This window comes from Haemorhous mexicanus, chromosome 6, assembly GCF_027477595.1.
Source record: "Haemorhous mexicanus isolate bHaeMex1 chromosome 6, bHaeMex1.pri, whole genome shotgun sequence".
Taxonomy (NCBI): Eukaryota; Metazoa; Chordata; class Aves; order Passeriformes; family Fringillidae; genus Haemorhous; species Haemorhous mexicanus.
The window spans coordinates 31,707,756-31,851,270 of record NC_082346.1 but is presented as its reverse complement, the minus strand read 5'-3'; the positions used below and the strand labels follow the sequence as shown (position 1 = coordinate 31,851,270).

At 45.2% G+C, this 143,515-nt stretch overlaps 3 protein-coding genes and 1 long non-coding RNA gene across 11 annotated transcripts; 1 reads left to right on the top strand and 3 right to left on the bottom strand.

Moving 5' to 3' along the window:
- Nucleotides 1–1,417: 1,417 nt before the first annotated feature.
- On the bottom strand, nucleotides 1,418–4,997 carry ZFP36L1 (ZFP36 ring finger protein like 1). Its single transcript, XM_059849713.1, has 2 exons — nucleotides 4,763–4,997; nucleotides 1,418–3,940 (listed from the first exon to the last, which is right to left on the bottom strand). Exons 1-2 carry the CDS (start codon nucleotides 4,817–4,819, stop codon nucleotides 2,990–2,992), a joined length of 1,008 nt encoding a protein of 335 aa, XP_059705696.1. The 5' UTR covers nucleotides 4,820–4,997; the 3' UTR covers nucleotides 1,418–2,989.
- Nucleotides 4,998–8,281: 3,284 nt separating this feature from the next.
- On the top strand, nucleotides 8,282–12,533 carry LOC132329060 (uncharacterized). 4 transcript variants are annotated; one of them, XR_009486944.1, is made up of 2 exons: nucleotides 8,282–8,400; nucleotides 9,529–12,533. It is a non-coding gene; the product is annotated as an uncharacterized LOC132329060 (long non-coding RNA). The 4 variants fall into 4 exon arrangements; XR_009486942.1 differs by having other exon boundaries at nucleotides 8,291–8,400; nucleotides 9,526–12,533; XR_009486943.1 differs by lacking the exon at nucleotides 8,282–8,400 and adding an exon at nucleotides 8,407–8,996.
- A 20,520-nt stretch (nucleotides 12,534–33,053) lies between these two features.
- Nucleotides 33,054–48,398, bottom strand: LOC132329059 (serine/arginine-rich splicing factor 5-like). 2 transcript variants are annotated; one of them, XM_059849710.1, is made up of 9 exons: nucleotides 48,272–48,385; nucleotides 47,648–47,746; nucleotides 45,982–46,120; nucleotides 42,469–42,539; nucleotides 41,654–41,740; nucleotides 40,381–40,453; nucleotides 36,545–36,618; nucleotides 35,506–35,616; nucleotides 33,054–34,523 (listed from the first exon to the last, which is right to left on the bottom strand). In XM_059849710.1, exons 2-9 carry the CDS (start codon nucleotides 47,656–47,658, stop codon nucleotides 34,232–34,234), a joined length of 858 nt encoding a protein of 285 aa, XP_059705693.1. In that variant the 5' UTR covers nucleotides 47,659–47,746; nucleotides 48,272–48,385; the 3' UTR covers nucleotides 33,054–34,231. The 2 variants fall into 2 exon arrangements, with proteins under 2 accessions (XP_059705693.1, XP_059705694.1); XM_059849711.1 differs by lacking the exon at nucleotides 47,648–47,746 and having other exon boundaries at nucleotides 48,272–48,398.
- Nucleotides 48,399–56,155: 7,757 nt separating this feature from the next.
- On the bottom strand, nucleotides 56,156–142,737 carry ACTN1 (actinin alpha 1). 4 transcript variants are annotated; one of them, XM_059849709.1, is made up of 22 exons: nucleotides 142,535–142,737; nucleotides 102,032–102,146; nucleotides 96,871–96,990; nucleotides 89,771–89,857; nucleotides 89,157–89,244; nucleotides 88,177–88,255; nucleotides 82,214–82,295; nucleotides 80,477–80,562; nucleotides 73,662–73,754; nucleotides 72,301–72,531; nucleotides 71,603–71,750; nucleotides 70,860–71,010; nucleotides 68,379–68,487; nucleotides 67,758–67,898; nucleotides 65,656–65,838; nucleotides 64,811–64,945; nucleotides 63,811–63,990; nucleotides 62,755–62,901; nucleotides 61,121–61,201; nucleotides 60,505–60,570; nucleotides 58,873–59,031; nucleotides 56,156–57,049 (listed from the first exon to the last, which is right to left on the bottom strand). In XM_059849709.1, the coding sequence occupies exons 1-22, from the start codon at nucleotides 142,631–142,633 to the stop codon at nucleotides 56,891–56,893; spliced, it is 2,739 nt and encodes a 912-aa protein (XP_059705692.1). In that variant the 5' UTR covers nucleotides 142,634–142,737; the 3' UTR covers nucleotides 56,156–56,890. The 4 variants fall into 4 exon arrangements, with proteins under 4 accessions (XP_059705692.1, XP_059705690.1, XP_059705689.1 ...); XM_059849707.1 differs by lacking the exon at nucleotides 61,121–61,201; XM_059849706.1 differs by lacking the exon at nucleotides 60,505–60,570 and having other exon boundaries at nucleotides 142,535–142,736.
- Nucleotides 142,738–143,515: the final 778 nt, after the last annotated feature.

Here is a 143,515-nt window from a genome sequence, read left to right as displayed (position 1 = left end):
TTTAGCACAGCTTCCTGGTTGTTTGTCATACCAATAGCATTGTGCAACTGATACAGCTATTTTTTTTATCAATTATTAACTGGTCAAAGACTTTGTTTGAAGAGCTGCACTGAAAGTCCAGAAAGGAAGAAAGCAGTTTCAAGCTCCATGAGTGTGCCCTGCAATAGACTTGGGATCTCCTCCAGATCAGATACTCTCAACAGCTGCGGAGGCACACCTGGGCACTTGCTGCAACTGGGCACAAGCTTCCCAGGCAGAACCCATCCCTCACATGGGGCTCATTGCCTTTATGCCCAGAAGCAAGGCTGTAGTCAAAGGTACTGCTGAAGGCCAGCAGTGTTGAAGCTGTGCCTGAGGCTCTTCTCTCAGGGATCAGCATGCAGACCACACTGTGCACTCATTTACATCAGTATCTGCCAAAGAAACTCCTCACATAGCTTTTGCAGTGTTCAAGAGAAGCAGCTTCCATCAGCAACACTCTTCTTCCTCCGCCTTTCCTCCACCCAGCTCACCTTTAGTGCCAGACCACACAAGTGCATTGAGCTAACAGCAGAGAACGTTGGTTCGCCGGTGTAAGCCTTGAGGTATCCTACAGCTTTTGTTTGGCAGGAACTATCCCAACAGGAATTAGGAAATCTGAACATTGAGGCATGTTCAGACAGCTGAAGGATTGGTGGTTCAGCAGCAACATTTCAGCCTCAATTTGGAAACAAAAGCTTGCTCCATAGAAGAGCTCAAAGGTGAAAACACGAGACTTAACACCATGAGCAGTGCTGGTGAGGATATGTTCCTAAACAAAACCAATGACCTGATAAATTTCTGGGATTGCTGATACTTCAAGATGTACCAGGGCTTAAATGCAACAGCAGGGTGATGTGTGCATACACTTGAGCCTTCGCTGGGGGTTCATGTTCCTCTCCCCCACTAAGCACCAAAGAGCCCCTTTGTGCAAGCAGACCAGTACCACCAAGAAGCCAGGACTGAGATTTGGCATCCTTTGACAACACTTTGACATCCCACTTTAGCCTCACTCAAAACACACATAAGCTCTCCTTGAAGAGGAAGGAGCTATGAAGGAACATGTAAAACACACAAGCAACAAAAGCCAGTCCCAGGTTTAAGCCATGCTCATCAGAAAGAACTTGTCAGGAACAGACTGAGTGACTCAAGCACTCCGTAAGAGACAGAGAAGGTTAGAGGCCACCAGGGTAGGTCACACCAGGTTATTTGCTGCCACTGACCTGCTCCCAGGTCAGCACTTGCACGGCTGACCTGCTGAATCAGTGAGGAACGATGGAGGGATGCCTGGGCGTACTGCAGGCACTTCAAGGGTCAAGAGAAGGGAAGCACCTGCATTTGTGGGGTTGTCTAAAACCAGCCCCTCAATTTTTGCAAGTAAAACCAGCTCCACTGTCAGTTTCTTGAAAAAACTTGGGGTTTATTGATTTAAACTGCAAACAGTCATTACAAAAGAGATTCTCTTTTAAATAAACTCACACAAAGAGGAAGAAAAAGCAGTGTAGCGAACAGTAACAGGGGGAAAAAAAAATTACATTCATTATTCTCTTTGTGCCAGTCCCATTCACCTTGGCAAGGAAAACTCCAAACTTGGAATACAGAAATGCAAAGACAAACTGTATTTGGAATGTCTTCAGATAGGCACTTTGAGCCCAAGGCTTTTCTCCTTGAAGAATCTATACAATAAGAGGAAGAAAAAGGTCTTCCTTCCACGCTGTCTCGCAACAGAGCTCAGGTATGTACATTCTAAAGCCCAGGTAGGCAAGACCCGGGAGAGGAGAAGAGAAGGAGAAGAGAAAAGGCAAAGATGCACAACAACTCCATTTGCAGTCCAACACAAAAAAAGGGGGAGGGAGTTCTAAAATAAATAATCCAAACACAGTTTTTGCATTTTTTTAAATTAATTTTTCATTTTTTAAAATAAAATAACCAAAAAAAGTGTAAAGTTACAAAAAATGTCATTGTAGTATAATATATTAAACTGTGGGGAAAAAAGGAAAAAAGACACTTCACAATCTTAAGATTAATATGGAAGATCATAATTTAAACATAAAAGAATATATTCTATGGATTCATCATCCCGATAAATATGAACAAAATTAAAAAGCAAAGGTTTTGGCAATAAATACGTTTTGATAAGTTAAATAAGCTTTTTATATTGTTGTGCAGTGACAAGCAAAATTTGCTCTCCAATTTCTGAAAAGTTATACAAAATTAAAAACCCAGAAAAAAATAATAAAAAGCTTGGCGTGAGTGCTCTAAGATAGGTCTAAAGTACTCTAGAGCAAAACCATTAAAGCTATGTCTACTGGAAATTTGTTTACACGAACTTGTGTGTGTGGAATGACTTCTGTTAGCCCCACCCCTCTATTCTTTATTTGTTTGAAGATGTCACATGTATACATGGGGAACTTTTAGCACCAAAATCAAGTCTATCATAGTCCATCTGTTTTTTGCTTTTCTTTTGTTTTCTTCCTCCCAGTCGAAGTCCCACTCATGCTACAATCTTTGTCCGTTCTCAGCTTTTCTTCCCGCAGACCTGAGCGGATCCAGGCAAGATTTAGTCTTTTAAGGGGAGGGGAGAAAGAGGACTGGATGTTAACACTTGCCCACATGCCTGCAGCCTAGCAGAAACTGGCCAGTCAGGAAGGGACTGGGAGAGGGCGATGCAGTACGTGGCCAGTGGAGGGAGCCGGATTCGGACATTTCCTGCACATCTGGAAGTGCACAGAGCTGCTGGTGCCCTCTGCAGCTGGAGAGGTAATACAGTCACAGTGAAAAGTGTTAAAGGCACTAATTTTGTAAACGTTATTGCTTCTCATCGTAATTTTGGCACTTAAGGTTTAAGCCAGTGGGTATCAGGCAGGCAGGTGGACATGTTAACATCCAGCTCAGAGTACTGGGGACAAGGTAGGGGGAGTTCAGCTTAACATTGTAATAGAGGTGGGGAGGGGCAAGAGTAAACCCCAGTTCAGTCGTCGGAGATGGAGAGTCTGCTGAAGATGGGAAGACGTCTTGAGGTGTCCAGGATAGGGGAATCTGAGCCGCTGTGGCTGCTGCTGGAGCTGCTCAGATAGCCCTCCTGGTCAGAGAGGGAGTCCTGAGGACTGGGTGGCGAGTCAAACATGTTGGGGGACTCGGACATGGGCCTGAACAAGAAGGTGGTGGGGGAGCTCCCGCTGGGCACCTGCACCCCCATGCTGGGGGCAAAGAGACTGACCAGCTCCTGGCTGGAGAAGGTGAAAGGGTTGCTGGCGCAGTCAGGCAAGGTGGGGGAGCCCAGCAGGTCGTCGGCGCTCAGCATGGGCGGCGGTGTGATGGAAGTGGGGCTGTCCAGCAGCCCGCTGGCAGCAGTGCTGGGGAAGCCGGCGAAGCTGAAGCTGTGCTGCAGGCGGGGTCTGTCGGTGACGGCGGGCTCCCGGCTCCCCGCCACGGCGCGGCGCTCCTCCGCGTTGTGGATGAAGTGGCAGCGCGGCCCATAGGGACAGAAGCCGATGGTGTGGAAAGTGCGGCACAGCTCGGTCTTGTACTTGGGGTGACGGGTGAGGCTCCGCAGCTCGTGGATGCCGTGGGCGAACTGGCACTTGTCACCGTACTTGCAGGCGCCGTTCTCCTCGAAGGGGCGGCACAGCTCCGTCTTGTAGCGGCTGGAGTTGACCTGTCCCCCAGGCTGCTTTTGCTGCAGTAGGCGCTCGCCACCCTCGGAGAAGGAGCGGTCCCGGAAGCGGCTTTCGCGGGGGCCCAGCATGGGAGCCGGCTCCCCTTTCAGGCTGCTGAGGAGCTGGTTCTGGTGAAACTTGGAGTTGGGCAGGGTGACAGAGTGCCTTCTAGGGAAACCCCCGCCCGCCGGGGTGCCCACCGCCTTCCTGTCCAGCAGGCACCCGCTGACACCCGAGGGGCTGTAATTCAACATCTTGTTGCTCTGCGGGGACAAAGCATAGCCGGTCACGTCACTGCTACTGCCACCACCTCCTCCGACATCCCCACGCAGTCCCGCGAGCGCGGCGCGGCACCCCACCGCCTGCCGCTGCCTCGGCCCGGGGAGCGGCGGCGTCCGCCCTGCCCCGACAGCTCCCCCGCAGCCGCATCTGGCAGCCGCCTCCGCCGCCCCGCGCGCGGGCCCCCCGCCGCGCCCCTCCCCGTCAGTGGCGCGGAGCGGTCCCGGGGCCGGCCGAGCGCCCGGCGCGGGGGGGCGCCCGAAAACCCCGCGCGACGGGAGCGCTTCCCTGGGAGCGCCCCGGGGACGGCGGCGCGCGGGAAGGGCAGCGCGCGGCGCGGCGCCCGCCCAACCGCTCCCGCAGCGCGGCCGGCGAGGGGCGGCCGAGCCCCGCGGGGAGGGAGCCCGCCCGTCCGCCCGCTCGTCCTCCGCCCGGCCCCGCGGCAGCGCCGCCGCCCTCCGCGCCGCGCCCGGGCGTGTTGTAGCGCGGCGGCCCCGGGGGCACGGGAAGGATCCGGCCCCCCCCCCGCTCGGTGCCGCGGCTGAGCCCGCCGGGAGCGCGGGCGGCTCCCCCACCCTTCCTCCTCCGGAGCGGCCGAGGCGGGAAACGCGGGCGGGAGAGACCCCGGCGTCCCGAAACGGGGTGGCCGCGCTCGGTTCCCGCCCTGCGCCCTCCGGTCCCGGCGCCGAGCTCGTTCACGACCAGAAAACGAAGTGGGGGGAGGGGAAGAGGGAAGCCCCAACTCGAACTCAAAAGAAGCTGAAAAGCCCTGAAGTTGGCGGCGGAACCCCCGCCGGCGCCCTTACCTTGCATAAAACTTCGCTCAAGTCGAAGATGGTGGGCGACACCAGGGCTGTGGACATCTTCGGCGAGCGAGGGGGGAAGCGAGTGGGGCAGCGGCACTCGGACACGAGGAGTCACGGCGTGGGTAAGGCACAGCCTCCAGCGCCCCTGCTCGCAGCCTCCCCCCGCCGCCGATACCGCCACCAGCCCGCCCGGCCGCCGCGCCCGCTCGCCGCTTCCAGGGGGCTCGGAGAAAGCTCAACTTATAAAGTTTGTGACTTACCCCCGGGAGGAGGAGCCGGCGGCGGGAAAGGGGAGGAGGAGGAGGGCAGGGTGATTGACACTGCGACTGAATCACCCAGGCGGGCAGGCCCAAAAAAACTTTCGGGAGGAAGGAGAGGGGGAGGGACAAGGGGAATGGGGGAGGGGGGAAAAGAACGCGAAGCCCGCGTCGGAGGGGGCGGTTGTGCGGCCGCACCGAGCGACTCCGCGCGCCTGTGCGCGCGTGTCCGTTTCTGCTCGCGTCTCCGCGCGCGCGCCCCCGTGCGCGAGTGCCCGCGCGCTTGTCCGCGTGCGTCCACGTTGTGCGCGCGTTTAACTCGGCACGCGCCCGCGCGTGAGCTCCCCTCCGCCGGCGCGCGCGGCCGTCCCGTTCCGCTCCGCGCGGGGGGAGCGGCGGCCGCGCGCCCAACGGCCGCGCTGGGCGGCGGCTCCGCGGCTCGCGGACATTTCCCGCGGAAACCGGGAAACCTACCGGGAAACCTACCGGGAAACCTACTGGGAAACCTACCGGAGCCGCGTCCGGCCGCCTTGGTGCGCCCCAGAGGGCTTTGTGCTGACCACCCGCCGCCGACCTCCTCCGCTCCCTCGGAGCCTTGCTCCTTCTTTCAAATTTTTACTGAAACCTGGCAGGCTCTGCAAGCGGAAATAGCTCACATCCCCGACAATTTAAGTTGTTAAAACGCGTGTCTGCCCTTTAAAAGGGTGTTCGATAAATCCTGCCTTCTCTCCCAGTCCCCAGGACTCCACACTCTAAAACTGGAAAAAAAAAATTGTCTCTAAGGAAGTAACCTGTTCCAGATTTTAGTAAACAAAGTATAATTCAGTGATTCATACTGATATCGGTATGGCAGAGATGAGGGGGGACAGTGGTGGCAGTTTCTGTATAAAAATAAAAATGAGCCCAACTGTTGAAAGCTTGTCAATACCAGGGCGCCTCGGCGCTCAGTCTCTGCCCACTTATCCCCCTTAGCCCCAGCTGGGCCGAGGCTCGCCCCAGCTATAACTTCAGAGGGTGTTTCATCCCAGGCTGAGCAATGGCATCTGAGCCCTCTTCCCTGCGCAGGTGGGCGAGGGGAGCCCTGCCCCGGCACTGCAGGCTCTTCCTCCTTCCCTGCACTCCGCCTTGGCTGGGAGAACAGAAACCCCTGCCTTGGGCTGCAGAGCACTGACCCGAGCGGCCATCGCACCGAAACTTCAAACAAATGATCCACTTCCTCCTCTGTTTGCTTTGGAGTCGCGGCATCTGGACTTTGCGCTGGCGGCTGATTTTTTTCCCCTCCTCTGGTCTTCAAGAACAACCAAAATAACCAACCGAGAGAAATGCCCACAGGCTCGGGCTAGTCCAGATTTTTTTTTTTTTTTAATGATCATTATTATTATTATTTCCTTAGGAGAGCAATCGGGTTCCTCGAATTTCCTTCTCTTTATAGTTTTTTTTTTCCCCCCTCGCCTTGGCCAGAAGTGAGGAGTAGACAGGGGAGCGAACAGCCTATTATTTTCTGCAGTTGTTTACTCGTTCTGTAGATGGTGCTTGTTCCCAGGGCTCTAAGCCTCTCTATAATTAAACCCATTTTAATTGTTAGTTAGAAACGTCATTTCGGGGACTTTCCAAGAGTTACGGAGAAAGCCAGCCGAGATAACTATTTCACTACCGAGTCGCTGCCAGCCTGGCTTTTGCCCGGTGCCTCCTGTCGTCCAACCACGGCGTGCGGCTGATCTCGGAGTGGGATTGCGGCCAGCCCAGGGCCAGCAGCCCCTCCGCCAGCACAGCCCTCTGCCCCTGCTGCTTTTGTGCTATTCGCTTGTCCCGTGTGCATTTGTTTTGGAAACTTGGGGTTTAAGGCTGCACATTTCCGCGGATCAAGTGGCAAAGGCTGAAGCCGAGAGGAATTTTTTCCAGTGATTTAGCTTGGCAAGCCCCGACTCCATGGTGGTCTGCCTTGCATTGCCCGCGCACATGCTCAGCTCAGGAATTTAGCTGCTCACCCCACCTCGTGGCTAAAAGTCAGAGCCCTCCGGGCCAGAGTGGGAATTTGTGTGGGCATGAATTCACACCGAGCAGAGGAATGAAAAACTTGGAGCCTTACACCGCCCGCCAGAGCCGTGCCAGAACTTTGATAGATGCAAATGAATAAAGATAGGTAAATGAATAAATGAAAGTCAATTATTAAAGAAGATTGCTGAAAAAGTGAATGAATGCAATGCCATGCTCACTAGCCTTCTTGTGTGAGTCAGTCCATCCAGGCCCAGCACATTCCAGCTGGGATACTACAGCTGGGCTTGGGAAGCAGGAATAAATGTCCAGAACCTCCCAAGCCCTTCTCAAACTTGTCCTCAGCACCGGAGCTGCTTTTGGAGCCCTCTCCTTCCCTGTGTCAAATGCATGCAGATGCTAAACTGGTCACAAAATGCAGAGGGATAAGATTCTGCATTAGACCTGTGCCCGCATTTAGCAGAGGAATTAAGAACCACTTTCATGCCCAAGAGCTGAAAGAGGTCAGAGTGGCCAGAAGGCAGGGAAGAAGAAGAGGGCAGCGAATGAAATGATAAAGGCAGGAAATTTAAAGGATTACTTTTTCCAATTGCCTGTGTGTATAAAACTGTGGGCTCATTGGCACATGATGCTGTAGAGGTCAAAAGTATAAACCGGGTCAAAAAAGCAATTCGACAAATTTATGGAGGAAAAGTCCCTGGAGGTTTACTAAAGGCAAAGGCAGACCTCTGCAACATGTTGCTGGACAATGCACAGCAAAAGTATCACTCTCTCATCCCCATTTCCCCCCATAAGCATCGGCTGCTCTCGGAGGTAGGAGGAAAGCCACAGCAGACCTTTGGTCTGCTCCACTTTGGCACAGGGATGTTCAAATCAGCACTATCTTGTCCCTGAGCCACTGAGCACGGGTTCACACGCTGGCCTCTGCTAAAGGCTGGGGAACAGTCTCATGGGGTGGCTGCACTCTTTGCCCAGTTTAACTCCCCGCCAGGGTAAGAAGAGGTTGCTTTGAGCACTGAGTGTAAACTGAATCCGACTGCCAGCTTTGCCACAAATACATTTGATGATGGTGCAGCTCCTGTGGCAAAAGAACAAGGTTGCTATCTTAAGACACCTGCACTTCCCCTCACCTGGAGCCATTTGGCAGTCGGAAGCCTGCAGATCTGCTTGCGTCAGAGTTACTGAGCAAGAACTTGAGTATGAAAAAGCCTGAATTGTTGAAAACAAGGTGGGGGTGGGGTGTTTTGGTTTATTCCCCCTCCTACCACTCAGTTCCCAAAGTTTCAAGGTAGGAAAAGGAAGTGCTTTCGTCACAAGCAACGTTTTCTCCTGTGAGTTTCAGATGAGTTGGGCATTTCACTCCACTGCTCCCATGGGAATCCTCAGGTAAACAGACGCGTCTTGTCTGTAGCGGTGCGCCGATTTACAGAGGCTGGGAACAGAGGAAGGACAAACCTCCTGATTTTATTTTTGCTGGGGGTGTAAAATGAACCAAGGCTTTCTGCAGTCACTATTCTATACATATCTTTTGGGTCTGATGCTATTTTTGTTGGCTGTGACCCTGGAGGTGTAGGTGTGGAAGTGCCTTTCTGCTGCTCTCTGCATGCGGCTGTAGATGTTTCCTCTGTTCCAGGCGCCTCCTCAGACTCTGTGGCCTTTCAGGGGGAGTAGGCGGATGTCAGCGTGGCCTTTCCCCACCTGTCTGTAACTTTTTAATACTTCTTTTTATTTTGGCCTTGCGCTTCTTCCATGGAACATCTCTGGGTAGCCACTGGGAGGTGTAAATGGCTTGAGATGGAAACCACAGCTTGTAGGTGCGCCCTCTGCCAGGCTTTTCTGGCACCCGAGGAAGTCAGGTCTCTGCCTGCTCCCAAGCAAAAGGGATATTACCAGCTGCTCAGTGCGAAAACAAATTCACAGAGATACAGGAAAGTGTGTTAAGGTGGTGGGAAGCAACGGGAGTGAGATTCCTGGCAGCTCGGGTATGTAAACATTCATAAAATAGAGAGTGTGTGCATGTGTGTACTTTGTGGTGGCAGGAAACCCAAGAAGCTAGCTCCATTATTTTTGCTGGAGTTGGTAGCAGCCGTACCAGACAAATATTATAAGCCCTTAATCCTCCTGACTTTACACCTGTGAATGACCTAAAGACCATCCAAGGTGATCTAAATTACAGCACATCTTTACTAATTAGTAATGGGGTTTGGGATCCGATTTAGTTGTTCGTAAAAAGGGCTTTCTGTTTTTCAGTAGCTCAGATCTTGGACTACCTCTGGGGGAAGTGAGGGGAAGGCAGGAGGTGGAGGTAATGTGTGGCCTCTTCTGAAGTGTCACATGGATGTGACTAGCCTGCCACAAATTTAGCACCGGTGGCACTGACAAGACACTGCAGTGGAAAAAGCAGAGATATCCTTTTAAGCAGACGCAGGGTAAGGAAATTGGCTGAAGTTAATGGATCTAAGTTATAATTTCCAGTGGAAATACTAATGTAATTAATGTATTTCCACACAGCAGGACAGCAAGCCCCTGCAAGTGTTTAGCTGTTTGTCGTGACTGCTCAGGAGGCTGGCCTAGCCACATGCTGGGGTCTGTCCAGCTGCATCCAGACAGGCACAGCCTGTGCTGAGGGTGGGAGCAGGGCTGAGACACACCAGTGTGGCAATCGGCTTGAGGGGCTGCAGGAGAAGACCATCACCAGGACCGGCTGCTGCATGGTTGTGGAAAGTGAAGGTGCCCGACCAGGAACATGTCTCCCTGCTTGTGACCTGGGTGTGGGGCTGTTACTTTACCCCAGCTCCATGGCAGTGCAGTGCCCAGCTGGGCTCTGCACATTGTGTGTGGACATGGGGACAAGCAGGAAAGCCCAGCAGCCTCCTCACACAGCACCACAGATCTCCCTGCTGCCCACTTGGCTGCTGCACCCACCACCTCCTGCAGAGAAATCTCCCTCTTCTTAGGGGCGTGCCTGTTCTCAGTGAAGTTGCAAACCCTCTAGGGCAAGGCGCAAGACTCGTCTGTCTCCTCCCTGAACATGCCGCAAGTGTGTGAAGCTAGAGAAGGGATTTCCATCCTGCCAGCGTGGTAATGGGAGCTGAGGAAGTGCCCAGCCTGGCTGCAGCAAGGCGAGGTATGGAGCAAGATGTGTTTGTCATCAGTGGTGGAGCAGAGCCACGAAGCTGCTGTTGGGAAGACTGGTGGTCTACCCTGCTGCAGGTCCCCAGAGCGGTACCCCATCCCTGTGGAGAGTCCACATCCATGGGACAGCCTGTGCAGCCAGGTGCCAGCATCCTCTTTCCTCCAGGTCTCAGCTGGGCACTTGGTGGTCCTGAGGTCCCCAGCATCCCTGCTGGGTCCAACCTCAGGAGCGGGTTATTGTGTGCAGCAAGGGCACAGCTTCAAATAGGTGCCCTTAACCTGGCCTAATCTGCACAGGACTCTGTGCCTGCCAGGGCAGAGGGAAGTCAAATATATCTCACCTCAATAAATTGTTGTTCAGCTTAAGGGAAGTGCCAGAAGATTTAAAGAGGCTGTTGGCAGATTCCAGAAAAAAAGAAACAAGTGACATCTGCTGCACATCAAAACAGCAATTACCTTTGTGTCAGTAAGATGGTTAATGCATGTAACAAGTGGTTGGGGACATGGAAAGGCATAGATCTCAGAAACCAGGACAAAATCGTTTTTTTCAAATCCTGCATCCACGGTCCCAAGCTGATACACAAGCAAGATGATAATGCAGCACGGTGGTTTTTGTTGGCCTCTGCCTGTTTCCAGCCACAGCAGCCCTGGCTGCTGATTATTCAGCAGACATTAACCAGTGGAATGTTTCCTGATTTTTTTTCTCAAAAAAAGAGTGCTGGGACAAAATGCTTTCATCTTTTTATTTTCTTTTTTGAGAAAGTCTAAGACAACTCCGGAGCCTCTTGGATCATGACATTTATGTGACATGCAGTGCTGGTGTCAGAAGGTGCTGCTTGCTGTGCTGGTGGCCGCTTACCTCCAACAGGCTCAGCTGTAACCCTCTGAAAAATACCATTTTGTCCTTTCACAGTGGAGCTTGTCATAACCTTATTTCCAAACACGTGGGTTGCACTCCACACATCTTAGAGCTCCGTGAGATATTTGCGTTAGGGAGGCAGCTTGCTTTCCCACCTATCCCATTCCATCAAAACACACTTTTAGCACCAGGCAGGAAGCCAAGGTCAAGTCTCCTTTTCTTTTTTTTTTCTTCCTCCTGCCTGCTCTGAATACATTATAATACAGACTTCGGCTCCATTATTATATCTTTTCCCACAAGACCATTGCCTCATTCAGACCTCAGCAGAGAACATGTTTTCATCTCTGCCAGCTGGGCATGGCTGGAGAGCCCTGTGCCTGTCGGAGCTCCAAGGAGGAGGACACGGAGGTGAGGCTTTGCAGATTCCCGTGCACAGAGCACAGAGGAGCTTGGTTAGCTCCAAATCTGGTCGGGCATTTCCAGGGAGCCTCTCCCACTGCCTCCCTTGTCAGGCCAGTAATGAAGAATGTCAATGACAATGGGATTCCTCTCCTCTGTTTTTAAGTGCCTAAAAGTTAGGTGTCTAAACCTAATTAGTTGGACAGGCTTCCTGCATAGCCAATGGAGACAAATAGGCACCTCTAGTGTATGATTCATTTCACATATCTTGAAGTTTATCTTGAGAAGGGCTGACTCACCCGACAGCCAAGCACCCGCTTCTCTTCTGTGACTGTAAAGGCAGATCAGCAACTTGCTGAGGATTTGACAGCTACATTTTGGGTGTCCCAAGCTGGGCAAGGTGAGTCCTGCTCCCAGCTGTGGCAGTGGCTGTGGAAAGCATCATCACTTGGCTGCTCTGGCTTGCCCCCCTCCCACCCTGTTTCCCACAGGAGGTCCATTTGCAGCCCTGCCCAAGCAGGGCTGGGTTTTAGTCTGTCCAAATCACATTATCAGCCCTTATCACACTATCAGACCAAGTTAAATATTTATAAAGCACCTGGGGGCAGGGTCCACATCTTTCTTCAGTTTGTATATTCCCTCGAGGAGCAAAGCCCCTGTGCTGGTTTGCAGCCCTTTGCAGGCTGGTGCAATACAGCACCACGAGTCCGTGTGCCAATCTGCATGTCTTGACAAAATGCAGCTGGGAATGCAGAAAGACCTCATGGACATTGGGAAATAGGCAGGGGTGAATCATAAGAGTCAGGAGAAGCAACTAATGTGTGGGAAAAAGGCAAATGTGCTACCTCGGCACAAACATACAATAAGGAAGTATGTAATAATAATTATTGTTATTGTAATACGGCCTGGGTGAGCATTTGGGAAAAAGATATCTAATAACTGACAAGCGACGTGGCTCGGTTTGTTTTGATCTGAAATTCAAACAATGGTTGTGTTTATAAGGCAATAATACGCAGGGTACTGGCACCACACCAACTATGCACTCCCCAAGTCGGGTTTATATAGGTCATGCCAAACAAATAATAGTGTTCTTCAATATAATTACTGATTCATTACTGAAAGAGAATGTAATTGAGTCTGTTTGGATTTCAGGGAGGCGTTAGATATGGTAAATTCATACATTTGAACTCAGATTGGGAAAGCTTTGTGTGCTCACCTAGTTCTGCTCATCTAGGAGTCAAAGATAAAATTCCCACTGCTGCCTGCCCTCGGGATTCAGCAGTTGCTCATGCTCCTGCTGCCCTTTTCAGACTCTTTCAGTGCCCTTTGAAGCACTTCACAGGTGAACTGGGAAACTAAAGTAATGTTAGAGCAAGAACCAGATCCGAATATGCTGGACATGGCTCTTACCTCAGGCACTTGCACCTACCCCTTGATCCTGGGGACATGCTGGCCCCTCCACTTCTGAACCTCCTGGTCCATGGCCCATTTCTGGATGTGTCTCCTGACACACATCATCTCAGTTACTGCAGGGGAAAGCAGCAAAAGGCAGAGGATGGAATGGGCTGGCAGTTCCCTGGACGAAGACACCCCAGCTTAACTGGCACATTTGGCCACAGGAGCGTTAAACTGTGTTGTTCTCATCCTGACATGAGGGCGGGGTGGGACAGTGGTAGGGCCATGCTGCCACCCAGCATGGCAAGCAGGTGCTACCAGCACTCAGCGTTAAAGGACAAGAGCTGGGCTCAGAAGGTGAGGGAGGACCAGGGCTGCTGCTCTGGTGGCTTTTGAATGGCTTTGCCACATGCCATTCCCTGGGGCGTGGTGGACTGGTGTTTTGGCTGCAGTGCTCTGCTTTCCCCAGGGACACCTGGGCAGTCCTACACGCTCTGAGGTGTTTCCTGCCAGCCTTAACCCTGTGTGGAGCCTGCACAGCACACAGGGGGGATGGTGGTGCTCAGAGTAGCATCCTCAGCACCGGGCACAGCTGCCAGTGCCAGTGCCAGGGCATTGCTGTGTGTGACACCTGGGATCAAGGGGTTTACCCAGGAAAACACAAGGCATGGCGGCACAGCCTTGGAGTCAGCAGCCCTCATGTCCATCACCAGCCCTTCTGCTGCTCCCCACAGTACAACAGGCAGAACCCCAGTCTCCTTCCTCCCTCCTGCCCTGCCCCGGGCAGCAGCTGCCTTTTAAAGAAAGGCCAGACAGGGCATAATATGAGGCTTCCAGAAAAGTGGGGACTGTGCTGGTCACCCTAGTGGACCAGCATCCAGTGGAAGGAGCACTGATGGAACACTAGACCCACTAGTCAGTAGACTACTGCAAGCTTCTGAAGTAGTTCATAGGAACAAGCAGGGACCATACTAATTCATGTTTTCAAAAGGTCTTTTGATAAAGACCTTTCCAAGAATGAAACAAACTTGGCAGCCATTATTTCAATGCATTTTCAATAATGGATTGAAAAATGAGTCAGAACTGGCAGAATGGGGGAAAAATCCATTACAAGTAAAAGGCCAGTGTTCCAGCTGGGGAAGAAAAGTTTACTGGGTGGAAGGGGCTGGTGGGACCATGCCTAGCAGAGATGAAAGGAGCCCTCTGAATAGTATTACAAAAATCAGTGAAGGGGGAAGAAGGATAAAAAGGCAACAGCATTTGCTGCCAACAGAGAGCCGTGCATTATAAATGCAAGCAAGTCTTGGCAGGACTGGGAGGGACTCCAGAAGATTCTAACTAAACTTGGAAACCAAACCACCATGACGGAGAAAGTTCAGTGCACACAAATGCCAAAGCAAGCTGTTTTAGAAGACATTGGGCAAGCCTCTTGCTCTGAATTAGAAATTGTGTTGTGGGGGTCAGCAGCAGACAGGGGCAGTGACTGTTCAAGTATCACACATAAGACACCTGCACTGTGGGTCAGCATGAAAAACATGTCATGATATACCCTGGGTACCCCCCACAGTCCATGCCCACTTGCCCACTGTGAAGCAGGACCTAAAGAAACATGGTAAGATGGACCATACTGAGTCAAGATCAAAAGCCCATCAAAGGAAACAGGATCAAATGCAGAGCCGGATGGGGGCTTTTTCTGTGAAGGGAGGCTGAGGAGTATAATATTATTTCATTTGCAACAGGGATGAGGAAGGCTACAAAACAATAGTTCCCTTTAGCAACAACTGGCTAATGCTTTCGGTTAATTGGTGCTCTGCAAGTTTAAAAGTGAGATGTAAAGGTGCTTTTAAAAATAGTTGCAAGGAAGTTTGTGCTTTGCCACTGCCTCTCAGTACTGTTCCCAGCTGGATGTGATCTGCTGATAAGCTCATACCTGGCCTGAACTCAGCTGCCCCTGCGTGCCAAGCCACCCAGAGCAGTGCACCGGCTCGGGAGAGGTTGCCAACGCCCACTGGATGCAATTGCCTTGTGGGCAGCCTCCAGCCCTGGGCAGCAGCTGGTGAAGCCCCACCTGTGCACTGAAAGCCTGCTCACATTAGTGCCTGGCTGCTGTCACAGAGTGGGGACTACACTGCGGGGCTAAATGTGGTCCCTGGTGGTGACACCAAGTCCCATCCAATAGGAAACGGAAGGGGGGTCTGTGTGTAAATAATTTACTAGTATGACCTGGCTGTCCGGCCCTTGTTTATTTTTATGAAGTTACTGAAGAACCATGTTGATTCTGAAACAAGTTTGGGGGACCAGAGAAGTGACATAGAACAAAGGCATCTGTCCCCTGTGTGTGGCAAGGCAGCCGGGCTGGGAGGGGACAGACGCCTTCTGAATTTCCAACTTTTCCTGCATACAGAAACCTTTGTGGAGAAACCAGAGAGGGAGAAATGCCACACATTCTACAGGTGGCTGAACCAGAAAGGTGGGAGCTTTGCCACATGTCCTGTGGATGACCAGAGAGGGGAAATAGTTTGCTGGATGATGTTTGTCACTATCAGGGTTTCTGGGTGTCCCTAGCTGCCAGTGCTGTGCTGGGGCCTTGGATCCCCGTAGAGGTAGGCTTTTGGCGGAGAAACAAAAGCAAAGCACGGAATTACTGTCATCAAAGAGGAGCTAATCATGCTCTTGACAAGAGCAGAGACATTGGGCCTGGTGTCTGAGCTGCCGTGCAGTGCAGGCAGCGAGCACTGGGGGGATGACGTGATGCCCTGCTCCACAGCGCAGTTTCCTCGGTGATGTGAAGCCCAGGCAGCCTTGAAGATCCACAGCAGGATGCTTCCTCCTTTCCTCCTTATCTCCTTACTAATTCTTTGCTTTCTGTAAGGGGATAAAAGGTGTTGCAGACACATGAGACATTGATTGCTGGCTCCTGGGGCTGAAAAAAGAAGGCTAATCTTCCTACTTTCCTACTCTTTTTTTTTTCTCTAAGTCTCTGTTTCATACATCATGTGGTCATAAGAGAATCTAATTTTTCAGCTAAGAAAAGCATGCTGTTCACGTTAGCTAGCTCAGAGAAAAACATGAAAACTCTGAAATGTGAGTCAAAGACTAGATTCAAAAGCAAATGTACAGAATTCAACGTTACTGGTTTTATTTTTTCTTAGTTATGTTCCTTAGGTGACTGACAGTATTTTGGAACCTGTCTGTCAAGCATTTGGGATTAGCTCTCTTGGAAGGCCATGGATGTGGGCCCTCTAGTGCCACTTGGGAAATGCCAGGACACCAGCCTACAGCTCTTCAGGGGGAGGTGTTACATGGCAAGTACCAAGAGCATAATCAGAAATTTGGGAGCACCTCAGATGGTCAAGGAGAAAAACAGATCAGTTTTTCTCTTTAGGTCTCCTGCATGTGGCTGGTCCAGCTGGATAATAGGTCCAGCAGTAACTCATAGTAGCAGGAAACTCTGCCTGTTCAGTGGTTGCCTGATGTCCTGTGTGAGGTGAGAGTTCAGCCAGTGCAGCTTTATTTATCTGTGGATGGACACTTGCTGTCTCCAGGCCTACAGAGTGAGCACTGTTAGGCATATCAAAATAATTTTTAAGAAGTCTTCTGACTGCAAAGGTCAGTGCCTTTCAGTTTGTGTGCACTGAGCTGAGAATATTACTGAAGTCAGCAGTTGGTTAGCCCACCAGTACAATGCCAGGATGCTGGGCAAACTTCTGCCCCTCCTCCCAAGTTCAGCTGTGTTTGAGATGTGAAGCTCAAAGATGATCAGTCTGTTACCTCTGATATTGTCGATGGATAAAAATCCTACAGGACAGTGATACGGTCTCCCCTGAGCTTCTTTTTCTCCAGGCTAAAGACCCCCAGCTCCCTCAGCCGCTTGTCACCAGAATTACTCTCCAGACCCTTCACAGCTCCACTGCCGCAGAACAGAGCACAGGTTTCGAGGTGTGGCCTCGCCAGTGCCGAGTACAGGGGCACAATCCCTGCTCCTGCTGGCCACACTATTGCTGGTGCAGGCCAGGATGCCACTGGCCTTCTTGGCTGCCTGGGCACACGCTGGCTCATGTTCAGCCATCTGTTGGCCAGCACCCCCAGGTCCTGTTCTGCTGAGCATCTTTCCAGCCTCTCTTCCCCCAGCTCCATGGGGTTGTTATGTCCCCAGTGCAGGACCCAGCACTTTGCCTTAATGAGCCTCACACCACTGGCCTCAGCCAATGATGCAGCCTGTCCAGATCCCTCTGCAGATCCTCTCTTTTGTGCCAGAAAAAGTAAACAATGAGTGGTTCTGTGCACGTATTAGACTAAGAAGAGTGTGCATTCTTGTGTGTGCTTGTGCTGCCTTAAGGAATTGTGTATGTGCATAAGAACAAGTGCCAGTGAGCACGTGGCAAGACACCGAGTGGCCATCACGCATCTGCGAGTGTGAGCTCGAGACTGTGGCAGAAACAGCGTGCGCTACGACAGGGAGCAAGGGTGAGCAGGGCAGTGTGAGTGCTCACTCCCTGTGAGAGCTCACTGAGAGGTTCTGCCAGCCGTGGGGAGTGTGGGTCTGTACTGACAGCAGGGCAGAGGGGCAGTACTGTGGGCACAGGCACCCACACACACGGGAAGGGAGCAGGACGGGCGCGTGGCACTGCAGTGCTGGAGGGGAGAGGCAGAAAGGCTTTTCCCCAACTGTTTATACAACATGGTTTGACTCAGCAAAGAATTAACATGGTAAAGAAAAATCTAGAAGTGCTCTTGCCAGCTACAAGCAGAGTGATCAGCATACACAGGATGTGGTAAGAGCTAAAGGCGTCCCGTTATTAACTTCACTTTTATTTCAAGGGGATTCACTTCTCTGTTCTGGTTCCCATTTGAGAAGTGAAACCCAAGGTCATGGTACCATCACAAAAGAAATACTGGTCACAGCTCATTTGTTTTTCTGCTTTGTTATTATCTTTTAAAAGGTTACTTTTCTTTTCCTTGAATGGAATTTATTGAAATTGCTGGTAACACATGAAGTCCCCACTCTCTGTTTCTCTCCTGAGGAATTATCCCATTTGCCTTCATTTGAAACTGTTGACTCTGAGGGGAGTGTTTATACCTCACAGTATGATGCAACCCAGAGCAGAGGGAAAAACGCAGGTTCCTTCTAAGCACATCCAGAGCCTGTGCACTGCTCACAAGGTGCTTTGTAAACATTTATTCATTCTTGTACACACGCTCCCTTCCCTCCCCCATCAGGTGAGGAAATATTATTGTCACCATTTCACAGATGGAAGAAGTGAATGCAGATCGGTCTGGTGACTCACCCGTAACCGCTGAGGCTCATTTAGAGCTGAGGCGTTAAGCTCCCAGCCACCTAATTTAATCCAGCAGGTCACGTTCCCACCCAGGCCTGACAATCTAGGCAGTGCCAGCCCCATCCACCTGCCGCCCACTTGTGCTGTGAAGCAGGAACACTCATCTCTGCCTTTGCAGGATGAGATCAGATTGCTGTGCCTTACTCCATGCACTGTTGTCACCAGAGCACGATGTATCATTATGATATCATGATGTTATGAGGCCTGAAACTAACGCAAGGCCACGCACAGAGCAGAGGTAAGCAGTGGAAATCAGCGACCGTGCGCTCCTCCACCACATCACAGGCACACACCCTGTACCAGGGTGTTGGTCGATTCCACCGCACTGCAAGGATCTGCAAGCAATCTGCGAGCTGGGCAGGGTCTCCCCGCCCTCTCGTCTGGGGCTGGGTTAATTTCTGCCCATACAGTCCTGGTGCAAATGTCTGAGGCAGGAAAGATGGCTCTGTGAGGAGATGGAAGGAAAATGTTTGCCCCTCGAGTGGAAATGGCTCACACAGCACGTGGTCAGGAGACAAAGATCATGGCCCCAGTTCTCTGTGAGGGTAGTTGTTTTTAAGTGCTGAGCACTTACTGGAAACTAACCCTCCTAAAAGTGCTTCACTACAAGCATGGGGAAACAGAGCCTTCAGTGTCTCATCACAGCTGAACATCCAGGGCCACATGTTGCCACTGCTGTTTGCTTTTGCTTTGCTATTTAAAATCCTCACCTATGTTGTTACCCTCTCCCACACAGAATCAAGAACAACAACAATAATAAAAAAACCCAGCTCCTTATCATCTTCCTTTGCTTTTCACGCTGTTTACACAGGGCAAGATTTCACTCATGCCCAGCTCATTGCAGACGACTCAGATTAGTCAGTTCCCCTTTCTGAGACTGGCTGGTCTGGCTGGCTGGGACTTGGGCCCCACGAGATGCTGCTGCACTCAGCTTCATGCCACTGAAGGGGAGGTCAGCTTTCCCTGCATAAATCTTAACTTCTGTTTTAAAATAAAACACTTGGTATTTTCATCTTTGGAATATAACCTTTGCAGTAGGTCATTCCAGCGAATCTGGTGTTGCTTTTTTTGCCTTGTCGTGTGCAAAACTTGTTTGCGTGACGAAGTTTGTAGAAAGATCCATCTTGATTTCTGTGGGCTTGGGACCTGTCTTTCAGGGGCTGCTACTGTACCTTTTGAGAGCAGTGGCAAAACGTCCACAATTTTCAAGGCGTGAGAGATAAAAAGTACTCAAAAGTACTTCACAGTGGAAAGGGAATGCATTTTAGTGCCAGGACTGTTCAGAAGCCTCTCTACATCTCTTTCAACCATCATGTGTGGGTCTGAGGTGCATTGGGACTTTGTAGGGAAATGGGTGAGTCTTGAGCATCTAGAAGGCAGATGGGTAGTTCTTCCTCTGGCCCTCCTTTAGGAACTAAGTGCCACTCACACTGTGCCAGAGACACGAATTGTAGAGAGTCAGAACAACACCTTTATGGGCTGTTGTCTCTGGAGTTGAGGTTTCTTTTCCTGCCTGAGGGTTAAATGTGGGTTTTCCTCAGAGGGCAGAGCAACCAGTGGCAGGAGAGCTGGGACTGGCATCTGGAAGAGCCTCAAGTCAGCACCGTTCATGCACAGAAACAGAAGATTCGTTGTTGTTGAACTGGCAGAAAGTTAATCTCTTAGTTAAAATATTACTGGGCTCTACTTGCTCTTATCCTTCCACAGTGCAAGGGGCAAGGGGCTCAGTAGGTCAGCTGGCTATTACCTGACAGCAGCTGCAGGGACCCGGTTAAGGCCCAGACTGTGACCTGTGCCTCCTTGGTTAGATCCTTTTCCACAGTTCTTGTTGTTCTTTCATAGCCCCTGTTCACGCTTCAGTGTGTTTTGTGCTAAACAGAACAAAGTAAGAACCCTGCAGAGAAGAAAGCCCAAGCCAAAGCTAGGTATGGTCAGCAGATCAGCTGTCCTGCAGTAACAGAGTGCACAGCATCAGCACCACTGCTGAGAAAGGAAACTCCAGTCCTTAGCAAAACACAGCGCCTGAATTTCAGGGGTCCCCAGTAGGGAAGGCAGCTGTGCCAGCTGTGAGAGACAAATAAAATGACTAGTTGAGGAGTCACAAATTCAGAGCAAACACCCAGGTAATACCCCACCTTCTTCTAAGTGGCATAAGTCAACACCCAGTGGCACAGGTAATCAGAGTCCTGAACAGCACGGGGCTTGTTTGCTGCTGCTGTAGCTGCTGTGCCTACCCCAGCCACAGACCCCTGCTCCCAGACCTAATCCACAAAGACAGCAAGTTACAGTTTTGCTGGCCAAAACATTTCTAAATGGAAACAGGGAGCAATCCTCACTATCTCTTGCAGGTTCCAGCTCAGCAATGTGTGCTACACCCATTCATCTAAATGCAGAATTAGTTCTGAAACTAATGATAAGGCTTTAAATGCCATCACACAGCTAATTTATTTCCCCACTGTCCCAAAGTGCTTCCCAGGTGCTGAAAAGCTTAGCTGCCAAAATCTCCATAGCCTTTGTTGTCAACCTCAGCAAGAGAGCTCTGCATTGCACCATCTTTCCCATTCGTGTTGGGTTTCAGCCCTTGATGTGCCAAACCTCAGAGCCCCCAGCAGTGGGGGGAGGGGAGGTGGGGGGGAGGGAGGCCGTTCTTCTCTGACACAGCTGAGGAGAAGCAACTTCTCCCTGTTCACAGAGGAAGTGGGTGCTGGAGCACCACCGTCAGCTATTGCCTCCTCTCTTTCATGTGAGTCTTCCCTCCTCTGAGCATTGTGCTGCACCTTTGTGTCAGTGGAGCTGCACAAAAGTGAGCTGGGTGTGATATCACACTACAACACGCTGCCTGTGCTGAAGGCACAAGGTCATCCCACCCTTGGGAAGGGGAGGGAGGACACGGGTGTATTTACACACACATGAGCACACCTCGGTGGCTTTGTGTAAACACATGTACCCACGGAGTTTCCATTTGGAGACGTGCTCCATGTGGCACGTATCTGTTCAGGCAGAAAAACATCACTGCCCCAGTTCCTGCAGCAGAATCCTTTCTTGTTTTTTTCTCTCTTGGGTTCTGGAGTTACTTCTGGTTTACAAAAATATCACCACAGGGCAGCCTTCCTGATAGGTGGAATAGTTTCCCCTTGAGAAGAAGCTGGTGGAAATCCCCTCTCTTGAGACATTTTTAACTTTGCCAGAAAACGTACGGTGGGAGTGACTGCTTTAACTAGTGAGCTGACTGGGATGAGCTAATGGGTTTTTCCATATCTGGTGTCTAGTTCCAGGGATTTCCATGAATTGCTGTCAGGACAGAAGAAGGCAACAGATTGCAACTGTGGGATCTGCTGTTTCAGCTCCACTGACACGTCATTCCCCCAGGACACCCAGTGACCTGGTTAATCTAGTTCTTTGCTTCTGACTTCTCGTAAATGATTTATCAACTGGCGTGGATCCCTGTTTGCTTAAGGAGGCGTGTGATGACCTCTAGCAGGCCGGCTGCACTGAGCTGCAGCCCACATTTGGCACCCAGCTGCTGGTCCAGCTCGTGACCCTTGGCACGGGGAGCAGGAGGACAGGGCTCTGGCAGAGCCCAATGGCAAGGACTCCTGCAGGGAACTGTGGGTGGTGTTTACAGGGTTTTGTGGAGAGCCCTGGTGACTAAGCCGTCAGCTCGTCAGGGAAGGCGCTTGCAGACCTGCCTCGGCCTGTCCTGGCCCCCACGGTGTGTAGGTCCTGGCTGGGAGGCCAGCTGTGTTTGCTGTGTACAGACTGCAGGGTGCAAATCCTGGGAAGCATCAGCTGCTGCACCAGCACCAGCCTTTGGGACCATGTACTCTAGAGAAAAAATAACTGGAGTGTTGGCCACCTTGTCCATGCTCAGTGATGACACCGGTGTCAGAACCAGTTGCAGTTCTGGAGCTCTTTGTCATGCACAGGCATAGGTCAATACCCACACACAATACACTGCAGCTAAACAGAACATTGTACAGACCTAAACTCAAGTGCTCAAGCCAGGGAGATGGGGGATGACCCTGCAAGCTTTACATCCTGCCTTTGTAAGTGAGGCAAGAGTGTGAAAAGAGATCAGATACCACAAATCGGGCCCCCCCTAAACACTACCCCCTAAATATGGGCAACTCCCTCCCTGCCTTTCCTCCGGGCCAGTTATTGCTGCTTCCTGCTCTGATTGTTTCAAATCTGGTTATCTTGAGTTATGCCTGTTCTGGCAAATATGGTGCAGCAGAGGGGAGGTCCTGTTCTCATCAATGCTGTATGCATGCCACAGATCACAGAGATTAGCCTGGGAGGAACAGCTCAGATGAGCTGCTTGAGGCAGGCATTGGGAAGCTTGCAACAGAGCTGTGTAATGTTTAGAAAAATAAAACTGCTTAACAAAATCTTTGTTGTGGAAGATACAGAGCCATACTGCGTTTTCAGATGGCTGGCGGCTGTTTCACAGGGGCAGCATCCAGCAAAAGGGGAAGCTGGGGAAGCCTGCTCCAGCAGCAGCCTGGACAGCCCTGCTCCCGAGAGGCACAGTGTCACACCACCCTAGGGCCACACATCATCAGGGAGGGCTGGCTCCGGCTGCGGTCAGGAACCTGCAGCCACATGTTGGCAAAAGCATGGGGTGTGTTTTCTTCTCACCCAAGGGTGGATCTGGAGCAGCTTTCAGCTTCCTGGGACTTGAGAAGTGGGGCTTTTTTGTTTATAGTCCAAGAGGATGGAGGGTGCAGCTCCTGTTCCCTGTTTTTGGTGGCATGCCACCAGCTTCCTTGCCTTGTGCCTCAACAGGCCTCTGTGTTCATGCATGACTCCCAGTCTACACCGTGTAAAGCACCCCAGCATCACAGAATGACAGACAGCTGGTGGGATGTGTGAGGGCTGTTCCACCTCACCAGGAGCAGTCATAGCTACCCTGTGACTCCAAACACAAAACCACACCCCCAAAAACATGTTCAGTCTAGGCTGAGCCTACATTCCCTATGATAATCCCAGTCACAGAGCAGAGAAACAGGACAGGGAAAGAAAGGAAGGCTAGCAAATTATCCCAAGTTATATTTCCAACCTTTAAATGTGCGTGGAGGTACTGTAGGTATGACCTTCAATGTGAATTTCCGAGTACTGATAGATATTTATATGGGCAACTGAGGGTTCAGTCTTAGTTTCAAGCCCAAACTCACTGTTCATACCACCTCTTCCACACACAGACTTACTCTCCAAACAGCAGAAAAGATCTAGATCCAAGTAGAAATGATGTCCTTACCAGCAACACAGGTACTCCAGGCTCAAACCTCTTGGCTTTGCAAACTCAGACTGGTTTGCTGAGGACAGCACAGGTGTAGAGTGATGCAAGTGCAAAACTCCCCCAAAGCATTCCTGTGTCCCTAGGGCAATGAAACAAGAGCTGAGTTTTCTCACTGAACTCTTTTGTAGCAGTGGCACATTAAAAAAGAGTGCCCCGTCTTTGGTAGAGCTGAGATTGGAACCTGCTTCCTCCCATCTCCAGTCTCCCAGACTAGGGGAAAGATTGTTTCCAGGTGCCTGGCCGTGTTCTAGTCCTGGCAACAATGGGCCATTTTCTGGCCATTGTCTGTCTATTCCAAAGGGGTCTTATTTTGTACTTTTTGATTACAACCAAACCATTTTATTGAGCTGTTCTGGTTTTGCTGTGCTAAAATCACCCACCTGGCAGAGCAGTTCAGTGCAAGACGGAGAGGTCACACCTCTCACCTGGGTGTTACCGTAAGAGATCCTACCTGGATGCTCCAGCCAAGGTTACAGCTACCTGCCATGTAGCCAAGGCATCCTCCTTTGCCACCACTGTCCTTGAAAGACTGGCTCAGAGTTAAGAGGCAGCTGATCCCAGGGCCTTATCCAGGTCCACTGCTGATGAGGCTCACATTAAATCTACTGGCAAGATTTAACCAAACTCCATGCAGAAGGGAACCGTTATGGATGAAGAGAAGTTAAGGGAATAATAACCTGCTTTTCTTGGACCTGGTCCAGTATTCACTAAAGGGATTTCCATGAACATTAGTAGGATTCAAATCAGACCATAAATTTCTTGCAAATTTTCTTTTGCTTTTATTACAGCAGAAGAGAACCCCAAACAACCAAACTAAAAAACTATCTTAAAAGTTGTTTTTCCTTTTTCTTATATATTTATTCTCCTTTATGCTTCTTGGCACTGAGCAAAGTATATCCACTCTGACAAGCCTGTGATCCGAGAACTTCCCGTAACATGAGAAACGCCTTCCTGAGCCCCCCAGCTTTGTAGGCCCTGCAGAACTGCCTTAGCCCTGCTCCACCTCCAGGCCTGTCACTTGTACCAGGCACCAGCACAAGAGAATTACACACCAAGAGGACATTCTTCCTATCTTATTATCACCTTCCCAAGCTATCAATTAAAAAATGTCAGATTTCTGTACCCTGTGGATGTCATCTGCCGTGTTTGCACAGTTTGTTCTTGCTGGGTTTTGACACACACTTCCCATGAATCATCTGAGGAGTAGTGCTGCAGGTATCAAGGCATTTGAAGATGCTGTCATAGTGTCTAATTGGATTTCAAAAGGGCATTGCTCCTGCTGCCTTTTGATGCCAGTGCAGGTTGGGCAACTATAGGTAGGTACTGAACACCATCTGTAGGTACTGAACACCTTTAAAGTCTGGGTCACAGTCTCACTCACCTCTTAGAATACAGTATGTAGCTCTCAGGATGTTGTGAGGATGAAAAAAGTGATGATGATGAGTTTTCAGGAAATACAGAAATGGGGTACTTCCAAGTAAGTTAACTAGGTAACTTAAATCAGAAAGACAATTTACCAACATTTTCTACTAACAGCCAGCTCTGTAGATTTCCATGATTCCCACTGACAACATCTCTAATACGGAAATATTTATGACCCTTCTCCTTCAGAAGGCTGGGTTTTATCTCATTTAAAATAGAGAGAGAATGAAGATTCATCTGTCAATGTTAGCTATGTTAACTCTCTCTTTTTGTCCCCATGCTTCAAAAAGAATAGAAGCATTCAAACCTTAAAATGGAATCACAGAGAGTCGCAGCGGCTCTGAGCCATTGAATGCTTGGCTGTAGTTTTTTATTGAAACTATTAAAGCAATTTACTGTACAGGTAGCTTTGGCAAAGTAGGGTTTAGATTCTTGTTAGGTTCACAGCCCTAACAAGGGGTTATCCCCAGAGGTCAAGTACAACGTGCTAAGGAAACTCTGGCTCTCCCCCCAGCAGAGCTGCCAGCGCATCAGCCAGAGCACAAAAAAGCGTGTGCAAGTGTGAGGCCTAATGGAGCTGCTATTGCTCTGATTTCCAGAGGAAAACAAAGTCCAAAAAGTTTGTTAGAATGCAGTCTTGACTGCCCTTAGGTTTTGGGTAGAGTGTGAGGGCTGTGTTTATGGCCCACTTTTGGAAGGAAGGCGTTCCTGCCTCCCGGCGCGCGGGGGGAAGCAATAGGGCTGCCATCTAGAGGCCAGAGGGACCTTCCAGCACATTCCCTTGGACAGCCGTGCACTGACCGTCACCTGCTCTCCTCACTACCTACCTAGAAAGGATTCCCCTTTTCTAAATAAGATTGCCACACTACAAAGCACTTCTCCAGCCACATCTCTCATTCAAGGATTGCAGATACTGCTTTAATCAATCCAGCTTAACAATAGCCTATATAGATAATTGATGCATCTGCCATGGGGATGAAAGACAGTATGAAATATGAGATACAAAGCAGAATCTTGCAGAAATACTTGAGAACTCTGAGGAGCTCTAGGTTTCTGGGAATGGTGTTAAATGTGTGGTATTAAAAGATTCTTAGTAGGAAGACTCAAGCATGGGCAGGGTTTGTGTTGCCTATTAGGCACATCAAGCCCTATAGCCAGAGTAAGCACGATTTTCGTCTGCTCATCCCATTGCTACTCCTTACTATTGCCAGGCTTTGGAAGAGTTTGCTTTGGAAATGCCCCAGAACTGTGTCTGGCGTGGCTCAGAAGGTGCTTTTTTCCCATCCCTACAGTGATCTCATTCCTCTCTGACAATAAGGTGGGGAGCCAGATTTGCAGTGACCAGGAGCAAGCTCTGGGTGCCTAGGCCTGGACGCTGTCCTTCTCAACCTGTTCCTAAACTGAACACTGCAGGTCAAACCCATCTGAACCCCTGGCAACTGGAGCCAGTCTGTAACATGTTTTGGTGGTTACAGCCTGTTCAGAAAATCTTTACCATGGCTGCTCCTCTACTTTGCTGCCTCATCTTCTCTCTCATCTGGCTTAGGAATGGCCTCTCCCCTATGCATTTCCCTACAGCAGGTGTAGGAGTCATTTAGTACTGACAGATGTTAAAGGGGAACAGGCAGAGGACTCTCAGGGCAGCCTACTGTTCTCCAGAGTGCCCCATGCTAATCTGAGGTGTGTTAAACCCTGCCACCTGCACACACCTTGAGCACATGAGAAGGCTGAAGTGGAGCAGGAAGGTGAGAGTTGCAGGGCAATGATACCCTGGTCTTGTAGCCGGAGAAGTTCAACCAAAGGCCCTCACAAAGCACTTCAGTTTTGCTTGCACGCTGCCTGCCCTGCACCCTCCACATTGCAAAATCCCCTGCTGATGTGACTAAGAGTCACGTTCTGCGGCCTCAGCATCGGTTTCCACCTCTCACAGCCCTGAAATGGAGACAGGTATATGTGATTCGCTTTCTCTTCTCCTCACCTAAGACTCTCTGACCATGGGTGATTTATGCCCAAGGGGCTGGAGGGACATTTCTGTCAATATTGTTGTACTGACTAAATAAAAACAGATCTGAACCTCCCCAGTGCTGCTTACATAAAGGAAAGAGGAAGCAGCCACTGGCTCCAGCAAGCTCTAGCAAAGTTCTGCAAGAAGCTGCTAAAAATAGGGCTACCCCTACATTTCCATCCTGCCTTTGACACAGTCACAGCTTTCACATCCCATTGGCCTCGCCATTTCCTTGTGGCGGGCTTGCCTCACGCCCCAGCGTCACCGACAGCCCTTCCTGCCTGCGGACAGCCTCAGGAGCTTTGAAGTGCAGGCAGCTCCTTCCCACCCTGCTGCAAGCAAACACCTCCCCTGCCCTCTTTACATGTCCCTCAAAGGAGAAGTGGGGCAAGCCCCAGTGACAATCTCACCCTAAAAGTCCCAGAGATACTGAAAACCAGAAAAGCTTTTCACAGTGGAGGGTTTTCTCAGTAAATGAAATGGTGGAAAGTGTTTGTTTGAGTACTCGGGTTAATACTCCCAAACACCACTTTTTGACTGTGCTGCTTATTCTTGGAGGACTTTGAGCTGAAAATGACCTGAACCTGCTTCTTGGAGTAAAAAGGAAAACAAGCGAAGCCAGGGCAGAGGATGGGATGTGAAGAGGAGCCCTTCTGCGTGACCTAAGACTCAGGTGCCCCCATCCCTGGAGCCAGGGAGGTGGCTGTTAGCCAGAAAATGATGCTGTGTGCATGCTAGATGACAGCACGTGGAAGATGGAGGTGCATTGGCAATGTACTGTAGGAAGAGCAAGAGTGTTGCCAGTTCTGCTGGCGCTGTTCCTGAGAGTTGAACTCAGAGTGGATGGCATCACTGTTAAGCTGAGAAGAAAGCAACAAAGTCTGTGAAGCCAGGTGAAATGGACACTGTTGAAAATTACCTGTGTTTTAGGCCAAGGTTTTCCAGATCCTGGGGATGTATGGCCCATGGGAATTTGGGCCAACAGAAAGATCATTAACATTTCTGTTTTCCCTGCTTTTCAATCCAGCAGGTACCAGAAAGGGCAAGGCAGCACATGCTGGACTCCTGAGAGACAAGAGGGATCAGGGAAATCCAAGACCAGAGCTCTGCCTTCCTCTCTGGACCACGAGATGATTAAGCATCTAACCACCCTGTTGCCATGCTGCTGGAGCAGGGGCCCAGAAAGCCTGGGAGCTGATTCACTCCTCCATGAGTTTGGAGTCTGCTGTTCTGGCCTCAAGCTCTCAAGCAGAGGGATGGGATCTTGAAACTTCACAGACCCTGATTCTGCTTCCAGGTATCAAGGGTGAACCAAGAAAGCCAGCTGAATCCCCTTGAAGTAAAAGGACTGATGATGATGAAGACCTGAACTCCTTCTGCAGGGGCTGTGGATGTTGTCTTGGGGTAGCCCTGACTTTGGAAGAGGACTGGAGCACGGAGAGGCTGCCTTGAGAAGTTGACTTGGTAGGGGCCAGAGGTCTTGGGTGAACGCAGGGAAAGAGCCCCCAACCAGCCTGCAGGACAGCCTACAGGAGTAACAGCCCTGTTGTAGGCACTCGGTGGTAAAACAGCAGAAAGCCATTCTGCTCAGAAGTCACACCTAGGCAACAAGAAGTTTTCTCCAGACCAAGCCAGAAGTTATTTCCGGAAGCATCTTTGTCACCAGACTCCTTTGGAGGAGTGCCAATATTCAGCATGTATCTAACCCTGTCTAGAAACAGGCCATGGCAGAAGGGTGCAGCCCCAGTTCAGGGCAGCTCCTGTGGGTACACATGAAGGGAAAGGAGGAGGATGGGGGTGGCAGCTTCCTCAGCAGACAGTTTTGTTTCTCACTCTAGTTCAGATGAGAAGCATTTGTTAGCTCTCACTAGCTCACTTCTGAGCCTTTGTAACCACTCTCCTCTCAAGGTTAGCTGCTGTAGGTTTCCTGGGTGGCTGCAGTTTAATACCTGGATCTTAATTCAATCTCTCCATCTCCCTCCCTCACCCAGCCAGAGCTCACAAAGGTGGGCAGCCAGACCCTTGGTGAAGCTGTAGGTCTGTGTCGCACCGAAGATGTTGTGGGGATCGGGGGAGCGACCCCGGAACCACCACTGGGCAGGAGAAACAGGTCCACAGCCCTTCAGAGCATTTCTCACGGTGGCCGTCATGACAAAGAGACTTCCAAGGGCTCGAGGAAATGCCAGGCAGTCAAAATGATGGGGCCTAGATTATCTGCACACACAGACGTGCCTGACAACAAACAGGTCCTTCAGGAGATCTGCACATGGCTCACCTCCATGGCTGATTTTTGAGCCCCCCCACAGCTCCTCCACCTCTTCCTTCCGCTCCCCGGCAGGTGAACGTGCTGAAAACCGCATAGGGGGCCGAGGACAGAGCTCTGTGTGTGTGGGTGTGTCTGTGTGTATCTGTGTGTGTCCGGGGGTTCCGCAAAGGCAAAGCTCTGGGTCACCAGCGCGATTTTGAGGCGGTTGTGATGCGAATTTGGGAGTTTCTAGAAGGCGGTTTCCGTGAGGCGGTGCCACAGCGCCACCTGGCGGGCCGGTTCCCGGGATCCGCCCCGTGGGGAGCAGTGGCGGCACTTCCCGCTGGGATCGCGCTGCTGACGTGCCGGCAAACCCCACTGCCACCTAAACAAGCACCGTCACGGCGAAAAAGCGCGTGGGCAGCCCCGGAGCCCAGCCCAAGGCAGCCCTGAGTGCTGCGTCACACCGCAGCTTCACCGTAAGCACACGCACAACCCGCTCTCGGCACACTCCTCTTCCACGCCCTGCGATTGCTGCTGTTCAGGTAGCAGAGACGCTTGTAGGAGGGTAGGAAAGTGCGCAGCACGGGTTTGTGAGGTCTTGGCAGAGTTAAGTTAATTCACTCGCAGGTTTTGAGGTGCTTGCGGTGAGATTTTGGGGTCTCAAATAGACTGTCATCGATTCTCACTGGGAAATACAGTGTAGTGCAATAATCTTGGTGCTCACAGATAAGAGAGACAAGCTGCTAGACAAAAGGAAATTCAAGAGAGTGTGTACAATAAGCAGATGTGGGGTTTAGACCATCCAAGTGCCAGAACTGGGGAAAGGTAAACGGAAACAAACTGAGGGCAAGTGTGGGCAGAAATCTTGCAGCAAGCATTTTGGGCAAACGTGGGAAGTCTACATGATCAGTAGTGGTTCTTGCACAGTGCTAGAAACAGGCTGTGACAATTTGAATGAAAAGAACAGGGGTACTTTTTAAACGCGTAAGAAAACTTGGGGTTTTCTGAGCACATCACTTTTCAGTTAAGGCATTCACAGGAACTGGCAGTGATGCAGGGAACACGGCAATGCCCGTATGTGTAAGAGACAGCAGAGCTGCTTGCCTATACTTTTTGTTAAACAGCCAGTGTGACCCAAAGCTTTACTGGAAAAAATACATAGAAGGGACAAAACCAGTGCAACCAATACCGACACTTCAGACTGAAGCACTAGATGTGGTATTTAAGTCCAGCTCTGGTAAGTTCGTTTTTGGCTGGAGGCATCAAAGGGATAGGCTGTCAAGAGAGGCCAGGTACTGATTGTGTGACCGTCAGCAGCAGGAGAGACTGCCCATGGCCTAAGCACAGTCTGCTCTGGAGAGAGAGCTCTGTCTGATAGCTGGAATGCTGCTGGCCTGGACTCCTGATAGCCTGAGGCACTTGGAAAATCCCAGCCATAACTCACAGTGTGGCCTACATCCATAGTCTCATTCACTGAGTTTGAGGACTAATTCCTTCAGCTGTAGATGTGAATGCAAAGACTTCATCCAGTTCTCTTTTTTTACTTGTATGTTTCCCTACCATCTCCTTCTTGTCATTGCTGTGCCAGCATATGCTGCACCACTGCTAGTCTGTCCCCTGACTAACATCTGGCTCAAATTTTAACAACAGTTTAGGGTACCTCTTCTTTTTAAGGCTCTAGACTGAGAGCCTTCTCAGATTTTAACTTCAGCTATACCAATGGGTGCTCACTTCCCTTAAAATAAAAGAGTATCCTGGAGCATCCTACCTCTATGAACCACAAAGTAATATCCACAGGACTCTGAGCAAGGAAAAATCAGGTGCCTTAGAACACCAGAGAGCTGGCTGTTGGGTAAAACAAATCCAGCATGTGTGTAGGACCCTGCTGAACCGGATCTCAGGGTCTCCAGTGATGTATCACACCTACATACACACATATGGAGAGGAATTCTAAGTCTGAACTGAAACATCTGCTCTGGATCTGGATCTTTCCAGATCCACACAGCACAAGAGATTTCTAGAGTGGAAAAGGAGAGAACTGGTAAATACCACATTCATCCCTGGTTACAGAAAAATGCCGTCACACTACACAAAAATATCATTCATTACCAGTGAAATGCTCTATTTTAAATCCTTTGTTAATCTTGAAAAACAAGTTTTGCCATACAATATTCTCTCCCTCATCACTCCCTCATGGTCCTAGGCCCAGCAAATCAATAGTAGTAAATATCCTCTGAACATCTTGAGACTACCCAGACAGAGTTGCCATTAGCTGGTATTTCACTACAGCATATAATTGGCCTTGTTCCTAACCCCAGCCTGGTAACCCTTGCACTTTCCTCTTGGGGCTGACTCCAAGGCCTGAATGGCTCCCTGATGTTTCTGCTGCATCCCCTCCTTTAGGCTGGCATGCATGGAACCTTCTGCCAGGTATAACTGTTGGCTAATCATCGTTATTGTCCTAGTAAATCACCTGGAGTGAAAAAAGGCTAACAACTCTCCAGCAGGTTTGCAGAGAGAGGAGGTGAAGTGGGACCTGATTGCAGGGCTGGAAAAATGGAAAACATGCCCTGAGGTACTGGATGCACAAAGCACTTGGTCTGCCAGCAAACAATGGCTATGGAGTAGAAATGAGGGAAACAATGGGAAATTACATGCTTCCAAAACCTCTGTAAGAAGACTGATTCCTCTTAGGAACTGTACCAGTTAGCTCTCAGATCGGGGAATGGCAGGAGGAGCTGGCAGAGCAGAGAAGTTCCACCCCTGGTACTCAAGGCCCTTGACCCTTTGCTGGAGCAGGGCAGAGCGATGCAGGTACGGATCCTGGGGTTGTTCCTACTCGGAATCACGTTGCTGCTTCGGCGCGGTTTTGTAAGAGTAGTGTCTTGTCCTCGAACACAAGCCACACCCTTCTGAGCCCGTTCGCGGCCCCAGGAGCAGTGGCACAAGGACAGCCAGTAGATGGCGTGAGCCAGAGCCAAACCTGTCCCGTGAGGAATCCTGGCCTTCCTGGCGGGAATATTCCTCCTCCTCCTCCTCCTCCTCACCCCCTTTTGTTTGGCAACCACAGGTGAACACACACAACGCTCACTTTCCTTTTCTCATCAATAAGGCAGAGATATGATGTGGCCAAGTACAATAAAATTTATCTTCATGAACCACTGGGATATCCTTGGATGAAAAGCCGTGTTAAACTGACAAAAACGTAATTAGTAATAAAGAAGTGCCATAAGCATCACAGAAAATATGCTCTTGTTTTTGGGGGATGTTGCAGCCAGTTGCTGAAATGCAACTAATTGCAGTGCTTGACTTCCAGGTGGGTGTGTCTTATGCTGCAAGCAGTTGCATGCTGGATAAGGCTTCCTTCCCTAGGAGGAAAATGTCTGGTGGCTTACAAGAGAACTGCTAACACATCATGCCAAACATTGCAAAGAATGAAAGAATAGTTTGGGTGGGAAGGGACCCTAAAAATCTAGTTCGAAACCCCTGCCATGGGTAGGGTCACCAGCAACTTGGCTTTATAAAGGGTGTTAAGCCTTGAAGCCTTATATGTACACAAGTTGTGTAGGCAATGTACGAATCTCTAGTACAGTATTTCAAAAGTGACAAATGAATTTACCTATAGGAAGATTCCAACACCCGTGGCCATTAGGTTGTTGGTTCCTCTGTTGAAGTGTCAGAGCAGAAGGCATCACACAAACCTGTTTGCAAGGACTCCAGAAAGAATCCTTTTGCCATTTATTCAAACAGCCACTGCTGGTCATGACAGTAAAATCTTATCCTGTCCTCCAGTTAGTAAGCATCTGGTCACTTATAACTACTTTCTAGCTTCCATTTTCTTGCTTCTATAGAGGTATACCTACAAATAAATTTCGTTGTGATCATGTCCGAAAGACTGAAGTGAGCAACTGCAACAACAATTAAACAAAACTGCAAAATAAGCCAGAAAAAGGATTGATTTTATTAGGAATGGTACATTTAAATACATGTAAGACTTTGGGATTAATTTACATATTTCTTCCAAAAATGTTTCCCTTCTTTGACAATACAGAAGTTAAAAAAAAATATCTAATTCCAAATTGTAAGAACAACAGTATTTGCAGTGGAAATTTCTAATAATCAAAACAAGTGTGCATTCCGGAGATTTTGACTACACTTTTCCTGGGAATTTTTTTTGCTGCTCTTATTACTAAAATAACCTTCCTTTCCATCAAGACTATTGCTAGTCATACACATGTTATTCAGTATCACACTTTTGGGTATGAAAGCTATGTCACTTTTATAAACATCAAAAACATGGACATGCATATTGACATTTCTGTGCAGTTTTATGAAGTCACCTGTCAAATAAGGCCTATACATACAATACCACATACTAGTGAATTACTGTAAAATTATTATAATGGATTCCCAATAAACCTGACATCTGGATGGTATGTCTCATTTTAACAGAAAATTCCAGCTTTCATTACTGCTTAACATTGTATTAATCCATTATCCAAGTGAGCAATATTCAACTAACCAATGTGTATTCCTGAAAGTCTTTTGCAAATTAAGCATATTGTCAAGGTCATGTAAAGCTGGAACTTAAACAGCCTGTTAAGCCAAGCAACAGGGAAAAAGGGGAACTCTAAACTAATTTTATCTGGTCCATTCATTCTCGCACAGAAAAGTAGCCACAGAACCTTAAAGGAATTAAATCTATACTTCCTGTTCTCAGACTTAATACCAAGGACAAAAGCTAACATAGTATTTTGGAAGTCAAAGGCCTTGGAGGTGGAGGGGAAAGTAGGGGCAAGAGAGGGAGAAAGCAGCGTATTGTCTCATCCCATTACCTCAGCATTATGTGTACATAATATATCTATGATAGAAATGTTTACTAATAGCAGGGAAAAAAATAAAAAAGACTTCCCACTCCAGACTTCACTGAAAGAAGAAAGCTGACAGCCAGCCCCTCATCACAGAGATGGCCTATTTGATGACAGGCACTTTGGCAATGTAAGAGGAGGTCACCCTTTCATCATGTTAACTCTTCCCCTCCCAGATCTCACATATAACTTGTCTCAAGTCTTGAAGAAACTTGAATCAAATTAATTAATACATCTCTCAAAGCAGGTTAACTACGGCTATGAGCAGAGCTCGACCTAGAACGAGATTTTCTTTTAGAAGAAGAGGGAGAGGGGGAAGAAGCTATCAAGCTGGAGCGGTGGCTTTTGTGGGAGTAACTCTTTTTAGGAGTACGACTGCGAGAACGAGAGCGGGATCGAGAGCGAGAGCGGGATCGAGAGCGAGACCTGGACCTGGAGCGGGACCTTGACCGGGACCGGGACCGGCTGTCCGATCTGGAAGATCCCGTAGACCTGGATCTGCTGCGAGATCTTGAGTAACTCCGTGATCGAGATCTGCTTCTAGAAAAGCGTAATTAAAAGCTTTAGTCTCGCCTCTTACTAAATTTAAACAATCATGTAAAGTTTACAACTACTTTGTGCGCATAGCCCACCCATCCGAACATGTGAAAGCGCTATTCACAGCATTCAGCCATTTCACAGTGCCGCTAGATTTCTGCTGTGCTCCATCCTGACAGTATCTTAGGTGAAGGCCATCAGGAACTGCTGGCCTTGACACTCTCTGCTAGTGTGGCACAATATGAACTGCCTAGTAAGAGACGCCTCTCCCCAGCTCCTGCCAGGAGGAGAGAAACCAATTTTTAGGCAGGGGAATCTCTATCAAAGAACAACTCTTTGTCTGCCTACATCCTGCCTTGAAGTATCATTTAATTTATTAAGAAGAACACAGAAATGGAACTTTATACCTGTGGTGTTTATTCTCTCTAGAAATGCCATGCAAACAAGAGTTTCTTTCAAGAGCCTAAGTCTCTAAAGGTGTGGATCATCCACACACTTTAACACCTTCACTAGTAATGCATCCCTTTTTTCACAGAAAGAGACAATGAAAGAGCTGCAGCCAACATGTTTTTTTAATGACTGAACAGCAGAACTGCTTAGAAATAATGCAAGCAAGCTAACTGATTTTCTTTAATTTCCCTGAAAAAGTTGGCTTTCACAACTATTTGAGAAATATTTCACAGGACTGTGAAACAGCTTTCCTTTAAATTAAACATTTTTAATACCAAAATTCATGCTTTAAGTTGTTCTTTCTTTATAATACCACATTTTGTCTTTAAAAAAAATTTTTACTCTCATCCAAAAGTGTTCCATTTACCCTGTTTCAGCAAGTTAGTTCTTATCTTAATCTGTTTACACTGCTAAAAAGTGGTTCTGTGCAGTGATACTTAGCTTGGGGCCAAAAAAAACTACATAATCAAACTTTGGCACTAACACTACCCAAATCCATGCCCTCGGCAGAATTTTATCATGCCAGGTGACATACCTATGCCTTCTGTGGTCTTCAGTCAGTTTAATTCTGCGTCCATTCAGCTCAGTGCCATCCAGTTTTTCCAGAGCACTCTTCATGTCACTGTAAGATGCAAACTCCACAACCCTGTATACCATAATGAAATGAAAGAAAAGTTTCAGAGAAAGGAAAAAGGTAAGGAAAGCAGGTCTGGCCCTTTTAAATCTGTTGATTCACAGCTTTCTGGTTTATCTCCTGAAAGCCAGTTTTTAACATGATTAATAAGAAAATATGACAACAGTAGTCCTAGCTATCCATACCTCTCATATCTACTTAAACAATACCAGAACTGCCATCTGCAAGGAGATGGAGAAAATGCAGGAAGCTACACAAACCTGTATCAGCTGAGGAAATATCTTTCAGTCCTCCACTAAACTGCATACAAAAGCTGTCCATGAAATAAAACAAGTTTGCAGACTCTTCAGCCCTATTTAAGAATTTTAACAGTGAACAGAAAAGTCCAGTCTTTCTATTTTTTTAAATCTGAACTCAAAAAAGGGTCTATGTTGCATTGGTTTGCAGTGGCCCTAGAGCAGTTTTGCCAGCACAGACACTCTATTCACACTTCCTTCTCTCCTGCTTTGTCGTGCAGGACCTTTGTAGTCTGCAGAATGAGAACAGAGTAGGCAGGTAGGTATTTCCCATGGAAGTTGGTTATGTTCATTTCCCATGACTCTGACTGCTGAACCAGTGTAAAGCAGCCACAGACAGGAGGTGTTTTGGCCTCAGATCATAAATGATTATATAAAAATAATAAGACATCAGGACTTAACATTTGAAAGGAATTCTCCCTTCCTTTCCTGCTTTCATACATTGTTTTCATGATAGAGAATAGAGACTGAACTCCTACTTACTAACAGTTCATGTTTTGGATTGTTTTGGTTCTTTAACTGGAGATATTTCAGCATCTAAGCCACCCCATAGATTTATATTTCACTTCTTCTGTATTAGAGGAAAAATCATGCTCTTAATAGTTTCAGCTATCATATCACACAAAGACACAAAATGAACTTACCCTTCATTCCTGTTGTTTCTGTGTGCATCCACATAGGTGACCTCCCCTGCCTTTCTCATGACATCTTTCAAGTCCTACATCAAAAGTTAACATTTTAGTTTGAACAGGACACAAATGAGTCAGGTAGCAGAACACTCCCCTAAAACTTTCCCTGCTAAAACTGCTTAATGCTTTTAAATTTCTATATATTAAAAAAAAAAAAAAAAAAAAAAAAAATCATTTAGAAAAAAGTTTCTGAAACAGCTTATGTAATAGCAGCTGCATATAGAAAGGATCCATCATTTTAGAGCTACAGTGAATAAAACACTGCTTTCAAGATAATCCTACATCCCAAAACCAGCTGTTATGAAAACACAATGCAATACTTAAAATACCAACATGTCCCCTGAAATCAGAACTGAGAAATGCAGTAGTATTAAATCCAGATTTTCATAACTAATGCCCCAGTTAAATGACATTCCAATAAATGCAGTCAAATTCAACCTTTATGCTCACCTCCCCCATCTTCAAAGAAAAATTAAAAGCAAAAAGGTTTAACTACAATGTAATTCAAAATTTTACAAAGGAATTTTTCTTTTAAAGTTTCATTTGAGTATCCATCACGCTATAGGGTCACATCAATAGACATCCTTGTCTTAAACTTAACAGAGGCTAAACATGGACAAGTAAAATTACTTGCTTAGCAACAGGAGAGAGTACAAACAAATAAAGCAAAAGGTCACTAAAAAGCTAAACATTTGTCTAAAGTTAAGGCAGCACTTTTACCCAACAGTATCTGGTATTTTATAATCCCACACTACTTACCGCAGCACACCACAAGTGGCAGGTGATATAAGAAGGTACCTTAAGCAAAGAGCTGCTTGTCCAATACCTAGCTGGCCAAGAGGAACTCTCTTACATGAGAAAGGCAGTGATGGCTCATAGCAATATGCTTCACGGAGGTACCAGAGGCCCTGAAAGCACTGGACATAGTCTCCAGTCTCCAGAAGTGGCTAAAGAACCCGAGGATGATCTGTGCTAGCCAATCGAGATCAAACCCAGGCAAACCAAGATCTAGACTGCCAAAAAACAGGAGTGTCATAGGAACCAAAAGGAAAATTCAGAACAGGCCAAACCCTAGAATTTCAGCCACTAGAAAACCCCCAAATCTTTGGTTCTTTTTCCTCCACACAAGAAAAATGAAGGTTAACCAAATCAAGGTTGTTAGAAGAGGTTCAAAATGCACTTGGTTAGAATTAGAAATACGCTTAAGGAACAAAAGACTACAAAACAAAAAGCCAAGAAAAAACTTTAGAACATTTGCCACAGAATAAAAAAGCTTAGCTTTATCTAGTATTTTGATTCAATAGTTTTATGTTAAAAACTTGCATGTGGAAAGTAGTAGATATTTTCCTTGTTTCACAGGTCCTAATCTAAAGAAACCCTAATAGCAAATGAAAATTGGTCCCAATTAGTACCATTAAAAACAATACTTCAAATTACCTCAATTTAGAGATGATAGATAAAATTTTGGCTCTGCTCAAGTCAGTGAGACTTTAACCAGACCAGGACTGGTAAGTCAAAAGGAAGTTAGAAAATGTTAATCTAGACAAATCTATTTCCCATATCAGTAACTTTAGGCTTTAAGATTGAGGCTCCCACAATCGTGCCACACTACGCGCTGAATCCTAAGAAACATGAAATATCATTTGTAATCACAATGTCAACACGATTAAGATGCCAACATTATTTCTTCAAAGAGAAGTGTGCATGTGTTATAAAAGCTCAACATTCTGTAATTAGGGGAATGTTTTAAAAGTAACCTGGTATCGCCTAACCAGTGGAACAATCAAATTTTATTTTAAGTTTACTGCTCTGAGTCACCTTAAATAGCACAAAAAAACCTTGTTGTCCTTAGCACCAGAGAGAAATAAGGTGTAGGACAACCATAAATAGGAAAATATATCTTGATCTAAAACAGACCTACTTTTCTCAACTGCTTGGAAATTTGATACTGGGAAACTGATGAGGGTGGTTAGAAAGCTCTAAACATGCAGAAATACATGTTTAGTTAAAAAAAAAAGAGAGTTCTCACAATTTGTCTACTGCTTAGAGATGGGATTATCTATTAACAATATAGTCAACAATCTGAGGAAACTGATCAGAATACAAATTTTCTGGCTTTTTCTATGTTTAAATATCCCAACAGAGTAACTTTTAAGGGAGATAGATGTTCTCAAAGTATGGGGATCTGGACACAAAGATTAAAATCTGTGTGCAAGTTTAAAAGCAAGGTTCCATAATGAGTGTGGTTCCTAGCAGGGATTAGAAGGGAAGAATAATGGCACTACTGTTAATGGATTAGCTATTTTAATGTGTTATAAGTAGCACAGTTAGAAGCTAAAACACTATAGTCAGTACCAAAGCAGTACAACTTCACAAGTAAATGCAGCTTGCATATGGTTGTTACCTTCAAATGATGTCTATTAAGCAGGTATCAAAAAGTCTCTTATGCTAACTTATAATATATTTAAGAGACTTTAAAACATTTAATTAGAATACTAAAAGATTCACCAGTATGAAATCTGAATTGGGTGGGCTTCAGATTAAAGTGTAAGTACACATAAAGCCATTATAAATATTCACAAGTAAAAGAATGTTACAAAAATGTTAATTTTTTTTCAAATTATGCATTTGACACTAAACAGCATTATAGGATTTGTTTTCCTTAACACTCCATTACAGCTTACTTCTCTGGTCCCTACTGTTGTTTCCAAGTGACAATCTCTTCACAGATGTAACTGTGTAGCACACCCAGAAGATATTTAGATTAAATCCAGTTGATCATCACATCAACTCAGCTGGTTTTCTTTAGTTATTCAATAATTAACACAACTGCTCTGTTACAAACCCTTTGAACCTCTCATGCAGAAGATAAACTGAGTTCAACCGTTTATCTGCATGGATTGCACCCAACTCTTACGAAACACATCAGCAGAGCTCCAGGCAAGCCAAGAAGCCTCCTTGTGGGGAAGTAGCTCCAAGACTGAGGCTTTGAACATTCAACATGTCCTACTGCAGCTTTCAGGACTTTAATCAGTCTCTTTATTCAAAGAATATATAGGTTAATGAACAAGACTAAACTCCACTATTCACTCACCTTTTGTAAATAGCATCTGTTGCTATGTCCTTACAAAGTGAACTTTCTATATACACTGTACACTACAGAGAACATAACTAAAAGAATTGATTACATGGCCATTCTGTTAAAAGCCAGCAAAATATCAGCAATAGTTGAAAAAATAAAAACAAAAAGGTGGTAAGAAAGCTTCAAATTGCAAGTACTGAAAGTCTGGGTTTAAAAAAAAAATGTATCTACAATAAGCACACCCGACACAGTAGCTCTCTTAAAATTCCCTCTATTAATGATGTCTTACCAGAATTCTCAATCATTAAAATATTTTTCAAAACATAAGAAAAGACTATAAATTACAATCAAAACAAAGGCATGCACCTCCAGGTGTAACAATACAAAAGGATGACATAGTTTGAATTAATGCAATGTTTCAATATTTTAGAAACAATCTAGAATCTTCCAAAGCTTCATCAGTAGCAAACAGAATTAAGAATCAGTTCCCAACTACAAAATCTAGTTACAGAATATTTGCACAGCTTTGAAACAAAAGACTTCTGTAAGCGCTTGAATGTTAATTTTCACCAATCCCTGAGGTTTTTTTCTTATTTTTTGTTGTTCATTAAATATTTATGATGGCTTTATTAAGAAATTAAGACTGAACGCAGTCTACTTACGGAGTAGTAAAATAAGGTGTAAAAAAGACAGTAAGATGCTAACTCACCTGCCAGCTGATACGGGATGAAAGGTTTTCAACAATGATCCTGTGTTCAGTGCGAACAGGAGGCCCATACCGGCTGGAAGAATTCAAAGAGGAAGAAAAAATTCTCCAGCATAAGGAATTTAAAACTTAAGAAATCTGACATTTCCTACATTTTGTTGAAAGATTTAAGTAATTTCCTTACTGATGGACTGCAGACTTGATTCTTCTTAGTAAAGAGTATATTTAAGACTCCATGAGAAGAGTGTCCCAATTTTTTTCAGAACACCCAGATCTTTCAAGTATTTAAACAAGAGGACCCAGAGTCATAAAACTGGCAGGATGAGTCTCATTTTTCCATTATTGCAAACCTCTTCTTGTCTAGCACAGGCAGTCTGACATCATGAACATGACTACGTAGTCAGATGCCCACAACCTTCAATCAAGCAAACTTGCTAATTTGAAAGTCCACTTTTATCCTGGACCTCGGACCAATTATACCACACTAAGGTTACTGCCACTAAAGTAAAAAAAAAAAATCTAATTAACATGCTTGCATATGCAAATTAAAAGTTAAAAGATTGGCACAAGGTTCACCACAGGCTCTAATCAGTCAAAGTGGACAACTCCACAAATACTGTGTGTCCTCTAGGGGAATTCTAGAGATGAGCTGTGTCCTGGTTTTCACATTCCATCGCTGGAGGGAGACTCTCCTGCTTGGTCAGCAAACTTAGTCAACTGGTATTTACTAACACATGCAGAAGTGTTTATCTTGTGCCCTAGCACTGCTCCTTTTCTAGGCTGAGCTGAAGTAAGCATTTTGATAACCATACAACTGGAAATGTGAAAAGTTGGTTAGACAGTAAATACCTTGAATTATTGCTCTACAATATCCTACTTATCACATTAGCTCAATTTGGTGACAAAAGCTGCAACAGAGAAGCTCTGCATTTCTCTTGACTTAAGTGTTAAAATCAGCCAATCCAACTGCAGCAATACTCCTTCACATCATTTACATGACTGCAGGAAGCAAGACCAGCATAGCGCCTACAATATGGCAAAGGGACTTCATAATAGGTTTGTGAACCTCTCCAAGACAGATGAACTGCTTTAAAACCCCCACTCTCCTCAGCCTGAGAAGGCAAGTAATAGTAATGAACCTGCAAGGTTTGAGAACATAAAACTTCTTTTGTGAAGCTATACAGGTAAACAGAGCTGGATCCCTAAATCACAAAAAGAAAACTCCAGTTCTTTTGTTACTGGAAGAGGAAACGGACAGAGAGTCCAGACCACCTACCTAGATCCACTCTGCGACTGGTAATAACTGAACCGTTGTGAGAATCTTCCCCTTCCTCTTCGGGCTCGAGCATGTTCAATTGTGACCCTTGTGACAGAAACAAAAAAAACCCAAGCACATAAAAAAATTAAAACAACAAACTTCAAGTATTTGACATTGACTTAAATATTTTCACAACTGGAAGCAAATGTGCACAAACAAGAATTATCTTGCTCTTGCAAGCAATGATTTATAACACAAACACTGTCATTTCTTAAAGTGCCAGATCAGTGTTTTTTCTCATTGGCCTCGCTCAGATCTTCATGAAAATTGTCATGAGTCTGTAATTCAGACAAACACTTGAATTTGCTCAACCAGAGCCCAGAAGAGAAAAGAATACTAAAATAACTAACAACCTAATGACTTAAAATACAGCTTCCATAATCACAATAAAAATTACTGCAACATTCAAAGACTATAGTTGACGTTACTGCTGACTGAAGGGCAATGATCAAAATGATAACAGGCTCCCATCAGCTTATTTTCTGGTCAACAGACAGATAAATACTAAATAAGTTCAATTCACTCTTACTATTATTCCTAATGAGAAGATCTTGAGTTACCTTTGAAAGAGAACTAAGTGAAAGTAGAGAAAACTGCTCTAAACTGCTCCTCCTCCAGTCCCAAATGGATCCCAATGAATGTCTTTAAAGTTATGGAAGGTATATCCCACCAGAGAACCACAGGAAATGGGTGTCAGAGCACAAGATAATGCACTGCATTTAGATGCAAAGCACTTTTTCTATTCTTAAGGGAAATTAGGGTATCACACTTACCTTTCATCACACAGCTCTTTACCATTTAGTTCATAAATTGCATCATCAGCATCCCTGTGGTCTTCGAATTCCTAAAAAGAAAATATGAATAAAAATTTATTTTCCCTCACAATATATGCAAATACTAATAAACATGCTTCTTTATAAATTTTACATTTCTACAGCACTATCACCAAGAACTTTGAATAAGGAAGCTAGTTCCTAGTACACTTATGAATGAAAAGCAAAGCCATTTCTATTCATGATAATTTCTTCTCCCTCCATCCCACAAACTCCTCTGCCTCCCCAGTTGTTTCAGTATAACTTATTTGCAGGGCCTATTAATAAATTACCTGGTTTGCTAAGAAATATCGAAAATATTTTTGGGGAGACGTGGGGGAAACTACTTAAAAGCATGTAATTTAAAACACAGCTCCACATACAGGAAAACTGAATATAACAGCACGAGCTGATCAAATGCAGAATGTGCACTGCCAAAACTCTCTTAAGATTAAATTCTTACTGAACCGGCAAAGAAAGACTGAACCAGAAAAAAAAGCCCTCCTAATTCTTTCTGAGTGAATTCAGTTCACTAGCTGGGCAAAAAGATGCCCATGTAAGAAGAGTATGAAACATAAGCCCTTCTTCAGCGCTGGCCACCTGTGGGTCCAGATCAACTATAACAAGCATAATTCCATTTACTGTTGCAATGGAATCTGTCACTTCACTTTTGGCAGAAATGCTGCTTTAGTCAGCCCGAGTAGCCTCTGCCCACCATCCAGCCCACTGGTTCTTGGCAAAGCTGCTTGTACAGCTCTGAAGGAAACTAGGTCAAGAAACCTACCCAGATGAAAAACAGCACACTTTGTACAGGAGGTGAGGGTCAAAAAGTGTTATTTTTCAACCAGATCAGCTTCCCAGGTAGGAACATTATATGTGGCTGGACAACTGCAGCAACACCATGAGAGGCAAGGGGACAAAGGAAAGAAAGCAGAGAGAACAAGCAGCTGGGTAGGGACTGCTGGCAGCAACAGTGCAGATGGAGAGAAAAAATTGTGGAACTGCAGCTTGCAAGGAACGAACAACAGAGAAGAAGCTTCTCAAGTTGAAGAAAGTGTTTGCATAATTATAAACTGCTTTTCAGAAGCAATACTAGCTTAAGCAATCTTCCCCCTTCTGCACTGAAATTTGTTTCACTACCAAGTGAAACATCACACATCCTTGCATGATGATGCAAAGATTATCTTAAGACACATAATTTAGGTCCAGCATTTAAAAGCACCAATAGCTGGCAACTGCAAGTCCCATTATGTCAACTACTTTCTAACAAACTGAACATGTGCAAGTCTATCTAGCTTTATGGTCTGAAGTGTAAAAACACTATGCCCTGAAATCTACAAAATTTAAGTAAATATGATTTGTTTCAAAGATTAAGCAATGATTTCCATCAAGCACGACAAAACATGCTTTTAGCACTATAACAATATTCATTTGGTTTTGTAATATGTTTTATAAATACAAGTCTTAAATAACAGAAAATAAAGATGAACTGACAGCACAAGGCCAATAAAGTGCCATGAAGGATAATGCCATTCCATGTGTTTATAAATGACATGGATGACAGGATCAAGAACAGCCTCAGCAGTTTTGTGTCTGACACCGAAGTGGGAGGACAAATAGATATACCAGAATGAAAAACCATCCCACATAAAGACCTTGATAGGCTGAAAGATTAGGCAAGCAAGAATCACAAGTCTTAATGAAAGATAAAACATGAAGTGCTGCATGTGGCCTAAGACAATCCTCCTAAGCAGCAGAATCTGCTGGGGGCTGAGTGGCTGGAGTGCAGCTCTGCTGAAAAGGACATGGAAAACCCTGTGGAGAGTCAGCTAAGCATGAGTCAGCAGCGTGGCCTTGCTGCAATGACAGCAAATCGTATCCGTAGGAGTACAATCAGCAGGCCAAGGGGTGCTATTATTCCACCCTACTTGGCATTTGTTAGGCCACACCTGGAACACTGTGTCCAGTTTTGGTCTCTCCAGCTCATAAAAGACATTGAAAAATTGTACTGAGACTAGCAGAGGGCAACCAAAACTCATCAGAAGGTTGGGTAACAAAGAAAACTTGAGAGAGCTGTGTTTGTCCAGCAGGAAGAAAAGGTAGCTTCAAGGGAATACAGTCAGTCTTCCAAAACCTAGAACACAGTTACACAAACAATGGAAGTGATTTCTGATATGGGTGCACAGTGATGGGATGACAAGTATGGGAGGGAAAGTTGTTTAGATGCAAAGAAAAAACATTTTATTCTGAGAACAATTACATTATTTATATAAATTTATGAGACAATTATTCAAGCTTATTAGTGATCTTTGCAAAGAAAGTGGTTCCACCTAGGAACTAGAGAGGAGGGAGGACTGACTGACTCGCTTACAGGAGCTGAAGAGATGTTCCTGAATGAGTCAACAGCCCTGCCCAGGAAAATAAGAGGAATACTCAAGGAAAGGGAACTGAGAAATAGCAGCAATTGGAAAGAGCACTCTAAATATAAACTCAGGCTCGTGTCTACATCAGCCATTTACTTCCAGACTTTTAAGAGACAAGTATTTACCTGCTGGCAGTCAACAAGCAGCTCATAATGAAGGAGAACCAGAAACCACCATGTGTAGGAGTTAAGGAGCAATATTCCCATGAAACTAAAGTAGGCAAAGCCTGTCCTTTTGTTCCTTTCCAATAACTTCACTCAAGGGATCGATCTTGGCAGAAAGAGTGACATGTATGCCTGCCATTATGCGAGGGCAGTATCAGCCTTTCAAGCCTGAACTAAGCACTGCACAACAGCTAATTCTCAATTCTCATGAGATAATAGTTAAAACACAGGCTGATTCTGAGTCAATCTGTGAATCTGTAAAGCTGCAAAATTTGGACACTTAGGAGCACAGAGCTCTCGAAAGCAGTGGTAGGTACCTGAGATACAACGAACTGTCTATTTAATTTCATAGTCTGACAGACAGATGTGCCCTACAAACATGTACTGATGATGAATATGTTGAACTTCAGCTGCACAAGACTTCAAAGCTATGCTGTTTGGATCCACCAGCCAGCACCTATACTACACCTGTTCTCTTAGCCAACTACTCTGCTTTTATGTCAGGCCATTATCTAAGAAACATGACCAAGAAGACTTTAAGGGCTGAGAAAGGCATTTAAGTGGCTCTTATAAACTCTTCTCCTGGGTCAAGACTGCAAAATTTTGTACTTCCGTAACAGAATATTTATACAGTCTTCAGAAATGAGGGGTAAATTTTAAAACCATGAATCAAAAAATGTATTTAAGGTAGCTGGAATATTACCGAGATTTTGAGCAAAACCTGGCTAAAACTGTAATCCAAAATTATGAAAAGCCTTCTGAAATGTTTATTAATATTTTCTATTTCCCACTGCAACTATTATCTTAAATATCTTCCTTTCCTTGACATCATCCTAGCAAAGTTAGTACCTGCAAGCAAGAGCAAGGAAAACAAAGCTGTTACATACCACAAACCCAAATCCATTTTTCAGATGGATTTCTCGTATGCGACCATATCCCTTGAAGAACTTCTCTACATCCCGTTCACGAGCACGTGAGCTCAAGTGTCCAACAAAGACACGGCAGCCACTCATCTTAAGGTTGATGCTAAAAATGAAAACAGCACCGTTTATCAGATTAACAAACTTAAAATAGGATGATTAAGATCACTTTTGTATCTCAGAAATCTTGGTTAAATAGGATTTGATTTTACTGTCCTCCAGGTATACATGTTAAAAGCCTGATTCTCTACAGCCATAGAAAGGATAAAATCCTGTCTTGCTGACTTCTAGCATAACCTACAAAGAACTTGCAGTTTTGCACTTTTTAATAATGAAACTTAAAATCCCAAATCTGTAACTTTAAAGATTTTACTGGGTTAGCAGCTGCTGGGGAAAAAAAAACAAAACCAAAAACAAACCAAAATTCGTATGCCAATCATTAGAATAACAACAAAAACAAAAAAACATTCTTGAAACTTTTGGTTTCATCTAGAAAAATCTCTGCAATAAAATTTTATTAGCACACTAACGATAAATGGTAGTCATCAAATTATGATGATTTCCAGTAACATAAATAGAAGTAATTTTAACAGTCTACCAGGTTTTGAAAAAGAATTTTGCATTATGAGATTTCAACAATGGCAAAAATAAAAAAGGCATTCAAATTTTTAAAGCTATCCACTGATCCAGGATATATAATTTGAGATATTCTATGTAAAACTCCCATCTTTTACCTTAAGGTGTCACTTTTTCAGTTTATGTGGTTTAAAAATTTTTAAGATCTCATAAGTGGAAAATATTAATTATTTGGCTCACTCAATGAGCTTGCTGTCATAGAAAAAAAACAAAGAATCTACACCCTAAGGAATGGAAATATGACGTGGTCTTGCACTACAATAAAAATGATGGGCTCTAATGCAGGCCAAGTAAACAGACAACATGTCATGTTAGCTGTGAAAGCAATTCCAGTCAGTTTGGATGCAGTATTTTGAATTAATGCGATTTACCTTCTCTGTTACCGTACACCCATTAGGTTTCTATGGAATACTTTCTTTACTCAGACTTACCATGCCATCTGAGAAGGGCGAGAGTTTTGGAAGCTTGAGTACTAGGCTTTTTATGGGGCGAGGGGTTGAACTGCGACAGCACTTACTTAGATTGGCCTCAATCCCCGAACCTCGGAAGAGCCTATGCTACCCTTTGTCGCCATTCACTCCTTTGTGCTCACCCGTGCATTTTGATGCCCACAGGGAAATCCGGTTCAGGGGGCTGGTTCAGCTCCCTCGCGGAGTGCCCAGTCTTCCAATACACGGTTTCCCTGGCGCACTCTTACCGCACAAACACTGGCCAGGCCAGCGGTGGATATTAAAGGAAAGGCAGGCCCTCGTAGAGGAAGGACAGCCTTACGTAACTGTATGCTTTAAAACACGGCAAGAACAGCCACTTTGGCAACAGCGCTCATTTTGGGAACAACAGAGATTTGAAAGATTAAAATGACTGCGTAACTGCTGTTCGATATTTTTAGTTCTAGAAAAATAAGGTGGAGAGAAGAATCACAGAAGGAAATGAACATGGGGTGGGTGGGTAGAACTTATCACCACTGAAACTGTCAAATATACTGCGAAAGACTTACGAACAACCCATCCGCGCGTTATTTACTCATTATCAAGGAGCACAATGGATGCGAGATCTGTATTGACACCTGCGAGGCGCGGAGCTTCACACGTCGCTCCTACCACAATGAAATCGAGTTCGCTCGCTGACGACGCAGTAGGTGCGGAAAAGCCCCCGGGAGGCACGGACCCGCAGCAAGCGGCCATCTGCTCCTCCCTCCTTTCGAGAAGCCGTGAGGATCCGGGACTGCGCAAGGCCTGCGGCCTGCCCAAGGCAGCCGGGCCCTCTTCACAGGCCCGCCGCCATCGCGGCGCCGGCCCACGCAGCGGCGCCGGCCCCTTCGGATCTTCGAAGCTTTGCGCTCGCCTCCAATCCGCGACGGCTCCTCCCGGTCATCCCGCCGGGATCAGCCCTCCCCCCTCGGGGCAGCGATGGATGGCGGTCCCCCCCACCCCCTCCCCCCCGGCCGCGGCCCTGCCGAGCGCCCGGGCCTGCGGCGCCGCGCGGCGCCAGCGCGGCCTCCGCCCGCCGCCCCCGGGCCTCGGCCCGTTCCCGCCCCACCGCAGGGTACCGCCGCCAGAACCTCGCCGGTGGCTCCCCGCGGCCGCCCCGGCCTCCCCGCGGTGAAGGGGCGACCACGTACCGTCGCGGAGCAGCGAGTCCTGCTGGCCGTGAGGGAACCGCTCTGCGGCCGCGGCGACAATGGCTGCCGGCTGCTCCACCGACCGACCGCCGCGCGACCGCCGCGCCTGCGCACAGCCGCCCCGCACCGCCCCGCCCGCAGCGCGCCGCGCGGCACGACGGGAGATGAAGGCGCGGCGGGTAATGGCGGGGAGCTTCGAGACCATCCCGCTCCCGCCCTCCGCCACGGGCAGGGACATTTCCCGCTAGACCGGGATGCTCAGAGCCCCGTCCAGCCTGGCCTTGCACACAGCCAGGGATGGGGTATCCACAGCTTCCATGGGCAGCCTGTTCATGCTGAACTGCCTGTGACTTTTTGTCTAAGACATGGCAAAACAGATAATAATTCTGCTTAACAAGTGGAGGAAAAAATTCACACGTCCAGAGAATTAATCTAGAGTGTTGCATTCGCAGCTCAGTCCTGCCAACAGAAGTGTGCTGCGGCCAGCCCCTCACTACCATCTTCTCTTCGGCACACAGAATGACGCTGCTTTGGACAACGCCGCAATATTGTTAATCGCTGACACCAGGGGGAAACCTTGGCTGGGAAAAAGCGTCTAGTGAAGATCCAGGCCTGGATGGCAGAAGCAGTTTTTCCATGAATAAGCAGCACACTCCTGCTTTATCAGTGTTAGATATACTCACTTTATAGACTTCTTACAGTATAATTAATGACAGTTTACGGTATAATGACCAGGATGAAAATGATCTGTTTTGTCAATGTAGCATAGCTTGTTAAGTCTTCGCTGTCCCAGTGCTTAAAATATAACTACAGTTTGGTTTGCCCATTTTTCCCCCTTGTCTGACAGCAACACGTCTGGATTTCCTGTTTTAACTTGGAGTAAATATCTAAGTTGCCCTTATGATATTGTATGTTAGATTCAGGCATCATTCAAATTTATTGCCTTCTCTAGGAGGGAGATAACCTATACATTAAACATCCACATAATAAATAGAATCTTTTAGGTTGGAAGTGATCTTTTGAGATCATCTGGTCTAATCCCCCAAGATTGCCCAGGACGATGTCCAGCCAGCTTTTTAATATCTCTCAAGATGTAGGCTCCACAACCTCTCTGGACAGCCTGACCTAGTGTTTGACCACCTTTAGAGCAGAAAAAAAGTATTTTCTTGTGTTCAGATGAAGCGTCATGGGTTTCAGTTGTCAGTGGATGCTACTGAGAAGAGTCTGGCACCCTCCTCTTCATTCCTTCCCATTCAGGTATTGCTACACATTCAGCCTTCTCCAGGCTGAACTATCCTGGCTCTCTTGGCCTCTCCTCACATGAGAAGTGCTCCAGTCTCACACATCTTTGTATCTTTGTGGTGATGTGCTGGATTTGCTTCAGTTAGTCCATGTCCCTTCTGTGGACATAACACTCCAGATGTGGCCTCACCAATGCTGTGTAGAGAGGCAGAATCACCTCTCTTGACCCTCCAGTGATGCCCTGGCTAGTGCAGCTAGTGCAGCCCAGGATGTGACTGTTGCCACAAGGCAGCTGATGTGAACTCTTACTTGGTAAGAAAATGGAGGAATATGACTACAGAACACAGCTAGCTGTGGTTGAAATAGAAAATGTGGGTAGCTATAGCTGGTGCAAGTATTTCTTACAACTCTGAATACAACGTGTAGTTGTAAGGCTGCTTTACTTCTTTATTTGATAAGACAGTCCAGGACACTCAAAAGGCAGTGCTGTGACTTTTTGTGCAAATTCTGTGTAGGTGGCAGAGCTGGACTATTACAGGAGCAGCAGTAGAGTCTGTGTGACTGTGTGCTTGAACTGCTGTGTTGAGAAGCTCAGAAGCAGAAAAAAGCTCCTTAAGTGGCAGTCTTGGAATGGTATGGATGTAATAGGGATTGGAGTTACGGGCAGTAATGAAGATAAGTCATGCTAGAAGCCCAGTTAAAGATTTTTGGTTTTATCTTGCTTCTCTTCAGCCTCTGGGATGGTGTCAGCAGGGAAGAATGCAGCTGTGCATCTGGAATGCAGCTCTGGCTGCTCCTGTAGGGCCTGAGCCAGCCTGGAGTCCTGCTTTCCCTTTCTTGGCTGTGGACACCCTGCATGCGTGGTAAAAGGCATGAAATACATCAGTAGGAGAATCTGCAGCATTGCCTCTTGTGTGTGGGTAGTGTTTCTGGAAGCTATCACATGCAAAATCAACTTCAGTAATAATGCTGTGTTTTAGTTCCCTTTATTTTGCTTGCACTAAAAGATTGGTCTCTCAGAAGCTCATCTGAAAGCCCACTGGGAGCTGTTACTGTCCTGGCTGCACATCTACAAATGTAAACAAACACTCCTCTGGAATCAGAATACTTAAAACCCACAATATGTTTATTGTTGGGGTAAATTAACTGCTTTCTCACTTCCCTGAAGAAGAAATTTGATTTTCTCTGTCCCAGAAAGCAGGATGCTCTGGCTCAGCACCACAGATTAAATATTATGTCCTATTCATTAAGGAGTGAAAGTCCTCATTAAAGTGATGGTGATGATGTTGATGATGTTTGAATGTGCTTAATAATAAAGGTATAAAATGCTTTCTTAACTCTGCAGAATAAAGTAGTCGTTATTTTTAAGCAAATCTGTACAATGAAAGCCACAGGGTCATACAAAAAAGCCACAACAGCAATTAAAAATCCAGGGGATGGTCTGAGAAAAGGTTTTAACTAGTTGTAGGATGACTGCAGCACTCAGACTGGAAGGTGACAGAGCTGGGCCAGTTCATTTCTCCACCATGAACCTTCCTGAGCACCACAGGCAAGTTACCCCTGCCTGGAGGCAATAACCTCTGCAGCACTTAACAGGTGCCAGCCATCCAGAAAGAATCCAAGCCAAGATGTAAAGCTAGGTCTTGTACAGGACATTTGGGGACCAAAAATGCTAGCACATGAAAATGCAAATGAGTGAGGTGCTGCTAGGAAGCACTGGTGAGAGCTGTAGGTCTGAATATCCTGCTCCTGCTTAACATAAATGCACCTGCCTGCAGCTGGTGCCAGAGCTTTCTTCCACCTGGGATCCAAAGGATGGTCTTGACTCCAAGAAGAGTGCCAGCTTGTGTTTGTAACGGGGACTAACTAGGGCTTGTTCTTTTCTTTGGCTGCCAAAAGATATGTACAGACCAACAGCTGCATTTTGCATAATGGCTTATCATTTGAAATACTCATTCCTCCAGAAGCCCAGGTTTGCTGTCTTCCTCAGACTGAAGATTCAGGCTCCCGCCCACCAGAACGTCCTAACCACAGTGTGAGCTGTGCTGGTGGAGGAGGGAGGCTCCTCTCTCTCAAGTGGAGCAGACAGCGGCGGTAAGGAGAGCCCCAGTGCTCGGGGCGCTGAGAGAGGCCTGCTGGGGCCTGCTGCCCGCCCCAAGGGTCTTTACCCTGAGGCTGTTTAATAGAAAATACCTAAAAGATACCTCTGTCAGACAGAAATGCAGATCCTTTCTGCAAACCCATTGCTTAAACCATGAGGATGTGGGCTCATTCTTTCTCTTCTATTGCTTGAGTGCTTAATTATTTCAGAGAGAGACTGAGTGAGGGCTGAGGAGATGTTCCCTGACCCAGCCATTAGGTTTGCTGCTGGTTAGGGTGTAGGGCTAGAAGATGTGCATCCTGAGGAAGGATAAAGTGTTGAATTTGCCTTACTCTCCTAATGTGAAGATATTTTAGGCAACTAGGCTTCTATGGAGCAAATGGGTGGCAAACCCACCTTGAAACTTGGCAAAGGAAGCAGCCAGACTTGCTGGTTTGTACTGCTCTTTTTATATGAGGTGAGAGTTGTGGCCCCTGGTGTTGGGCTGTTTGCAAGAGGGGTGCTTGGGCTCTGAAGGGGACTGTCCCATGGGACCAGGTGTCCAACAGTTTCACTCTCCCACTCCAGACATGCCCCGAAGTAGAAACAGAGGTGTGCAGAGAATGTTTAGGTGCAACAGGGAGAAGCCTAGGGAGTCATACCTCCAGACCTGAGCACCAGTTTGGATTACAACAATAAATAAAGGCTTCATATTTCTACCTTCTAGTGACATCTAGCCCTTTTTCCCCCTGTGCCTTCTGTATCTGCACAGTGGGAGTAAGACTAGATGTTTGCTACAGCAGCAGTGAGAGATCATGCTTTTGCAGACAGTCTGAGGGTTGGGGTCACTGAGGCATGATGATAATTAGAGGTCCTCAATATTTTGCTTGAATGCTGGCTTAGCCACCAGGATGTGAACTACTGACTAATAGAAGGCAGGTGTAAAGAGACTTGCTGAGAAGAGGTAAGACAGTGACAGGAGGTAGTGCATTTTGTACCAACATATTTTCATGCATATATGTCCCAGAAGTAAAAGCAGGGAACAAATTGAGACCCTATTTTCTGGCTGTTGGATGGTATTCAAAGATGGGAAGAATCTATTTTAATATCTTATTGGTGGGATCTAGTCTGTAGTAGCTCTCAGCCCTCGGAATATAGAAGAGATTATTTTTCTCCTGTTATTTTCAGTGGTTTTAAATTGCTGAGATTTAAATCTATCCGAAATAGCTTTGGAGCATCCCTCCCTGTACAAGATGCAATCATCCAACTCCATCCTTTGCAATGGCTGTCTTCTCTACTGACTGCAGCACTTAGCACATTTTCTCAGTGTCTTCTGGGGAATGTTCTGATTACCTGTTTGCACCAGGATATGCCCTAGACTTTGTTAATCTATGTTTACTATGCTAAGACTTTCCCAGCAGCTTAGTGCTAATGCAGCGGATTTTAAGGGTTTGCACAGTAGCAACTCTTTCAGTAGCCAGAGTCACCTCGAGGGTCTAATTAATTCAAAAGGATTAAGTTTTTTCATAATCTGTCCTACTTCAGTATCTGTAGTGCAAGTAATGTTGTACAAATAATCTTCATGTTTTGGTATGAAAATTATATTTGCATTCTGTTTTCTTAACAAAGACATTTTAGTTCAAGCTGTTCCTTTTCACAGCCATTACAACCCCCCCACCCACTCCTTTATTTCCCTGATAAGACCAGTCAATCTGATTTGTCTGGATGGAATCTCCATGGATATATGAATACTTCTTTGAAACCAAGTTCATTCAAGGTTGCAGACTAGTTTCCTTTCATTGTCTTCTGAGACTCCTGGCTCTGCTCCTGCACTCTGCTCCAAACCAGATGCTGGCAGCACTGAAGACATGCAACGGTCACAAGACTTGAGAGGCTTTGGGAAATGTGGTTGACATTCTGGCAGGCAAGACAAGACCCATGTTGTTTGAGCACTGAAGTGTTTTCTGCCCCTGTACTTCAGACAGTCAGGCTGAATAAGGCAGGTCATTGAGATCTCAGCAGCCAAAGATATCAACAGTCATGAAGGGACTTTCTTGGTTAATTTCTTCAAAAAGTATTATTTCAATTTCCACACCTGAAATAGTGAGGATGGGGCAGTTGCTGAGCTGCAAACAGCTGCTTCCAGAGAGGAATTTCTTCAAGGCTGATGCCAGGTCTTGGCTAAAGAATGGCATATTAGCTGCAAAACCATGAGCCTAATACCAAAAGCTGCTTTCACATTTCAGCATGCTAACTGCCACAGACTGTTAGGCCACACAATTGCAAGATAAATCTTGTGCTGCAAATGAGGAAGGTGAATGTCTTGCAGCAGGTCATGTAAGCCCTAGCCAGTAGGCTGGAGGCTGTGCCACCCGAGAAGAAACATGCCAATATATTTTAGGCACACCTATTGCCACTATTTTTAACCCTATTCAAGTACTCAGAAGCACAGGCCAGACCCTTCTGTTGCTGTTGACATCTCAGTTTCACCAAAGCAGTGCTGGGGTGCCAACTTTCACAAGGCTGGAGCCCACACATTGCCACCAATCTGTAGTGTCAGCAGGGATGGCCACCTGCTTTCTGTCATAAAACTAGGAATACTTACACCTAGCTGATGTTTTATGTGAAACCTGGTTGCACATTGCAACACTGCCACAGCTCAGAAAAAGATTTTTATGAAGACTTCTGGAATCTCCAAGTACAAGGCTTGCAGAGCGCTTGTCGCCAGGATCATTCAACATAATTTGGCTTCATTCTCAGAGCAGTGGTAGACCTGGGCCCAAAGTGATGGCCCAAGGGGCAGCTATGCTCTTTTCTACCCATTTTTCAAAATAACATGGACCTTTTCTCCAGACAGTGGTCATTTAATAGCCCAACACATATTCCCATTCTCCTCCACCCTAGTTTTATTGTTTAAATACATAAATAAAATTTTATTAAAATATCATTGCATCTTCTGGGTACAACCTACAGAGACAATTTTTTTTTTAATAATTTTTTTTTGACAATGCAAATGTCCATTTTAGGTGCAGCAAACCAAGGACAGGAAAGCTACTGTGGAAGAGGAAAGAGGGTTACCAAAGCAAGGGCAATGGATATTCAGAGGCAAACTTCAATATCAATTATCTGTTCAGGCCTCTAGTCATCCTCTCTGCTGTTTCAGCTTTCAAATAGATGAGTACTATGCTATATACTTTAAAACATGGCAATGGGAATCAGTATACCATACCTTTGAAGAGGACAGTCCCATTTACAGCAACATAGTAGTGACATAGCTGAAAATCAAGCAGATTAACTGATGCTGTGGCTCCAAGTCCTACATTACTGACAATTCATATCAGCCCCTCCAGGCTTCTCAGTTTCCAATCATGGGTTTCAACACAGGAGGCTTCAGCTCAATTCCAGCCCTCATTAACAACACTATTATAGCTAAGTTGCAGTGTCTCCTTTGAAGCCAAACTGTCTATGTATGAAGCTAAATGGCATTAATTTGCATGTCCCCTGTAAACTCGTTATCCAGTCTGCAGAAGAATGCAGATCTTGGTGTATGCTGGAAAGAAGTGTGGTAGCAGACATTAGCATCCCCTCTCCACATACAGTAGGCAGATAGTGTCATGTTGGGATACACCACAATGTGCTGCTGTAATTTTTATTGTGTCCTACTGAAGGTCAGGAATAAACCAGAAAGCTGTGCTGAACCCCAACCCAGCTTGTATAATACCTTCCTCAGGTAGGTATGCTGAACCCAACCTTGCACGATACCTTCCTCAGGACTCAGCTCTGCCCTGGGGAACAGGGGACAATGGTACCAAGGAGCTCTTGGTGAATCTGCCCTCAAATCCACCATTCCTGCAGTCGTTACTTCAAAATAAAATCTGCCTTTGGGACTAGAGACAGAGGTATGTGCTTATACCTATAAAACACTCACTTGAAACATGTCATGAAGCAGTAATGTTATTTTAATGTTATTGCTCCTAACCCTGTGTTTCCTAAGAAAGTTGTGGGAGGGCAGGAAATGCACTTGTAATATGAGATGGCTGGAAGGGATTAGCTGCTTCCCTTTGCCAATTTCTGGACACATGCGTGCGTGTGTTACTTTATGACTCAATGAAACTCCCACAGGAGTTGTCCTGAAGGCTGCTTTCTTTTGTATGTCCAATAGAGAGATGACCCCTGGAGGAATCTATGATGTCAGAAGATGTGGGATCAAAATCATTCAGACGTTCAATATTGAGCATGGAACAGTAGATGAATTTTTCATGGATGGTTTAAGATACAGTGGCTGTTTGTACAGCTCTAGTAACAAATTCAGTGCTGGTTTTTAAGGAGTAACAAGAATAGTGCTTCTAAAGATAGGGGTGTATTAGGGAATTTAAAGTGGTGATCAAGCTGTGAAAATTTCAACATTATTCAGCAAGAATGAAAAGGCTATGGGGCTGAGAATATACCTTTAAATGTAGTGTAAAAAACTTCAATTAAAACCATTAATTTTGGATTCTCCTTATCATGTTTAACTAATTAGGATTAAACTATTTTACTATACAAATGAATAAAGTCTAGAGTTGTTATCACAAGAAGTTTTTAATATGATTTGTGACAAGCAATATCAAAGTTATCAACTCTCAAGCTTCATGTTCTGAAACCAGACAACTCTCAGCAACAAAAAAAGTTGTGCACTGATAAACATAGGAGGCGTATTGTATTTTTTAATTAAATATGAAAACATGAGCTGTGTACATTATTTTTTTCCCTAGAAAACACAGCAATTTCAAAAGTTTATCATAAAATATTTTCATGAAATGAGTGAACCAGCAAACACATGCACTTGTGTGCCTTCCCCCCTCCCAAGATAAAAGTGATGAGAGAGACATACGCAAATGTAATAGTTAACAGAACAAGTGGAGTTTTGCCATAGTTTGGTTCTTTTTGGAAAGGATGGAATGTAACATTGTGCTTGACTTCCTATGTCACAACAAAAAATATTTGGTGCGATATTTTAACATTTTCTTTTTAAGTTTCAATCTGGTGGAGAAAAATACCTTTTTCTATAATAAAATATGTCTGTTCTTTTTAAAACGTAACTTTTTTGCACAAAATAATTTTGTAAACTGTTATCTCAAGGGCAAGGTAGGCGGTCCCGTGTCAATGTCCTCCCCCCCACTTAAAAATGTGATCTGGTATCTGAAGCAAAACAGGAAAACACAAAAAAGAGCGGAGCAGAGGTTGCTTTGCAAAGAGAAAATAGGGCGTGTTGGACGGGGGAGAGGGGAGGGAGCGTGTGGTGCGACAGAAAAAAGTTAAAGGTCACTTTCGCCGTAGAGTGCTGTGGAGAAGGACATGTAGTCCAGGGCACCGGGTACAGCATCACGGCCAGTGTAGGGTGCCATCCTAGCAATGCAATATTCAGCCTGGTCAGGAGGCAGCTCCCGCCGCAGTTCATCCACAGTGATGTAGTTCTGCAATGAGGACAAAGGATAAGGCAATTGTTACTTTCTGGAAACTGACTTTCCCCTGAGGGACAACCACACCCTGCTGCACCAGGGCAGCAGGCAACACACAGGGCTAGGGTCCCAACAACCAGACCTGTGCTGTACACCCACACAGGGAACTCTCTGCACTTACTCCCTGGGAGGACATACACTCCCTTTCCTACTGTTAGGACAAGCAAATGGTTTTTACAGTGAAGATTGGTTTTGCATGAGACATGCTGGTGCAGCTAAAGAAGGACCTGGAAGATAAGTCAGGCAAGTTGTTAGTGTTAAGACTGTGCCTTTCTGTTGACAAAGGTGGTCCTGCTGAAAGTAGATGGGAGGAACCAGAAATTTAATTTGGATGCTGTTGCTCACCAGCAGGCGGTAACAGCTGCTTGTGCTCCTCCATTCCCTCCCTTCAGAGAAAGGGAAGGGGCCAATCCCCACTAGTTCTTACTAGTGAACCAATGCAAGCAGCAGACAAGCAAACACTTTGTATTGCTTCCACAGTACCAGCAACAGTCTTTTCACTGCAGACATTTTTAATAAGCAGCAAAACTTATGTAAATTCAGCTTCTGGAGACTCACTGCACCGAGCTTAGCTAGCTCAGCCTCTCTCCAGGCAGCAGGTAACAGTAGTTGCCTGTTTGCTAATCATAATCACTATGTTGTCTTTAGCTAACTGACTCACGGCCATTTCCAGTCTGTCTCAGCAACAGCTCAGGTTTCACACCATCCCTCTCTGTCCTCTGACTTCTTATAATTTCTTTTTCCCTTTCACTTTAATGACTGGGGTATGAGGGACTTTCCTTCATAATGAAATATTAATTCATGTTACCAGAGCATGTTAAAACACTGACAAGTATATGTAACATACTGTACAGACTAAACAAGTTAATAAGTAATACTGCCTCTCAAAGTACCTATTTATTCAGTGGTTAGCTTATCTGAATAACATGGAATTTTCTGGCCTCAAAAGACAATAGAACTGGCTTTGGTCAGGTCTAAAGGACAGGTATCATGGGTTTCTAGATGATGATTAAAAAAAGATTCTTAGTCAAAAACGGAAACCAGTACTGGATTTCAAGGATAACTCATTACAATCTGTGAAATGGTATCCAGCATTTAATGTGAGATAACTAAAATCACTAGCAAAGAAAGAGATACATTAATATTACATGTACATATTATTTGTTCAGTTACGTAAAAGATTAGCGGGCATTGTTATATAAGAAAAATAAGATTACATATTTTATTGGCTGCTTCCCCTGATGATGTAAATTCCAATAATTAATACTTTTCATAGCACCCTGAGTTTTCCTATATTCAACCAATTTCAATGGTTAAAAGATGTCCCCCCTGTAGATACAGCATATCCTCAATGAAAGTCTATTGACTGAATGTCCTCAATGAAAATCTATTGATTCTGTAACAACTGATAGTGACATGTAGATCTGGGAAATATTATCCCAAGTTTACAGCTGTCAGTAATGAACAGTTTTCAGGACTAATCAAAAACCATCTGTTGAACTTGTTAATTTTAAAATAACAAATTGCGACCAAGCTTTTAATTAAAATTTTGAAGCAAGAGTGGGCTGCAAAGTTCTGACTGACAGCTAAGCAAGACCTTTGAGTGCCTTAGGAGGCTGCTCATTAACCCACACTTTAACCTTGCACTCCTCCAGCATTACAGAATGCTCCTGTGAAAACACCCTCCCATGGCAGAGTGCTTCCCTTGACACTTTCTCTCAGAGACAAAAGAAAGCAGAAGTTAAGCAGATACAGGAAACCAAGGTGTGGAGCCTGACCTTGTCTCCAGCCAGGATCTTGAAGGAAGCCATAACCTGGTCAGCAGTATCTGTATCTGCTGTCTCCCGGGACATGAAGTCGATGAAGGCCTGGAAGGTCACTACACCCAAACGGTTCGGGTCGACAATGCTCATGATGCGGGCAAACTCTGCCTCTCCCTGGAGAGCAAGAGAGTCATGTCAGCCTGGGGACTTAGGCAGCAGTGCTACCAAAGTGAGGAGGAACCGTTCGGCAGCTCATCTCACAGGCTAGAAAACAAAGCCAAATAGAAAACACCTCTGGGTGGTTTTTTTAATCAGGATGTTCTTTTTTAGCTTGCTGTTGTACAGATGCTTCCTACGCATTTGTCCTCTGGAATAAAACATTGCCAGCTATGCCTGAGGATAACATCCAGCTCTAGGACAATGCTCCTACTGGGGAACAATACCAACTGACTTCAGAGGAAGACCCAAATTTCTCTATACATGTGCTAGATATCTGTAGCAGTATCTGAAGATCTATACTCCTTGAATCCTTTTACTTTCATTTACTTTAAAGAGAACTTCTACAGTTTTTTTTCAGCTGACAGAATAGAAGAAATATCTCTGGGATATTTCATAGTTTTGTACTCATCTTTAATAGGCAGGCTTTGCAAAGAAGGACTTGCATATCTGGAGTGGCCCAGGGAAACAGTCTCTACAGGAAAGATCCTACAGAGAAGTTTTGCTACAGAAACCAAAACCTTGTAGTGTATTTTTTTTTTCATTTCTTTCTTTATTTAAACCAAAGGTCATCTGTTCTCATCTCTGGGATTCCTTCCTCCCCAGGTAAGGAGGAGGGAAGAGCAGAACAGAATGTTCTCCTGGGAACAGGCTCTCCTAACACATTCAGAACATTATACCTTCAAGAGTAATTAAGATACCTAATCAAATGTTACAGTCTTGGCACACTACACCCAAGAGTTTGCATTTACACTTGGCTGATGAGTAAGATGAATAAACACTGCTTTGCCTGATATCAGGAGCAAAGACACCAAGAGTGCAGATGAATATGTCTGCACTGGGCTCTTCTCCTGCCCTTTTGATGAGCATCAATCTTTGGCGAAGCTCTTCCTATTAGCTGCTATGCCTCGCAAGGTGCGACGTTACTGTTCTGAATATTCAGGTATTCTGGTGAGGAAAAAGCTACAGGGAGAATGACTGGAACTTGAACTTACATGTCCAGGAAAGGAGATGTGAAACAAATGGCAGGAATGAGAGAAGCAGCATTCTGAGTGCATTCATAAGTGAGGTCACGTATACTTCAGAATGATTTCAACTGATATTCAGGGCTGGGGAGGTAGTGTGTGCTATGCAGAGAGCAGGCACCAATGTGAGGAAGCTTACTGTTTCTTCCACTAGTAGCTACACAGTTTGATAAATATAATTTTTATTTGAAACATACATGAATTAGACAATTATTTCCATTTTTGCACCTTTGGTTAGAGCTGCGAGACAAGAGTTTTATATGTACAACTAAGACTAGATTGAACATTGCTGGTAATTCTGGAAAATCAGGCTATATTTACCTTGATTCACTACACATTCTCCCTGTATTTTTGGAGGTGCCTACAGAATCACTTTGAATAGGAGTGATAGAGGGCTCTACATTACCATATTGTAACCCATGGAGATAAGGCAGGCTCGGAAATCTTCACAATCCATCATACCAGTCTTCTTCTACAGAGAATGACGCAAAGATGGAAAAAGCCAAAAGAGAAAAGGGAGACCAGTCCAGGAGAAATGAACCCACAGGAAATGTTATAAAGAATGAGTTTCAGGGGGGAGAAGATAGAAGGAGGATTTACAGGACAATGAAATTAACAGAGGAAAGGTAGTTTGTGAAACCATGAAGAAGCAAAGGTGGTTTTGGACATGGAATAGTTTATATACAAGAAACATAGTGGTTAGGAAAAAAGGGCAAGAAGATATTAAGCAAGACAGATTGAGGAATGGACAATGAAAGGAGTTTTAAGTGACACAGAAGTAAACAGAACAGTTTGAAGACATAAAAGGAATTCTCCCAGGACAAAATTTAAGGAATTAAAAAGGAATAGATACCAAAGTGCATTTAGAGAGGAAGTAGTATAGAAAAGTGATGTATATAATAGTCAAACACAAGAACAACAACAACAACAGATGGATTAAGACAAACAAGAAAAGAAAGGAAAAAACCTGTTATTTTTTCACAGTTTAATATCTGGCTGTGTTCACCACTAGCTTTCAGTACCTGTGCATCGTTTCCAATATCGTAACCCAAGCTGATGAGACAGGCTTTGAATTCCTCAGGGCCAAGTGTGCCGGAGTGGTCCTGGTTATGCGGTGTGCCAGGCAGCAGGACATGCAGTGCCAGTGCGGTGACGGTGTGGGGCGGAAGGAAGGGACACACAGAGGAGATCCAAGGGAGGTGAAAGGACAATGAACAGGTGCACCATGCAGTGGGTGAGGAGAGAGGAACAGAAAGAATGACATGCAGATAGAAAGACAGGGAAGAAAAATAAAAAAGTGCACAACATTAGATATCACAATGACATTTCAGGATGTGCTAAAAATGCTCTTAGAACAGTTCCTTCTCAGAGAGCTCATCCCATGTTTAGAGCATTTGAATGACAAAAACAGCTGATGCTCAGAAGCCTCAAGATCTCAATCTCCCAAGTGAATTACTTGCATCACTACTTGTTATCCAGTGTCAGAAGCCCTGTGTTTCACTAGTAACCCAGAGTGCAGGTAAGCAGGCAGAGGCAGTGGGAAGCATTGCCTTAATCTTATAGTCAAAAGTTCCACTAAAGGAGTAGGTGAGGGCAGGTATGTTTGGCAACACACCCAAGAAAGCTTAGCTGTCAGGGCATCCCAGAAACAGACAAAGAAAACCAGCTGAAGCTCAGGGGAGCAGCATTATGGCTGTATTTATGAGACCTGCACAGGAGGTGGAGCTTTGACTGGCAAAGCTATTTCAAGTGCTCAGTTCTGCCAGCAGCACGGATGTACAGTGCAGCACAACATAGCTTGGCAGCTGCTCTTCCCTTTGCTCATTGCCCGCTCCCCCAGTGTTTGGATGTACCCCTTAAATACAACACAAGCTACTACAAGAACTAAAAATCCCCATCCATCCTGCAGAATTTTAGCTCAGAACAGCCCCAAAGCACTGAAGAGCCCCTGCCTGCTGCCACCACCTCTGGCTAGACCAAGGAAGCTATAGACAGGATGATGAGGCCAATTTCAAGTGACTTTCTTCAAGAAAACCCAGTTTTTTAAGTCAATGTTAAGCCTTCATAATCCAATAGTTGAAAGTGGGAAACCCCTGTTCTGTCTGCATTAACATTCAGACTGTTGTGAAAGAAGGGGCAAATGATATGAAGGTCAAAATATAAAATATACAGGGCTTCATGGGTCCCTCTCCTAAGAAAAGAACCCATGGTTTATTTTTCTTAGACAGCTAGAGAAGGGCTGAAATAGCCAGTGTTCAGCAATTTAAAAGCATTGCCAATCTCTGAGGTCAGGCTGTCCTCAGATATAGCAGAGATGGTATAGAAGAGTGGGGAACAGATGGTCCCAAGAATTTTATAAACCAAATAATAATTTGCCCACTGGAGAGGAATGGATAAAAGTCTAATTGCCTAAAAAAGCCTTCAAACCTCTCCATATTCTGGCTTTACTGGGAAATTTTGCAGCTTCCTATGAAGACATACCTCTCCCAGGCTAACAGTCACTTGGCAGTCTTCACAGAAATGAGTGATCCACAGGAGTGGCATTTTTAAGAATGAAACATCTTCTGTGAGCCCGTTTTATCACAGTGACTGCTTGTTTTTTATTGCACTGTGCAGTCTACATGGAAGCCTGTAGCTGCAGTCAGCACTGACTTACCCTGTCAAAGTGGTTGAAAGAAGCCCGGAACTCATTCATCTGTTCCTGGCTGATTCCTTTGGCATCACGGGTCAGGATCTGGTTTTCCACTTCGTTGATGGTTCTAGCAATTGTTGTTAGTAACTGCTCCCAGCCCACACGGATATGCTAGTAAAAGAGGTCAGCACAATATCGAAATTAAGAAGTCTCTCTTTTGCTTCTGAGGCCAGTGGATCAAATGTGCTACTTATTGCAAATTAAACCATCCCAGTTTGCAAGGCAGTCGCTGGTGTACATTTTCTCAGAAAAGACTCCTTCTAATCTGCAGGTGTTTAAAATCTAAATTTTAACTGAAAAAACCCCATACTGAAGAGGCCAATTTCTGATCTTTCTTTCTTTTTCTTAAAAAAAACTTGGTCCTATTGCAAAATTCCTTTGCCTGGTCAAAGCAACATATTGGAGGCGTTTAACACAAATGAGAGGCAAGCCCAGTGCTTCTAGGACTAACTTAAGCAGAAGACTCTCCTTACCAAGAAACTGAATAAAACATGGCGCTTGGAAGACACTGGTGCTCCCCCGCTTCTGCTGTTGCTTAATGGAAATGGTCAGAAACCAAAAAACAAGTTTCGAAGCCTGTCTGTGTTCAGTTGAACTCAGACTGCTCCCAAGAAACCTCACGTTATCAACAGGAAGCCAGTCTCTGACTTTAAAAAAAACTTCTGTTGAACTTTTTTCTTCTGCCTGGTAGTGGCAGCTCAAAATCATCAGCACTTCCCTTTCTAATCCCAGCTAACAAAATCAGGTGGCAGGAGAAATGAGACTTGTCAATTTTTCAACCAACATTGTGGGATCTTATTCAGGTTGTTTCTGTTGTCTATATTTGGAAGTACATTGGAATGGGTTGGCATGAAGTACAGAAAGGCAAAAATGAAATTCCATGACATGTCATTGCACACTTGGCCATATTATCAAGCTCTCCATTTTCCTGAGAACTGCAGCACGTTGCCAGAGCTATATGTGGCTAACACTAACTGGCCACAGCAGATGAGGCTGTCTAGTTGCTGCCAGAACATTTACCTCCATGGTGTAGTTGGTGTGCTTGTTGTCAAAGATAAGCGCTTCCTGGATCAGCTGGTGGTCTCCTTCCAGCTGGTCAATCTTTGGTTTGTAATTCACAATGCTTTTCTCGTACTGTCGCAAGTGGTTGAGCTGGTCCTCCAGGGTCCCGTGCATCTCTATTGAAATGCGGCCAATCTCCTGCATTAGCAAAGCCAAAGGAGTTAAGACTCCACTGAAAGGACAAGCCCCAACACGCCTGACATTTACTGCAGCAATTTCACTCTCACACAGCACGATGATGAAAAAAAAATAAAAATCTCATGGAGCAGTTACTTCACAGGAGCTGAGACAGTGTCAGCAAAAAATTTAGCACAGCGCTGAACATTTTTCAAGTGAGGTGAATCACATAAGATGTGTCTAATACAAGGATACACGAGAAAGGGCAACTGCAGTCCATAAGCCAATAATCTACCAAGCCAGCTCTTTTTCTGGTGTACAGTCTGCCACTAAGTTAGTTCTTCATAGAGACATTTCTGTTACTGCTCTCTTCTTTCCAGCTCATGCCATCAGTAATAGCTTCGTATTCTTACGTTTTATCAACTCCAATGACTTTAACTCAAATCTTACCTAAAGAGAGATCTTCCTTAAAAATGTCTCCTCTGCAGAAGTTTGATGTATTAATTGTATTTACTTAGTCACAAGACCATTGCTGTGCAAGCCATTACACAAACTGTCTCTGATCTAGGATTTTGAATTTGTTGTATATAAACCCAAATCTTAAAACACCAATGTCCCCCATCTTAAGTAATGCTTTTTTCCTGGTACTCAATTTAGAGGAAGAAAAGTACAAGTGCCTCAGTAATCAATATCAATCTTGGGATTCTTCACATTTTCTATGATGTTTCTCTTGCTGTAACTTGAAGAAAGAATGGCTGTGACAGTGGTCAAGAGAGATCATGAATAAGTATCAGTGAAGATCAGAGAGGACAATAGTGTTTCAAAATTTGCAAAGCCCTACCTCCATCTTAGTTTGGATCCAGGGTCCAATGACATTGGCCTGTGCACCAAACTGTTTACGAAGGCGTTCATTTTGCTGCTGGCGAGCGTGTTCTTCCATCAGGGCTTGATCCCTTCTGGGAACCAGCTGCCGCACCTACAACAAAGAGTAACTCAGTGTGCAGTTTAGACACACAAAGGCACATGTACAGGAAATGCAGAAGCTGCCACAAGGGAGGGAGGAGTGGGTGTTTGCACTGAATACAAGCAGTCATATGGTTTAAGTCACAGTGGGCAAGCTCACAGAATGTGAATCCTATCTGCTGTAGGATACACACAAACTCATGTCAGGCCATGGAAGACCAGAAGCGGCTTCCATTCATTATTTGGGTTTTTGGTGGCTCACGATAACTGAGTTGCAGGATTCTGTTCAGATCTCACATGGGTGATTTTGTTTGGTAGTAAGAACCATAAGCCCAATGGGTAAGGACAGTAGTTGCTCTTTTAGGATTACAGCAGGGAAAGGCTACTTGGAGCAGAGACAGAACATCAGAAGGGCTGAATGGTGACAAAGGATACTTCCCTGCAGGTCAACTGAAGACTAAAACCCTCAATGCTTTCAAATCTAGCAACTTTCATTTAAAATTAGCATGTAAAAGGGGGTCTGTGCCTCAGGCAATTGTACCAAGTATGTCTTCCACATTCCAAGTAAACAGCAGTTGAGTCAAAACCAAATGACAAAACCCCACTAAACTCAGCAGTAAGCATGAGAGGGTAACTGCAGAGTAAGTAATCCATTTCCTGGGCCCACAGTGGTTGAGTAGTGATACTGTCCCCCACTACCCTACAAGGCTGGAAAAAACTCACATGTTCCCATTTGCCATTGATCTCATGTGGGGTGATTGTAGTGTAAGGATTCGTTCCTGCCATGTTGACATGGTATGTCTGGACAATCTTTGAGACTTCATTGTGGATTCCCAGGATGGCTTGTCGCTCCTTGTCTGCATCTGGCAACGTGGCTTTGAACTGCTCATGAGCTGTGGTCAATCCCTGCAGAAGGAAGGCAGCAGCGAAGGGAGGGTGAGAACATTACTTATGAAACTGCCTCTTCAGCAAATGTAATCCTGAAGTGACTGCAAAAGCTAACATATTCCCAGGACACAATGCAGGCTACTCTACTTTTCAGGTTCTCTCAGTATCACTAAATGGGCTGTTCTAAGTAGATAAATGATATGAAGTTTTGTTTTCCCTCTTTCTGTCCCGTGTTGACCAGTGACAGAGATCACATACCAAAAAGGAATAATAATGGCTATAATTTTGGGTGAACTATTTCTCCAACACTTCTCAGTGACTGCTTGTTAGCCTCTTCGGGGAAGAAAATCTGACTACTAGAATTACTATTAAAAAAAGTCTCACTAGTTTGAACGCACTATATGATCTTCTCCCACAAGGTATGCACTATTTCTACACCCAAAGTAACTCCAGGTGAGTAATCAGGGTCAGATTCAATTTCATCAGAGTCAGTTAGAACCAAGTGAAGGTCTTCCAGCCAACTGCAAACTTGCACAGGCATCACATGCTCTTGCTGCTGGAAAACAGCTCCTTCTCCCTGACCACAACAGGCCCTTCCCGCTCCCTGGCTGTGGTGCCTGGGCCATGCTCCAAGGACTGAAGGTTGGGGCATTCTTGCTGGTAGCTTGTAGCCAGATGACAAGCCAGCTGGTCCTGGCTCATCTCCCACTGCTTCTACAGGCCTTTAAGGTGCTTCATCCCAGAAACCTAGAAGATCAAGTCTAGGGAGAGAGGCAGGAAAATGCATGGGAAATAGAGGTGTGTGCGGGGATAAGCAAGGGAACAGTGTAGACAGAAGAAGGAATGAAAGTAAACCACGTGATTGACTGCGCTCTCTCACAACACACACAGTTAACTACTTTCTGTAAAATTCCTCCCTTGCACGGTGACTCATTGCTTTGCAGCTGCTGTAGTGGCCATAGAGATGTAAAACAAGACTGGGGGCTGGGAAAGACATTGCAAACAGCCACCAGAGACAATGGAAATGGTTAAGCGCTGTTTAGATTATCTGGCATTAAGAAAGACTTAATGAACCCCTTTGTTCAGGGTGGGAAGGATGGAGGAAACTAGTAACTGTCACTCAGTAACTGTCACTACTGCACCGCAGTCCTGGCTGTCCTGCTCCCTGCAGGTCTCCCATTTGCTGCCTCACTGATGGTCACACTTCTCTCAGCTATTCTGGCAAAGACCTGACTTGGATTCTTTTCACAAGCCCATCAGGCAAGTGAAATCGAAGTCGCCACCGCAATCCAGGAAAGAGTAATTCCTGCTCTCTAAGATCTGCAAATTACCTGTATATACCTCAAGTTGCTTTCCTAATACCCTTTCAGAAGGGGAAAAACTGAGATACCGTCTTTGTTGTGTTAGAGAAGGCAAGACAACTTTGATTTCAAATGGTAATTCAGCACCAAAATGGACAATTCTAGTTTTTCTTGTGCTCAGCACCAAAAACCAGCTAGTAGTTCAGCTGTCCTCATGGTACATCCTATCACATAGGACCAAATGACCTGGACACAACATTTCCATGTGAGAATTGACCTGCAGTCCCTGTAAGTAGCTTTGTACATGTGGGTTAGGAAAAATTCCACAAGACCCTAAAAGGCTTTCTCAGTTTTCAGGTTTCCATTAATATGGCTCTGGAGTTACTCTGAAAAATCTGTTGTCAATTTTTGTCTCCAGCTAGGATGATGTATGTACGCTTTATACCTATTTGGATCCAGGCTTTTGAAGAAAATAAAGGAAAAAGATACTTATTTTGTTTATCTTGATAAGGCTCACTCAATAGAGCAGAAGCACCAAAATATAACCTATAAATTCATACCACGATGAATTCATGCAACTCAGGAGACCCCAAATTTCTCACTGTCCCCACCTAACTGCAAATGACTGCTCTGTACCTGGATCTCCTCAATGGTGTGAACAATGAATGTGTCCTGCAGATCTTCCATGGCCCCTTCCATCCAGTTATTGAAAGGGGCAGCTCGTTTGGCATACTCCAGGTACAACTGGTCAATTGTTTCCAGTAGCTTCTCTGTCCTCTGTGCATGCACAAAAAGAAATAAAAGAAAGAAAATCAGGAGAGATGGCTGGAGAAGAATAATCATATAGATACATGGGTTGTCTAAGCTGCTCCTTCCTTTCAGACCTCCTTGGTGCTCCCAGGATGGCACGTCAGTAAAAATCTCTCTGCTGTTAAGAGATTACACACTGGACAGATTTTTTCCCTCTAAGGGAAATAAAATAAATCCAAGGTCCTTTGAAATAAAACAAAACAAGGCAAAATTTCAGGCAGAATGAGATTACAAAACACAATAAAAAGTAAAAATAAATCAATAGCCTGAGCAAACAAACGGCACCATAACTGAGCTGAAGAAAAGCAGCCTAAGTATTCTGAAATGTAGCCCATGTTTACAGCGCAGGATGTTCCAGGAGTTCACAAGTGAGCTGATATTGCTTGTGCTCACTGCAGCTTGGCCCCCACAAAAGCACCAGAAGGTCCAACTTGTGACGTGTCTCACCTCCAAGGCTTCTCTACGTTTCTGGGTTAGGGCACCCAGATTATCCCACTGATCACAGATCTTCTGGCACCTGGCATTGACACTGGGAGAGTCGTAATAGTCCAGCTCACTATAAAGGGTGGGGAGAAAAATGACAAGAAGTCAAATAATAACCCTGTACAGAAATAAGAAAAACCTGTTAGAAATCTTCATCCATCTTGAAGACAGATTCAGACAAAGAGATCATGGTCACTGCAAATAAAGCAAGTCGGGATGATATCAGGATCTAGTTTAGAAGACAGACACTATGTTATGCTGAACCAAACAGCACAGAACAGGACCACCCAAGGCCTCAACAAATACTGGGGCCGGCTACCTGAAGGGAATAACTTGCCAAAGGGGGAAGGGAGCACAGACTTTTGCTCAAACTGGAAATAAGCAGATTATGATGAGAGCAATCTGCTCCTGTATTCTGCTTAAGAACATTATGCAGTCTAACAAACTGTGTCTTATACATCAGAATGGAAACAGAAGATTTTATTAGGAACACTAAGAAACTGCTTAAGATTGTCCTAAGAATTGCATAGTACAAGTGGCAAGGAATAGCTAAATTACATAACCCAGTAAATTTGTTTAGGACAATCCCAGAATAACTGTGTAGGTTTCTCTCCTATATGCATGACAAGAAGCGCTTTGCTGACATGTCTATAAGCTGACACTCAAGGAACACAGGCTGGTAAAAGTATGACTGGGGAAAGGAGAACAAAGGGGCACACTAAAGCTTGTAGCCTTGCATTGCTTCGTGCTCTGCACGTGGGCAAAGAGGGAGAAATCTGCAGAGGGAGACCTGCCAATCTGGGAAGTGTCAGCCTTGAGAGAAAAACCCAAAATAAATCACTGGGAATAAATCACTGAGTGACCCTGAGCCATCTGACGAGCAATTCTTTAAGCAGTAATGCAGGTTACACTCTTGCCCCATCTCAGCCTTGTTTCTTCATGCCATTGTATTGCCCTCCCGGGGTGTGTGGGCACAGCTGTTGGTGAAGCCCTCCAGTAAACTAGCCAGGTAACTGATGGAGACTAAAAATAACTTCTTTGCTAGGTTTTTAATCCAGATCAGTTGCTTGATCTACTTTGCTGCAGAGCCAGCACTGCAGATGAAAGAACTCCTTCTGAAAGCCTAACCTGTAACACACCTGTGCTGGACCACTGCAGCTAGGGAGGGCAACGTGCCATGTCCCCAGATATTCCTGCCATGGGTGGCTGCAATGGCTTTCTCCACACCCTCTGCATCTCTCTGTAAGTGTGTCTCTGGGGGAGAAAAGAGCTCTGCCATGATATTTCAGGGCACGGCCTCTTTGCTGAAACGGAAGATGGCTTTTATAACAATAGCAGAGCCTGCTGTTCTCACAGTTCAGAAGAAATAACCTCTCCCACAGCTTAGGCCTCAGTCTTCCCTGTTGCTCTTAGAGCTGCAGCTGCTTTGGCTGACACGCAGTGTGTGCTTTGGAAGTGGCAGGTCAGGTAATGCTTGCTGACTAGACAGACTCAGTTTTAATCTTACTGACATGGAGGATTGCCTTGAATCCTCCTCCTCTTCCAAGGTCAATCCTCCAGTGGAAAAGAGCAATTCTGTAAATCTCTGTTGTTAAAGAAGATAATGATCTTGATCCAATAATCCTAAATTTTTAGAGAAAAACAGCTCTTCAGCCCAAGAGGACTGATCTTGGCCCAGACTCCAGATAGGCCAGTGTGATGTATAAATCATTTAAAAATAGGAAACAGAGTCAAAGCTAAGTAGTTCAGACTGTTTGTTGCCAAGAAACATGCAGGGTTTCAAAACCTCCCTGTGCTGCAGCTGCTACCTCTCTGCCTGCCTGCTATCTCTAGCAATCCTGATGATTTCTCCTGGTAACCTCTATTCTTCCACGAAAAGGAGTGGAGGTGAAGGTTTCCAAGCTGGCGGGAAGCAGGGGAAGAGCTGATGTGCTGCGAGGATGCCCTGCAGCAAGTGCTGAACAGAGTGCACACAGTGCAGGTACTCCTGGGGGAATGAATGAGGCCAAGATGGGCTCAAGCAGCTTTTTTCTTGCTGGAATAAGGAGGGCTTAATTTTTTTTTTTAGGACCCTCCTATCCTCTCCTCTTTCCTTCTATCCCTGGAGAAGTATGACAGTATAACAAGTCAGAAATACAGCATGTGCCAGCAGCAGGTCAGACTCTTTAGGAAAGGGTTCATAGCAGCATAATGAACTGGAAGAGGGTGGAAACTTGGCTTAGGAATATAATTCTGCCTCCTCTTCAACAGCACCCACAGCTCATCCATTTTCTGGCCTGCTTTTCTGGTGTGTCCAGATACTGGATAGCAGTATCCTAGATACTGTTTGGAAACACTGGGAATTCCCAGCATTTTTGTATGGGGATGGATTTTTTGCTCTCCAGAGGGCAAAGCTGACTAAGCCTCCCTGGCCCCAAGGATGGGACCTGCGTTGGGGTGCCATACTTGAGCTCTTGTGCAATAGCAGCAATCTGTTCCACGCGGTCCTGGTGTGCAGCCAGGTCACTCTCAAAGGCCTCGTGTTTCTTCAGCAGGGCCTTGATCTCCGAGAGGGTTGCAGTTTCGTAATCCTTCTGCTGCAGCATTGCTTCCTTACCTGGGGAGGGAGCCAAAGGACAGAAGAATGAAGGACAGGACCCAGGGTGGCCAAAGCCAGCTCTGGCCATCCAGGCACCCTTCGAGAGCCCTCAAAAGGGCATTGGCCTCACTCCAGCTTCCCTGCCCGAGGCTTGTCCCCATGCCTGCTGGCCTAGAGAAGCTCAATGCTCACTTTCAAACCACGAAATGTGAGTTTGCCATTAACAACACAGAAGGGCACATAATGTAGCTAAGCCAGCACTGCCACAGTTTACACTGGACTTGTCTCAGTAAGTGAAAAATGGGTTATGCTGATCCTGTAGAAGCCAATGGTAGCACTTACTATAGAGGACTTTTCCTCTGCTCTGTGGCTGCCCTCTTCTAGCCAAAGTTCTCACTTTGCCACAGTTAGGAAGTGCCAGTGTTGACTGTATGATGCAGAACAGCGATGAAGCTGGTCTCCATACACTGCTTTCTAATAAAATAAGAAATACATCTAGCCTTCTCAAGAGGAAACACTCATGGAAGGACCCATTCACAATCCATCTCCTCCTCCCTACATAACAGTCAGGACTGTGTCAGGCAACAGGAAGCATGCAGGTTGGCATTACCATCTGTCCAGGACTCATGAATGGATGCCTTCTGCCGGAACTTCTCTGCCAGGTGATCCAGCCTCTCTAGCCTCCGGATCTCATTCAATAACCACTCCTCATAGCCCTTCTCAGCCTGCTCTAGGCCACCCCAGGCATTGTTTATATCCTAGAGACAGAAACATGAGAAGGGAAGGCAAGTTAGAAGCTGGAGGGAAGATGTTCACCAGCATTGGTCTCAGTAAGCTACATGGTTCCAACTGATGGGAGGAAGTGAGCATGGGCTTTTCATCTCACAGGGCTCTGCAGACAAGTCAGGGAGACAAAATGTCAGACTTAAGGCAAGCAGGACTAGGAGTCCAGGATATAACCATCTTCAGAAAAAAGCCACTCTAAACACTTCTGGAGTTTTAAATTTCCCCTACATCAAACTTTAATAAAACTCAACCATTTCTGAATCAGAAAAAACGAAAGCCACCGAGACATTTCCTCATAAAGACATGCAACTTGTGAAGAGTCTCAGAGTCTGATTTAGACACAGGGAAGCAACAATCACTTGATCCTCTCCTATCATGGCCTCCCTGACCTGTATTTTTCATGGTTCCTCTCACATAATATGTCACTATAAAGGTGGGCATTCTCTGCACACCCATGGGCAGAAAGGAACTCTTGTTTTTTAGGCATGTTTGGGGTATACAGAAGCAGTCACCCGCACTCACCGAGACCATTTTTCCTTCGGAGGGCATGAAGGCTGGCCTGTTGCTGAGCCGCAGCTTGGTCTGCAAGGTGTTGAAATTGATCTCAAGTTGGCACTTCTCTTGGACCTTGGGGGGCTTGTGCAGGCGGCGGTAGTCCCGGAAGTCCTCCAGTTTCTGCTGCATGGCCTGCATGGTGTTCTCTGGGGCCCGGTTCTCCAGCCAGGGGATGGTGCGACGAATCCACTCCAGCAGCTGGAGGAGCAATGACAAGAAGCCTTGAACTGAAAATTGTGCTGAAACTGCAGGTGTTGCTCTGATTTCATAAGGGACCATTTACTTTTATGTTGGCTGTCAGAAAGATTCTGCCACCAGCAGGGCTCATAAAGGAAAGCTGGCCAGCTTTTTAGGAAGTACTTCTTTTTTTAATAAGCAGCATATTTCCTACCACACTAAGTAGTATTGCTTGCTGCAGCAGTGCCAATCCAACATCCTCAAGGCACAGCTTTTGCACAAGCAGGACCAAAACTATAATCTCAGATTATGTTAAAGCCTTAAGAATTTTGCTGGACTGCTGCATAACTAAAAGATGTCAGTCATATTATCTCCAGAACAATCTGACAGGAGAAATCAAGTTCTTGCCTTCAGTTCAGCCTTACACTTTTCCCACTCTAGCCTCCTCAAAGTCACTGTTGCTCCTTGAATATACCTCAGTAACAAACCCATCTGGAGAGCTGGCAAAATGCTAAAGCAATAGGCAGCCTACAGTGTGAGTGGAGTAGTGCCCTATGCTTTTCATATCAGGCTGAAACCAGGCTTATAGGTTATGTTTGCCCTTCTACTGTCCATCTTTTCCCTACTTATCTACCACAAACATACTCCAGTCCACATGTGGTCTCTTGTAGTTTCCCTGTTGTCAGTCTGTCAGCCTTCTCAGTTAACAAAAGCAGCCTGCAGCTTGTATCTGACACAGATTCTTTCCATTATCAGCAAATCTGTATTTCTTTCTTCAAGTATCACTAACTTTTATTCTTTGATCCAACTCCTGACTTCTACAGTACATTAACATACAAGTTGTATGGAAGATCTAATGACCTTGTATAGTCCTGATGAATTCAAGTTAAACCAACTTGATTTTTCCTTTCATTTTAGCATTTCTGGGTTGGCTCCTAATAAATGGAGAAATTCAGAAAGCTTCTCTGTGGAAGCTTTCTGTTTTAAAGTAGATTGCTCTTGTCTTTAGGGTAACTTCAGTCCTTAATTTGAAGAGGAAAAACTAATTTTCCAGGGAAAATAGCAGTGGTTCAATAGCACTCCCCAAGATTACTTATCAGCATTAAATGCAATGCTTTTCTGTATACCACCACTCAGAAAACAACACCTACATCACTGGCCAGTTTTTCGTAGTCTTCCATGAGCTGTTCATTTTCCTGGTTGACTGCCAGCACCTTGCAGATCCGATTGGCTGCTGTCTCCGCCTGACAAAGAGAAGAAAAATGGAAGAAGGGAAAAATGTGAAAAAAAAAAAACCCAAACCAAAACCTGCAGCTTGGCTTCCTGCTACATACCTGCAGGTAAAATCTCCTACCCTTAGCTTTCTCAACCTGTCTGCACTTTGAGACATCTGTCCTGACCTCTCTGCTTTCCATCTGGCCTTCTATAAGGATTTGGTTTTTCCCTTCTATAATGACTTGGTTTTTCCCTTCTTCAGAGAGTCTCAGCTGTACTGATTCTACCCTATATGTTGTGGAATAATCAATGTTTCTGTGCCTTTTCTGGAGCTGCTTCTGTAAGAGGGCCTTGTTATTTGCTTCCTACCAGAGGGACTCTGGCTACCTCTTCACAAAGACAGATAGAGTTTCTGCTGCCACTTCCACTCCCCACACCAGCATTCTGAGCTGGAACAGCAGCAACAGAGTGATGTCAAGCTGATGAGACTGCCTCCATACTTTTACCCCAGGAAAGAACTACCCAAACTGAGTTAAGCCACAATCTGGACTTACGGAAAACTCCTAATTTTGTTTGGAAGATAAAATGGTAGATACTCCTCCTAATCTTCAATTCTGCCCAGCAGAACTGTCTTCCAGTTTTCACTGTATTTCTGGCACTGATTACAGGGCCACCTCCTTGGTGAAGCGTACACCTACTATGTATTCAGAGTCTTATGATCCAGCTGAGAAGAGGATTTCTTTTGCCCCCACTTTTCTGGGTGATCTTTCTGCTTACTCTTCCAAAACAAGTCTCACAATAAAAAAATATCCGACCGTTACTATTTAGGTTTGGAGGCTTTTTTCTTTTGTTCTCTCCACTGTGAGACCAAAACCTGATTCTCTGAAGGGAGCTCAACGTGTCAGAACATGAATTTGGAAAGTAAGGATCAGAAAAATCCTACCTATGAACTCAGAAGCAGTGTCTGGCACGGGGGACATACAAGCAGGCTGACCCTTGCACAGAATGTATCTGTGGGTTATCAGCTCCTTTATCATGAGCATGGTGTGTGTCATGCCACAAACCCTGAGGAGATGACCCTGTGATGCATCAGGGGATTCCTCAGACCCCTCTTAGCACAGTGTAGCTGTGACCCTGGTGCCTGGGGAAGGTGCTACAGGTACCCACAGGCCCCCTTGGGAGAGCTACTTCTTACAGAGGCTGAGTGCAAATAAGGAGGAGAGGCCAACACTACAACAAACCAACTGTGAACACTGTGTCCTGCCTCAAAACTACATTTAGAACTGATGCCAAAATAAGTTTTGCTGAGTTTATAGCTGTAAGTTTCAATGTTTTTCAATTTTAAAAAGACCTTTTAATATCTGTTTATTCAATCTTCAAGGACATTTGAGAAAAAAACTCTAATTTTTGCAGCTGATGTGAAGTAGCAAGAACAGCAATAAAGTCATAGGCTGTAGAGTAATGTATGGATTGCCAAGATCCCAGGGGACACAGCAATCTTATTCATTTGTAGAATGAAATGAAGCTGTTAAAACATCTATTCAGCCATCTGCCCCTTCACTAAAGTGGACCAGCTATGAGATACACAGATTATCAGCTAATTTAAAACACATCAGAGAGACCTGTACAGGAAAAGGAGCAGTTTCACTTAAAAAAAAACCTGCAAAAAGGGCAAACAATGGTTACATTTAAAAAGCTTGTACTTCGACCTATTTTTAACTAAAGCTTGTACTCTAATGGAGTGTTTTTTGATATTCCGAGAAAACTATAGACATGGGACCTAATAGTATGTCAAAAAGACAATGGCAGAGCCCTACCATGATATGCCTAGTGACTGCAGGGAACTGGCAGCACCTAATGTTTATCTCAATCACTCCAGGAGAGATGTTCATTTAACTTTCTTATTTTTACACCCCATGAGCTCACTGCAGCAGCAGCCAGCTGTGCAGGCAGGATCCCCTTCCACTGAGGCATATTTACATGTATCTGATGATAGACTTTCTCCAGCTGCCCAAGTTTAAATATGTGTGTGTATACATGTGCGTTGAACAACTGTCCAAACAAAAAGACCCTAAGAATGTCAGCAGTTATGACATTATTTGTGTTATCCTAATGGCAGGAGTGTAGAGGCTTTCCTTTTCCCACTAGCACTTCACTCCCAATGGTTCTTGCCTTGGAACTGCTACTGCTCCAGGAAACAGTGTGCTGCTGCTGCTGCAGCCACAGGAAAGGGTCTGTGGCCACAATCAGCATTAATATCACAAGCAACACGTTACACTGTGCTCTGAGTAAGGTAGGACAAAACAATGCCAGAGCTTTCAGGCAACCGTCACAAATACCCTACACAGTACTGTTAATGAGCTGATCCACAGTGATGGCAACCTCAAAACTAAAGTGAAACACTTTTAGGTTAAAGAAGAGTGGCACACCAAGATGTTTACATGAGGCCAAGGCAGCTCCCCCTACACCTTCATTAGTTCAGTGGAAAAAGCTGTTTTGGCTTCCCCACACTGCTAAAGGCAATGATGCATTTAGGATGTTCATGCTAACTCCAAAAAAGCCAAGATGCCCACAAGGCACAGGGCTGCACTGAGAAGACGCAGAATCCTGGGCTCTGGAAGCTGCACACCTATATTCTCAGAGAACCTGTGCGAGCTCATCAGCTTCAGTGCAGCACCATGCTGACACACTGTACTGCTTGCACTCAGAGTCTTGGGGAGGGCAAGCTCATTCTGCTTGATACCACGCTGCTGTGTCTATGCACATGCTGTCTGATAGAATCAAAATGAAAAACTGAACGTCAGCAATTGATCTGATCTGCCTTTTGTCTTTTCTGTACTTCTCAACCATAACCTGAATTGCTGAGGATAGGTGCAGAGTTTGCAGTCTCTCTAGTTCATGGATCCAAGTCTTTCTGCTGAGGAGGATCATGAAGGAAGGCATTCCCACAGTGACTATGTAGGGATGCCTGCCTGTTGCTGTCCTCTAGCCTCAGGGGAAGATGCCTGGCTGCTGTTGTCCTCTGGCCCCAGAGGACCACTCCAAAATACTATACACCAAACACAATCTTTTAATAAAACAATAAAACATTAGTTAGAAATTGCCACAAGTTTACAAAATATTAAGCCAACCAGTAGTTGCATGCATTTAGTGTGAAAGTCAGAAGCAGTTAGAAAACAAGCAAACCAACCAAAGCAAGTATACCTACAAATATATATATACTTTAAAAAAGCCATAGAGAAAAAGCAGCCATCTACAAACACATGTCAGGCTGGGGACCCTGTACCTTCAAAGGCTCAGGATAAGAGAATGAAAGAAGCAGAAAGCGGTTCATGGGACTCTCCCTTCAGGCCTGGTGGCAGTAATGAAAAATCTGGATGAAAAATTGAGCGATATCACAGTAAGTCACCTAACCCTGCATGAGGTGGCAACACAGTAACATCTGGGCAGGGGCTTGCGGGTTTGAATCTGTCTTCATTTAGCAGCTGGCTAATTTCTGACTAGGGCAGCTCCAAAAAGGAGCTGTGCCCCTCCTGCTAGGGCACAGCTGAGTTGCTGGCCCATCAGGACTGCTAAAAAATGAATAATATAATAAATCTTCCCTGTAAGCCAGTTAGACTACATGGGATTGAAACTTTAATACTGAGAAACTTCACCTGTAGTTTTTGCCCCAGCTACTTGGTTCAGGTCCTGAGGCAAGGAGAAGACTGTTTTCAATTATCCCAGCAGACTGAGCATCCACCTAAATTGCTGCTCAGAGCATGGAACCTGCTGAGCAGGTTTCCAAATCATGGAATGGGTACAGAGAGACAAGGAAGAGATTGGTGAATGGCATGGTTGTTTCTGCAGCAGGCCACAACCCTCCTCATATTGTGGTTTGATGTTTCCTCATCTGGAGTTCCTCAGGTTAAGCAGACTGCATGGAGCAGTCCCTCAGGGGCACCGGGCAAACAGCATGCCTTATCATGAGGCTGGCATGATTTCTGAAACTACAGTCTTCCTGGGCAAGTATCAGCTGGCTGGAGCTTGCAGACTGGTCTTGAATGTTTTGAACAAAAAACCACAGGATCCTAGCGGAAAAGTCATGACTACACAAATTATGCCAAATGGGCAAGTCTAGTGCACTGCCGTGGGACACGTTCTCAGTTCCTTGGAAACAAGACAGTATCATGTAATTTATATGAAACTGGGCAAAGAACAAAAAGCTTGAACTAAAGAGCTGCTCCCTGGAAACTACTGCTTGCATTTGCCCTCTGAAAGCCAGTATCAGCATGGAAACTGAATCAATGTTGGGACCATCAGCACTGCTTTGCACAAAAGAGATGGAATCTTCCTGGAGTCAGATGAGCCCTCAAGCTGGGCAACACAAAGATTGTGTCTCAAATAGAAAAGGCCTGTCTGTAACATGAAGAACATAGTCTTGGATTTTGGATTTTACTGTTCTAAAGTCTCTTATTTGAAATTAGCAGTAATCTTATGGAAGGGCCGCAACCCAGGCAGGTAATGACACGGGAGAAAAAAATTGACGTTTTTCCTTTATTCAAAGGATTGCTGGGAAATTGCTTGCCCAAAAGTGATCTGCAACTATTTAGTTCCAAACATCCTGATGACAGGCAAAGAGACTTTGGAGTAAAGAGAGGAAGTGGAGGAAGAAGGAAGGCCTGAAGCTATGGAAATGGGCAAGGCAGAGGAAAGATAAATAAAACATATAGGTGGTTTGGGAAACAGAGGAGAATTACAAGGGAGAAACAAGGAATGGAAAAGCACACGAGTTTGGGAAAGCTGAAGGCCTGGTAGAAATGAACTTCATGGCTGAAGCACAAAAGTGCTGTGTAACCAGCTCATGGATGATCCAGCCTAGGAAAAGATCACTGACCTAGTGGAGGCCGAGTATGGAAGGCAGGATGGCAGCCCAAGAGGGACAGGCTGTGATTTCCTGGAGTGGGCAGATTTGACTGTGGTACTTCTGGAGGTGCACTGCCTGGCCAGGACAATGCCCACTAGTTACTGAAAGGGTACTGCCTCTGTCAGAGCAGACACACATTCATCTTCCAATGCCAGCTTTACCAAATGCTTTCACCTTTGCTATGCTGTGAGACTGGAGGGAAGGAGCAGCTCAAGTCTGTCCGAAAGGACATTTACATCACTTCTCCATCAAGATTACAGATGGCATCTCCAAATGCATCACTGGATGCACTGGCTTCCCTGCAAACGCCCTGGGGCGGACGGGACTCTGGCGTTCCTCACTGGAGAGGACAGGTGGGCAGGGCGGGGTGAAGGGAGGGGTTGTTAGCGGTAAAGTCTCACCTTCTGCGCCCCTGAGAAGGCGTGGTAGTAACATGAGACATAGGTCATTATGGCCTTCTCATCCGGCCTTAGCGTGCCTATAATATCTGTGCAGAGAAGGAAAAGAGGTTGAAAGGATAAAGTAAGAAGCAGCACATAGGATAAAACAAAACAATCATGGGTGGCGAGTGAGAGGGGGAGAAACCTTCCCATCATGCATTGCAGGACAGGCCAAACAGATTTCCATGCGGAGAGCTGGGAATTCGGATCAGAAGGTGGCTAGCAGTGTTGGCTTGTGGCTCAAAGCGGCACCCCTCCCTACCCCCCAATCCAGGGGGCTCCTGAGACGAGGATCTGGGCTCTGCACCTTCACAGTCTGGGGGCCCGGCCCAAGGATGAAAACAAGTTGTTTGGAGATCTGAACGCCCGCGCTCGAGGCCCTTCGTACGCCAAGGAGCTGGAGATCAGAGCCTTCCCACGCAGTGCACTTCCTACACGGGATCTGCTCTGCTGCAACGTGCACTGCCTGTTCCTAAGGCACTCAAGTACAGGAGGCAGCTTGGTTTTGGCAAGAGATGTGTACAAGGTTTCACCCAAAAAATGTTTTCCTTAAACATTAAGTGACTCCATTACCAACAGGAAAATGGCTAAGCTAGAAGTAGCAAGGACTCAACTGCCTGGTTTCCAACATGGATGAGAAAAGAGGGGGAAAAAAGGAAACAAATGAACAAAACCAGGCATCTCTGTCATGATAAGCAATGCTCTGTTTACAAAACCACCATGGATGTACTTGTTAGACATGCTTTGTAAGCCCCAGGTGAACGGGGACTGAATTTGTGGCACAACTTGAGAAAGCAGCAAGTTCAGACCTTAAAGCAAAGGTGCTGGAACCTGCAGCATACATAAGGCAAAAGATAAAGCTTTGGCCATTCATTAAACCCTTCATAAAACCTGAGTCAGCTCTGTTTCTCCATCTTTGGAAAAGACAAAAAAAAAAAAAAAAAAAAAAGGAAAAAAAAGTGAATAGGTTATTTCCCATGCGGGTAGGCTGCAGTTTCCTGCTGGGCAGACCATCTGTGTGGTCATCTTAACTTTTTGTAAGACCAAGCATCCTAGCTCGGATTTACCAGGATCAAGAGGTTCAGGTTCTTGGCCATCAGGAGCAGTTCATAAGGCAAATGGAGAAGGCAGAGCTCCCTACTCCCTTAAATTTGCATGTGTGCCAAAGTGTGGCATACCTAAGTGCCACTGGAAGTACTGCTGACTAGAGGGAAATGGAATTCCTGGCTCCCTTGCCCCACGTATTATATTTGGGGCACCACTTTGAACCAACAGCCAACTCTACCAAGAACATAATAATAAAGATGCCCGTAGCTAGAGAGGAGAGAGAGAAAGAAAAAAAGGTTTGGACATTAGCAACGGCACCAGGTGTGCTCTGTGGAGGGAGCTTGGGATCCTGCGATACCTTCTGGGCTCCTGAGAAGGCGTGGTAGAAGCTAGAAACATAGGTCATGATGGCCTTCTCGTCAGGACGGGCAGTTCCAACAATGTCTGTCAAAAAAAACCTCTCGTTAAGAGCATAATCAACTGATGGGAGGAAAGCAGAGGAGGGGTAGAACCACAACTGTCCAGGAGGCCGGCTGTGGCGCGGGCGTGTCACAGCGATTCCACAGCGCTTCCCAGCGTTCCCCAGATGTGTGTGTCTCAGAAGCCTGGATCATCCTTCTGGTTCCCCTCCCTCATCATACAATTTCCTCCAGAGTCTGGCCAGGCTAAGGCAGCCATATGTCAGCATGTCTTGTGTCACAGCACTTCCCTGTCCTGAGAACATTGCTGTGATTGGTGGATTGCATCAACACAAAGTGGCACCAGGCTGACATGACTATTATAGACATATTACACTGCAATTCCTCAGTGCAGTTCTGGTCTTCTGGAAAGATACTTTCTCCCTTCTTTTCCATGTCTCCCTCTTCCATTTCAACACAATGATGGCTTGAATTTCAAAAGGCCCTTTCATTAGTTTCAGTGGAAACTCAACACCTCCAGAGATCAGAATTAATGGTGTGGAGGAATGCACATTAGCTTGACTCCATGAGGGAGGAGAGAGATCAGTAAAGAGCAATGAGAACTCCTGCCAGGGGCCCTCTTCATCACTGCTACTTTTGCTGAGATCTGAAGCTAGATCCAATTATTTTGGAGGTATCTGTATTTCCTACAGAATGGTAGGAAACATTTGAATTTACTCTGGAAACCTCATGATTTTTTTTTTTAACTTCAGCATGATGAATGCAGAAAAAGCAAAACTCATCTCTGGGGATGGGAAATACCACCTACGAATATGAATATTCTAGTTACTAAAATACAGGTTCACTGGGTTTGGCTGTCCTATTCCCACTTTTCCTCTTTGATCCTCTCACTCCTTTATTTAACAAAAATGTTTAACTGCTACCCCTGTCCGACTCAAGTCTGAAATACAGCTTCTACCATCAAAGCCCGCTGGCTTTAGGCAAACAGCCAACAACCAGTGAACTATTTCAGGCTGTTGTTTGTACTCCAGAGTTATAGTCCTCAAAATCTGTTCCCAAGCTGGTCCTGACAAGGCTCTGAAAAGTAATCCTTGCTGTCCCAGTGGCCTCAGGGATGCAGTCACAATCAGCACCAAAAGCATCTTTGAACAACATAGAACTCTGCCTTGGTCTCCAGACCCAGTCAGTGAAGGATCTTATGCCAAACACTTCTGAGTAGTCAAGAAAAAGCAGTTAATAATAATAATAATAATAATAATATCATGCCCTCAAAAGCAAGAATATCAGCAATGTCAGAAAGACCACCGCAAAAAAAACCCCTGGAGCACAGGGAAGGAACACAGGCCTACGCCATCCACTAACTCAGTATCTAGCCTGATAATTGAAAGGGAACACTTCAGTCAGCAGATGACAGGTGTTAGTCATCTCTGCCTTGTGTGTCAACCCCAATCCAAGATCTCCATGCTAGACTCGAAAGACTGAAGGACAGAGGAGGAAGAGGGAAGCAGAATATGTGACTCATTATTCCATTTTAACTTTTTCCCTATACATTTACTACACAGTCACGCAGGGAACATTCAGAGGTTACTGGAATCTTGTACAAAAGGAGTCCACCTAGAAGAAGTGGAAAATGTCTTGAGAAAAAACAAGTTAAAAGCTGTTGGAGTCTACTTTACCTTCTGCATCCAGCATCTTTGGAATATCCAGATATTTCTCAGCCACATCAAAAGCTGTGTTTAGGTTAGTGAGAGGATCATCCTGGAAAAGACACAGAGGAAGAGCATCAGCATCAACTTTTAACAAGGTACACAGCATTTCTCTCAGAAAGAGCTTTGGCTCAGGTAACTGTGATTGCCAGACAAAAACTGTGAAGCCTCACGCAGCAGGATGAAACAATTAGCTTCCTTTTAAAAGAAGAGCCTGGGGACTCTTGGTATGATAATCAACATACAGTCTATGCACTTGAAAAAAAAAAAAGCATTTTGTCTTGAACCTAGTTGTAAGTAATACTGGCTTCACATCATACTGATAGTAAATGATGAGACCATGAGACCACATCTCACATTTAAATCTCATGTTTATATTAGGTTTGCAAGTTCCATTTTAAAGAACTGCAGAGCTATGTATCTGTTAGAACATCTAAGCAATACTAAAATAGTAACAACATCTGCAACGGGTGCTGTCCTTAGCTAGTGTACAGTTTGTTGAACACCAGTTGAGTGGGAGGAAGATAAATGTTTCAACAAATCTCTACAGAATAAATACATATAAAAGTACCCATTTTGCCTTGAGTATGGCTTTTCCTTCTGCATGGGTTTGTAATTTCTCTAGTACATTTCTATCCCTCTCTATATAAATTTTCTGTAGATTTTAAAGTACTACACAAGAAAACATGAAAAACAAATATCATTGAAAATGAAAGACTCTGAAAATTGTGTCCAGCATTCAAACATAATAATCAGCAACAAGACACTCGCCAACCTGCGTAAGATTCTCATACCAGCTTGTTGCTATATTCCTGTATAACCATGACACTTCATTATTCTGAAGGATCAATCCACTTAATGGGTGACAAATGACATTTGCATTATCAGTTTCTACTGTTGAGACATGTGGCTTCTACTGGATGAAAGGTTGTGCATAAACCACTAGTGTTCAGCCATCTTGTCTGGTGTCTTTTGGGAGGGAGGAAAGATGGGGTGCTATTCTCCATATTGTCATTTGTGCCATTCACACTGAGACCCACATAAAAATCCAGAAAAAAGGCAGCAAAATTATTTCATCTTCTTTCCAGAGCGGCATCCATGTTCTAATTATTTTCTATCTGAACCATGTGCCTTTGCTTATTGCACTGACTAGGAAGATTAAGCTGTGCCTCAACTCTAATCAACAGGCAGTTTCCTTTGAACCCACCCAGCAGGAAAGATGAAGCTAGGCAGGCTTGGGCAGACAGGGTAAGGGCATGAATAAAACTTCCTTTATGGCACTGGTCATTATGTAGCCCTCAGATTACAGCCTTCATGAACTAGGGAACTGAGCTGCTCTGAAAAGCAGTTTCCTGCAGCATTTCCCTAGGAATCTAGCATGTATTAGGCTGGCATCCAATATCAGCAACATATTCCTTTGGGTGAATGTCTCTCTCAGACAGCAATGTTTCACCTATCAAAGTAAATCACACACAAAGGCCACTAAAACAGACAGTGATCAGTATTAAATCCACTGGAACAAGTCAACATTAAGCAAGGTAATGTTGCACAGGCATGCTGTGATGGAGCCAGCAGCTGTCACGTACAGTATGACATAGTGTCAAATCCCTATATTCCTATATAATACACCTTCAGTGGTGACCACATCAGATATATCTACATCCACCTCTTCAGAGCTGAGCAGTGGAGCAGGCAGTGGATTTTTACTATTCTCCAGCTACAAGGAACCATCCTCTGCAATGGAATTAGAGGAACCACTTCAATTTCAACCTACTTGTCTTCTGTGCCTGGTGTGGAAAAACCTTTATGAACCCACAGCATAACCAAAAGCCTTATCTGAGGAGGTGAGACTAGGTGGTATATAACCTGCTTTGTTCACTGAGTGTAGACATGGCCCTAGCTTCATTTAGGGGGAAAAAAAATAACAGATTTTCTTTCACTCAAGTGCCGGAGCATGCAGAAATGCCAAGTGGCAGCTCCCTTGCACCCTGCCCCTAGTCCATGTGCCATTTTCTATTTCTGTAGAAATGTCACCACTGTGTAGCAAATTTGACCCCATGCTGACTGTGACCATCAAGGTTATTAACACCCTAACAGAGTGTTTAGTATTAACACCAACCCCTCCTTAGCACTGACTCATCTGAACCAGCTGCATGAAGATCTGCCAGCCTCTCCTGGAGGAAAAGGAGGAGCAAATCTCTCCCTGCAGATAGATTTCCTATCAGTTTGTAAGTAACAACACCAGGAGCACTGTTGCCAAAGGTTAAAAAGAAATTTTTGGCTGAAAGCTGGGAGAGGCTTCCTGATGGGAAAACTTACTGGGCTTGGGCAGTCCCAAAGGAAGGACTGGATTTTTTAACATGTGGGAAACTGGAGACTCACCTAGATAAAGCCTGCGGATTTCTACTTCAAATGCAAGAGAGATGTGTGATCACAATATCTCTTAGGGAATGAAACTAAAGATAGCACTACTGAAAGCAAACTATTTAAGTCCAAGACTAGCTTGGAGATGAGCAGAGAGCTACATTCGAGCAAGACTCTGTTTCCTGTAGGAAAAACTTCACCCCTCAAGAACAGTGGAGCAGCTCATCCCAATAATGATGCTTCTTTGTGCATGAGTTAGGGCTCCCCCGGGGCTTTTCCAAGACTACAACAGGGTCTCAAGCCCTATGAAATTCCTGCCAATTCCACCACTCTCAGTTCCATCCTACTGTACACCAGCTAATCATGATTTCAAATTACCCATTTCAGCTGATGCCCATGAAAAGGGGCAATGTAATAAAGACTGGCCAAGCAGCTCCAAGCCTTGCACTGAAGCACCACAGCTGCAGGCACACTTTAGGGACCCACACAGCACATCAAACAAAAGACAAGTCACCTGTCTTCTATTTCCTTCCACAGCTGAAACACACACCCAGAAGAGCACTGACCCAGATGAGGTTGCAATTCCATTTACATGAACATAGCAATGGCAGAGGTATGAAAAGGAACAGTAACTTGCCAGACTCTAGCTGAGCTAGCCACAAGGTAATCTACAGCTTTACCATGGAGGAGGTATTTTCTTTTAGTGGTGGCAGACAGCAAACCTGCCCTAGACAGATGCCAACCTGTCTCATTCTCTGCTTTTGCTGACTAAAGATTATCATGGCTCTTCATCTTTCGCCACAACCCTAATTCATGCAGGGACTCCTCTCTTCCTCCAGCTATTTCCAAGTCCTTGCAGCACACAAGGTTGCCAAGGCAATTATTGGAATGTAACATAAAAAACATCATCTATTAACTAGCAATCAGGAAAGGAGATGGAGGGGAAGGAAAATTCAGAAAGAGCAAGCACTTACTATATCTGCCAGAACTGAAAACATTAGGAAAGAAACCCCAAACTCTTGTTTTCAGAATTATCTGCATATAACACAGCAGTACACAGACCACAGCTCTGCACATACTGTGGTATATGAGGGGGCGCCAGAGCCAGCAGTCAGTCACTGTCAACACTGACAAAAGTATCTTGGATGTAGCTCAGAGTTGAGCTACTCTCAAGGTAAAAGGAGGAAGGGAAACCCCATCCTCTGCATACCTCTCGCTTGCAGACCACGAGCTGAATCCCAAGACCTTATCTACACTGAGCTGAATAATAGCAGACAGATCTGTACTAAATAGAAATTATCTAACCAATTAGCTGGGGTGTCAGGGAATCACCAACACCAAGCTGGACTTGTACCTGGTGTTTTGAGGCCTGGACTATACAAAGAACTTTAGTTAGGCAGTGCCCACATGCAGAAAAGAATTGTGCGTGTTCTTAATACACCTAGACTAGGAAAAATAGCTAGGAACAAACTCAATACAAAACAGTGCTGACAAAAGAAGTTGCTAAATTTTGGGAAAACGTGGCTACTACGCTGGCTGGCTACCTTTTGCAAGTACACACTGCCAATACAAGTGTGTAGCCTAGACACAGCCCTCCTGATAGAGCAGAAACACAGGCTGCAGAAGAATGCTACCCAAACAAGAAGTACAGTGCAGAACTCTGGGCAGCTTGGACTGATTTCATCTCTTAATCTCATAGATGTGTGTGTATGTGTATACACAGAAACACACACAGCATTGCCAAAGGCACGCACAACTGAGATGCCACTAATTGCCCCCTAGAGCTGGAAGAGAACTTGAGGTGGATCTCTAATCTACCACCCACTGCAATGGCTGCCTCTCAGCAGCCTCCTCTCTGTTTATATATACCACAAATGGCTTCAAATATCTAGCATAAAGAAGGTTAACTTCTCTTCAGCACACATCAACTGCTATAGCTATGGACTAGGCTCTTAAGTTCCTCCCAGCTATTTGCTCATGATTTCAGCTGTTATAGAGCTCTCTACCATACATTTAATCTCACCTCTTTAGAGTAACTGAGGCAGAACAACAATAAAAATGCTACAGAGAGTGTGAGAAGACTTCAGAAGGACAGAGGGAACGAGATGAAGGATGAGATCAAAAGCAAGCAGAGATCAAAAGATGCTGGTTCAATTTAACCTTTCTCCAAATAGGAAAAATCCCCTCTCATTGCACATTGAATTTGGCTAGAACAATCACCCTATTTTTTACCCTAAAAAGCCTGCAGTCAATATCAACAAATAACTCACTTTCTTTCACTCTGTTTTTGCTTGGCTTTGGGCTTTGTTGGTAACAGAGTGTGCCGTAGCATTTACCTGCCTGGGTTTGTCAAGCACACATTGCTTAGCTGTGTTATTTTCCCAAGATTAGGCATGGAAAACGTTACTCTAAAAATTCCTTTTCTTCTTGCTGCTCATAATGTAAACAGGTACAGTCTCCCCCAGCTGTTTATTCACTATGTGCTGAATCCAGACACTAAAACTGATCAGAAAAACAGACTGCTCTGGGAGACAGTAAAGATCTAAAAGGTTATTGAAAAGCAGATCAGGCATTGTGCAATTCATCGCCATCTGGGATGCAGCTAATTTGATTAGGTCATTTACATTTTGTCCATTTGCATGGTGATCCAAGAGCCCAGGTCTGTTGGCGATGGGCTTCTATGTTTATTTCCCTAGCTAACATCAAGCACACATGCACTTAAAACACACAGTCTAGGAGACCTGATGGACAAGCTTTTTGTGTTAGCCCCAGCAAGTACACATGAATTATGCTCTTGGTGACATTTCATTATGCTCTTGGTGACATGGGTACAGATACAGTGAAACTGGATCTTAGCAGACTGCAGGAATGCTGGTAGGATAAGAACCCAGTTTGATCTTCTATTGCACTGCTGGGTCAAGACATTGGGAGCAGCATAAACCACTAAGTGGTTATTGTCAACATCCATTCAGCAATCTTGACTCCAAACCACACAGAGAGTAAAATTTGAAGCTTGGTATCATGCTACCAGAACAAGTATTTGAGTAAAACTGAGTTTTCTGACAAATACTTTTTTGGCACCTGATACCTGCATGCTAAGAAAAGCCCAGAAGCACTGAAGATGACCCAGTGCTAAGATGGAAGCATGTGACAAGTGTCCAGTGAGCACACACAAACTCCTCAATGAGCATTTTAAACACCAGATAACTGGTTTCTATCCCGCTCTCCACAGAAATGTTAAGCTTGATTTGACTCACTGGTCTGTGACATTAGCACAGAACTATTCTCACATTTGGTGTTACTGAGTTTGCCAGCTTGTGCTCATCAGCTGGGATTGGGGCACGTGTGTGGAGGCAGTCTGAAAGCAGGGAAAGTCAAGCAGGAAGCTCATTAAGTTCACGCTTCACTAAGGAGCCTGAATGTACTGATTCATCCCTCCTTCCTTCCCCCCATCCCTGCAATTGCCAGCTTGTGCTGAAGTTCTCCAATTATGTTTGTCAAGCTAATTCTTTTCCCTCTTTACTTGTAAGGTGCCAAGCATCTGGTCTGATAGACAAATGGATTTGTACCTTTCGTAGCTTCCCGTAGTCAATGAGCTCTGGACGGTGTCTATGAATTAAAGCACAGAAACCAAGGCCATCCTTCCAACTATGAGAGAAACACAAGAGAGAACAATGAACATTGCTCAGCCATGGAGACACACAGGGGTGAGCATGAGGGAAGGCACCAAGGCAGTGAGACAACTAATTCTGGTTTAGTTTCCAACAAACAGTGCTTCTGTAAGTGCTGGGAATCAGAGATATCTTGTATGTGCATGAGACAGCAATAAAGATTCCTCTCATCCCCTACAAAACCCGTTGTAATTAAGACTTGCCCATTGCGTTGGGACCTTGATTTTGGCAGTTCTCTGTGCTGAACCCTCTGTGCATGTCCTGCGCAGCACACGAGCTCGAGGTGAAAAAAGGTGTAGACCCAAGCTGTGAAGGAGGAACGAGGACATTCCTTAGGGAAAAGGCAGATGTCCCCAGCCAGCTGCACTGATGGCAGTTAAGCTTACAAATGCTTTACTTTATATGGTTCATACAAGGCTCCAAGACATGCTGGAAAAAACACTACTATGTAGAATCTTCACTGGAACATCTGCCAGCTTGGAAATAAGAAAAGCAGAGCAAGTGAATCTCTTATTCTTTCCCAGCTCTGCCATACTACAAAAGTTAGGAGGCAGTCCTTTATTCATGGCTGCTAAAGCATTCTGAGTTTCCATAGAGCAAAAGCTCTCTTGGCTTAGCCCATGCCTCAAATGCTGCTCTTGGAGGACTTAATGCCCTGAAGAACTTTATGAAAGCAGCAACTGTAACCTGAATGAGGTACTTGGATCCTCTTAGAACCTCTGCCTTCAGCTTCCTAGGCACCTCTCTGGACCACACTGTTACCTGTGTAATGTGCACGTGCATTGCCTTGGGAGGTCTGTCAGGAATATCGTTGCACATACTGAGAGACATAGGAAAATAACACAGATTGTAAAGCTAAGTTCTTGCCTGTAACTCACCTGATATGGAAGTTCTGGATGTTTACATTTTTGTAGGGGGCTGTCTTCCTCTGACACCATAACAAAAGTCCTTCTTTAGCAGATGTTTCTAGGGAAAGAAAGAAAGAAGACACATCAATTAACTAATTTTCTTAGAAAACAGGAATCCCTGGAGTATATGCTTGAAAGCCATCGCCAAATCCTCTTTGGTAGAGACTGCACTAAATTGTGCTTTATTTAACTTCACTTGTCAGAGAATTTCTTGTTTGGAAAAGTCTACTAGGATAGTTTTGTTACTATTATCTTCTTAATGAGGTTCAGTAATAAGGAGATAGCTTTTTGCAACTAGAGAGTCTTGTAGGACTCTTAAGTGATAAGTTTATTTTCAGGCTTGGTCATCCTTTTGAGCTACCCTTGAAATCTCTTGTAAGAGAAGCATCTGAAAAACTCATCTCAGTGTGCTTGAGCTTGGCCATAAATGTTCATGAGATGTCATGGCAGCTTGGGAAGGGTAGCTCCCAAGGATCCTTCAGTGACTTACTGAAGAGGACATTTTGGGCCATTTAAGTGGCAAAGCCATTTAGTTACCCCAGTTGTCCATTACTGAACAGTGTCAGGAAAGAACTAAAATTTACCTTCAACTGAGATATCCTGAATGGCAAAACGAAGGATGATGGTCCAAATCATTCCAAGGGTCATTTTAACATTGCCATCCACGATTTCTATGGGAGAAAAAATAAAGGTAGAAAGAGAAGAAATAGACATAAGGTTGGAACTGCAAATCCTTGTAAAACAGGAGCACTGGGGAACATTTCCTTTTGCAGATGGGAGAAATGGAATTCCTGCTAAAAACTGTTTTTCCCTGCCTTCCCAGATGCTCTGCTGATAGGTACAGTAGCCCATAATCAGACTTTTGCAGTACAATACTGAGAGCAAAACAGACACAGATGATCCCAAAGATTGGGAATAAGCACTCATTTAGATCAGTGTAATTCCCCACATGGGCCTAAAAGCACCTTCCTCAGGTATAATTACTACTACTTAGAAGTCAGAGAAGCCAAACTGAGAAAAGGAAAAGCCTTCCTTCTATTATCCCATATCTACTCCAAGTCACCTATAGAACTGCCCCAGCATAAATATACCAGAACAACCAGTGACAATTCCCAGAGCAGATGAGCTCTGACAGCTGGTTTTGTCCTGTGAACAAGATACCATCAAGAAAACCATACACCATAAACATTTTAATTTCAAACAAGCCTAAATACATCAGCCTTCCTGTACAGGACTTCTTTCAGTCATGTAATTCCAGAAGACACAAAAGAGCATTTCTCAAAATCCACACATCCTGGTGGAGGAAGAACCAAGGACTCGGGCTGACCAGTCAGCACAGAATATAACATAAACCATGACTGTGAGCAGACTGTGCTTTACTGCTCATTAGATTTACAATATAAATCAGCAAGGGTAAACAACTTGGAGGTTTTACAAGGCAACTGCTTATGAGTGTGAGGTATGATCTGTTTAGGATGAAGTATCAAGGTCCTGAGAACAACAAGTGCTCGGGGCAAAGCTGGCCCAGAAAGAAGCTCCCACCATGTATGGACTAGAGCCAAACAGTGAGCAGATGGGTCTCCAGTACTGATCCTCAACATCTACAAAAATTCCACAGATATGTGTATATATATATATACACACACACACAGTGTTACAGAATTTACAGCCTTCACATTTTTGGATAGTGAAACCAGCTGAGCTGTTTTCTCCTACTCATTCTCTGACAGGTCCCTGCATGGCAGGATCTTTCACAAATAAATGACAAGTTACAAGAGTATTTTCAGTAAGAAAATGTTTGGAGGTAGAATAATCCAAGTCCCAAGAAGACTGTCAGAAACTATATTTGTACTACTGCAGACACCTCCATGCCACTTCTTTCATAAACCTGCCCAGCAGGAATTGTGTTCTGGGGCAAGCACAATTTGCCGTATAGGCAATTGATGCCTGTCTGGATAGCGCCACAAAAGTAACAATGTTTTAATCTTTCCCTTTAGGCTATTAAAAAATTGCTTTTCTTCTTATGAAAAAATTTCAAAATGTGAACCTCATTGTATTCAAAACCAACAGATCAGCAGCACACACCCCAAAAATCGATTTTCAGAAATCGTGTCCAAATTCCTGAAAACTTGTGATTCTGAGATACACGTCATGCAACTTCCAGTGTAAATCAGAATTATAAGCTCTACTGTCCTCTGACATACATCTGAATTAGTGATTTACAGATGCAAAAAGACAGAAAGTAAGACATGCTACCTTGTTCTACTGCAGTAAAACTCTTGTCTCTGCTCCCTTCTAAACTTCAGAGTACTAAAGATCTCTTAATGAGTCATCAGTTTGCCCAGAATTAAACAGCCAATAACTTTTCAGTTCAGTACAAAAACCCCACAGTTACTTTTGCTGGCATGAAAAAACTGTGTTTGTCTGTTGACGGTTTTCACACAAATTAATTTTTTACAGACATTTTGAGGTCGGGGGTTGTCTGTCAGGCTGGTGCAAGAAAATGTCATGTGATGGCAAGTGTATTCAGTTCTGTACTTTTTGCATTCTTCATCCCTCCAGTAAAGCACTGCAATCAACTTGAAGGAGAATCCTGTTTATTTGAACAAATATCTGCGATACTGCAGCTAAAATATACAAGAAAGCATCTGTATTTTCAGCTTGTTTTGTTAATGTGATTGATATTCACGGGGATCTTCAAAAATCATAAAACCCAGCGCTTGTAAAACGCCCAACAGTTGGCAGGACTCTTCTAGGATATATTTAAGACCTGAAACTAAATGGAGCTCTTTAATGGGCTTGATTAAAATCTGATGACAATACTTTAATGCTGAAAATGCTTCATGAATAGTAATAAATCAATCAGTGAGCTGAAACAGATAATTAATATTACTGCTCCATGGATTTAAATTGGAAATAGAGGTCCAGACACTTATATAAAACCAGTAGTGTAAAGTTGCTAACGTCGCATATGAACTCAGCATTATGTTCTGGTTACATTCCTAAATTCTGGTTTTATAATGTCAGCTGGTGGAATTAAGGTGGAAGCATCCCTTCTTTCCCAGTTCTCTTCACAGCACGACCCATTTAAAAAGAAAGATGTGTTCCCTGTTCCCATACCTGATTTTTCTTTAGCAGCACACCAAAACAAAGCTGTTGTGGAGGAAATCCAGAATATTTCTACTACTTCATCTCTACATGTCATTTTACTTTACACCACAGTACCACCATGTACCAAGCAGATACTGATGTCAGTGCGATTAGTGAGTGATCCATCCCAGGACACATATTTAACAAGCTACACAATCCTCTGTCCTTTTTTTTTTTTTTTTTTTTCTTGTTGCTGCTCTTTGAAATAGACTTGACAAAATCGTTACTATTTATTAGAAGCAGCCAAGCATTTTTCATTTCTAGTGCTAAAAAATCTTCTCCTGGAAACCTGGTTACAAAGTCACCCAGACTGATCAGAAGACTCTATGCTCTTTGACCCTCACTCACTTGGTTTTCCATCTCAGCATTCCCCACTGCCAATCTCCTTTTCCTTCAGAATTCATGACCCTTCATCTGCTGCCAGTCTATTTCTAGTATAGTAGAGTAGGCCAAGAAACAAAAGTAAAAAACATGGTTGCAAAACAGGTTTGCATGAAGCTTTCTGCTTCCTGGTAATGAAGAAAAAGAAACTCCCCAAAAATTGTTAAAAAGTTGGATACAACACTACAAAGCTAGAACAATCTACTGTTTAATTAAAGACAGTATGCTTGGTCCCTGCTGATATAAGGAAGACTCAATAATGTGAGAGCAGTTCATGTATTAAAAGGCTTGTAATCAGACAGTATTTTCTAAAAGCCTGACTCTGGTTTCCAAGTGCTCTTTCTGGGCAGGGCCTCTCTAAGCACTGTGTGCACTTCAGCACCAGCAGCTGTTGAAGGAACAGCAGCAGCAAGCACATGTTATCAATGTGGTTTACATTCAACTTGAGGGCTGATCAACTGCTGGCTAATGCTGGTGAAGCATCTGCATCCACTAGAAGGAAACGTTTTGCACCAGTGAATATGTTTCCACCCTATCATTGCACCAAGTAACAAGTAGGCAAGAACTACAGTACTGGATTGCCACAGAGATCTGCCTTTTGAAATGCCACCACCTCTTTTAAATGCATGAACTCATTTTGAAAAATGCAAAAATTATTAAGCTTCCTTTCCTGCCATGGATAGTTAGAAGCTGAATCAACAACACAGAAAGTGTTATCCCCTCCTAGATATTTCTGAGCTGCCCATGAGAGCAGAGCCTTTGATTACCCCATGGAGGGAAGAAGTTGCAGGGCATGAACAACTGGCAGGATAGCATTATGATCTGGGAATTGGAGACCTAGAACAACAACTGTGACAAGATAAAAGCTGCTCTGCATTTTGTCTGTCAAACAAAAGCCAAATACAGCAGGATAACTATCCACACCCCTGTCTTCAGCAAGCATGTTGCTCCTGATGGTCCTGTCAGATTTAGGACAGATAGCTAACATTGTTAGTGAAGGTGTAACTCTCAAGTCCCTAACAGAGTGGACAGGACAAAGGGACAAATAAATGCCATGCTTCACTCACTGACATAGGGAGACCCTATTTTCCCCCTTTTTTTATAGTGAAATAAATGTATGCTTGCACTGCTGGTGCTTCAGTAGGTGTTTTACTCAGATAGAACTTTTGCAATCATTGAAATCCCCAGGCTTTATTTCTCCTTTTACTTGTGCAGGTGAGAATAGGGGTCAGTTCATCCAAAGTTATCTGTATGTTGAAGTTAGCAAGATCTGTTTAAGAAAACAGCAACTTTCTATGCAGATTTAAAGTAAAAATAAACCAGTCCTAGGGTGACAAACTTGACCTATTCAGCCTGTTAAGTTCCAGGAGCATTTGACATGAGTATGGAATCTATTACAGCAAAAGAAGGCTCCTGAGGTGTCAGATGACAGTGAGATTTAAAAGCAGATGAAAACCATTTGACTAGAGTCTTCCTTGATCCAGATTTACACAGATCTGCTGTATGCCACAACATACTTTGATTCTATGGACTCTGGCTAACAAAATGTTTAGATTAAAACAAAGCACAACCAAACCCCCAAAAAAGCCAGGACATTGATGGCCAATACGTACAGAGATCTACAGCTGGACTGCACACACCCCTTGGTGCCCAGCAGATACCAGAGCTGGAACAAGCCCCTGAGGTAAGGAGTGTGCTCCCTCAACCAGTACCACACACTGCTGCTGCATGGTGGTTTTCATCTTCTAGGGAGAAAAGCTCCCTAGGAAACCTTCTACACCAGTCCAACCTGACCACAGCATCTACAGCTGTCTTGGAGCAGAATTATTACCAGCTCATTGGTTGTGACCTTCTACCTTGCTGCTGCAAGATGTCTTTTAAAAGTCTCAAAGCAAGTCCCTAAAATTCATACTTCAGAAAGGTTCATAATCCCTTTCATGGACAGAATAAACTTCTGTGCTGTCCCAAGTAAATTCCATTTTTATAGCTGATGACAGGCTGGGCAGAAGTCCCTGCAGCAGGTTATGTTCCTTGGTGACAAGCAGAGTGGCCCGGGCTCAGTCTGTGTGCACAGGCAGGCACTGGGGCGGGCACGTCCATGCTGTGACCACACTCATGTGGCCTGAGTGCCATCACAGCACAGGTCCAAGCATCTGTATAAAAATCAAAGCTAACCTTAGGCTAAACTGCAGTGCCTTGCCACCTTTGGTAGTTTAAAGAAAGCCATGTGTATTGTCCACGTAGCTGCACAGGCACCAGGACAAAGGAAAGCCAGGAAACATTTGTCAGGGGAGTTCAAGGTCACTATTCAGATTGATATGGATCATACTTCTGTCACAAAATGGCACTTCACAGCCTGTTTCTGAACAGGGTAACTGCTGTGAATAACTGGGCCCTGCTGATCTTTGGTCACAGATCACCTGACTAGCAAATGACTTCTAAGTGCTGTGAGGTGCAGTCACAGCTGACTCAGGAACAGGACTCAGGAGATAAAAAAAATAAATCCCTCAGAAGAAGATGAAAAGAAACTAGTGCCAGGGAGAATGGAATCAGAAGGAAAAAAAAAAAGGGGGGAAATTTAGGAAGAAAGAAAGATAGGGTTACCTATACTCTGGAAAATTTTAAGGAGCTATTTTAAGGTAGACCGTCTCTAGGTCCAGATCCAGCCCCCAGTTTTCTAGTCTGAAAAGGGTCCTATACAACAGATATGGACTATTGTATCAGACACTGGATGCATCAGTCTTTTGTAAGGGCACAAAATGACTTTAGATGTGTATTTGTGTTCCACAAACAATACTCACAGCCAACAATAGCCTCAGGTTGCTACTGCTGAAAAAGCTGAGAAATTTGGAGGGAAGTTTTGCATGCAAAATATCAGTATAATTCAGCCACTGATCTCTTGCATTCTGCTCTTCAATACCAAACACAGTGAAGAGGCATCTGCAATGTCCCTGACAGTAGTTCTAAGTTATTCCAAAGTCTCCATGAAGTCAAAGCAGTATGCTGAGGTAAAGTTTTGGTAAGGCAAACATAAGCACCTGCAGTGGCTGAGGTAATCTGCCAGATCTGACATGGAACAAATGAACCATAGGATGGGTACAGGTCTTGGAAATGCCCCAAGAGAATGCTTGAAAATTCAGAACTGGGGACAGCATGCCAAGACTGCACTGACCTCATGAGCTGAGAACAGGCAGAGCTCAGCCCAGTAGCCCCAAGACTCTCCCAAAGGAATACACATCCAGAACTGTATCATGGGCTCATTTCCTGGCTGTGTCAGGAGTTTCCCTAGAGAAACCAAGTACTTCCATCTGCAAGGTGGAGATAACAAACCACCCTCATTTTCCATGGTCACTGTAGAGACAAACCTAGAAATATCTCAGAAGCAGAGTGTCTCCACAGCAACAATGGCAACCTGAATCCATAGGAAGGACTTACAAACAGATCCAGAACAGAGAAAAGTGTCATGAAAACCTGTAAGCCCTTCTGGGACTTGGGTGACATATTATGTAAAACCCCCACCATCTCTGCTAAAAAGACAAAAATCCTACACAGTTGCCTGCTTTCTGCATGATCTGCATGATTCCTGAGGGCATCCCAGATGCTGCCCACACTGATCTCTACACAGTGAAACAAAGCTTCCAGCCAGAGCATCCAGCTATGTAGGGTGCACAACCAGAAGCCTGGAAGCCACGAAAACTGGAACCTCTGGGGTCCTTGTCCTGTGTTGGAGTATGCACTTGGCTTTGACCCATGCAATGTCCTCCAGCAACAGATCCTTCTCCAGCAGCTCTGAAACAAGCTGAATACAAATAGCTGCTATGCTTCAATTCAGAGTTTTCTTCATTTGAGAAAGAAATATCTCAATTAATTTGTTTCTGCCATTGCTCAAAGTTTTCATAACTCATGAGAGCCAGGAGAAAAGCAGGATGCCCTGACCAATAATCCCAAATGGAAATCAGGTTTTGCAGCCTTGTGTGAAGACAGGATTTAAATCCAGAGTAAAGGCTTACTATAACCCTTTTTAAACTCAATTGTTTATTCTACAAGAACACCGTAGGGCTAGGGAGGTACAAAGGGAAATGACATGCTGCTATGAAAGAAAGGCAAGGGCTAAGCACAGCTTGGGCTCAGAAAAATCAGATGCTTCCTTTACCTTCTGCTCCAATGGATACTAGCTTGACTCCTTTGCTGGCAATGAAATCCAAGGCCTTGTTCACATTGGATATTTTGTGCACTCGCATTTTGCCTCTTTCAGGCTTCGCCAGACGTTCTCCTAATAAGAAAAGAGGCAAAAGAAATAGATAGTATTAGAGAACAATTCTGAACCTGCTCTTCCCTGGTGCATGTTTTCTGTGGTGTGGCTCCCAGTGCTCAGCCTGGCAGAGAGACCTTCCTGCATCCTTTGAGGACAGCCACACTCACTGTTTAAGCATCCCCAGGAAGAATCAAACAGAAAAGTACCTTTTTAATGCACCACAGGTAAGTTAGTAACAGAGAACCTGTCCTTTTGAGGTAGGTTTGCATCAGAAGTGAAAAAATCTGTTAAAACTCCACTGAGCTCCTCTAGCCACAGATAAGGAGGCCTGGAAAGAGCACGACTTCCCCCACCCAGCCAAGACAGGTGAGGAGCTCTCCTCCAGCATTTGCAACACCCAACTTACACAGCAAATCTCTCCTTGGAACCACCTACAGTCAGGTATGAGGGTGATCTTGTACCTTGCCTTTTCTTTCCCCTAGCCAAGATTCAGACCTCCTGCCTCTCTAGTCTCTCCATTGAATGGCCAAAACTGCCTGTAGCAGGAAGTAAAATTACTTCTTTGGCAAAGTAGCTTTAAAACTGTAAGGACTGTCACATCAACTCCTTTCCATTAAGTCTGATGTATTTCTAACTCTATACCAGGTTGTTTACACAAGTGCATTTTGAATGTTTACACTGAGGCACAAAGAAGGAAGCAGCCTAGAACAGGTTAATCTCTGACAGAAATCAGTCTTAGGATAACACCCAGCTCCTGACTGCAACAAAGATGGTAGATTTGGAAAAGCACTTTCCAACCTTATTTATTTGAAAGAGGTACATTAAGTGCAGTCCTGTCCTTAATAGGCTGCTTGTAACTACAGTCTGCTTTTACTAACAATAATCCAAACACTCAGAGTAAGCAAATTAAAGCTTGGACAGGTGGACTTTCCAAAGAAACCTCCAACAGAAATATAATTAGATGGGATTTCAGGAACCTGAAATATGACAACATTAGAAGTGAAGAGAACATCCACTTCCAGACCACAAGCTCCAGAATAGAAAAACAATCTAAAGAAAACCCAGGCTGGTTTTCTACTTTAAAAAAGGCATAATTAAAAGGAGATCAAATGGGCAAGTCTAGGCAAGTCACTCGACCTACTCAGTTCCAGAAGTCTCCTGTTATATTTTGAACTGAATTTTTAAGTCAATGTAAGCTGACTCAAACACTTTATTTGAGGTTTAAGCATCAGAAAGAAAAGTACTTGGCTTGTTTCCTAACACAGGTGTGAGGAAAAGCTAAAACTGAGAAGAGAATAGTATCTCCATAACAATGCCCTTTAAAGGAAAAATGTCTGGAATTACAATCCTTTAAAAGTGTTTCAGTGGTTACTGTAAACTGGTGTCATTACCTCTCACACTAAAGGAAAAAACTAGATGCATTTTTAAGAGAAAACACTGATGTCTGACAATGTAAGTAAAAAGATGTATTCTATGGTACTGCCTCCTTCCTAGGATTAAAAGAAAAATCCAACTCTTTTTGCTTTAATGGAACCTCAAGTATATGTCACAGTACACTGCTTTATTTTTCCATTAGATAATACTAGTCATTCTGAAGAAAAGCTGAAGCATTTTTTGTGACAGTTATTTGCAAGAGTTTCACAATGACATTTTTATTTGTAATATTACAATAGACTTAAGCAGTCTTACACAGCCAAATGTCAACAAACGGGTTGAGCCAGCTAAAACCCAACCACTTCCTTCAGTTCAATGTGACTGTAAACTAGCCTTGCAAAAAGAAAAATAAAGACAAGTGATTAGGTTTCAGCTGGAATAGCAAGCTGATCCAATTCACCTCTTGGCCACATGTGCAATGCCAGTGCAGTGGAGAGCAGGACTGCTCCCCCTGACAGCCATGAGATCCTCAAGTCATTGATGGTGACTGCAAACCTCTCCCACATTCTAATCCTTTCTCTGTGAACTTTTTTTCACTTTCAAAACTCAATGATTATTTCCTTCAGACTTGGACTTCATTAGGGACTTATATTTCCAGAAAAAAAAGCATAATCTGGTTCCACGCCATACATTATTAATTATGTGGACTGTTAGGAGGAAGCCTGCTAGAAATATGTTCTACTTTGAGCTATTGGCAACACTGGCTTTATTTCTCAGTACTTCTAGCTGACAAAAGGAAAATGGCCTACTACTTGCTTCCATTCTCTGATTCTCATGTAGTAGCCCAAGGCTGTGCTGTAAAAGCCAAGCAAGGCAAGGATGTGTTGGCATAGAAGTTGTTCCCTGCAAATTTGTTTAGGAAAAATTTCAATTAGTGACTGTGTCTGTTTGAAGGGGGAAAAAAAGCACCATACAACTTTATTTTAAAAGTACTAAATGTAAGTTCAACCTTTTTCAGTCTTGTATTATTTTGAAAATGGTTTTGTCGGGGAAGGAAACATATATGGTGATAAATGAAAGTGTATCCTTTGGGGCAGTTTCTAAGGGGGGCTGCAGTTGTTGCTTCCAACCACAGAGGCCAACCAGAGAGGACCTGCAAAGAGGAAGTCCCGGGACAGTCCATGGAACTTCCCCTGCTGTACAGTGACAGGGAACAAGGGGCTCCTGTGGGGCTGAAAGGGCACCTGTCAGCAGCACAGCTCACCACCAGAAGGTACCACACTGAGTAAAACTGAAGCACTCTCCTCTTGCAGACCATCTTTGCTTCCCATACTTTGGGAAACTGCACTGGATGGGAAAACTGCTTCCTACTTGCCCCAGATGCCTGGCACCAATGTGTTCCCAAGGACACCTGTGAGGGTCTCCCTCCCTGAAACAGGTTCCCCACAGTCCCAGCGGCAGTCCCTCTTCCACTGCAGGGTCTCGGGAAGCTTCCCTGATGCAGGCTCCATCCCTCCTGCCATGGCAGAGTGCAGCAGCAGCAGCCACCTTGCAGCAGGGGCAGAGGGAGAGAGACAGTGCTCCCTCACACCCACAGATCCCAGCCAGGTGGAGGAGGCACTCAGCTCCACATGGCTCTCAGCCAAGCTGACCCAGCACTGTCATGGCTGAAAGCTCTTACAGCCTCGTACTCTGGGTTAGAGGAGATCAGCCCGACACAGAGTAACCCTGCCCATGCCAAATTCCCATCAGCAGCTCTGCAGTCCCTCAAAATATGTGAAGAGGAAAGTGTGAGCCAAGAGCTGAAAGGAAAGGCCAGAAGCTGGAATGGGAGGGCTAACAGCCACCCAGAGACTCACCATTTTGGCAGAGGATGAGCGGCCACGGCAAAAACATACAGGTGAGCCCTTGCCAAACATCAGAAGACTCCTGACCTTCATACACTGCTCCCCATATGGCTTCTACTGCCCCAGCTGTGGACTGAAGGGGTTGCTAGAGGAGCTGGCAGCTGGAAGGAGGCTCTGCATGAGCAGTGGGGCTCACAATTGATAAGGGAACTGCAATGATGGAAGTGAAATGAGGAAAACATGTGCTACATTTCTCTTTTTTTGCCACTGTACTTAGGAGAGCTGCATCGTACCTTCTGCTGCCCCTAGGGAAAGGATGCTCAGTCATAAGTGTGTGAAGGACCATGGCCTCTGGTGGGATGCAGTCCCCAACTGTCCCCCACACCTGTGCCCACTGGTCATGCAGCATCAGGCTGCAGGCACAGAGCCACTCTGCAGTGGGACAGGGACGTGCCACGCCCATGCCACTGCAATTGGAAGCCACTGGCTTCTTCTCAAACAGAGGTGGATCTGACAGGCCTTGCCAGTGGGCTACCAAAGGGACAAAGCAGAGGAAGAGTGGGAGATGATGTAAAGAAATGAAGCAGCCTGAGATACAAGACCCCTGTTTTAGCACCAAGCCTCACTGGTCTTCTCCTGCACATCCTTCTCTCCTGTATCTTCCAACCCAGCTATTAGACGCTAAGCCATCAAAGCCCATCTGCCCCAGTGTCCAGGCTGCAGACCTGCCTCTTTGAGGGAACATAAATACAGAAAATACACTAACAGGACTCTGCTACCTCATTTCTTACATGCACTGCAGAAACAATGTGCACACTGCAAAGTTTTGATAGTGTTTCAACCTCAGATCCCTCCAAACCACCAGCATGGGCAAACTACCTGAGATTTCATTCTATATTCATAACTTGAAAAACACTGACAATAAACTGACAGAATCTTTATATAAAATGGAAAAAGGGGATGTAAGGAAAGAAAAGGGACATAGGAAAGGCAATCTGAGTGCTACTATCATGGCCATTTAATTGGAAAATACACTTAGGTCAGGAATTCATGTCACTGGATTGCTGTAACTGGCTCAAAAGCCACCAAAACTAAGTCTGTGAGCTGGGGTGAACAATCCCAGTTTGATAAATACAGTCTGGCCCTCCTTCAGTCCCTCCCACAACACCTTACTAAGGTATTTATTTCATGAGCACATAAAAGGGATTACTGTTTATATGAAATAATCCCTGGGAGATATCTGGCTAGTAGTGGGACAATTGTGATACAGAATAAAAATAAATCTGACCTAACTTGTTCAGGCCACTGCTTTTATTTCAGAGGGATTTTCCTTTTCTTTGGGATTTTTCTTCTCCATGAAGGCTTGAGCATTAAGCTCAGATTGAAACTAGAATGGAAAAACTTGAGTCACGGCTGAAACTGAATGACACAGAAGATTTACTGGTTTGACTCCCTTCTTCCAGTAATTTCTGTCATACTCCCACCACCATGTGGCTCTGGTATGATTTCCTAGCGCAGCATTCCCACACTTCCCAGAGCTGCTTCAACAGCCCTGCTAAGCAGTAAGAGCCACTGCCTGGATCTTCACAGGAGGCTGTGCATTCCTGACAGGCAGAGAAAAGCCAAAAAGCCAGAGCAGGAATGCAACAGGCAGCTCGCACAGGCCATGAGCTTTGGAGTACATTCCAAAATGGCCAGTGCTGGAGACATATATTTGTCAGGGAGAAATTTGTTCCAAATCAGGAAGCAGCTGTTCTTCCATTTCAGCAAAAACTGCAGCATTACAGCCCTTGCAAACAGTATCCTGCACGGGCAGCACCACACAGAACCTCTCTCACCTGAAATGACTTCCAGAAGTAACATGAGTTTAAGGCCATCCCTGAAATCTTCCTCTATGTTCTCAATCTGCGTCCCAGCCTTGCGGAGGTGAGAATTACACCATGCTGTAAATGTCTAAAACACAGAAAAGGAAAGGGAAAAAAAAAAACAGTCAGTAATCTTCCCACAAACCAAACAACAGTTCCCAACCAAATCAGTGTGGTTAAGTAGCATGACAAACGCTCATTTAGTTATCATCTCTCCATCCCATGTCCTTGTGGAGCACAAGCACTTGCACCTCTAAATACCCAAAGAAGTTGCAAGATGTTTCTGTAGCAGAGGGAATCTGAGAGAGTCATTTCACAGCTCCAGCGCATCTGATGTTCTGGAGAGGCTTCTCATTTTCTGTTTGGCTTAGAATCCCTTGAAAATGATTTTTAAGCATGCCAAGTGCTCAGATTGCTAAAGACTTCCAGTGGTATTAGACAGCACATATTTATATGAAGGAGAACAGAGAACAGCATTCCAGGTGATCTTGTCTCTCGAGAGGTGCTTGAGAAAAAAAAAGAACCATTCTTCAACTGCCTCTGGTCTACTCCATCCCCAGCAACCCTTAGACACTGAAGGAGAGCTTGCTGAGCTCCTCAGGCACATAAATCACATCCCAGCAGTGTCTGTCCTGCTCCCTCCATTCTCACTGACTAACTGCTAAGCAGATCTCCCCTTCCTGTGATCATCCCATCTTTCCTCCTCCATCACATGGAGGAGTAAATACTTTCTGAATGAGTATAATATCACTCCTCTCAGCAGAAGGGCAGGTCCTAGAAAGGATACAACCAGTACTTAGTGACACCACTGTCTAGCACAGCCCCAAACTCCCACTACTTGAGAGCCTCTGGCAGAAGCATCATTGCAGCCATCTCAAAAATAAAATCACAGCCACTCTGTAATTAGTGATACCATGCACCACCACTGGAATAATAATCTGAGTCTGAAGTGCAGGACAGACTGAGGCCCAAAGTACAATACAGCCAGTATTATGCAGGCTAAACAAAACTCTTTTTTGAAAGCACCTTCTGACCTCAACTAGTCAAGACAAAAATATCTCTCGTGTGAGAGAAATTAATTTCACCACCACAGATGACAACACGTTTTTTGTGGTTGCAATCTGTAAACCCATGCTCTGAACAATGGGCATGTGGGGCATTGCCAGGGGAGAGACCGTCTCTTCCAAGAGATGTGACAGGAGTAATCTCAAAAGAGTACCATGTGAAGTAGCCTGAAAGAGAAAAGTTTGATGATCAAAGCACAAGAAGCAAAATACAAAACATCTCGGACAGCTCTGTGTGGCATAGACCTAGATAGGTGAATCAAAGAGCTGAATCTCATCTGATGGTGCAGAAGCTGTCTGACACAAAACTGCTGTTTGAAGAGTAAATGGTAGCAACCAGGAGGACAAGTTTGTTCAAGTGCTAATGAATGTGTTTCCCAGTGTTTGAATAGCAGACCAAGCAAACCCTTTCCTTTGTACAACCTGATAACCCTTCTGTCGCTCTCTAAATAGAAGTCTGAGGTTACTCAAAAATTAGTGTATCCAAAAGATCAGTGCTACCACAAGGAAAGTCTTCCCTCCCTCTACCAGATGTGGTCCTAGAGTCAATTCAACTCACTGACCCAGCAAAGAAAATTGTTTACTTTCTTAAGACCGGTCTTCTGCTCAGTAGGGCATAGAGGTAGTTCAGCAGAATTTTAACAAGCCTTTACAAAAAAAAAAAAAAAACGGGCATGCAAGGGCCAAGCAGGAGGGTGGAGTGGACCACAGCAGCCAGGCCATTTTAAGCTGCTGGGGAACCACAGAAGGAAGGACTCGTTTAATACTGAATCACAGCACAGCAAAAATTTAGAAATGCTTTACTACTTATACCATGCATGGGATTTCAAAAGAAAGATTATTCCAAATGACAACAGGATTGTTCTTCATTCTTCAGTCTCAAAGCTGGGCTTTCACTACTATTGAGCTCACCAGACCACAAATAGTGTGGCAGAATCTCTCCTTGGAAAAAGCATTGCTCAACAGCTGCCAAGCCTTCCACTGCTGTGCTCTGGCCTTGCTCTCCACTGGGACTGTGGAATGGAGCAGGGTAACAGCACAGCTGTAAATACTTTTATGGCAATGGCCCTTTAGACAGATGCATGTATTGTGAAGGTCTGGGATCTCTTTTTTCAAAATGGCCTGGTTTCCTTCCAGATTTGGAAGCTTGGAAAAAAGAAGAGAAAGTAATTAAGCACCTTTTATTGCTTTTTATTGTTAATCCCCTGAGAAAAAGAGGTGGTGCTTTTTGGGTTTTTTTTGGAATAAGAGTGGTTTTATTTGGAAAAGGGCCCTGTATCCTGAAGTACATCTTTTTGGTGCTATTTTCTTTATTCTACTGCTTGAGCCGTATTACAAGAAGAGAGGTTAATTTATTTGGCTCCCTTTTGCAGCCAGGCTACTTCACTCTTCCAGAAAGGGCAAATGAGAGCAGAGATGCTTTCAAATGCTACATCATCTTCATCATCACATGTCAAAGTATGAGAGTAAGGTTTGTCAGAAAGGTTGTGTATGCCTATGAACCTCCTTCTCATATCTGGAAAGCAGATGAAGCAAAATACCTTGAGCTAGTGTCTGGCCCTGCATGACATCACAAAATTCATGTTGATTTGAGGAGGAATCCTGAGAGCTAACTCACAGGCAACAAGGATGCACTTTTATTTCTTGTCTGAGTTCTCTGAAGTCATTTCAGTTTTGTTCTCCATCAGCCCAAAGCAGATCAGACATCTCTGCTTTAAATCACTGATAATTCCAATAGAGCTCTACAGGGCATCCCTCTGCACAGTTTGAGGGTGGAAGAGAGTCACCAGTTCTACACTTCCAAGAAACACACATGAAGTTACATGTAAACCACAAATCTTCTAAACTTTGCTTTATTAAAAAGCCTGGCAGGATAACTAGATCAGTGAGAGTATTTTTATTGCTGCAAGAGTTATCTAGGGCTTGGTAGGAAACAAAGACCCAGAGCCAGCACCAAATTCTCAACTGGAACCATCTCCATCTCATCATGGCCTCAGACAGGCTGAGTGACACAATTCCACAGAACACTGCCATAGCCATGAGTGACAGAATGGACACTTCAGCTTCTCAAGAACACGGACCACGAAGGGTGAATAGATGGAGCACACACAGTTTCCATGAGACTGTTCCCAGATGTGCAGACGTTTTCTCAAAGCATCTTCAGGTCCCACAGGAATTCCAACAAGCATATTACTATAAGCAGCACAACAGCATATGTGGACAGCAACAACCAGTATCCCAGTGTGGATGCATTAGTCCCAGTATCCCAGCGTGGATGCATTAGGCCATTTGACAAGAAAGCAGGATTATGAAAGCGTTTAATAACTGCAGTGGGACTCACAAACTGTACTCACCACACATCAACCCAGAGCAAAATCTATCACAACATAATCATCAGAAAACAGCTTTATGTTGTATTTACTGTACATACTGCAGAGGGGTAAAATACCTTCTTACTTCAAAGCAGTAAACCAGAAAGAGATGTGACAGGTAGGAGAAGCCTGGAGAAGTGCATCAGAAAAGCAGAGTGAAGCAAGAGAAGGGAGAGCTGAAATTTTTGCTGTCCACTGAGTCTTGCAATCCTGGCAGTCTTGTTTAGAGCCATTTTTACTGACTTGGCTTCATGCATCTGCACAGGATCCTTTTTGTTATTCTAGGAAACCTAGTGAAACCTCCCACTCACCCCAGCTCCTTCTGGGCTACACAGCCACTCCTCCCCACGCCTTGAGTCACAGCTACCAGTGGCAATTGGCTCAGTGGCAGCTAAGCCCTGCTGTGCTGCCTGGCACCAGCAAACAAGTTTTCAAAAGGGGAAAGGGCTGTCAAAAGCAGCCAGCCACCTTCCTGATGCAGGCCTGGCCCTGGGAGCAGCCAGGTAAGAAAAAAAAACACAAAAAACCACCACATCTGCATTTGTTGTGGTGAGGTGACTTGCACCCAGTTCAGAGGGCAAAAATACACTGCCAGGCAGGAAGCTGCTCAGAAACAGCAGAGGTTTTTCCTTGCTGTTTGCAGACACAGAAGTCTGGAGATTATTCTCCTGCTTACTTCTAACTCCCTGTCCCAAAGACAAGAAAACAGTCTGTTAACTTTGAGGCTTATGGAAGTTTTAGAGCTGGAAAATTACTTACTGTTAAATAATAGCACAGAAACCTCACACCATAAATTTTCTGTGGCAACTGCACGAGAGGTGCAAACAGAGCTGTGTTTCTTGGCCCTTGGATCTTCCCATATATTGTACTTGCAATTTTATTTTTGGACACAACTGATTGCCAGGATACCCCTGCAGGTCTGCCTCTTGTTCACTGTTCACTATGGAAGATATCTGATGAAGCAGCACATGTGTTTGCATGTACATGGATGCATTTCTCATCACTGCTCTCTGTACTCCCTTCTCCTATCTAGCTATGATTTGTAGCTTTTTGGGTTTGTGGGTGTGGTTTCGGTGGTTTTTTTTTTCTTTTCTTTTTTTTTTTTTCTTTTTACATCCCAGCCTAATCAGCAAGATCAACTCTTGATATTTGGGTCTGGGTCCTGCACAAACAATAGCACATTGGTATTCTACCACAATACAACCTGTCAGATAATAAAAAGGGTAACAAATATTATTGAAAGCAAGCAAATATGATTAACTGTTCTGCTGCCTCAGCATATTGACTGCTGGAGTATCCTCTGCAAGGCTACCTGTACACCTATTTTAATAGTCATGCACACCCTTTTCCTTGACACATCATGAGAAGTCCTCACTTCTTCACTGTATTAACCCTTTCCCAGTCACAAGTAGTTAAAACATCAGCTAGTCCTGCAACTAAAACTCTAATGAGATACCATCTTCAGCTAGGTCTTTCCAGGTGTCTCTCAGCCCTGTCAACTGCAAACCTACCCACACCACTTGTGCATACACACACGCACTCTCTGGTATTCTCTGCACTTCCCCAACATTTGCTTTTGTTCTTGAAAGCCAGTAACTTTCCCCTCCACACTTATTTCCAATCTGAGTACCTTTCTGGTACCGAAGTGACTCAGGAAGAAATCCTGAAACCTAGGGAAGCAGGACAGTAAGTGAACATTTTAAAGGTTAAAGCATGTTTCTGCCTCAAAAGCAGCAGTACCAACACCACTTGAAGCAAAACTAGAGAGCTCTCTGCTGAAAGAAGGCAGTCATAAGGCACTGTGGCTGCTGAGCAATTTTAGCAGTGTAAATGCTGCAGCTAGCCCAGCCACATAAATGACAGATACTAAAAAAATAAATAAATGGTCAGTTTCATCTCTGTGGCTGTGACAGTGACATTCCAGCTTAATGTGACCTTTCCAGATGCTCTTTACTTCTCCCCTTGCTAAATCACCCTTCCACACAGCCCTGCTTTCCATGGGTGAATGTAAACTTTCTGACACAGCCAAGAGACTGCCATATTTGTCTAACAGCCCTTGAGCAGCCGCAACTTCTGAGCCAGAGCAGTGCTCGTTGCCTCTTTTCTGACAGGAGAAAGGTCTGGATTTAGCAGAAGAATTCACTGGAGCACTGCCTCTCCAGACCACCACCACTGTGCTCAAAGAGCAGCAGTGTTCACAGCCACCAAGGTACCCTCATGCCTGGTGTTTATGCTGGGGATGAATTTTAATCAAGTACTTCAACACAGCTCTGCTGTTGAGATTTGTCCACAAAGGTTTGGCTCCTGTTAAGAGGGGGATGGATCTGCTAGCACACAAATCTCAGTCTAGTAGCACAGTTTGATGCTGTCTACACATGTGCTCTGCAAAGGGAGGTCTTGAGTGGGCTGAAAGCTGTGGGTGTTAGCCCAGGCTTTCTTCTAGTGTTGTAGGGGAAATGACAGCAGGACTCCCTTTCCAGTCACCAGAAAAGAAAGCAGGATGTTCAAACAGCATTTCATACATGGCTGAAAAGCAAAATCAATTTACTCAGCTGCAAATGCTGCATTTCTGCTACTCATGCAGTTAGCAGTGCACCTGAGCTTCTGACTGCATGAGCTGGGCTGCATTCCCTGCCTGGCCTGACACAAACCCTCTGTGGCTCCAGTTTACTGCAACACCATACATTCCTTACAGGACTGCTGCAACAAAGCAGCTAATTCCTGCAACAACTTTTACACCCAAATCCATGCTGAAAGGAATTTTATTTAAATTATCTGAAAGAAGGACTGATGCAATCATCTAATAACATTTAATAGTTTATTATAGAAGGCAGAAAACTGCACACAGAGCTTTTTTTCAGGATTACTCAGTAAGGATTACTAATAAAGCAGTCCAGCTGCCCCATAATGGGATCCTTTCCACCTTGGTAGCCTGGATGCTGAACATACTGTATCAACTAAGGAGGATGCTAGCCCATGGCCACCACAACTATCTCCCTCTTGCTACTTGAAAAGAGAGACCACGCCATCATCAGTTTACTAACTGGAAGGATTTGGCTGGGGAGGCCATGAAAAATAAAGCTCCACAATCCACTTCCAGTTTCCCCTCATTCAGCAGCAACTCATTTACTAGCATTACTTCTCAGGGTCTCATGTGATTTTCCCCTTCCTAATGCTACTGCTCTGAATTCTCCTTTCACATCTTAAAGCACTTGGAAGAAATGTTGGGGTCTCGTGGGTGGCTGCTTAACACTCTCCCCACACTCAACACAGACTCAATTGACAGGCTTGGTTGCAGCTTCTTTTTCTGCACAAGTCTGTGATATAAGCTGACAAGGAAGTGCTCATTTAATTGGGCAGTAACTACAAAGTAATCCTAGATCCTGTCAACACCCCGGCACAAGAAAGGCTGTGGCTGGACATAACAGATCACACCAACAATCCTAGTGAAGAAAGCTGGGCATTAAAAGGCTCTTCATCAGATACAATCAGGCCATTGAATATTTTCTATGCCCATGTGCTGCATGTGACAGAAGCTTTATACACATACATATTATTGGTATTTAGTAGTGATGGAGGAAGTGTAGACCTACTACAGCCCTACTTCTGTATACTACGCCTCCTGGATTACTCCTTGGTGTGCTTGGATGTCTGCTAGAATGCCCAAAAATACTCAAAAATGGCTGTCTTCTCCCTCAGGGAAGCCCTAGGAATTGCAGATCCTCTACACAAACCTCACCACAAGTACAGGGAGCCATCCAAAGGGTCTTTTATTTGAACCTGAATTAAGAGAAAAGTCACCATTTACCATATTCGCCAATCTCATCTTCCAACCTGAAATACCTTCACTACATGCTGCTTTGCATTGGAAGCCACATTACAATTTTGAAAAGAAGAAAGGCATTTGATAAGCCCTTTGGTATTTCTGTTCCAAGCCCAGTCTCCAGGACACAGGGGTAGTTCAAAGAGCTTGGTTTGTGTTGAGAAGTTACATTATCAGCAGATGACCTCTAAAGAATTACAGGTATGATGCTCAGTGAGATGAAGGCTGCACAATGAAGAGTTTTGCTTTCCAATAGAGTTAGCCTTTTAGAAGGGCTGAAGGAATTACATGGATATTCAGAAGGAATCATTACAGACACTCACAGCACAGTTTCACCACCTCCACAAAAGGAGTTCAGTACAACTAGCATCAGTACTAATGCACTGTTCTGGCTTAATTGCAGCTGCTGTGTTCCAAGCTGAAAGACAAAATATAGCCCACACTACTTTCTCAAGTGCTATGCCCTGAAAACAGGAGGTATCATTACACTGTACTGTGCAGTACCAGCATCTGCTCAAAGAACCATCTGGTGGCTGCATAAAGACTTACTGAAGGTGAAAAGGCAAATTGTAAGTCTACTTGCATTTACTAACCCCAGGGCACAGCCCCTGCAATTTGGAAACACAGAACTCAGTCACTTTTTAGCCACTTTCCAAAACCCATCTCTGCAGCTCAGGATGAGAACAACAGTACAGCAGTAAGAGCTCCATCCCTAAGCGTAAGAGCATAAGCCAGCTTGGATCTCACTGGTAGTGTGAAGTTTTCCACTGAAGCCTCTCTTTGTCCAGAGGAGCTAGGAGCTGCTGCATAGAGAAAATTAACTCTTCTGACAGCCAATTCATCCTTTTGGACACTAGCAATGAATCAGCAGCACATCACTTGCAAGAAGCGCCAAGTAAATTCAGTGCAGGAGTTTTCATTTTTGCTCAATGGAATACAATTCTCAGTGTCCACACAGTTTTTAATTCTCATGTCCTGGAAGACAGGACAAAAAAAGAAAAACCCAAAGTCTGCTCCACATTGGTTTTCCAGTGCATGGTGTTAACTGCTTTGGAGCCAGAACACGCCCTTTTATTAGCTAGCAATGGGCTGAAGTGGCGAGGGCAGAAATCTCAATCCAGCACACTTCCTGTCCAGCACAGGGTAAATATTTGTTCTCCTCTACATTTGTGCCTCTGGAGCCTTTAACTCCACTTCTGCTACAAAGCTGCGCCATTTCACAAAGAATCTGCTTCTGGTATTTGAAAGCTACTGACCATTAAATCAATAAGTTGGCTGGTATTTCAGACCAGTAAAATATAAGCTCTCTTTATTCCTGAGTTACCAGAGAGCACTAATAGCTAGGAAAACACAAGAAGCCTTTGAGCATGCAAAAACAATGAAAAAAAACCCCAAAACTATACAAGGATATCAACTGGCTAGAAGTAAGGTCTTTTAGAGTTTATCATGAAGTTCAAACTAGCAAGACTCTTCATTATACTCCTCTCTCCTATGAAATCAACTCATAAATGTCAACTTGCCTCTAAGCTCTCTCGTAACAAAAATTAAACAGAGCTTGTCTCTGCATTTTATATGCTGGATTTCCCACGTGCTTTATAGCATTTCAAGAGATATACTGGAAGGAATCACTTTACCACACTAGGATGCAACTATTTATAGACTGAAAAGTGGCAACAAACCACTGAAAGCCAGACTGTTCGATTCCTGGAAGCTGAACTCCCACTGCTCAGCACAGGATAGGGCCAGGACACCAGGATGAAATCCTGCACAAGCAGCCTTATATTCCTGATGGCAGGCCTGCACTTTATAGCAAAACATCCAGGTTTATTCAGACCCAGTACTGATTTCATCATGAAGTTGAGGGGTCACCCACCTGGTCCCAGGAACAGGCTGGGGGGAGGACAGAGAACACCTGGCACTGTAACACAAAGCAGGACATGCAGCTCTGCTCCAGCTCTGGCCTATCTGAGAGCATGGGCCAAAGGTACAAGACTTATTTTAACTTGAAGTAGGTCAGGGAAGCACCTTCCCTCTGGTGGATTGACAGGCAGACACAAACACAACTGCTCCAATGAGGACTTGTCTTGCTTCTGCCATGAAGGAATATGTGTGGGGCCTGACAGTTTATTCTAAGTCCAGAGAGCCAGCAGTGCAGGAGCTGATCTGGCTAAAAGCCCTTCTGCAGTGTAGGTTCAGAGACATCTGGGACTGCCCAGAGCTTCCTGGGAGGACTCACAGGTGGTGTTTTTTCTGTGGCTCTTCTTTGGCTGTTTACTTTGGTGATGATGGGAACGGGAGGAAGAGGAAGTTACAGCTTCATTTATCCAGGTTTTTTAAATGGAGAGCTATGTAAACAGGTTGACTAATTGAAACAACTGAATGTATTGCCCACTGCCCTGTATGGATGTCGCAAAACTAGCACAAAGCTTTGGCAAAACTTAAGGGACTCTGCAGCTTTAGAACATAAATATCTTGAAATAATCTGGTTTTCTAAGGGATGATGGCAAATGTTTTGGATAAAAGAAACGACAGCTGCATTTCAAACAAGAAAGGGCCTCCAAAACAGTGTTTGGCATGAAGCCTTAGGGCTCCCTGTCAAAGAGCAAGGAGTCAGAAAGGAGAGGCTACATGGCATAGATATACTATGTATTTGGGCTTCACTCCCATCACCAGTAACACCAACTCTTGGAAAAAACATACCGAAAAGAAGTAAGATTTTTGGATACATTTATCCCCTTAGACATCATCACTGTCCCTGACACAATGTGCTGTCAACATTCAGAGCTCTCACAGTCACTTGCAACTGTGAAAATGCATAATTCCCAGCTCTAGAGGGGTCATTCCCAGCTCCAGAAGAGTCAAGGTCTGCAATTGTTAAGGTCATTCACCTGAAATGGGATTTTCCAAAATTAAGAAAATTGCTCCTGGGTCAAGATGACTCTGGTTCACATGTGCTACCAAAGAAGTAAGGGCCCTGAAGATGCACAGGGATCTTGCTGTGCTAGAAACTACCATACACTGAGTGAAAAGCTGCTCTGTGTTCCAAAGCACTCCAATGTGAGACTTGAGATGAAGGTGGAAGTAAGTAGGCAGTGTCAGTCAGGGTGCTTGGCAGTGGCCTCAGCACACCCACAGCCTACCTCTTGTCATTTTCTATATCAAGATCATAGTAAACAAGAGAGACTTGATCCACAAAGACTGATCCTCTCTGAAAAAGGAACAAACAGTTCACAACCCCTACAAGCGACACAAATGTGTGTGAACTGCAGCCCCCTATGCCTGAATCCACCCCACTCTCCAATGCTTGGAACCAGCAGGTTGTTCCAAATAGCTACACCCATGCCACAGGGCATTCTGCTCTGGTTTGGTCCAAGCCACTGGTGCTGCCAGCATAACCTAAGGGAAACAATGTAACTGTGCCAGTCTGCAGCAGATCACACCTCAGCAAGTGAGGCAGCACCAAGAGCAAGAAAGCAACTGGAAATGCAGTGAGCAGACAGCTGGTATCAGGGGCTGATACAAGTGCAGGCTGACGTCTCACACCAGAGGCTGAAAAGGGCCTTAAAACAAAAATAGGTACCCCATATTTAATAAGGTGAAGAAAGGGATGGTATTGAAGCGACATGAACTGAAGGGCATGTTTAAAAGTGATGGATGACAAAAATTACTGCTGCAGCTGTTTGGGTGAGTGTGATTGGATTGCTTCGTGGAGGTCAGAAAAAAAAGAATTTCCATTACTCAAACAATAAGATAACAGAGAGTCTGTCTGAGAGTTGCATGAAGATTCATCAGCCATTTTGGAATAAAATGTCAGGTCAGAGCAGGGAATGTCACACCTATTGTTGGATAAAAGGATTTAACTGATTGGGGAGAAGGCAAGATACTGAATGTTTACATGAAGGCACAGTAAAAAAGTTTATGTGAGCACTAAATGTATCCTGAAGTGCAGAATACAGAACTGAGCCTTGGGAACCCTGAAAAGGGACCACCTGAGCACCCCTTCTTCCTCCCACCTCCACCCCTGCAACACAGAACAACAGAGAGACTGAGAAGGTGGAACTGCTCCTCCATCTCTCCCCAAGCAGATATGCTCCTTTCACCCCCACGAACAGAGCAGGAGTTGTCACCTTTTACTGCTGTTACCTCTGTAAAGCCAGCACAGACAATTGGGGTGGGACTGAAATCTACACTTCCTCACAAATGAAGAGAAGGTCAGTTTTCAGTGTGGCACAAGCTTTTCAGTGTGGCACAAGCTTTCCAGTGTGTCCATTCCATGTCTAATTGAACCTGCAGGCCTTCAACAGTGCACAGACAAGCAGTGTCAGGATGATCAGATCCTCAGTGAATTACTGGGAGTTGACCACAGGAATTTCGCCTCCCAGGCTTTAACTCTTAGGTGGCCTCACATATTTGCACAGTTGTGGGTTCAACAGTTTTTTCACTTACAGTTTAAATGAAACCACTAAAAACAACAAAAAAAAAATTATATAGATCAGTGTCTCCATGTCCTGTGGTTGTGGGGACAAGTATTTATTAAGGTAATGGCCATATTTAAAACTGAATTGCACTGTCACTTTCTTTTAACTGGATACCAAAAGCACGAAAGCTACTATGGGTAGGGAGATTATGAAGATGATCTTTTCTGGAATCTCAAGATATATTCTGTGCTTAGGCATGAATATGTCATCCAGGAGTAGAATACAATAGGATTTAAACTCTCTACAATAGCACTGAATAGCAAGTTACTTCTCAGTGAACATCACAGCCCAGGAGGGGTCTAATTAGTGAGCATCTGCATGTCACTGCAAGCTTCTAGCACTGACTGAACACCACAGCTCTCCAAGTGATGGGATCTCCTACTTTCATGCAGTAAATATAGTCCTGACTGGTACTGAGGTGTGCTTTGAGTGATCTGTGCCAAGTCTGTGAGTACACCTGGACAGCACAGTGAAAAGCAGTGTACAGCATCTGAGCCAAGGCACCAGAAACACTGGTGGTAGTACAGCACAGTTTAGCAATGGCTATCTAACCTAGGAGCTGTAACAGGCATCTAGGGCACAGTCCCCCAGAGATTAGGACCCAGCAAACATGGGAACTGAGGCTGAGTATACACCAAAGCAAAGAAGGGGTGTTCACATCTTCCCAGCATGTTGCACTCAGACCAGGATGTAGATCTTATAACAAAGCAAGAAAAAAAGGACAGCTGAAGATTAAAAATTATGATAGGGCATAATTACAGCAGGAGTTTTGTTCCAGACTGCTGTGGTTCAATGTTTCAGACATCCCACGAGACTAGCAATTGCATTAAGAGAGATGGAGGCAATGCTGGCTCACCCAACATAACATCTGGCTGAGGACAGCACAGCACTCTCCCGTGCATCCTTCAATTTGCTGTCTTTGCTCCAAACTCACGCTCCTTGGCCATGCCCACAGCCACCAAAAATTCAGGCTGGGAGTCTAGGGACAATATACTTAACTTTAAGGGGATGAAATCTTTAAAGAGTGTCTTGATCTCATGAGCAAAATCTTGTATTTTTATCTATTTTTATCTTAATTATATTGTCTTGAGACTGTTTATGTAGTTTATCAAAGCAAGAAACACAATTTAAATGAAGTCAGATGTGGGACTGATACCAAAGACTAAAACCAAAAGAGAAACATTCCAGTTTGTTGGGTATTTTTTTTTTTCTTTCTTTGATCTTTTATTCAACGGAACCAAAAGCAGCTCCAGTTCTTGGTAGCACAGTAGCTCTGAGCTAATATCTATTAGTATTGTTTGCTATTTTAAAAGGTTGTGCTACAGGTTTATAGTCTGATTTTCCAGAACTTTTACAAAAAGAAATAAGGAAGCGAGACTTAAAGACACATGCACCAGGATCAGCAATACTTTGGGAGGTTGTTGAGTTCCTCAGAATAGCTGCCCTAGGTAAAGCCTGGGGAAAAAAAAAAACAACTTTCTGGACTTAACCCAAAGGCTACCAAGGAGAATGTTTCCACTGACTGCTGGGAGTTGGGTTCAGGCCCTGCACTGTGGGGGAGAGTGGCAGAATGACAGAAGTCTGATGACTCTAACCACGTCCAAAAGAGCCGTAAGGAGCTGCTGCGTTATTTAAAAGCAGTCACGCAGAACACTTGACCAGATATTATTGGGGAAAAATTGATCTCTTTTTAAACCTAGCAGCGAGATTTTCACCATCCTGATGACAGGAAAGCCTAAGGGAACATAGCAGGAAACACACTGCAGGAGGAACTGGGAGGAAAAGACTGCTAACCAGCCAGTTCAGCCCATCAGGAAATGTTTACTCTTTTTTATTTTTCCATGTCAAAATGCTGGAGGCTTCAAACTATGCTCTCTGAGAGACAGAGAACAAAGGGACATAGGGGACACATATCCCAGCACTGATGTCCTGGCCAAACAGACACTGCCATTGACTGGTGAGGACTTGGGGACCAGCCCAGGACTGCCTTCTGTTAAAGCCATGCTCTGCTCCACAGTCACCCTCTGAAAAGATGTGACAAGCCCAAATGTAACCTATATTACTAACACCACTCTACTGTGTCTGGCTTGGAAAATTGGCACACAGGGCAGTAAGGAAAGCACACGAAATATTTGAACACAGAAGCTGAATCTGTAGCAACTCCAATGGCTGAGGACAGACTGTGATTTAAGCACTAGCCACAGACACAGCCAAATTCTTGCATTTTCTCATTTCTAGGAGATGAGGTCAGAGAGCTCACCACAAGAGAGGACATATGACGTAAACTGGATGGTGAGTGCCAGAACTATGTGGGGGTTTTTTTCTTCCTGTGCTCCACACACATCCAAAGCCTTTCCATTTATAGGAAAGGCCATTGGTATAAAAGGTGCATTCTACATCAGACCAGAGGAGGCATCATTCTGGGCATGAAAACGTTAGCTCAGGAGGAAGATCTCCAGTGTTTTCCCACACTAAGAGAAGCCTTTGGATAGACAGAGGACTGAAAGAGAGAAGAAAAATCATATATATTCACCAAGGAAAATGAATATACCTCTGAGTTTATGGTGTGCTAGCAATTTCTAATAAAAAGCACTAGACAGCCTTTTTTTTTTTCTTAAAGCAGCTTTAGGCTGGAAAAAAGATTGGAATAATTCTTATTTGCCATGACAAATGCCCCAAGTTACTGTGTATTAATGCAGATATCTTAGAAAAGAGCAAAGATAGAAGAAGAATAAAATCTCAGCAGAACCAAAGTTAAAATTTTTACAGGCAACTTTACATTATTTGTTAGTATTTTCCCTTCCTTACTGTAGCTCCATTTCAACCCTAACCATACTCCCATATACTTGTTATCTAGATTGTGAGTGTTCCCAATTGATGGCTGCAAATTCCCCATTTTTAAAAAAGCCAGTTTCAGGATAGCTCTGACAATTTGGCCTTTTTTCTGCTCTACAGAAAAGGGTCTGTTTACAGCAAGGGTGCATATAATAAAAATATTTTGCTACAAGTTGCCGAATTTTCCTCTAGCATGGAATCATGATATCTTTTGGGAACTGTAGTTCAGATGTATTATGCTCCCCCTTTCTTGTGGAAAGAAAGTGGGAGTTCTGCAGGAACTTGTTTAAAGGCACTGTCCACAATAAGCTACCCAGTAGGATGGTACTTAACAGAGGTCTAATGGGTGCCCATAATGGGAGATGTAATTCCCCTTGGAAACCACTTCACAGATACAACTGAGGAATTGCTGATGGACCCCTTACATACCAGCATTCCCCAAAGCACTGTCAAGGAACACAGCACACACACAGTGCTGCCAGTTTTGCCACCAATCATGCAGTTCCTCAATGCAGTGACAGCAGGCTGTCTCTAGGAGGACAGTCACTGGGAAGTGAACATGGCAGCTCACAAGATGGTGGTTTGCTAAAAGAGGAGGGCTGAGAAGCAATGGTAGGGTTTAAATTTCAATTCATCGGTAGGGAGATGGATGATGAATAGTTGAGGTGACCAATTTGAATAGGGTCAGGCAAAGATTAATTATTATGTGCCTCTGCTACTGTTTTAAAAAGGTGATGAAAATTGCAAGGTAACTGTTACTGACTCGTTCTGGAACAGGAGGAGGAAAAAGGGGCGATGGGGCCCTAGTTTTGTGTTTTCTTGCACGAGAGAAATTGCAAAAATAGCTGAGTGAAGAGGGTTGTGTTACAAGTGTTAATCTCAATCTGGCAGTGGTGGCAGTGGGCTTTGGTCCAGCAGTAGCTAGAGAGAATGACCATATGAAAAATCTTTACTATACATGAACATAAATATAGAATTTTCCATTTCACTTCCTTTTTCCTGGAAGCATATGGCATTTATTCCCAAAAGTTTCAAAGAGCAAACACTGAAATGATAACTAGCTCTGTGAGCAAGGAATTATTTTTCCACCTAAAAAAATTTGTATTTTAGCCTTGAACATAATGAAATCCTGCAAGACGAGATATATTATCGGGCGATATGTAAATCAAATTAATTTTTAACCTCCAGTCAAACAGAGCACAGGAGCTCACTGTACATTTACAGCATTCATGACCACGGGTGCAGCCAGTCCTTAGGGAGATGCACTGCAGGATGTGCAAGTTACTGGTGGAGGTGAGCATTTGCATGGGTTGCGTCCACAGGTCTCTGTAAAGCTGTGCTACATTCTGACGAGCAGCTCGCCCCACTACTGCTACTAGTTCAGGTTTCCTTTTGGCACTGGGCTCTGCTGAAACTGTTCAGAAACCACAAACCATACTTTAATAAACAAAACACATACACACAAAATAGAAATTCCACCACAACTAAAACCCAGCTATCCTTCTGCTCTTTCCACCTCCCACACTGAGCTTCAAACTTGCATTTAGAAAAAGCCAAAGTGACCAGCTCTGTTCAAAGCATTAAAACAGCTGGAACAGACACATCAGCAGTTCTAGTCTTTGTACGTAGCCACTGGTAATACGTCTGCATAAACTCCTTATAAGGTTTCTATATTTGCTTCCATTTCTAGGCTGAGCAGAATGGGAAGAAGCCACAATAAGAAGCACTATTGGAGAACTCTAAAAGCTGGAATGCTGTGCTCAGACACCTCAACCCCCCAACAGGGCACCCCTCCGCTCTGCTCAACAGCTGAGATGGGATTAGTTGAAGAGGCCAGAGGGAGGACATGGAGATGGCTGCAAGGCATACCCTCAGAGCACAGCTCCCCAGAAACAAACACTTTGAGCACCCCCCTTGTTATGCACCAGAGAGCTTCACTGTAAACACACCCTCTACTGAGGCAGAGAGCAGTAATACAAACCAGATGCTGTAGGGAATTTTTTCCCTCTTCGTCTGCACTAAATTTAAATACTGAGCTCTTCTTTTGCCAATTTATTCTTAAAGGGCCTGTATGCTACTCTTCATCTCTATCCCACTTGCTTGAATTTAACAGAGAACTCAGTAACCCTCCATGCACTTTGACCACCCTGAGACACACGTGTTCTTCACAAGGTCTCGAAAGCTGAGACCTCACTTTCCAACTACTGGGCCAGGACCCCTCACAGCTTCTCTACCCTTTCACCTGAGAACAAATGGAATTACACAGGTGAAATCATGGCCCTTAAAAAGCTTCCTCCTCCTTGATATAAATTGTACTTCAGGTCATTATCTTCTGAAGAGTGATGTGGTAGAATCAATGCAGGAGCTTAATTCCCACACAGACAAAGTGTTTTGTACTTGCTTTCAAAAACTGAGCCAGACCTGATGAACACCAAGAAAGCCCCACCAAGAAGATAGTTTAACTACAGTGCCAAGGGTAATGCAAGGGCAATCCACCAGCCTTCTAGCCAGGTGTCCAAAATTATACTTATCCAACCACAGGCCTTGCCTCCAACACAAAGGAATGGAAACCCATTGCTTCAGAACATACTGTCTAACACCTGTCTCAGAGGCAGGGGAGGACAACACCCAAAGAGCAGGGCCCCTGCAGACAATGGGCTCCATCTGCACTACCCCCATGGCACTCCAATGTGCCCACTACCACAGCAGAGCTTGAGTGACCTCACCTACCACAGACATGAAGCCAGCACCACCTTCCTAGGGAAGGCTTTTTAAGTGATCGTGGCTAATCGTTAAAATGGAATCAAGCTGAAGCATCATGGGAGCTGTGGCCCTGGCTCCTCTTCCCTTTGCTGGGCTATCAAAACCCACAGCTGCTTTGGTTATCAGTAGGGCTCTTTTCCCAGGAAGCTGCCTTAGTCACTGACCACCTCTAAACATCGGCTGTCCTTGGCAACTCACACAAATCACTAGTAATGAAACAGACAACATGCCATTTTTGAAAGATGCAAAATAATGCCAGTGCACATTTTCCAACATACTGTTGTGTTCAATTCCTGATTGGTTTCAGCTCTTCTTGAAAAGTAATGCTTCATCCTCAAAGTCAAACATTAACTCATTTATTCTTTGATAACAAGCCATTCAGGAAGCAGAAGTACTAAAGAATTCTGGCTCCCTACACTGCCCCACTGTGCTGGTATCTAGGTAAGGAACAAACCCATTTGGCTCATTACATCATGCCACACCTCCACAAACAAGATGCAGCCTGCACCTTTCCTCTTTGTTGCCCAACTTTTGACTTATTTTCCCCATTAACATAATTGACTGTTCACGGGGAAACAGCTCTCCTGGAATATAAACTAGCTAAAGGATGGAAAATGAAAGCATGAAGTGGCCAGTCTCCATTGTGGGGAGAACTAAGTAGAGGCTTGCACAAAATCTCATACAAGCACAAATATAGCCTGATGTAATTACCAGTGATAGAGAAAAAGAAGATCAATAAGCTGTTAACATATTTTGGTTTATAAATCCTAGCTGTGAAGAACTAGATTTAATCGAAGACAGGTGAGTAACAACAACAAAAGTCACGGGTGATAATTCCCCAAGGATTCAGCAGTATTGGAACTACACAAACATCTTACTGAATCCTAAATTAACTCAAAATGAAGTGGGACAAAACAGGGAAGAGCCACAAACTCATCCCCTTAACAAAGAGCAATACCCAATATGTGAAACTGCAAGTACAGGTGAGGCAAGAACAGTATGAACAAGAATTACAGACATAACAGTAAGGGCACTCTGCTTATGCTGAGCCTGCATGCAGAGCACAGTGAAGTCCTGAACGTTCACAGCCAGACAGCAGGAACAAAACATTTTTGTAAGCAAACTCGTCAAACCATCTGAGGTGTTCAATGTAGTTCTATTTTATAGTTCAGTAGGAAAAAGGAGAATAGAGTTATGCAGCAATTGTTCCATATATTTACAGCAGATTTTATGTAGAGTTTGACTTAAGTGATGGTCAGATCAATATTCTGTGGCTTACAGTTAGTTTGCTTAGCTCTTTTAAGGCAATACAAAGGAAATTTCTCCTTTCCTGCCCCTCCCCTGCCACTCTTGGAAAAGACATTGTCAAGGTACAGAAATAATTGTGGAAACCTAGACTTTCTGTGGACATTATGGTTGCATATTAACCACCAGTGACAACAGCAGCTCTGAGGGCATGGGGAGGTGCCCTTCTTTCATACACAAAAGTGAAACCATTCAAAGGCTGGGGTACTTTTTTACCTTGTGTATTGCAAGTTCTGAAATAGTCTTACAAAGATTCAAATGTTGGGTTGATATCAGAACCGGACTGCTTCAAAAATAGTGCCTCAGCATCCCCACAAAACAGGGCATCAAAACCAGTGTGAATCATTACAACACATTATTTGCCTAGACTGACTATGCATGCAATCGTATCTCTTAACTCAACCCTTCCTCAGACTTTTTTCTTCCTTTCTAGTAAGCTCTGATCTCATCTGAAATGTACGCTCTTTTAGCTGCAAGGTCCCCAGCCAGCATATGCTGCCTTTGAAACTCTCAGATGTGGCTCCTGACCACAGGAAGCCATTTGCAGTCTGGCTTGCAGTCAAGAAGAACAAAGTACAAGGATGCCTGCTGCTTTATACTTGCAAATGGGTAGCTGGAACCACTACTTTTACCTAGGACAACAGGCACGCCTTGTTTTCTGTGATGCATAGAATGACAGAATAGTTCTGGTTGCAATGGACCTTTAATCCAGTCCACCCTCCCTGCAGTGAGTAGGGACATTCTCAGCTATACCAGGCTGCTCAGACGCCCATCCAATCTGGCTTGAAATGTTTCCAGATGTGTTTCTATCAAACACCTCTCTGAGCAACCTGTTCCAGTGTCTTATCACCTTTATCGTAAAAACCTTCTCTCTTATATCTAATTTAAACCAACCCTCTTGCCGGCACTGCAAAGGCCCTGGAAGCTACACAGGGTGTCTGCTTACACACCCCCATTCACTTGTTAGACACCGTTTGCTTTCCACCAGCTGTGCAGCCTTTGAAAAAGCAGGTGCATCCAAGTAGCACTTTTTTTTTTTTTTTAGAACAGTCTTTTTTATTAATTGCAAGGAAAAGAGAGCCAGCAACAACAGCACAGGCTTCTCCAGTGTCTGCCGGCAGCACCTGCCTCCTCCAGTAGCTTTGGAGAAACCCCAGGGCCTGTTTCACACTATGCTCATATGCATGGTCATGAAGGAGACACAGGAGGGATCAACTACAGCACTACTTCTGTGACAGAGCAACACTGAAAGAAACTCCACAGATACAGCAGGGAAGGAGGTTGGAGATGCTCCCACTTCTGATGTGAAGGATAAACATGAGGTCTCTGCTCAGGAAAAGGTGAATTATTTCCACAAGACATTTCATTTGATAGTAGGATGAGGCAGCAGGAACTCAGCTTTTATTTGTATGTTTGCAGCAAAGAGTATTCTTGATAAGAGGACACAAAACCACATGGGCCAGACAGAATGACATAACTGCAAGCCCAAAGCACAGCAAGTGACACACCAGTGCTCATACCAGATCTGCTGAGACCCATCACAGCGATGGGTCCTCTCTCCACATCACCTCTGGTATCCTTCCATCAGAAGAGACAGGACTTGCAGAAATACCCAGGCCTCAGGTAGGAGGCAAATTTTAGAAAAAGATAACACCTTGCTGAGAACAGTTTCCTGCATGGCCTGGTTCAAACATGGAAGCTCTCATATTGGAGAGCTCCTGCTTGAGCTGTGCTGTCACCCAAGAAAAACAGCAACTTCCCCTGCCACACGATACATATTTGAGACAGGCAAGGAAGAAAATGCAGGTAACTGAGGAGAGCATGCTCTGGTTCCAACTGAGTCCCGGCCTGTAAAGGCAATGGAAGTCCTATAAAACCTCACTGCAACAGCAGGATACTGGGAAAAACAAAACCTCTACTTCAATACTGGGCAAGCAGTCTGGGAAGACTACTACTAAGAAGTACGTTGACTCTTCCTTACATAACTTTTTAATCTTTTAAATTCTATGCAAAAAAAAAAAAAAAAAAAAATCAAGTAAAAACTAGTCTGTAAGACACATGCCAAGCACCCTCTCACATATAACCCAGGAGAAAGGCTCCTGCACACTCTGAGGCGCATCACATGTGCCAGTTCAAGGTAGGTTTCTTTTGCCTTTAATAATTTCTCCCATGAATAAGTAACACCTAATGAAAGTGCTCTTACGCTGACAGTATTTGTATTCTGATACCCAGCTGCTACTCATATGCCTCTCCTTAGACAGACTCTTGTTAAGACTACAGCAGTAAGGACAGGAGATATGTGAACACAGACACTGCTTAACATAAATGCTTAAAGCAGTTGTTTAGCTTAGTACCGATTTCTTATTTCAGACTTTATGCCTAAAGACTGCTGGATTAGTCCCCTTCATGGAGATTTAACATGGTGCTCTCTAGAATATGTGCACACCTATACATGACAAAATTAAACCTACTTCATTGTAGATTCACCCTCTTGCTCCACAGCCAGTACTACTGAACAAGGACTTCTGCAGACACCATACAAGGTCACTCATCATTCTGCCCTGTCTTGCTCTGTATTTAAGAGTGGACACACCAGTACCTCATTCACACTCGTGCTTATATCATCATCAACCTCGGCATAATCCCACCGAAGGGAAATCTCAAATACAGTATTGGTCATGGTCCTCTCAGGTAAATCATGTATTACAGGGGAAAAGGTATGGTTTCATGATGAAGAATGACTAAGCCAACCAGATTTCTTCAATTACCATGGTTGGATGGCCACTCAAATTCTTCACTGCTGCCCAAGGATTGGTAGCATAAGTTACCACCATGTCAAGCTCTTCAACCCTGCTGCCTTTTATTGGTAAACTGCATGCAAATATCTACTACACAGAAAGCCAGGCTAGCAAGAGCACTGGCGACCTAGGGGATTAGACTGAACTTGCTTTAATGCCTGCTCGTAAAAGCTCTTATTCTTACGTGTTTGTGTAAGGAAATGCCAAATCACTTAGTCACAGATAACACGTCAGAGTACAGCTCATCTCTCACAAAGAGTGCCTTCCATACTCACCATTCCTAATTTTGCTGTTGCCTGACAATTTTCCTTTGCAACAGTTGCTAAGCAAAACATTTGCAGTTCAGCTTAGTATCACAACTGACACTTGATGACTGTCCTAATGGTTACACATAAAAAAATGCATGGCTGTTCTGTCTGGTTCAAACCACTGATAAGAAATAGGTAACTCAAACGGAGGACATGCAGCCCATGTGCAGTCCTGATCACTGCCATTATGTTTACTGTCTGTTTTCTCAAATAAAGAATCTTCTGAGCAAGGCAAGGTACACGCAGATAACAGACAGCAGTGTAATTCACCATGTGGAAGTCAAATTACCTTGGTACAAACAGTCAAGGAACATTTACTGTCACTTGTTTCAGAAGACCTAAATTTTATATTTCAGAAATGTCCATACAAGGTCTGTCGATATCTACTGAAAATAGATATCTTGCTAGCACCCTATGACTTCTAATTAGAGAAATTTGACAGTATTTCTGGAAGTTCAAGTAGCTTTCTCTTTCTCTTACAATAGTGCAGTTAAGTGTAAGACCAAAATAAAAAAGATAATTCAAGATAGACTCAATGTGTTATACTTTTAATATCCATGGCTAAGAAACCGTACCATACGTTAGCAGCCAAAGCCAGCACTCAACAGAATAGAAAGCAGGAATTCACCTCCTTTCCTCCTGAAGTACAAAATAGTAAAAAGTCACCGAGGTTGAGAAAAAAAAAAGTGAGGGTGCTTCTGACACTACCAGCAGACATATGGACAGGTTTATTTCAAGCCTGTGCTTAGATTCAGAAAACCTCTCCTAATTCTCTTCAGCCCAAGAGTTTCCTAAGCAGGTAGACCCCAATAACAAACTGGACAGACAAGAGAAATCCTTTTTCCGTTAGCATTGGATTCATCACAGGGAAGTGTGGAAAAGATACACCTCTTCATCCTTCCTCTCCCACGCTTACTTTGTGTAAATTTTATCCATGGATGATGATGTGACTTTTCAGATAAGACAGAAAGAAGGGGGATGGAAAAAGACCTTTAGAAGCAAGGGAAAAAAACAGACTTCTGCAATCTGTCTTCAGAAACGGCTGCAATGCAGGTTGCTGCCAAGTGTTGAAGCTCTAAGGAGGACAAATGACCTGCTACTACACTGAAGAAGGGAAAAGCCACATGTTGTGTATGGGCAGAGATGAGTTTGTTAGGAGAGAGAAAGAGACAGAGAGAACTGCCTCGTGCAGAAGGAGTAATAGAAAGGTAAATCACAACCTGCCTTGGGCCCCATGGAAGTTTGCTACAGTAATGCCCATGCTGATAGCAAGAATAAAGTATAGACTGTGCAGTGAAATTACACCTTTCCTCTTATCCAAAGCCACACCTCAAAAACTAACGTGAATTTTATACTTAGTTCTCCACCACCACAGCTTGTACTCATCACTGAACAATACCCATCCAAACCCCTAAGACAAGGGGCACAGTCACATTTCCCTGACTGCCACTGTTGAGCTGGTTCTCTAATTTCAGATCAGGGTAAGGCAAGAACCTCTTTTGGTAGAGATCAGGTTGTTATGGTGTAAGCTGATTTCTGGCAAAATTCCCCTGGCTTCAAGCTTAGACTAAAATGAATGCAGCTGGGTCCAACCCAGTCTTCATCATAAAACTGTTCATTTTCTGCTCTCCCCATAGCTCCCTTCGAAGGCTGCAGGGACAATCATGTGTGTGCAAGAGAAATGGTGGCAGACTGCATAGCTTCAGAGGAATACAAACACGACACACATTGTTTCAGGGTCTTTGGTTAAGTGCTAATCATCTGGATTTGGATACCAGTCCTGACTATGAGAAATATGTAGTAAACAGAATCGCGCCATGTGATATGCGGGTTTAACCCTCTTCCTGCTGGCAGCTGCACATCAGCACAAAGCTGCAGTGGGAACAGCAAAACAGTCTCCACAAACCTACCAGCCTTCTGTCCTCAGCTTGGTGCTTGCTGCTGTCTCCTCTGAAGAGCCACATCCACACAACAGAAGGTTGCAGAAGGATGTGTGTGATTTTGACCATGATCAGCCCCCTGGACATCTGATGTTTGGTGATCTCCCATGCTCTGACCCAAGCATATGGCTGGGCAACACTATGTGCAGCTTCACAGGGAAGAGGGTATGGGTAATTAAGATGCCGCAGTGACAGGCTCAAGCTGATCTTGTCTGTGGGCCAGGAAGAAATAATCCCATTCCCACCATGCTGAATAAGCTGTGGGTGGGCTTGAAGGGCAAGGGTATAGTTGTCCCAAGCCTTTCCTCAGCAAGCAATCGGGCAATTGTTACACACTACAGTAGGTACTGGCTATCACCCCGGGACACCACGGCTGCTACAAAAGCATGCGGCACAGGGCAGCACTCCGCTCCAACTGCTGCCACACCACACGCAGTTACGGCCACACAGCCCAGCACCAGCACCCACCACAGGCTGGGAAGAGTAGGTGATCTGAACCAGCAGGCTAGAAAACAGTAAGTAAAAAATTTCAGTCCTCTACTCCTGTGGGATTCTTTTCCTTTCCATCGGATCACATATGCTATTATCAAGGCACGCAGGACCTAACCTTTGCAAGACTCTTACTTCCTCTTATGCAGTCAGATGGCCACACAGTATTGTGCTTGTAAGGGAGATATTTTCTTCCTGAAGAAATCAGACAATCCAACTCAAAAAGTAGACTTTTCACAGATTAAATTTAATTTGATACTTACCAAGCCTAGCTACACTTATTAGTGGCCCAGGACCTCCTCACATCCTACCTCCTACATCCTATGCAGCATACTGGTACTGCCAGAGGAAGTTAGTCATTTCCACATTATACAGCCTCCCATGCCATGAGCCAGCCAGCTCATTTCTGCACACAGGTAAGGTATTGTTAAGTGAATTAGAATTTATTTCTTCCCTTCTCAGCTGCCAAAACTGCTAAGCCACTTGCATTGCTTAGCAGGGTACTCTAGCACTTTTTTTTTCCTGATTTCCTGATGCTTAAGAACCCAACCCTGATAATTTAGAGCCTGTCTCCTGCTCTCTTGTGTGGTTTCTCTGTATTTAGGACTACTGTAGGCTGAGGTCTCCCTAGGAAAACTCAGAACAGAGCCCTGACATGCTCATGCTGCTGACTTTGAACTACATTTGAAGCAACAGCTAGCAGAACAATAGATGTTCATGTGAACAGTGACAGGGTAGCAAAAGCAGATCAGATCAGATCCCTATGCATTGGATATGGGATAAAGAGCCAGGCACCCATCAATGGAGCCACTACAGCAAAGCATCTCCCTGCTGACAGGGAATCCCCACTGTAGCAGCAACCAGCCCTGTTGTATCAACCCAAGAGGGAAGCACCAGCTCCCAGGCATGAGGGGCCAACCCATAGTACAACCCTGTGTTCCCCAAGCTCCCTACAGCAGTCTGGCCCACTTTAAAGACAGGGGATCAGACTACTGGTACCTGTTCATGGAAGAAGTCTGTTATTCTGCAAAGCAGCATGGCAAAGTATTCAGGTTTTGAGCTTTCAGTCTTGGAGGGCTGGAAGACTCCACTTGCTCAGCAGCTTTGTTGCCTCAAAGCTTCAGCAACTGGGTTCATGAGAGCAGCACTGAGCTCTGGCAATCTCTGCAGGGCCTAACAGGAGGCAGTTAATGTTCCTGCAAAGGCAACAGCAGCAGCTTCTTTCCCAGCTGAGCAGCTGCTGTGCAGCAGTTCTTTGACCAGTCATCAACAAGCACTCGCTTCCAGAAGGCAGGAGATTGCACTGGACTCAAAAGTGAGACAGATGCCAAGTTCCAGTTCAGGGCCAATGCTTGGGGAATCAGGCAATGTGATGTTCAGAACACATATGTGTCAGTATTTATTTCCACATGAAAAACAGTCCAAACTGTTTTTTTCTTAGACTCTTTCCAGCTCTTTCCCATTCTCCTGCTGCTCCTTCCCAGTGGAGAGCTAAGTTTAACTCTTCTTCCTCTTATCATTTTGGTAAATTAATTTTAATACCAATTAAGATTTTTCATCTGGCTCACAGTTCATATCCACAAGTAGTAAATGTGGGAGAAATGCAGAGGCTGAGCCTTGCAAGGCAGGGAACAAACAGCTATTTCTCAGGCAGCTCTGGCTAGTTCAGCCCACTTACTCTGTCAAGCAGTAAGCACAGTCTCACTGCTTTCAACAGGACTTACTTTTGTCAGGCAGATTTCCATTCCCTACTTCAAAACCCTTTCTCAATCTCAGATATTTGCATGGCTAGAGGTGGGCAAGTTTTAAGCTGCATTCCTACCTATGGAGAGTTGGCAGACACTTCATTCTTTTCACATGCAAACTAGAACTATCACCTGGACCAAGCTGCAAAAATTCAAGGAATTTGGGCAGGGCTTTAATAAAGTGGGAAAGCGTTGCTTTGCTTTCCAACATAGCAACAGGTATTCAGAAGCCTGGAACAAAGTACAGACCTCTAGCTCCTTTGGCTGCCAGGAGCCGGGTGCCCTCTCCCTTTGATGCAGCTCCAAAGGGATTGGTTTCACGGCTGACATTGACCACTTTATTGACAAGCCACCATTTAAGTGGACAGTCTCACTCTGCATTTACCCTTCTCTTCTTCCACCCTGCTACCTCCTTCTCTTTACCTTAGGCTGAGCAGTGATCAACTCTGATCTGGCTCAAAGCTCACTTTTCCATAGCACATTCAGGTACTGATGCATCCAACTGAGATAAAGTGACAGACAAGAACAGTCAGACGGGACTAAAGACTCTGAAACTGCATCTGGAGTTAGTCTTGTCCCAAGTAAATGGAAGAAGGGAGAACATTCAGCACTTGCATATGCCAAAGTTAAATAAATTAGGTGTGAAACAAGACTTTGGCAGGTATTTGGAATCATCAGGAACTGTAAATTTGACTATACTTTATGTCACCCTCTGGCAAATTCTCTAAAATTCACTTTACAGACAGCAGTTACACAATACATTTATTCATCCCTTTTTGTAAGGCTGCAGAAGTAGCAAAGTTTACAAGCCAAAAAGCAGATAAGCACTATATAAACTACATTAAGAGCTCTGGAGTGCATTATCCTGAATATACATATGTGAAATATTTTGACCACTATCGTCTTGGAAAAGCAAAGCAAGCAGCAAATGGGGGGTAAATTAGATACCAGTTAGCTTGACAGAAACAAGCATGTCTAGTTAATATTTTTATTCTATTCTCTTCTACTAAGCTCAGAAGGGTGGTGGTTGTTCTGGGCACTGCAGCTTCATGACAAATAAGTATCCTTAAAAAACTTTGTTAAGGGTTCACATGAGAAGAGGTCATAGGAGATGACCTACCAGTCTATGACACAGGAAGGTCAGAATGGAACAGAAACCCAAGTGAGCTCTGCAGATAGCTCACTCTTCATGATAGCATGAGGACAATACTCTTTCCCAGAGGCACACTTACCCAAAGGACACCTCTTACTGTGTACTTGTGTACAGCATTGATGAAGAACTTTGCCTAGAGAGCTGCTCCTTTGGATGGGCTGTGCACCCTGAATACACTCCTTCAATTCCCACAGCCTGACTGTGCCCAGTACAAACACTCCTCTACCTCAAGCCTCCCTGCTGCTGCCCCACTCAGAAGCAGAGCAATGCTTGCTCAGGGGCTGCTGGAGCCCACTCCCAGTGGGGGGTGGGGGTGTTCCAAATAACCTCAGAAGGACAGAGGCACCACCAAAACAGACTCTAGATTAAAGAGATAAAGGTAATTATTAAAATCTTACTAACAAAAAGTGTCAAAAGCTCTCTCCAGCAGCACATCATTTTGTTAATGTATCAGACCATGAAAGCCAGCAACTCACCTAAGCAGAACAGCAATCTTCAATCCAAAGCACGTGAGATCACTGAACACAATGGATGGGAACACATTTCCCTTCCCAGCGCCTGTTACGAAGGTGAGGGAAGAAAAGAAAGGAAGAAGAGGAGGAGGTAGAATTTGGGATAGGGATATACAGGTAGAAAAAGATATCAAGGAGTACTATAAGATTGCTTTAAACTCAAAGCAAAATTTAACAAAAAACAGTATGCTGTGATTTCATTCTCTGGTTACACCCACATCAGAAACACACTACCAAATACTGCTGTACTATTCTAGAAGAGTTGAAAGAGTGTTAAGAAAGGGATATGTAATTGCAAATTTGTAGCAATGTAGTAAAAGCAAATATCTGAAGCTAAACATCACAGAAATACAGAAGAACCCCTTTGAGGTGGCCCATCACTAGGCTTGGTCCGGAAGAGACACTTGGAAGCACTTAATTAGGGTGTGCTGACAGTGGCTGCACCAACACATAAACCAAGTCAAACACACGGTGGTAGTGCAGAAGAACATGGAATTGAAAATCATTTATTTGAATCAAGTGCATTACACCCAAACATCACAAACAGGATGTACTGAAATCAGCATAAATGGTCTTAAAGTAACACGTAAAAGCAACAAAAACTATTGTAAATTTAAAATCAGTTACCATCTTTTCAGTGCTTGTTGCTTGCATCATCTGGGAACCATGCTGACAGATCAGAGTTCTGCGGGGCAGGCAGGTGTACAAACACAGCAGAAACATGGTCCCTTTCCCCAGTTATCCTGCAGGCTACAAGCCCCACAAGAGAGTGCAGGAAGATGCAGGGAGCTGCACAGGCAGAGTGCAAGGCAACAGGCAGTCAGTGCTCAGGCCAGCAGGCCAGAGATCTTGGCATATCTCTGGCCACTGGCACTCTAGGACTTCATCCCCACCTTACTGACCACTCTGTCCTGTATGGTAACAAGTACATTTTCAACCTTTCACACAGCTCTAGGACAAGTTAAGTATAGGACAGCAGTGGTGGAGGCTGACAACATGCACAGTGTCCAAAGGGGTAAGAACATCTCTTCCACCCTAGGCTAAATCCAGAGCACATGGAAGAAACACATTCTCATCAGAAGTTCCTTTTCTCCATTTGACATGCCAGCGGCCATGGTGCAGACCTGCCTCTCTTACCCAGCACCACACAGGAATAAAGCCTGGAAACCGCACAATAATTTCTCAAGAGCAAAATTAACACCCTGCAATGGGAGTGGGTTGTGGGTGGATGCATTTTGTGTTATTTGGGGGGGGGGGGGGGGGTGGTTGAGGGTGGCAGTAGTAATCATGTTTGTTTGGTTTGGGTTTTGCTGGTGGCGGTGTTTTTTTAAAAAACCTCCTCCTCAGGCCAGAAAGATTTTTAATTTTTCTGACTCCATCACAGGCCAACAAATACCCTCCTCAGCTGCTGAGTACAACATGCCTGCCAGCTGGACAACGAGGTATTTTACCACTGCACAGCCTTTGCTTGCTGTACTTGCATGCAGCCACCCATCCTCACTCCTCCTCATCCAGCAGGGCCCTCCATTTCATAAGCTGCCCACACTCAATCCTCACCATGGCCCTCCTCAAGAAGGAAGACCTCAAGTAACAACAGGCTTCATCTCAGAAGCTAAACATAAGCAAAGGTAACAAAGGCTAGAGACAAGCATGCTGACACTGCCCTCCTGTCAGGGTATAAAGGGAGGGCAGGTGAAGCCCTCAGGAAAGCTGTCTCATTGCTCCCAAGAGAAGTGGCTGAAGAAAGCAGCAAGGGATGTGTCTGCCTGGAAACCCTGCAGGAATGAATTTGCAGGGCCAGAAGCTAAAGTCCCTTGGCCCTGCCCATGAATTGAGGGCTTTGGCAGGTCGAGGGAGAGCACAGACACTGCACATTGGGACAAGAGGGTTCCTGACAGCAAGAAGACATTGAGCCTGCTGTGACAGTGATTTTCTGCCCTGTATAAACCAAATGTTAAGTACCAACACATCACACCTTCAATGCCACCTGCTGCCATGAGAGTTCCACCCAAAGCCACCATCTTCTGCCGCAGCAAAAAGAAGGCTCCTTTTGACAGCACCACCCTAAGCTAGGCACACCAGCTCACACTCATGGGGCTCTGAGGCATCCCCCTGCCGTGGAAAGGCCACAAGGTGCCCGCTGGAGCTTGGCACAAGAGGCAGTAGCAGCTGTGCCAGGCTTGCCCTGTGTCCCCTGTACCCCTCTGAGCCATCAGCAGCAACTACTTCACACAGGACTGCAGGCAGAAGTTGTTCCAAGCTCTGCAATCAGAGGATATTCTGCTTCAAGTGCTTTAATTACTGTAAGCAGTTCACTAATTACAGTAGTAATGATTGGATTATGGCCAGTTAACAGCTTTAAAGAAACAAGCCATCATAGGAGGGGGAGAGAAATACTCCTTTGGGTTTAGGATAGAAACAGATTTCAGCAGTCCACTCTGTAGGAGGCTGTTAGTAGCTGGCTAGGTCAGACTATTTGCAACAAGCTGCAACAGCAAGGAGCTGTGCCATGTGTCACTAAATGGTATGGTGGCACATGAAAATTATCAGTGTTGGAGGAGGTGTGTTTGCAGGAACAGAAGGTTTCTGTTAATGTGCTGACCCCATGTGCTCCAACACCTCTCCATGACTGGACTCAAAAGACATGATGCAGGCAGGTGTGTGCATGCTACATTACTGACATGGTCTCATGCCTGAAATGCTTCATCATGCAAGTCATGAATACAGGCCTTTTAAAACATCTTAAGAAGGATCTGCTAGCTTGAACCAAACAGCTAAAGGCAACCACTCACACTACCAAAAGCCAAAGGCACTCACCAAAAAGAACACAAATTTCCTTTCACTAGCAATTGTTGCCAGCATTAGGAGGACCAGAAATCCATATAAGTAATGGGCAGGGAGGCTCCCTCCACACCTGATACATTCACCTCCTCACTCTTTCCCAGAGTCTGACTACAGAGCAGTCTGCAGAAAAGCAACTGGACTAATGGATCCCTGCAAGAAGTCCTATCCCAAAGGAGATACTGCAACAAGGGGAACTACCAGCTCTGGAAGATTAAGTTTTTTGTGGCCATCCCTTTTCTGAGAAAGGCAGAAAAGGGATGGCCAGACACACAGCTTCCCCACCTTGAAAGGCACCTTCCACAAAACAGGAAAGCAAGATCCTACTTTACAGAAGAAATCCCCAGTGTGTTGAAACTACAGTGAAGGCAACAATCCTCATTCACAGATGACTATGCTGATGGTACTGCCAGCCAGCAGTATGCCATGGTCCTGTGGGTCAGGTAGCTCTGCCTAACCAAGAAAAGCCAATCCCTTGCACAACCACCAGCCACTTGGAAATTTCTATTTGCCCAAGGAAAAGCAGGTCTCTACACCTCTTGCTAGCCCTCACCCACACCAGCCAGCCCTCCGTGGTAACACACCACCATTGTATCCCCTGCACAGGCTCTTCAGTTATTTCCCGTGCCTCCCCTCAGCAGTATTTTGTTCTGCTTGGTTTCCTTGTTCTATTTTCCCTTCAGAGGTCTTCAGCTGAGGACTGGCAGAAACTGAGCTTGGTATCACTGGCTGGAGGGCGAGGATTTCTGGCAAGAGAAAACCAGTAGATCTGGGCATCCTGCCCAGAGTGAGTTCACACTTGGCTCACCACAGCTGGAAATAGTCTCATCTCTGGCCAGAGCTCCCCAACGGCCCAACAAAATCCTTGGGAAACAGCAAGTTTCCACATGCTGACCATTTTGAAAGAGCCTGAAACACCAGTGTTCATGACTGTACTACGGCGCTGCACCCAGCCAGCCCTCTCTGCACAGCGCAGCCGCCTGCAAGCGCCACTCCCAAGGGCTGCCTGATGAGCAAGCTCTGATGAAGCACAGGGTCTCTGGCTTGGTGTGCAGAACCAGATGGGGCCAAGACCAACGCTTCCTCTGGAGATGCTCCTCTTGTACAGCAATTCTGCAAGCAGGGCTAGAGGGAAGGCAGAGGCTAGCCTGGCATAGATACGGTCTAAACAGCTTTAAACAGCCTCCTTTTTTGGCACTGTTTAGCAGTTAAGAAATTAGCTTGCTTTTTTTTCAATCATGGAGTCACTTTTTTACAGTTTTCTTGGGGATAATACATTTAAGTAGCAGAACTAACTTGCCATGTACTGAAGGGTAGATTTAAATAAAGTGAGTGGGGGGGATTACAGGTAATAAGTACTTGGGTAGCAAGATAAACTTGGCTAATGTAGAGCCAAGGAATTTGGCCAGGAAACAGGACTGTAGGACGTACACATAATTTTCCATGATGAAGAAAAGAGCACACAGCTGGGATGCGGAGACCATACATGGTTCTCTCACTCTCTCGCATCTCTCAGAGGCCTTTACAGGCTAGCTCCTGCAGGGAAGATGTAACAGCACAACTTCCATTTACAGCAGCAGTGAAGTTCAAATGCTTAGCATCATATGAGTGAGGAGTAGCAAGTGCCCTGGCTGCCTGATCCAAAGGATATAGAAAGCAGAAGTCCTTCCTCTACTGCCAATTGGCCTTGGTCCAGCACCTCTGTAGGACATGAGGGTCATCCTCAGCATTATAAAAGGAAACATTAGTATTCTGTGTGAAATTTCTCCAGCCATCCAGCACTGTGTCGATGGAAGCAGCAGAGCAAACCAGCTGCCCATTCACACTATGCTGTGTGCCACATATAAGATTTCACAGGGGTCTCTCTGAAAAAGGAAGTCCATGCATAGGACACACGAGCAGAGCCCACCTGTGCTATCCAGAAGGGCAGGCCCCACACTGCAGCAGTGTACAGTCACTGCCAAGTCGGGTAGACTGACAAAGAAGCAATCAGCTGATCCATCAAGTCATCCCTTCCTTCCCACTGACCACATAAGTTATCTAGGAGGATGTGGAAAAAGTTGCTGCTTAAGAAGCCTGCCCTGCAGCCTCACCTACCTATGAACTATCCACACTGGCACTCCCAGTAGCCCCGGACTGCTGGTATTCAGAGACCTACCTGAAACCACTTCAATCTGACTGACAGACAGGTGATACAGAGACACACATGAGTGGTGTTCACTGCAGTGAGTGTAGCCAAGACATGGTCTTTCCACTTGCCAACACTTCCCATTTTGGCTCTAACACCATAGAAAAATGACAGATTTGCTGTCATTTCTCACACCACAGAGTAGAACACATTGCCAGTCTACACAGATAGAATGACAAGTCAAAGACTTATCTGGATGAAAGACCAAAATCCCCTCTGTTTATGGGTGCATTCCCCAGCCCTGCCAATGGGAGCTGTTTCAGATCACTGAGGGTTGAGAATGTCTCTGCAGAACCTCATTCATGTCAGAGTGCTTCAAAGCAGCCATGGATTTGGAAGCAGCATAAGACAGGACAATTGCAGGTAAAAGCAATGAAGAGAGCAAGCTGCAATATGTATGAAAGTTGGCTTTCAAAGGCCTGACCCAGCCTTTACCAGGAAGATACACTCCTTGCCAGCTGAATGGCAAAGACAGAACGACAGTAAACCAGCATGGGGAAAAAATGGTTCTGCTTTACTGCCTAACAGGGAGCCAAGAAGTTAAACTGGCACCAGGCCACACCACATCGTGTGACCAAATTCTGCTCTCATACAGTAAGGGAATGAGAGTGGGGAAGGCAATGGCAGGAAAGGAACTGGAAGTAATTTAATTAAACATATTCTTAATTAATTTTTTAATTAATCACATTAATGCTAGTGCCTTTGTTCACCTAAGCATTTTTTTGATTGGCCCAAAAGTTGCCAGTTCTGTCTCAGGGATCTGAGTGACTATTGGGAACTTGTACATCCGTCTCATGCACGGAGGTCAAAAAGAAGTGCTGGGTGGTTCCGCAGACTTCAATAGAAGGCGTTTCTGGCATGACTAACACCAGACAGACAGTACTGCTGCTGACAAGTCTATCCCACCGCTCTTCAACAACTCATCCCCACAGATTCAATCTCTGAGTAACAATGCTTCAGCCTCAAAACCCTAGAGTTAGAGCAAATCCTATGCCTCTATGAAGAAAAGGTGACTGCCTTTCTTTCTGATGTTATGTTTTTCCTACCCTGGCAGTTGTCAAGCATATTCTACCTGCTTTTTTCTCCTTCAGGCACAGTTCACATATTGCTTTGATGGGATAACAGGGTTTTTACATTGCTATAGAAGATTTGTAGAAGTCATGCTAAGCACATTCCTTATGATAACCATCATGCTTCCAACAGTCACACACAGCAAGAAATCAGTTTTATATTCTCATATAGAAGAGCAAACTCTTGCACAGTCTTCAGTCCTCCTCAAACACCATTTCTCAGACTGTACAAAATACCTCTAAAAATCACAGCAATTCATCCAGCAAGCCCCTGGGGCTGACACAACACATTCAAGTGAGACCAGTCCATTGTACGTCGTATTTTTGCAGCTTCCCAATGTTTCCCCAGACAGTTCTCCAGCCTCTTTTCTACACTGACTGCTTTCTGCACCTCATTCTCAGAAAGAGCACAGCCATTCTCCAATAGTGTAAGTGCACCCCAGAGAACAGCCTGTGTCAAGCACAACGGTGATAATCCACAGCCACATGGAAAACACTCTCAGTCCTTCACCAGCACAGCCGTGCAAGTTTTCACCATCTCTGTCATTGCTGTTTGTGCCAACCTTAAGAACTCCAGGTCAATGTTTTTACTGGATTCCAGTGAATAGCCACAGAAAAGCACACAGGCTCACAATCTGGCTGGGGAGGCCAAATGAACCCTGCTCCTCCTCCACCTGACAGTGCATGAGAGCTGCACTTCTCACACAGCACACATGAAAACAGTAAGGCGCCTAGAGCAGGAGCAACTGGGACCTCAGGGCTAGGAAGGACATTCACTGGGTCGCTACTGTAACATGCAGCTTCTAAAAGCGTGATTCCAATGTTCATGAACACTTTTACCCAACAGGTTTACTGTCCCACATTCTCAGTTACCACCCAGTTATACCTGAATTATACAGACAACACCATCTCATACAAAAGCATGTGCTTCCGAGGGGACAAGAGGGGACAAGTTCTTGCCTGACACACAATAAAACTGGTTTCCAAACAGCTTCTTCTTAAGGATGCCCTAAGTAGCATGACACATGCCCCAAGCTACAAGCACTGCAAGTGGTCAGGGCAGAAAACAATGTTATCCTCTCTAGCCTTTGCACTCAATGCACTCAAAAAATGTCATTAATAAATCACATGCACAAGAATTTGAACTGGTTGCCTGAAGCAGTCAGCAAGAAATTCCCCAGACAGACACACTTTACATCACTGGGCTGGTAGCTGGATGCCTTTGAGGTGTTTCACCCTTCCCTAGAGGACTGGAAGGATAAGTTCAGTACAGATTGATGAGTACCATGTTCTCATAAACTGATCCTTGGGATCTGTTACAGACTCCCCCTGAAAGATCTGCAGTCTCCATCTTAACCCATGACTGCTTTCTCCTTAGACTGCCCCCTTACACAGAATTCTGAACACGAGGGTAAGTCACAGAAAACACACATGCCTCATTCATCACCCACCATGAGGTTACAATGAATAATAATGTTCTTGTTAAAAAAACCAAACACGCACATCCTGACAAAACCTGATCACAGAAAGTATGAAGCAGCTCCCACACTCAAGGACAAATAACTGATCTACAAAGCCAGATATTTCCAGAGTTCCCTACAGCAACTTCTGAGTTTAATGTTTTGAAAAGCAAGTATCTGGCAACAAGATACCTATGTTAAACAACAAAAGCTTGATCTGAAAGATAGGAGCTATCTGGTGACCTATATTACCTGCCTGCAAAAGAGCAGCTGAGCAAGCATCCTTATAAATTTCACCATTCTGCTTCAGTATCAATACTGGTCAGTGTGAAATGAAGCATGTAGGATACTCAGGTGCAGCAGGGCCACCTTCCCTGCAGCACACCCACTCTGCAAAGACCATGCAAGGACCATCCCTTGCTATGGCCCACAGAGAGTACTATACAGGGTCACAGCAGGAGCAAAGCATCCCAGTGCAGCGCATTCATCAACAATGCACATTTATTTACCTCTTGGCTGAAGCTATGATGGCACCGAAAGAAATGTCAGCAAACTTCAGTTTAGAAGTGTTATCACACCTTTTTGTGAGTCCACAGCAGCTACCACAACCATAGCTTTCTGGAAGTTTAGATACCTTTCTCAAAACAGACCCTATCTGGACAAGGGGACACTCAACCCAAGTGAAAAGGAAACTATGAATGTGGCTTTTACATTTTGTCAGAGATAATAGTCACACTCATACCACCTGATCAGAGAGCGCTTACCAGCAGGCTTGGAGGTGGGGTGTTTCCATGATGGCCCTATTTAATGGGTACTTTCTATCATTAGCAACCCCACCTCAGAAAGGTGATTAGAACAGCAAAATTCAAATCATAAGAGCAGTAAGGCCTGCAGGATGCAGACACAGTAGGGCCATGAGACTCGTGCCTTCTTTTTCTTTACCCTTGTATTTATGTGTATCTTTACATGCAGTGCACGGCACAAAGTAGTGAGAGAGGCTTAAGAAGACTTGGGTTTCTAACAGGCAATTTCTGTAAGCTCATGAACAACTGTACTCAGTAAGCACTTCTTTGGCACAGAGAAGGTGCCACCAAAGTCTGTGCTATCACTGCTTCTGCAGCACCATAAATCTGACTGGTCCAGTTCTGTAAGCCAGAGATATAATTTACTGCCACACTGCCAGAAATGCCAACATGACAAGGCAGAGCAAGAGTGGGTAAAGCACACGGCACAATAATTTCACAAATTTTTTTTTTCATAATTTTTTTATTTTTTTAAACAAAGATAAGCATGATTATCATTCCTCAGAGCATTAAAGTTGCATATGGCTATCTTCTACACACTGCAAATGAACACTGCTTACTACTCCTAAGAAAGCAGTTGTCAGGTCAAAAAGCAATTTGGCATTTAAAGTTTCCCTACCAGCTCTACAGCTGAGACAAGTTGCTTCAGGAAAGATTTTAAAATAAACCTGAAGGAGCTGTACCTTGAGCAACAAGCTCATTAAATGAGAATGGCCCACATGAGAGCCTGCTGTATGCAGGACCTGAAGGTTGACCCCTAGCACCCCCAAAGAAACCCAGCTTCACCCCAGTGTTATTCCTGACACTAAGGAGACAGTGGCTGGAGAGTGTCCTTCTCATCTTCACCCTTCACCTCATCTGTGAAGATGAGCCAGGCATGCTGAACACCACCCGCCTCACCTAGTCCCCCCACTAGGAAAAGTCTGAATGCTGCAGTTGATAACTTGTCATCAGGAGATAGAAATGTCCTTGTGGGCACAAATGACAATCTCTTGGCCATTAAACACCCACATATGTACTTCTTACTAAGCAATCTTATCTATCTTGACAGCTAGGTGAGTCCACTGCAATGGCTTTCAGCAAGTTTTGCTTTGCAAATCTGGGAAACTGCAGGATCAATCCTGTTATGCCTTAGCTGCTACTACTTTGAGGCTTGACTCCAGACAGGAAAGAAGAGAAGGCAGAGGAAAAAAAAGGCTGTTACAAGAAACTGCTGAGATGAGTTCAACAGTTCAAACTACTGAGATGTAGTTCAAAGGAGAAAGTATTTTAATCCCCAGAACCCAGACCCCTGCTCCTGCACAAAAAATTGTGCAGAGGCTTGTATCAGGTGAAAAGTAGCTGAATTTGTTCTGCACGATTTTTTTTTTTTCTGCTTAAGAATAGCAGTGCTGTGATGAGCTCTGTAAAACCTCTTAGAGAGTCACTTCTGATAGACATGAAAAATTGGCTTCACGTGGAAAGCTGCCTTCCTCCCAGGAACTGTCACTTTATTCCCTACATTGTAAAACAGCAGCTTCCCAGGAAGGGCCAGGTAGACAGGTGTGAAACCAGTGCTTCTCCTCTGTATCATATTCAAGAGGTCAACTTTTACCCTCCAAACATGAAATTCATTCTCCGGTTTGCCTATTTACCCATTTCAAAGCACCATTCCTGACAGCAAAGGTTGTAATATCTGTCTCAGCACAGGTAAGAAACCTGCAAACCAGCTTCCAAAAGCTCAACAAACTTGTCCTTATAATGCTCCTGTAGAAGACATTACTAAAATTCAGTAGTCTTCCCACTTTTGATGTCTGCTGTGAGTTCTGCTGAGCCCGTGCATCCAGGAGAAGAGGAGCTGGACTTAATTCACATTTGAGTAACATTACTAGACTGCTCACTTCCCAAGTCTCAATGAGTCCCAGCTGCACAAAACCTGGCAGGACAGTAATGTGGCACAGCTATCCACAGCCTCCAGAGCCTTACCGAGCCAGGACACCAGGGGCTGGGTTGGAAACAGTCAGCAAGACACACACACTTCTTGCATAGAGGTTTGCTGGCTGCATTACTGGCTGTGCCAGCACTTTAGACAGGCTGTCCTTGCTCCCAGAGAGGGCCCAAGAAGCAAAGTTTCGAGTTTGCCTCAGCTAATAATGATGATAATTCAATAGCACTTAAATCAGACTTAGGTGAAGAAAAACCTAAAATATGTGAGTCAACAAGAAAAGACTGATCCTGAAAAGAATCTACAGGAATATTTGGTAGGCATCAATCTCTCCTATTACTCTTGGTAAGCTATTAACTAACGTGTATTGTACTGAACATTCAACCTTAATTACTGCAGTGATTTCATTTCACAGGTAAGAATGTCTGACAGTTTTACTACACCCCACTTTTTGCTTGGTAGATCCTGTTACATTCTTACATCTGAAGGAAGCAAGCCCCAAGACCCCCACAGGGCTTTTGGTCAGACCCCCAGAAATTCAGACCCCCAGAAATTCCACTATATACGCACAGCCTGCCCCGGCTGGGGTCCAACCACCAACCCCTCTGAGGGGATATTAGCCTGATGGGCTGCAACTGGGAAGAGCCATCACTCCCAGACCCGATCCTTCTAACTACAGAGGTGTGTGTGGGGGGGGGGTCACCATAAAACTTTGAGTTTGCACCCACTGCAGAAAGGAACAGCTTCAGCTGATCACCAACAGAAAGAGGAACAATGAAGTGATCCCACCACCAGCAACGGACATTTAACTATACTGAGTCCTCCAGTCCAGCAAGCTGGAGAGTGACTCCCATCACATCAAATTCAACTGGTAGCTGTGGACCAGCACAAGAAATTAGCTTTCATTACTTAAAACTCCCTCTTGGCTTCTTCCCTCTGCACAGTAACCCACGTTAAGAGAACAGCTCTCTGTCACCCTCTTGTGATAGGACCAAGAGGACTTAAAATCTCCTGGAAGGAGGTAATACTAAAAGAAAGTGACATTTACAGCACATACGACGACCTTGGGTTTAAGGCTTTTGAGTCCAAAGGCTCCACTCCTGCTTCTGACAACAAAACCAGTGTCCCCCTACATACCAAATATTTTACCTCATCCGGCACCATAAAAGGCAAAAAAACCCCTACAGCGTAACAAGAATTTCCCTTCACAGCCCGTCAGCAAGGCTGGCCATCTTGCTCTGGGCTCCAGTAGCTGTTTCTAGATGTATTGGCCAGATACAGGCATAGGACTGGAAACAGAGACTGCAGCCAGGCAGATCTTTTGAAAAGGAAGAAACTTCCCTCCTCAAAGGAACGGAGCTCTGACTTCCAAGAAGCCACCCACAGCCCAGACCAAGATTGCATTCCTCACTTTGCCTTTGCCAAAATATAGCCTCACACACCATCAACTCTTCTCCAGTAAATGCCCTTGTTTGTATACTTTAGTTCTCATGCTGTCAAGTCCCTGAGCAAGGAAATCACTGACAGCACCTCTATAGCTTTCACCTTCAATTAACTCATCAGACTCCAGGGGAAAAACTTCTCAGTGGCACCATTTCAGACAGCTCTGAACAGGAAAACCTGAAAACCTTTGATCTGGAAGTGGAGGAGGGGAAGAGGGGAAGGGTTAAAGAGGAATAATCATCTTCTCACTGTTGTGATCTCCTTCCCAACTGTTCCCAGCTTTCTGAAGAAAGCCCCACACCTCGGGCTACATTATATATGTTAATATATCATTTGTGCTAAAAAAACACTATCATCCCCCCTCTCATGCAAGGTCTGGGATTCTCCTGCCTGCTCACAGCAAGGGGAGAGAAAGACACGATCTAAAAGACGAGCCAGTGACTGGCTGCGAAGCCAGCGGGAGCCTGCTGCACCCCGAAGTGCCTCTGCCATGCCAGCATCAGTGCTGCTCCAAATTCTGCTCTACTGTTGTCTGATAGAGTGACTAAAACGGAAATGTTTCAGGGATTAGGATTCCTGAGTGATCTAATACAGGATGCTTTTGGTTTAAAGGAGGAGGGGAAAAAAAATATAACTAGCTAGCGGCGAGGCTGGAGCTCCTCCTGAGCTCCCCTCCCCACCGCCACCCTTACGGTTTAAAAAGGGGCCGAATGTTACCATTTTTGGACATGAGCTCCGCGCAAGCCCTGCCCTAAACCACACCATTCAAACCAGCAGCCAGTTACTGTCCCGCCGCCGGCCGGCGGGGCCGGGGTACAGGCGGCGGGGGGGGGGGTGCGGGGGGGATGCGGAGGGGCCCCGCCACCGCCCGCCGGCGTCCCGGCCCCGCCCGGGCGCACCTGCGGGCCGAGAGCCCGTGACCCGGCCGACGTCTGCTGCTGCGGGGGGACCGCCGCGGCACCTCCCTCCCCGCCCCGCCATCACCTGCCCGCCCCGCCCGCCCCCGCGTCCCCGCCGCCTCGCCCCGCCACGCCGCGCAGCGCAGCGCCAGCCCCCGGCCGGGCGCGCACCGGCCCCGCCGCAGCGGTAGAGGGGGCGGCGGGGCCGGGTCCCGGCAGCCCCACGGGATGTACGCCAGGAGAGAGGACGGGGGTGCGCCCACCTTCCTCTGCTGCTTCTCCCAGGCTGGGTCGAGGAGCAGGTCCCGGTCCCAGTCCTCCTCCGGCTGCATATAGTCATTGGTCTGCTCGTAGTGATCCATGGCCGCGGCCGCTGCTGCCCGTCGCGTCGCGTCCCGCCGGTGCCGCTGCCCGCTGAGTCCGTCCCGGCCCCGCGGCCGCTCAGCCCGAGCGCGCGGCGGCGGCGCCCGCTCCCACCTCTCAGCCTCGGCCGCGCGCAGCGCCGCGGGACGGGACGCCCCGCCCACCACCCGCCTCCGCGCCGCTCATTGGCCGCCATGCGCGCGGCCGAGCCTCGGCCCCCGAGAGTGAGCTCCTGTTTCATTGGTCGTTACGGACGTCCGTCACAAGATCCGTGTGCCGTGATAGGCGGTTTGCGGCAGCCCCGCCCTACTCGCGGCCCTGCTCGCCACCCGCCGGGCGTGGGGCGGAGGCTGCGAGCGGGTGCACCGTGCCGTGCCGTGCCGTGCCGTGCCGTGCCGGGCCGGGCCGGGCCGGGCCGGGCCGTGCCGGGCCGGGCCGGGCCGGGCCGGGCCGGGCCGGGCCGGGCCGGGCCGGGCCGGGCCGGGCCGGGCAGCTCCGCGCCGCTGTGGGAGCGTTGTCTTTCGAGGGCTCCACGGCTGGATGGGGCGCGGGAGCCTGTACTGGGGCGTCCTCACCGGCGTATCCAGGCAGCATTTTGTCACAGAATACTCTTGAGCTGGAAGAAACCCACAAGGATCATCGAGTCCAGCTCCTGGCCGCACACGGGACACCCCAAGAGTCACACCCTTTGCCTGAGAGCATTGACAAACGCTGCCTGAACTCTGTCACATTTAGTGCTGTGACCCTGAGGAGCCTGTTCCAGTGCCCAATCACCCTCTGGGTGAAGAACCTTTTCCTGCTATCCAACCTAAACTTTCCCCGATACAACTGCAGGTGCATCAAATCCTGGCACTGTGGGGATGTTTTCGTGTGGCACGGCT

Excerpts from the sequence above, each read along its gene's own strand:
- ZFP36L1 (XM_059849713.1), bottom strand. The coding sequence starts at position 4,819 with ATGTCCACAGCCCTGGTGTCGCCCACCATCTTCGACTTGAGCGAAGTT. Across the intron at positions 3,941-4,762 it reads TGAGCGAAGTTTTATGCAAG|AGCAACAAGATGTTGAATTA; the intron begins GTAAGGGCGCCG and ends TTGTCCCCGCAG.
- LOC132329059 (XM_059849710.1), bottom strand. Across the intron at positions 36,619-40,380 it reads CATCCCGTATCAGCTGGCAG|GACTTGAAAGATGTCATGAG; the intron begins GTGAGTTAGCAT and ends CTTTTGATGTAG. Across the intron at positions 34,524-35,505 it reads GAAGACCACAGAAGGCATAG|AAGCAGATCTCGATCACGGA; the intron begins GTATGTCACCTG and ends ACGCTTTTCTAG.
- ACTN1 (XM_059849709.1), bottom strand. The coding sequence starts at position 142,633 with ATGGATCACTACGAGCAGACCAATGACTATATGCAGCCGGAGGAGGAC. Across the intron at positions 96,991-102,031 it reads ACTTCTGGAAGTCATTTCAG|GAGAACGTCTGGCGAAGCCT; the intron begins GTGAGAGAGGTT and ends TTTTCTTATTAG. Across the intron at positions 62,902-63,810 it reads ACACCAACTACACCATGGAG|CATATCCGTGTGGGCTGGGA; the intron begins GTAAATGTTCTG and ends CTCTTTTACTAG.